Raw genomic sequence first — 144,179 nt, forward strand, 5'->3', positions numbered from 1 at the left:
TCGAAGAGGTTAATAGTTTTGTATATTTGATTTTATGGCACATATTTTGCATATCCACTACACATTCGATATTGCATTCTGGATCAGAAATGTAACCCCTAATTGTAACATGGTTCCCATGAGAGAATATAGCTTGCTTTATGACTGACAGTCACTTTATGACAATTTCTAGAAATGAATTATGGTCTACATATAATCTGTAGCATCAAATTTACGAGTAATGGAATTAGAACATGTGATCTGCATGCTTTAATTTGAGGAGCACTGTCAATGGCAGCAGGAATCTTGACAATTTTCCATGGAAAACCACCATTACTCCAATATTATGATTTTATGATAACCTATAGAGGAGAAGGGATGGAAAATAAAGCATTTAAAGAGAGATTATACATTATTAACTAATATGACATAAAATGTTCCCATCCCACTAATAAAAAAATGCTGAATTTGTTATTTTATAGCAGGCTGTCTCCTAGAGAATAGCAATATTGGTAATATTTTTTTCACGGGGGAACTGGAACTTTTTGGTTACTTACATGATTTACAAGGCTACTTTAGGAAAGGAACAATAACGACTCAGATGTGGGTTTGCCTTAAACTAGAGTAGTTACATTAAAGATTTAAAATGGTGGAAAATGTAAAACCCACACATCCTCACAGAAAAGGAGGCAATATGAAAATAAGGAGAATCATAATTTGTTTAATGGAATTCAGTCAAAGGGGGACTTAGCATTAAATACTTCCAGAGATCTGTATTTGATTTTGCTTCTTTTGTTGCACCCACACTCCTAGCAAAGACTTCTGTTACCATTTAATGTTAACAAATAATTTCTCAAACATAGTGGCTTGTTATGGTAATCCACGTTTGCTTAGTCAGCTGCAAAGTCCTTAACATGAATCATGTCCAAGAGTAGGTGGTTACGGATGAGATAAGTTCCTCAAGAAGGAATTTGGCCTCAAATAGTGGTAAGCTTAATCTGATAACATTGGCAGCTGGTCATCATTGCAACATGAATGATTAAAACCCATTCTGACCACCTAATTATTCCTTTTTTTTTTTCAATATTTTATTTATTTATTCATGAGAGAGAGGGAGGAAGGCAGAGACCTAGGCAGAGGGAGAAGCAGGCTCCATGCAGGGATCCCAAAGTGGGACTTGATCCTGGGACTCCAGGATCATGCCCTGAGCCAAAGTCAGATGCTCAACCGCTGAGCCACCTAGGTGTCCCCTAATTATTCCTTAATCTAATTATCACCACTCACCACATTCCTAAAAAAGTCCTATGAGACGTTCTCATTTAAACCTAGTTGACAGCTAACTTTCATTATCAATAAGGTGGCCAAATAACTTTATCTGCGTCTTTGAGATCATGAGCTGCCCAGTGATGGAAGTATTCAAAAAGGAGCCAGATCTCTAGGATCACTTTCAACACTCTGCCTCCCATTATGTGAGGGAACGTGTACATGACAATGACATGCTGGGAGATGTTGAGATGGCTGGAGAGTATGGGACATAAAAAGCCATCAGGGTTGTGATTGCCACTTCGAGTTGAAGCAAATTTGACCTGAATTTGCTGATTATACCAGTGAAACATTCACCCATGTGGTATAAAAAGAAAAGCAATGGTTTAAAGTCAGGAGTTCTGAATTCAAGCCACAGCTCTGCCACTAAATAATTGCCATGGTCTCTTAGTGCCTGGGTGGTTCAGTTGGTTGGGCAACCAATTCTTGGTTTTGGCTTGAGTGGGGGTCTTACGGTTATGGAATCAGGCCCCACGTTGGGCTCCACACTCGGTAAGGAGTCTGCTTAGGATTCTCTTCCTCTCTCTCTGCTTCTCCCCCCTCCCCATTCTCTCTCTCTCATTCTCTCTCCCTCTCAAATAAATAAATACATCTTTAAAAAGAATAATTGTATGCTCTCCAGCAAGTTTCTTCACCTTTCTGGGCTGATGTAGGACTCACTAGCCAGCCTCAACCTTTTGCTTATTACTTGCCTGTTTAGACTAAGCCAACTTATTTCCATTCTCAAGGAGATGGTTGCCCACCTCAAGGCTCACCACCTCTCTCAGCTGTTCCAGGTATAGCAGAGAATGTAGGGAAGGTATTAAGAGATATGGGACCTGCATTGAAGAACTTTATAATCCAGCCCATAGGTCAGATGGTTTTCACCCACAGGGAAGGGAGGGTTAACCTGCAAAATGTTAGGTATTATAACTGCTGGGAGAATATGGAGCGATGGAGATGATTTTGTCAAAGCACAGAAGGCATACGGCTTGGATAACACTTGGGCTGGACACTCTTGGATCGACAGAGTTTGCTCAAGCTGAGAGCACAAGGAAGGTTATTTGAAACTGGGTGAGCAGCATGAATGGAGTCGGGGAGGTAAGAACAAGCAAGACATGTGGAAGAAATGGTGATTTGCTTAAATGAGGGAAAGAAGAGCATGGGACGTAAGGCTGATTGGAAAGATAACAATGAACCTGATTATGAGGACATTGAAAAGTAACTCCAAGGGATCCCTGGGTGGCTCAGCGGTTTGGTGCCCGCCTTTGGCCCAGGGTGCAATCCTGGAGACCCGGGATCAAATCCCACATCGGGCTCCCGGTGCATGGAGCCTGCTTGTGTCTCTGCCTCTCTCTCTCTCTCTCTGTGTGTCTCTCATGAATAAGTAAATAAAATCTTTTTAAATTTTTTTTTTAAATAAAAATGGCAAAGATGGTCACTTTAAAAAAAAAAAAAAAGAAGAAGTGATCTTCCTTAGTCCAAGGCTCTGGATCCCATCATCCCCAGCCTTCTCAGGGTCTTCATTTCGCTTGCCATCCTATTTCTTTCTCTCTCTCCTTCACCCTCAAGCCCTCCCTTTCTCTCTCTCTCTCTCTCTGTCAACTCTTTCTAGTCAATATTCTTCAAATAATTTTCTATACTTTGTAGAATCTACTTTTCACTCTTCAGCCACTACCTTCAGACAAGATCTGAAGATCTGATCAGACAAGTGATCAACAATCTGCTTCTAAAATTAAACTCCTGCTTCTTTAGTCCTTACCTGGCTGGACCACCAAGCAGGAGATTATCCTGTTGACCTCCTCCTCTTTCTAATTATTTCTGTCCTTCTTCCGTCCCACCAAACTCCCCATTTATCTGCCACTTTTGGAGTCCCATTCAGGTTTCTTCGTGGTCACTCTTCTTGTGTGCACAGTGCTGGGCACCCCTGTTCCATCTTAGATTCTCTTTTATCTTTTTTATCTTCACACTCTTTGAGTGATCATATCCACTCTTTGGCCTCAGGTACCATCATATGTTGACGATGCCTAAGTCAACATGTACAGTAGAGATCTCCAGTACTTTCCATGGTCACTGGCCTTCTCGACATCCCCACTTGGATGCCCCACATACATTTCAAACTCAGCATGTCCAAACTTGAACTCATTCTGGCTTCTCCCCACCACACACATACCAACTTCCCCTCTAATGTGCCATGTGCTGAAATGATAGAATTACCATTAAAAACCCACACCAGGAATCCCTGGGTGGCTCAGCATTTTGGCACCTGCCTTCGGCCCAGGGCATGATCCTGGAATCCTGGGATCGAGTCTCACGTCAGGCTTCCTGCATGGAGCCTGCTTCTCCCTCTGCCTGTGTCTCTGCCTCTCTCTCTCTCTCTCTCTCTCTCTCTCTCTGTCTCTCATGAATAAATAAATAAAATCTTAAAAAATAATATAAATAAATAAATAAATAAATAAATAAATAAATAAATACCCGCACCAGAAAGTTCACATCATCTTCTACTTTCTCCCTTTCTCTCATGCCCAGTTCCATCACTTACAATCCTGTCAATTATACAGATCCTGGGAAACCAGAAAATTCCCAGGTAGATCTGTGCTCTGAGCAGAGACTTACAGTGCCCTTCCCATCTACGGGGCCATCGGAAAGCTTCAAGTGTCAAAAAGAAATATTTTAATGATAGTTTGATCTCTGTGTTAGGAAAAAAGATTTGAATATTCAAATGAGTTGACTTTCATTAGTAGTAAATGTTCTGGGATGTTGTAGTAACCCTGGGTTTGGGCATACTCTTTAAAGGCTGCTTTTGAGGCATTTGAACTGCATTTGTCATAAAAGCATTTAATATCAGCAAATGTGGTAAGTTACTTCTAGAGGAACCAGGAACATCTGTTGTTAGAGGATAAGGCATCAGTTTTCATGCCTCAAAGCCCTGTTGAGCAGCGAGAAGGCAGTCAAGCTGGAATTCGCCTGGGAGGGATGGTTGAAGGAGACCCTATCTCCCCTCCCAAAGCCGGTTGGAAGTTGATCTAGATTTCCAGAGCCCCCTCCAAGTTCAAACATTGGCTCGCTCACTTCAAGTGGGAAGCTACATCATCCTACCTGCCGGGACCCTCCTTCCCACACCACCTGGAAGGAGAAGGCATCTGCGGGGTGATGGCAATTAACACTCATGAAAGTGAAACAACACTGTTGGCTACTGTGCTGTCTTCGCTGTGCTTGAAATCTCACAAAGGGTGTTGTAGATCCACTGTGTTTCCCCTCCAAAATAAGTTCAAGTCCTACTCCCTGGTACCTGTGAACATGACCTTATCTAGAAATGGTCCTTGTAGATGAAATCAATTTAAGATCAGGCCATTGGATTAGGTCCTAATCCGGTGACTGGTTTCCCTACAAGAAGAGAGTAATTTGGACTCACAGAGACACAGGCAAGAACACCAAGTCAAGACAGGCAGCAACTGGAGTGATGTGTTTATAAGTCAAGGAATGCCAAGGGGAAAAAAAAAAAAAAAAAAAAGGAATGCCAAGGGTTGCTGTAAGCTACTGTAAATTAGGAAGGACACGTGGCACAAATTCTTCCCTAAAACCTCAGAGGGAGTCTTGGTTTTGGACTTCTAGCCACCAGAGCTCTGACAGAATAAATTTCTGTTCTTCTGAGCCACTCAGCCCATGCTTCTTTGCCACAACAGCCCTAGGAAAAGATAACGATGGGGAATTCTGGATGAGATAGAACCAAGAGCCAGGAGGGAGGCCTCCAGAATGTTCGCCCCAGGCTTAAATGGCAGCCAGTCAACACACTGTGTCTTAAACAGCTCTCAGATCTGCCCTCTTCTCCAAACTAGGCCCCCAAGCCAGCCCTCTTGCCTGGCTTCCCCAGGGGTCTCCTAACTGGTCTCTCCACTCTAGTCTTACACAAGTGTAGGGGAAACCTAAGGCTACCCACAGTCACGTTATCCAGAACTCTGTTCTCAACATGGTCAGAAGCAGCTGGTGTGCTGTATAAACGTGCAGGCACACTCCTAATGAGGATCCTCATCTCCTTTTAACTAAATCTTGACAATAGTTCTGTGATGAGTAATACTATAAATCCCATTTTGGGGCATGGAGAGACTGCAGCCCAGGAACATTGAGTAATTAGCCGGAGGTCACACAGCTACCATTTGAGCTCAGGCCTGGCGAGCTCAGCACTCTTTCCTGGGTTTCTGTACTGCCTGGGGAAGAGGATGGCAAGCCATGGCTCAGGGCCCGAGGAGCACGCAGGGCCCCAAAAGAGGCGGAGTGCTCATCTTGAGACAGTCCTTTGAAACTGGGATGAGGCATCATCATTATTTGTCAGGGGAGACACTGAAATCTGAGAAACCCCAGTCTGGGCTCGGAGTAGGGCCCAAAGAACCTCCGGATCCCAGCAGCTGCTGACCACCCCGAAATCCTGGGTGAGCCAAGGCTGAGGCTTGCTTGCTCACAGCTAGTGCCTTACCAGTGACTTGCCCAAGAGCGCAGTGAGAGTTAATGTTTAGAAACTGCTCTGAAAGCCTCTGATAAAAGACATTAAATGGCATTAATAGAACACATTCTGCAGGCCCCGTGTCTCACTCAGGCTTGATTGATATGCATCCCTCTTGCGCAGTAGGTGGACTCTTTACTTCAGATGAATTGAGCTCATTAATTAGGATCCTGTGTGCAGTTTATTGTGAAGGATGCTCGGTTATTACCGTAATTAGGACCCTGAGCCAACCCCAGACTATCTCACTGTAAACATATGGGGGAGGGGGACTGTCTGCTTGAACCCTTTGTGCACATAGTTGCTAAATTCAAGCCCATTATCTTGCACAGACAGGCACCCGAGGCTCTAATAAAATAGAGCGTCACTGATTTCAACGGGGCTCTTTCTTAGATGATTCTCCGGTAAGCACGTGATTGATGCATTGTTTAATAGTGATTCTCTATTTCCAGACATGAGCTCAACTCTGGTTCTGTAACACCTCTATTCATCATCTCCACTCAGCAGCGGATAGGCATTTTGAAGCAAAATCAAGCTTCTTTACCCATTTGCAATCAAGGGGCTCCTCCTATTAGCCAGAAAGGTGGCAGTAGTGCCCTTAACGCAAGTGTTCACAGACCTGGTTGCACATTAGAAGCCTCTGGGGAGCTTTAAGCAAATCTCCATGCCCAGACCCCAGCCTTATAAATCCTGATTCTGATCCATGCTGGGGACTAGGCATCAATGCGTGTGTGTGTGTGTGTGTGTGTGTTAGCATCTTTCTTTTTCTCCTCTTTCTTTTAATTAACAGACTATCTTTCTTAGAGCAGTTTCACATTTACAGAAAAATTGAGGCCAATCCAAAGAGTCCCCATATATCCACACACATATACCATATAGAATATACACAGATTTTTAATGACCTGAGTGATTCAAATGTGGGGGCAGAGCTAAGAATTCAGTTTTTGTTCAGTCATTACCTGCACAACTGGAACTCAACAGCTTTTTGCAAAATAATACCTGATTAAGCCACAGCCCAAACTGTTTCAGGTTTCCTCAAAACTTGTCCCTAGTGCAGCAGCCCAAGCTTGAGAACGGACTGGCATTTATTCAAATAGAGATGACTCTGTTCATCATCGTGGTTTATGCCTTGTACAAAATGAATGGCCTTATCAATTATTAGAAGCCTTGGAGGATTCTCTTCCTTGTTAGATTAAAAAGAATAGAAATAGAAATAATACAAGTTGTGGCGATCTAGACCTCTTTGGAATGGTTGATGATTTGCAGAACTTAAGGAAAATTAACATATTACTTCTAAAAAAAGTTATTTATTTTTGGTATTAGTAGTCTTGCTGTAAACATAAGTAGAACAAAAGAAGTGATCCGTTTGATAGAGAACAGGAAATATGGGGCAGGGCAGAGGGGAGGTGTGGTTTTTCATTAATAGCCAAAAGGGAGCTACATATGTAAGCAAGTGTTTTGGGTCCATAACCATTCTTCATTAAACAAATTTTTATCGAGAATTTATTATGTTTCAGGTTCTAGGTGCTGTGGATAAACAGTAAACCAAACAGGCAATAGTGCTGCTCTTATAGGATTTATATTCTGGAGGCATTTAAGAATATGTACTCTCCCACTTATCCAAATGCTGTTGGCATTAGCTAACTAATAACAGTTGGATGCTTCTGGAAATGTGAAATATTATTTAAATTGTAAATACTAGGGATGCCTGGGTGGCTCAGTGGTTTAGCGCCTGCCTTTGGCCCATAGTGTGATCCTGGGGTCCTGGGATCGAGTCCTGTGTCAGGCTCCCTGCATGGAGCCTGCTTCTCCTTCTGCCTGTGTCTCTGCCTCTCTCTTTCTATGTCCCTCATGAATAAATAAATAAAATTTAAAAAAATAAATTGTAAATACTATTGACACCACAATGGCTTTTCATTAGACTGGCATCAAGATAAAAGGAAACTCAAATTCACATAAAATACAATTAATTACTAAGTTTTGACTTGAAAGAAAGTTGGTGTGTTATAACAATTGAATTGTTGAAGTATACATCATGAATCACATAAAAAATATAGAAAAGAAATGAATTTGGGGCACCTGGATGGCACAGTCCATTCCTGGTTTCCACGCAGGTCGTGATCTCAGGGTTGTGGGATCAAGCCCCACATCAGGCTCCACACTCAGCACAGCGTCTGCTTCTCCCTCTCCCTCTGGTCCTCTCCCTGCTTGTGTGGTCATTCTCTCTTTCTCAAATAAATAAATAAATCTTTTTTAAAAAAGAAACGAATTCAAGTTCCTTTCATAAGGTTAACAGCTTATGGGTATGTTGGGTCTATTTCAGTTGATAGACGTGTTTTAGAATTTTGTTAGGAGCAAATGGTATCTTTATCGAAGGGCACTGGTATCTATCACTTAGCTTATGATGCATAACAAACTTCTCTGAAATAGAGGACCATAAAACAACCCAATTTAGCTTTTATTTAGCTCGAGATTCTGTAATCGGCTGGAAGTCTTTTCTGGGCTGGCTCAGCTGAGGGCCTCTCGGGTGCTATGGCTAGCTGATGAGATGGCCTCACTCCCTGACGGGTGGTCTAGTGTCCCCCCCCCCCCCCCCCCACCGGGGATGGCTCATCTCTTCTCCATGTGGCCTCTCATCCTTCAGTCTCCTCCTGGTCTGCTTCACGTGGTGACTGCAGGGTTCCAAAACACAGAGAGCGAGTTTCAAAGCTCAACTAGTTTCCAAGTCTGTGATTGGGCCACATTTGCTATCATCCCCTTGACAAAAGCAACTCTCAGGGCCAAGCCCAGAGCCGATATGGGAGGGCACTACTCAAGAGCAGAGAAGGAAATTATAGTGGCATTTGTGCAAATGATTCATTCCTCTATCCCATTGCTAGGTTTGGCTTTTCAGGTGAGACTCTCCTAGAAATTGCTATTTTATGAGAAGTTCTCCCTCTGATCGTGGGCCCCATATACACCAGCTGGAACTGTTCGCAGTTACTACAGCCCAGGGAAGACGACACCTTGCTGCCTCACTTCATGCAGTCTGAGATCTGGAGTTGTGCACTCCTTCCCCTGGACCATGCTAGGTTCCACCCCTGGGGTGGCTTAATGTGGCTCGAATTAAAGTGGCTTCATAGATTTCCTATGCACCCCTAATTTCCACACAGACCACACCCCGGCATCTTTAAGAGAAGAGCAAGACATTTGTGACAGCACCGTGAATATCTCTCTCCCAAGACTCACACCCAAACTATCTTCCTCTTCCTTAAGCCAAAAGTATCAATGAATCATTGTTAGAACCACATGTCGGAGATTGGAGACCGAATTCACCAGACGTGGGCAGGAAAGAGGCTCAGGAAAGAGAGACTATACCTCCCTGGGGGGCAGCGGGGAGGGTATCTCAGATTGGACTCCCCCTCAGAGATGAGAGGAAGTACAATAAAGAGAGGAAAGTCGGGGATCCCTGGGTGGCTCAGCGGTTGAGTGTCTGCCTTCGGCCCAGGGCATGATCCTAGAGACCTGGGATCGAGCTCCACATGGGGCTCCCAGTGTGGGGCCTGCTTCTCCCGCTGCCTGTGTCTCTGCCTCTCTCTTTCTCTCTGTCTCTCATGAATAAATAAAGAAAATCTTTAAAATAAAAAAAAAAAAAAAGAGAGTGAGAGAGGAAAGCCAGAACAGGTCTTGTGGCACCTTATTTGGAATTTCATAAAATTCATTAAAAATTTTGTTTCAAGTTTGAATATAATTGCCGTGAGTAGCTCCCGTGGCGGTGCAAGAGGCAGTATAGGCCAGTGGTTAGGAGAGCAGGCTTCCCTCAAGCCTTGCTTCCATCACTACTACCCGTGTGAGCTTGGACGAGTTAGCCTAGGTTAGCCTCACTTGTTCCCTCTGTAGTGGTCACGGTTCTCCCAAGAAACAGAACCGATAGACAGAGATGGAGGCGGAGATCAATTTTAAGGAATTGGCTCCCTGAATTGCAGGGCCTGGTGAGTCTGACGTCCGTAGGACAGGCAAGAACTCTGATAGTTGTTGACGTTGCAGTGTAGAGTCAGAGCTCCACAGAGCACAGGCTGGAAACTCACGCAGGGTTTCTATGTCACACTCCTGAAGATAATTCCTATTTCTGGGGGTGGGGAGCATCAGTCTTTGCTCTTGATGCCTTCAAATGGTTGGATGAGGCCTCCCCAAATTATAGGGCATCATCTACTTTACTCAGAGGGCACTCATTTAAATGTTAATCATATCTTAAAAACAAAACAAAAAAAAACCTTCATGACACTATCTAGATGAGTGTTCAGCATCATCGCCTAAGCCAGGTTGAGGTGTAAAATTAACTATCACACTATCCATTAAAGGGAAACAAATAGTATATATGTCATAGAATTGTAATGCAATGAAGCAGACGAAGCAGGGAGGAGGGCTCCCAGCATTAATCTTGGTTATCATTATTCCTACCCATACCCTGTAGAACCAGTAAAGGCTGGTCATCCACGTAAATTAGGGCTATCTAGTTTGGGGATGCAGAAGGTTTGGTGGATTTATGGCAGTTAAGTGGTTTTATTCCTTATAGAACCAGAGCGGGGCATCTGGGGTTAGTTTTAAATTGATGTTTGTTTTCAAAAGAAAAGGAATTTTAAAAGAGCTCTGATCCTTTAAGACTGAACCATTGCTTTGGAGACCCATCACCTAGCAACAGGAAGATAATACCTTCTCTCCTCCAACAGGTAAACCTCTGGCTTATCTAATTGAAATTTCAGGCTTCCTGCCACACTCCTGAAAAACCATCACTTTAAAGGGATCAAACTGTACAAGCCAAACAAAGTCAAATTTGAATGTGCTGGTTTTCAAATGGCAGGCTAATGAGATTTTCATTGGGAGAAGATATTTGAAGCTTTACAGCTCATCATTTAAGTAGCTTTGTTCCATTGGCATTCATCGAATTTCACAAAAAGACGGCAGTAAAATTCCCTTTTTTTTGACTCCTGTCTGGGGATCAAAGATAAGTGTTAGAAGCAGAAACAAAGTGTAAATTGTAAGAAAATAAAGAATTATCTAGACTTTTCACCAGGTGGAGTTATCTTTTATTCTTCCCTCCCTGTTCCCTGACCCTCCCTTCCCATGTTCGTTACAAATGCTATCCATCCTACTTCTGCGATGACTGCTCATTCCATGCTTTTCCGTTTCACCGACACTGCCCTTTACAGTGCTCCTGATTGATCTCCCTGACCACACTGTCTAATCCATTCTTTATAGCATTGACCAGTTTATTTCTTTTAAGACACAGCCTTTCCTCCTATTCTCTGCTCAAAAGTTTCAATAACTACTATTGCTTTCCTTTCAACAGAGTTCAAACTCCTCTGCTTGGCATTTAAGACCTTCTGTGATATGACCTCACATTATCTTTCCAAGATTCTGTCCATAACTCTATGCTCCAATTCTAGCCGAACACAAATTTCTGGCCCTGAGCCTTTTTGACTCCACACGTCTATTTATACTACCACCTCTTCAAGTGCCATCTGCTTGAATCCCAGTAGTTCACCTAGGCCCAGGTATGCCACTTCCTCCAAGAAGCCTTCCTTGATTTCCCTTCTCCCAGGCAGTAATAGATTCTCACCTTCAATCACACCTCTTTTGTGATATTTATCACATTTAGAGAAGTCAGTAGGACGTAGTCGTTAGGTGCCCAATTTTGGAGGCAGAGAACTGGGTGTGAGGCCCAGCTCTCCTGCTTCTTATCTGTGTTTCCTTGGACAAATTGCTTACCTTCCGGGAGTCATAGCTTATGTTTGTCTTTTTGAAAAATGAGATAGCCAGTGGTTGGTGAAAGTTAAATAAGTTAAATCATGGAACGTGCCTGGCATGTCGCTGACAGTCAGTAAACATTAACTCTTACTTTTAAAAAATCACATTTAACCTTTATTATAGTCTATATAGTCCCCATCTCATTCCTCCATTAGGAAATCCTTTGGGGATAGAATTTGTCATAAGCCCACCGTGTTCCTCTCCCCACAGTGCCTGACATGTATTAATATTTGAAAAAAATTGTATACAAAATCAAGCTCATGGTGGCCTTTCCTGGGTAGCCTTCCTAAAATGCCCCCTCCACCCCCACCAGCACACCCCAGTCACATGGTGTCTCTTTACTGGACCTTATTTTGACATGACACTAATTGTCATCAGAGTTAGAGCATATGCCTGTTGTTTTTGTCATACATATATCTTATTCTCTTACCCTCCCCCCCCAAAAAAAATGCACTCTCAAAAAGACAAGGACTTTTGTGTGTTTTGATTATTGCTGAATCCCAGCACCTGGATCAGTGTGCAGAGCGGGCATTCAACAAATATTTGCTGAACACATGAATGAATGAGGATCTCCCTTCTCCCCGCCCGCCCCCCCAAGTGGTATATCTAAATAAAGTGATGATGCTTATTGCCAATTCCTCAAAGCTAGGTTTATAAAGAACAATTAGACTTACAGCCAGATGATTTGGGTATAGAAGTGTCAGGGGAAGAAACCTGTGATTGGAAATGTGAGGTAGCAATGTCTACTGCTTACTCTGCCTCTCCTGTGGGGCATGTGAGAAGAGAGCATGTCTCTGTTTCCCTTCCAGTTAGACAGGACCATGTTCTAGAGCAGAAGTGAAGCAGGTCACTTCCAGACCAAAGCATTTAATTATCAGCGTGAGACCCTCTTTCTCTGCCTCGTCACCTAAGGAGATCACATGTTCCAAGAGGTACAGCCACGGGATGGTGGTCCCCCTGTTCAGCCTGGATCCTGCAATAGTGCATAGACGGAGTCACCTAGACCCACAAACAACTTTTTAAGAGTGAGAAATAAGCTGGGTGGTGCTCAGCCATGAGACACAGGGGTTGTTTGTTACTATGCATAACCTAGCTACCCTGACTAATACAAACTGTATTACGGTGGATTGTATCAAAAGCCAGAAGGAGGGTCTTGGCATTTAGAAACAAACCTATCAATGCAAAGTAGTCTTTCACCGGAAATATTAAGTAACACAACATATGCTCTTTAGTTTATTTTGGTGACCATGAAAATGTCCTCTCATTTTCCTTGATTGTCCCTCATTCTTTGTAGATAAGGTGAATGTACCAACCTTTACTGGACTTCAGTGGGGTGCTTGCTTTGCATGCTACCATATTTACCAAAACCCATGCATCTCAGAACCATACAGTCATGATTCTAACATGAATGTGGATCAATTAATGCTGTACTGTGCAAAGCAAGGACTGCCTGAATTTGACTTTACTAGGAAGTACTGAGCTATAAAGGGACAACACTTTGAAACTCAATTTCCTGACAGTTTTCTTCGCTTTTATTTTTTTTCTTTCCAGAACAAGAATGTTTTTCCTATAAGTTACTGTGACTTCTCAAGAACAATGAACTTCACGCACTCTATCTTAATATTGCTGATTGACATGGTCTTCCTTCTTCATATCCAAACCACCATTCTTCCCATCACATAAGTAATACCAGTTATTGAGTTATAATCATTATTTCATCATTGATTCACTCAAAATATTGCAGAATTAGTTTAAAAACGAATAGCTGCCATTTTCTTTTCTAAAAATGCCTTTACTGTCTGAGAGACAGCCTCCTTGTGCAAAAATAATAAGGCCGGGGATGCCTGAGTGGCTCAGTGGTTGAGTGTCTGCCTTTGGCTCAAGGTGTGATTCTGGGATCCTGGGATCCAGTTCTGGATCAGGCTCTCCACAGGGAGTCTGCTTCTCCCTCTGCTTATGTCTCTGCTTCTCTCTGTGTCTCTCATGCATAAATAAATAAATTTTTTTTTAATTTTTATTTATTTATGATAGTCACAGAGAGAGAGAGAGAGAGAGAGGCAGAGACACAGGCAGAGGGAGAAGCAGGCTCCATGCACTGGGAGCCCGACATGGGATTCGATCCCGGGTCTCCAGGATCGTGCCCTGGGCCAAAGGCAGGCGCTAAACCGCTGTGCCACCCAGGGATCCCAAATAAATAAAATTTTTAAATAATAATAATAATAATAAGGTCAACCCAGGAGCCATGAATTCTTCCCCAGGACTCAGGGATGGATTTGCATCACTCTTTCTGTCCTTTGAGCAAGAACAGTTTGGCCAGAGGATGAGGATGATCCATGTCCACAGGATGGGACAAATGGATTGACTTTCCAAGGGATGAAGTCCATGTTGTTGGCTGCATTAGCACAATACTCTCCACAGCTGAACTCATGAGTCATCTGTTTTGTTTTGTTTTTAAGATTTTATTTATTTATTCATGAGAGACACAGAGAGAGAGAGAGGGAGAGACACAGGCAGAAGGAGAAGCAGGCTCCATGCAAGGAGACCGATGTGGGACTCGATCCCGGGACCCTGGTATCAGGCCCTGAGCCAAAGGCAGATGCTCATCCACTGAGCCACCTGGGCATCCCGAGTCATCTGTATTCTTAAAGAGGTTCCCAAACCTACTGATTCATGTTTGACACCGACCGAACCCCTGCTGGTGCTAGGAAAATCAGCTGTTTTAAGGCATAAAGTCTATGCACTATGTCTTACAATCTAGCTTGGGTCTTGAGTGACTGTATCTTCTAAAGTAGAAAGTGAGAGTAGTGCAAAACATTTACATTTGCTGTTTCAGAAAGTCTGGAACTTTCTGTCATGTCCATATTACATATAAAAGATAATCCACGATAAGGGCCAAGGGTTGTGTAGGCCCAGTAAGTGCTGTAGGAATGAAGAGCCTCCAAGAGAGGGGATCGGAGGACTGGGTAGGCAGTTTTATTGAGGAGATGAGGCGAAGGGCAGGTGAGACCTGCATCTGAGACAGGAACTCAAATGCCCAGGGAGCCAAGCAGACAACATGAGCAAGGGCAGTAAGAATGGGAAGTACTAATGGCTGTGTAGGAGCATGAGGCCATGTTCCCGGGCCTTCAGATTTTTCAAGAAAAGCCAGAAATCCATATTTGTAAGAAATGGCCAGATTTTAAAATATTGGCAACCCAGATAAACACAATTGCAAGTCAAATAAAACCGTTTCTGGCAGGATTGGACTGCTGCCTTGCAACTCTCGCCCCAGGTCATCCAGGCAGGAAGCTTGAGAAAAATTTTCTTCTGCTCTCAGCCGACCTTTTGCATTTCGGATAACTCCACTTCTACTATGTGCAGAATATAGTTAGCGCTGATTAAATTGATATTAGATATAGTGCATTTACTTTGCATAATTCCTTAATTTTGAAGAGGAAATTTCTATTTCCCCCCCTCCACATACATAATTCTGCTCTGTCAACAGTAATTGTCCTGAGCCGCTGCCACACTGGGGAGAGCTGCTGAAGAGGCCTTGGCCGTGATTAATTAAATTCTATTTGCTGAGAGCAAATGGCAGAGTCCTCAATCACGCTTCACGCCTCTTCGGCTGCCTCCAGAGGAAGCTGTTGTCAGGATTATAAAACTGCAACTTTACTTATTTTATTTTTTATTGTGGTAATACATACTCAATATTTACTATTTCTAGCATTTTTAAGCGTACCGCTTGGTGGTACGTTGTAAGCGCATGGACAATGTTGTGCAACCACCACTGCCATCCGTTTCTAGAACCTTTTCATCATTCCAAACAGACACTGTTTACTCATTAAACAAGAACTACCTGGTCCTCCCTCCCCACCAGCCCCTGGTAACCCCTATTCCACCTTTCTGCCTCTGTGAATTTGCCCACTCCTCCCACTTCATGTAAGTGAAATCATCCAAGAGTTGTCCTTCTGGGTCTGGCCCATTTCACGAAGCATAATGTTTCCAAGGTCCATCCATGTTGTGGCAAATATCCCATTTACTTTACTTTTGTTTTTTTGTTTGTTTGTTTGTTTCTTTCCTCCATGTCTCCTCATACTTTCCCTGCTTTAGTGGCAAATACATGCAAAAAAGATGATACTTAAAGCATAAAAGCCACCTAAGGATGCATTATCCAGAGCTTTAATTCTCTTAAAAAGAAAGGATCCTAATTTGTCCAAATCTCTGGCTTTCAGACTGTCTGGATTTGAATCCTGCCACCACCATTAACTATTGTATGGCTCCAGGAATGTTATTCAACCTCCCTGTGCCCTGGAATTCTCACATAAAGAAAAAAAAAAAAAACAGGATGATAATAATTCACATATATGCTAATATCATATCTGATGTTAGGTATAATACAGAAGGAGCTATCTATACAGAGCAGCTTTAGTCATTTAATTTTTTGGAAACATAACCAGGGACTGATTGTATATCTCCGTGTGTGTGTGTGTGAGTGTGTGTGTGTGTGATCTAAATAATTTATTTAAATGAGTCCTTGGTAGTGAATGTGGCCTGTTTGCTCACCAGGTGCTGCTCAGGGATCCAGGACTATGAGTGATGGGAGGAGAAGCTGCCACAGAGCCTCTGCATGGTGGTCCTCACGACAGACCCCTGGTCAGGGGGGTCCCATCCCCAGCCATCACACTGAAGTTTGGGAGCAGAGGACACCCCACACAACAGGATAACAGTGGCAACTCTCAGTGGGGAAGTTGACCAAAATATTTGGAAGTTCTCTGAAAGAAGGAAAAGAGAAAAGAAGGAACAGGGCAGGGGTGGGTGGAAAGGTGGGATCTAATCCATTGAACGAGCCCATTCGTCGTTGGCGCAGAAATCATAGCATACCTTTTATCAGCCCCAAGACCATCAACTTTTCTGATAGTCAAGCACTGTTCAAGAAGCACAGGTGAAAGAAAAGATGCAAGTGAGAATGTTCTCTGCAGATCCTTTATGCAAAGGAACTAGGTAAGATCCCTCCCTATAGGCAGATCACAGTCAGGTAGGAGAGAGAGGTCTGTAAGTCAACGGGCTCTATGAGAGTCCCAAGCAGAAGAAGAAAGGTCCATAAGATACCAGGTAGCGCAGAGAAGGGAGTCATGAGCCCTCTCACGGACGAGCAGAAACTTCCTGGCATATGTGGCATCAAGGTTAGAAAACTGCGTAGTTTCCCAGTCCGACCAGAGGGAGGGAGAGACAGTGTATGGGCAGTTGCATTCTGGGAACGTTTAAAATTCTTGAACATTGGTGGAGTTTAACGATAAGTTGGAGAGGTAGGGAGGGGGAGGAACCAGGAACCCCGTGTGTGATGCCAAGGTACAGGGACCCTGGTCTTATTGATGAGATGGACCCAGTAAAAGTTTTCATCAGGAGAGGGGCAGGCTCAGAGATCTGTGGTTTCTGAAAGAACACACGAGCCTTGGTCAAGAGGACAGTAAGTGGGTAGTGGAAATAAAGCAGAAGGCAGGGCCATTAGCCAAGAGTTGATTGGAGTTCCCTGATGAGCATCAAAACCAGGGGAGCGGCCAGAATAATGTAGAAGAAAAATAAACAACCTTGATACTTCTTTTATTATTTTTTTAGTCTTTTTTTAAAAGTTTTTTTTTTCTGAGAAAGCATTTATTGGGAGCTATGAGAGACTCTTCTAGCGTTATTTTTTAAATATTTGTTTAAATTCAATTAATTAACATATAACGCATTCTTGGTTTCAAAGGTAGAGATCAGTGACTCATCAGTCTTATATAACACCCAGTGCTCATTACATCCCTTGCCCTCCCTAATGCCCATCACCCAGTTATCCCATCCTCCCCACCCTCATCCCTCCAGCAACCCAGGTTGTTTCCTATGATTAAGAGTCTCTTATGGTTTGTCTCCCTCTCTAATTTCGTCTTGTTTTATTTTTCCCTCTCTTTTCCTATGATCCTCTGTTTTGTGTCTTAAATTCCATGTATGAATGAGATCATATAATAATTGTCTTCCTCTGATTGACTTGTTTAGCTTAGCATAATATCCTCTAGTTCCATCCATGTTGTTGCAAATGGCAGGATTTCATTTTTGATGGCTGAGTAATATTCCATTGTATATATATAACCCATCTTCTTTATCCATCCATCCGTTGATGGACATCTGGGCTCTCTCCATAGTTTGGCTATTGTGGACATGGCTGCTATAAACATTGGGGTGCAGGTGCCCCTTCAGATCGCTACATTTGAATCTTTGAGGGAAATACCCAGTAGTACAATTGCTGGGTTGGAGGGTAGCTCTATTTTCAACTTTCTTTGGAACCTCCATACTGTTTTCTAGAGTGTCTGCAGCAGTTTGCATTCCTACCAGCAGTGTAAGAAGGTTCCCCTTGCTCTGCATTCTCACCAACATCTGCCGTTTCTTGACTTGTTAATTTTAGCCATTCTGACTGATGTGATTTGGTATTTCATTGTGGTTTTGATTTGTATTTTCCTGATGCCAAGTGAAGTGGAGCATTTTTCATGTGTCTGTTGGCCATTTGTATGTCTTCTTTGGAGAAATGTCAATTCATGTCTTCTGCCCATTTCTTGATTGAACTATTTGTTCTTTGGGTGTTGAGTTTGTTAAGTTCTTTATAAATTTTGGGTAATAGCCTTTTATCTGATATGTTATTTGCAAATATCTTCTCCCATTCTGTTGGTTGTCTTGATTTTGTCAACTGTTTCAGAGTTGGAACAAATAATCCTAAAATTTGTGTGGAACCAGAATAGGCCCCAAATAGCCAAAGGAATGTTGAAAAAGAAAACCAAAACTGGTGACATCACAATTCCGAACTTCAAGCTCTATTACAAAGCGGTAATCATCATCTTGTATGGGACTGGCACAAAAACAGACATTGATCTATATCAATGGAACAGAATAGAGAACCCAGAAATGGACCTTCAACTCTATGGTTAACTAATCTTCAACAAAGCAGGAAAGAATCCAATGGAAAAAAGACAGTCTCTTCAACAAATGGTGGTAGGAAAACTGGAGAGCAACATGCAGAAGAATGAAACTGGACCATTTCCTCACACCATACACAAAAAATAGACTCATAATGGATGAAAGACCTAAATGTGAGACAGGAACCCATCAAAATCCCAGAGGAGAACACAGGCAGCAACCTCTGTAGCCTCAGGCACAGCAGTTTCTTACTAGACACGTCTCCAAAAGAAAGGGAAACAAAGGCAAAAATGAACTATTAGGACTTCATCAAAATAAAAAGTTTTATATATATATATATTTTTAAGTAATCTCTACATCCAATTTGGGGCTCAAACTAATGACCCCAAGATCAAGAGTCACGTGCTCCTCTGACTAAGCCAGCCAGGTGCCTTTAATTTTTTTGGCTATAAACCATTCATTTAATAGGTATTTAATGATCACTGTTAACTGAAGCATTTCATTATTACATGTTATATTTTTAAGCATTTTGAAACCTTTTCACAAGCATTTTTACCATGTTTGAGCCCCAGAGTAACTATGCAAGGTAGTTGGTTCTATCATCCCCATTTTATAGATGCAGAAACCGAGGTCCAGAGAGGTGAATTGATTTTTCCCAGGTGACACAGAGAACTAGCTGCAAAGCCTGAGCTGAGACCCAAACCTTACCCCGAACCACATGTACTCTCTGCTCTCCACCCGATGACATCAATAGCTCAAAACCATTTCCCTGTTTATGCATCCTCAGAAAATGAAAGTCTGCTGGGCAACGGGGTTATTGGTCAAGGGAATGGAAAATTTCAAAGAAAGCCAAAACTTTTAGTGAACTGTAGAATTCTTGGAGTCATCGATCTAGATACAAATGACCCAGCAAATGGGAAGGAATGCAGGGCTGTTTCTGGTTTGTTTTTGAATTAAGTGGGGAATCCACTTATCCATTCACCCAGCTCTGGCACAGTTAATAACAAGGATTTATGGGGTGCTTGACAGGATGCCTTTGCCTACCTCCTGGGGTAAAATCTGTAAAATTTCTGTGTTAGATAGAAAGGCGGATGGGGCCATGAAGACCTGTCTTGATTGCTAAGGAAAACCAAAAAGCAGTTGGTGACCCATTTAGGCTTTAATTTGCTTTCAGACTTCTCTACCATCTGTGGATGCCGGGGGGTGAGTCTTGTTTAGCCCATGAACACACATGGCTTCTGTTTGGTGTCTCCGTTCACCTGTGTCCCAAACATGAGGCCTTCAAAAAGGCAAAGTCACCTCTTCTGTCTCTTGCTAAGTTCGTCATGTATTTGTGGCTCTCAGACCTATTTGTTGAAAAACATTTTCCATTCAGAGTTAAATCTGGCTGATTCCACCACTGTATTTATATGGCTGTAAAAAGAAATTAGTCCTGCTGTAATAATTTTTTTCCACTTTGTGGGCAGAGAGGCCCATTCGAAGCCACAATGTTTCCCACTTTCATCAAACTCTAAAAATGACAGATAGGCTCTGGGCACAACCCCACAATCACCTGGTAGGGGGAGCAGCCTTAAAGAAGGCGACAGTGGCAATCTTTTCCTGAACCCCCATGAGAGAGGTTGCCCATACCTCAAGTTTCAACCCAAATTAGAGTCCACCCGACTCGTGGGAAAAGATTGTCTGGAGAAAAAACAGAAATCACCTTAGAAATCACCTAGAAAAGTGATCATCAAGTTCATTTCTTCTGTAGAACTCCTTTTTTTTTTTTTTTTAAGATTATTTATTTGTGAGACAGAGAGAGACAGGGATAGCGAGAGAGCAGGGATGAGAGGGAGAAGCAGGCTCGCCACTGAGCAGGGAGCCTGATGCAGGACTCGATCCTAGGACCCTGGGATCATGATCTGAGCTGAAGGCAGATGGCCTAACAAACCAAGCCACCCAGACCTCCCCAGTAGAACTCCTTTTAACCAGGCAGAAATATATGAAGGACTGGTTGACACTGACCCACTGTCCTCCCCTTCCTGACCTCCCCTTAGCCGGGACCAGCATCTTTTCTTTTTTCGCCTTGAACCTAGGTTGAATGATCTGCCCCCAAGCCTTCCCCTTTGTGAATCACAAGAGACCTCCAGAGGACAGAGCCCAGGCCTTTGCCTAATGGTTGGGGGGCGCCTCCCCTGCCTCTGGGACCCCCCTCACTGCCCTGCAAGGGGCACCTCTCTGCCCCATCTTCACCCAGGGACCTCTCTCTTCTTGTTGTGTATGTAAAAAAAAAAAAAAGGTAAGCAATGTGAACATAAAATGTCAAGATCAGAGAAAACTGCAAGACCAACCTGCTTAACCAAGCATTTCTGGAAGGGAAGAGTCCTTTTGACTAATGTTTTCAGACGGTTTTCTCACTGTCCATTTATCACTGGTTCTTGTTTGCCAATCCCAAGCAGATCATTTATATGTGCCCAGAATCCCTGGGTAATGGGCATGCTGTAAAAATAAATAGAATAAATAAATTAGTTCCTGAGCTCCTCGAATAAATCCAGTTGAATTAAACACACCTAAAGTCACTCAGTCTTGAAGAGCAAAGTGAAGACTGTAATGAAACAGGCTTTTTGTTTGGGAGAAAGGGAGACAAGGGGAAAAAAACTTCCCTCAAAGGCATGAAAAAATTTAAGAAACAAAGGGAGTCATATTTGCACAGAGAAGTAGTCATCGTTATTTCCTAGAGGCTTTGTCTCCCAATTGTCTTTTACCATAGGCTCAATTCACTTTGCATTTCTAGAAAGTTCCATTGAAATCTGAATGCAGGTCTTTCCAAAAGTGGAGTCACTGGCAGTCACCTGACAGTTGATATAGATATAGGTATAGATATATATAGATATAGATATAGATATAGATATAGATGATATAGATATAGATATAGATATATCCAAAGAGCAGGTAAGATTGTTTACCTCAAAAAATTACCCCTCTGAAAGGAGGAAGTAGCCCAAATTTTCACATTCCTATTGTCTTTTATATTATGAGTTTTATATACTTTAAAATAACAAAGCTTTACTGGAATATGCATGCACGTCCTCTTCCTGGGTTGAGACCTCACAGCATACCAGGCACTGTTCGAAGGTCTTTATTTCCATTAAATGTTTTAACCCTCACAACAACCCTGTAAATCATGTAGTATTATGATCATCTCCATTGAAAAATGAGGAAACTGCTAGTTTTAAGTTTTTATAGAGGTCACCTGATAGAATTTATTTTAGAAGGCAAATAGCGAAAAATCACCTAAGATTTAAAATATATTGTACAATTAAGGTAAATTATATTTAAAGCAGACATTTGACATCTATGTCTATAAAAGTTGATATATTCAAGTTGACTTAAACTGCATTTTTTTTTTAAGATTTTCTCACCGGGAAGATAAAGCATCACCTTGTAATTTGGATTATTTTCTACTTGAGCATATGCAGTGTTTCCTGAGCCCCTACTGTGTGTGGAAGACTGTGCGACTGTTGGGGACACCGATGTGTATCTGGTGCTACCTTAAATCCAGTTCCAGTCAGTACTCATCACCCTCACACACACTCACCTATGCACACTTTTGCTCACCCACACTCACATACTCATTCTCACAACCCCACTCTCACATAGTGATGTACACTCGTGCTCATGCTCACATATCCATGCTCATGTTCACATACCCACAGTCACACACATACTCACACCCGTGCACTCACTGATGCACACACACTCCTGCTCACACACATACATGCATGCTCATGCTCACACTCACATACACACACTCATACATCCATGCTCACACTCACCTATTCACACTCTCACACACAGTCACACTCACACATATCCTCCCTTCCTCCTCTCAGAGCGGAGCCCAGGCCCAGGCGGCGGAGGCTGCTCAGAGCAATAGCCTCCTTACATGTCCCACTGCAGTGGCCTCACCTGTCTGTTCATACTCCCAGCCCTGTCCTCTTCCCTCCTCACACACACAACACACACATCATAATTAAATACAACAAAATACAACATGGTCCTGTAGGCCAGTGGACTATGGGGAATGCACGACATCTGTAGATAGTCAAGTGAGACGTGACATCAGTTAATTCTGATTAACAAGTGAACTCACCAAGGCAGTCAGCCTCGAGCATGAACATTTTGAGGAAGAGGAAATGACTGTATTGCAGGAAGACAGCTGAACAGGAACAGCTCATTAAAATGGGCTTGATGGGCAGGAAAGAGAAAGCAAACTATTCCCCACAGCAGTAGCAAGAATCTAAGTGCAGAAAGTGATGAGATCTGCAAAGAAGAGAATCCCAACCCCCGGGTATTCCAAAACTGGCAGTGCATCCGAACCTGACGGAGCTGAGATATCCCTGCAGACGAGCTGACTCACATCCTCATTCATTCAGCAAATACGCACTGAGCCTTGATCGCTCCTCTGAGTGCTGGGGGTGCAGTGGTGAATGCCAGGCACAGATAGGTCCTGGTCTATCAGGGGTAAATCCAGGGCAGGATTAACATGATCCTCGCTGTCAGTGGTACCGTGCTCAAATTCTCTTGAGGGAGCCTTTTCCCATGTAATCCCACATCCACTAATTCTGCTTCTCCAAAATTTACATATTCAGGCTATCCTTTTTTTTTTTTTTTTTTTTGAGATTTTACTTTTAAGTAATCTCTACATCCAACGTGGGGCTCGAACTTACAACCTCAAGATCATGAGTCACATGCTCTACTGACTGAGCCAGCCAAGCATCCCTATCTTTTTTTTTTCTTAAGCAGAACACCATTTTTCAGAATTATATAAATGAAGTCATTCTGAAATTAATGATAGTTTCCATAAAAATAAAAGCCACCAAGTATCTGCTTTGGAAAAGGCTAGAGGAGCTGGGATGAAATTTGAGAAAGTGCAAAGCTTCTACTTTGGAATGAATATTACCCTTTTGATGGCTGGGGGATGAGACAGACTAGAATGGGGTAAAATAAAGACCATTTCTTGGTTGCCTGATGTAAATCTAGGAAGGAGGTTTGATTTGTCCTAAATGGCGAAGAGCAGGGGATGTAATTTAATAGGGAACTTAACTGCACAGTGGGCTTAATTGTATTTAAAGTATAAATAAACTGATAGAAATCCATAGAAGCATACATTGTCATTATATTGCTTATATATTGAGTATATTGAAAGTAATTATTACATGAGCGCCTGAGTGGCTCAGTCTGTTGTGCGTCTGACTCTTGATATTGGCTCAGGTCATGACCTCAGGGCTGTGAGATTGAGCCCTGCATCAGGCTCCATGCTTAGCAGGAAGGCTGCTTGAGATTCTCACTCCCTCTCTGCCCCCTCTTCCCCAACACTTCACCCCCATGCTCAAACACACATGCACGTGCTCTCTAAACAAATAAATAAAATATTTTTTAAAAAGTGATTATTACAACTATTAATTTCATTCCATGAAATTTACATTTCTATTAAAATGATAAAATAATTATTTTTAATTTATGTGTTTTGCATGTATTTGTAAATTCCTTTATTTGTTTGCCTAAATCCTCTATGCAGCAGTTCTCAAAGTATGGCCCTCTGCCTGCTGCAGGGCCAACAAATCCTCCCAACAGGTTGCCCTTGACAATCCTAAAACTTTTTCTTAAGTGCCTGAATGAGATCAACTCATTAATAACTGTCTATGTATGTTTTGCTACATTTGGCATTTGGTATTTTTAAACTAAATTAGTGCTTTTTTAGACTTTAGAGAATTTAGGCATAGCTCCAATTCAGTATTTTACTAACACTGCAGGCTCCAGTTGCATGTGTGCATATGCAAGTAGTTGGATTCCTACAATTTGGGGGAAGGATACATATTAATTATCAGTACTGCCTTGAATAATCATGTTTTTTAATTGCTGCTCTTCTTGCTTCTTAATAGCAAATTATTGTTAGTTTTGTTCATCATTATCAATTTAGTTTGTTGTGAGTTGTTTTTAACCCCATAGCATGTAGTAATGAATATTTATGAATTTTTAGGCTATAATTTTCCAAAATTACTCTGGTATGTATGCACTGTGTTCAAGTGTGAATCATCCATTCCTTTATTACTAAAGCAGATGTACACATATTTCCCCCATAATTTGCTAATATGAGAAATTTCATCAGTAATGTGTGTAGTGCATGGAATTTTAGCATGCAATTTACAATATAATATGAAAGTAAATCTAATATGAGCATTGGGCTTACATTTATGTCTTAAAAAGGGGAACATATGAGTAATGATTTAATCTTATTACATAAAAATAAGCACTACATATGTATATATATATTTTTTTTGAGGGGCCATCTTTTGAATAACTGGGGTAAGACAAAATTGTGAATCATTATTCAAGGTCAATAGTCTCCAAATTGTGTTTTACCAGATGTTAATAGGTGTTATGCAAACGTGGATTCTTTACTCACATAAATTGGGAGAAAGTGATATCTATTATGTTTTATTATGTTTCCTTTTTCCAGATTTGCAAAGCCCTTTAGCATATTGTGATGGTGAATTTTATGTGTCAACTGGGATAGGCCTTGATGCCTAGATATTTGGTCGAACACTGGTTGGGGTGTTGCTGTGAAGGTAATTTTTAGATGAGATTACCAGTTAAATCAGTGGACTTTGAGAAAAGCTCATTGTTCTCCCTAATGTGGGTGAGTCCATTCAATAAGCTGAAGACTTGAAGAGAAAAAAAATGCCTCTGAGGATGAGGGTATCCTGCCAGCATTTTGCTTTGGACTCAAGCTGCAACATTAACCCTTCTCTGGGTCTACAGCCTATGGCCTGCTATGAAGATTGCCAGCTTCTACAGTTACATGAGCCAATTCCTTAAAATAAATCCCTTTATAGATACATATATGAGTATGATAGATTTATATAGCTATGTGTATAAAGATACATCCTATGGGCTCTGTTTCTCTAGAAGACATGCTACACATGCTAAAGCCTTTAAAAAGTTCTACAATTCAAAAAAAAAAATCCTCGTTTAACCCACCGTTTTCCTGGTTTATTTAGCCACAAAACATTTTCACATAATACTTACAACTATCTCAAACAGAGCTTGGGCAAGGCTTTTCCCAAGACTTGACCTCCCACAGACCTGATCTGTAGCCTTTGTCGGCAATATCAGACCCTAACCCTGTTTGATGCAGAAACTAATAGCATAACTCTCAGAACAAAAGGCTCGATATGGCTTTTGCTTCCACACCTGGCCCGGAGGGAGGGAAATAGCCACATTTTGCGGGCACAGGGAGGTGAAATATTCATTGTGGAACTGGTTCCACATAACGGTGACGCCTGATAGAAATAACTACTGGTGGAATAGACCTCATAGCTGTGCTTTTGTAAAATGCTCTATTGTGGATATTTCTGGGGATTGGCGAGTCATACCAAAATATCATCAATTACAGGGCAATGTGGCATAAGGCAGGGCACGAATGGCAGGGAGCCCGACAAGAAAAGCCGGCTCTGCCTCCCTAAAAGGCATCACGCCTCCTCTGTCTCTTATTGTTCCTTCTTAAATGTGTTTTCATAACTGGTCCTCACTGACCCCAATTTATCCTTCAGATCTTATTCTAGAAGCCATTGCCTTTTCTGACTAATCCCTTACCCTGGATCCACCAACCAGCCTGCCCTCTTCCCTGTTACGTGCATTCAAACACTGTGTCCCCCCGCATTGGACATAAACTGTTTATTAATGCCTGTCTTCCTTACAGGACTGTGAGGGCCAACAGGACAGGGGCCGTTCCCATCTCGTTCATCTGGGTAGCCCTAGTGCCTAGTGGGAATGCTGCATGAAGGAACGCATGACCTGTGGAGGCCTTCCTCCTCTCTGGTTTCCCAGGTGAGTCTATATAAATTATCCTTCCTTTGTAGCCCAATGGGTATACTTTCCTCTACTTTGATTTACCTCCAAAGATCTTCAGTCTTTCAACCTTTAAAAAAAATCTGTGCCAAGAGTCCATGAAAGGTTCACATGTATGTGTGCACACACATAACACAGACATGTGCACGCATGCACACGCGTGCACATCTCTACATTCACTTACTCTTGCAAATAATAATACATTCATTTATCAAGCAAAGTAGTGTGGAAGTGATGGGGAATGCCAGGAACAGGCAGGAAGAATGAGAGACTGAATCCAATTACAGCTATATTATTTTCTGGGTCAAGCAGAATTGTGCAAAAGTCTTCAAGCCTATAAAAAGAAGAGCAGAGACTCAGTCTGATTCCAGGGCCAGTTCCTTTCCCCCCCAGCTGCCATTTACCCCAGCCTAATGCTGCTACACCATGTACACTAAACATGGCTATTTCTTCAAGAATTGTTATTGGGAACAAAAGCGTTGAGGAAGAAAAATAATGCATTGGCAGATAAACAAGCTTTCATCTCCAGAAATCAGGCCGAGTATTTGGAGGGGACGCATATGCAACGACTGAGAACGAGGGTGGCACGCAGTGAACGCCAGGCCTGGCTCCAAGGACTCCCTGTGTAGCCTCCACCATCCCCTCTAGACCTTCAGTTACTCACATGCAATATCCTTTTGCTGGGAGGGGTCGGAATGGCAAAGACCTTGGAGCTGACATAGACCCTCCCACCCCCTACTTCTTGCAACCCTACACCCAGAGACAGAAAACGTGTGCTATCCAAACAGTCTCATCTGAAGAGGTTGCCAATGTGGGCACCCCCAAGCAAGATGTGTGAGCAGGACTCGCCTGTGGTCCCCTCCCATTCACCCCAATTCCCACGAAGTCTAAAGAGAAGTCTCTAGATAAGGCTATAGGTACACCCCAGTCCTGACATGGGAGGAGCTGAGACCTGGAAAAGATAAGGTATTTAATAAATACTGTAAACGCCTTTAGCCTTTCCAGTTAACTCCTCCAGCTGAAAGAAAAGCTCAAGCACGAGGAAGCTGTTATAAGGGAATCCCTCCCCAACCCACACACGTGCCCATTTACCCCAGCACCGGGAAAATCCACACAAGAAATTCTAAAATATGCCAAATAAATTTCACATTTTCAAAAATCTGGACTCCCTAATACAAAATTTGCTTTTTTGGTACAAGAAATAGATTTTGAATTACAGTAATCACACACTTTTAAAACTATGGGAATTATTTTTTAATTGCCAGACAGAGCCAGGTCATGCTTATACTAGCATTGCATGCATGATCAGATCATTGATAACCCTTTAATTAGGATTAGGCCACTAGCTAAACTGAATTGAAATTCATTGCTGTAATCCAGTTATTGAAAGACAGGTTGATTTAAAAAAAAAAAAAAAAAAAAGGCTCTCCCAAATACTCTGTCCCACTGATGAAAACACATATTGAAGGATACCTTTCCAGATTCAGAGCCAAGAGGCAGATCACACTGCCTCTCACTGCACAGGCGCCGCTGTGAATTGTTCTACACGTAGTACAATGAGACGGTCCACCTGGGGTCTGACGCATCCAATGCCATTTCTAAACAGTAGAAGGAGAAAGGCAGGGCCACTGGAAGCCATGAAAACCCAAGTTGCAAAACCATGCTTGGGCTTACTCATTACAAATGCGTTCTTTGGCTTCTCAGAGAAGCCACTTGAAGGTCACCTCCACTTAAAATTCTTGGCTCGGGAGCTCCTTGTTGCTTTATTACCCAAGTCTATTAAAATTCTTAGAGTAGCTGATGATGAAAATTCTAGCCAATTTTTTTTTCCATGAAGTAGGAAGGGGAAAAAAAAAACCAACGCGTGAGTCTATTTGAAATCGTTTTATGAATTTTAATCATAGCAAATGTGTTTTAACAGTAGTCATAAAATCAACATTACCACATATACAAAGGACAAGACACCAGTTTGGCATACAAAAATACCATATATTAAAATTGGGTTCATTGGAAAAACTCAGGACTTGCTAAGACACCATCTACAACAGAGAGAGCAAGCAAGAATGCTTTTAAGACATTCAGATTTATAAACAGCAGCTTAATATCCCCCTTACAAAGTCAATTATTTGGCAACATTTGAACAATATTTTCTACACAGCCCAGCAGCTCATTTATCTGTAGGGCTATTTGGCCCTTTAAAAGAAAAGCTCCTAAAATAAATAATCCACATACTTGTAAATGAAACATGTCAAGGACTCGAGTTAGCCTCTAGAGCAGCATTAATCTAGCCATTTGACTGGAGTATTAGTTATCAAGAGGGCCGGGGAACCCACCAGTGGGGCTGGAAGAAATGGCGGGAACCCTGTTCACCGGCTGCATGGCTTGGGTTGGGGAGTTTGTACCCACCCCAAGCTGAAACCAGCCTCCCCACCTGCAACTGTCAAGTGAGGTAAACAGGAATAAAGAAAATAGAAGAAATGACAACAACCAGGATTGAAAAACGAAATATTCTTGAATGAGTCTTCCAATACTATTGACCTACTCAGTTGGGAAACATCCACAGGCAGGGGCACTGCATTTCACTGGTAAGAGGGTGGTATTAGTTTGTAATGACTCAGCAACCAACTCTAGAGCATCTAGTGTGCAGAGAACGCCGGGGGGGGGGGGGGGGGGGCCTCCTTGCATTCTCTTGTCAGCTGAACCCATTCCCTATGTCTTCAACTGAAACATCTGGAATGGAATTTGGCAGGCTGTTCTAGAAGGACCAATTGTGCTTGTCTACATTACTCCTAGTCATCTACGATGGCTCTTTAGCTCCTATATATTTTGTCTCGACTTGTGATCCCATTACAGATTTCTCTCCTTTTAGGCAAGTATCTTCTTACTGTCTTGGGCACATCTGCCTATCTATTTTGTTCTAGACCTGAGGCCACATCTCCACTGCTCCCATACAGGATTTGTCTCTCCAGTTGTTTTCTGAAGCTTGGTGCATGGCAGCAGCTATTCTTGTCCTCCCACGATTTAAATACAGATGACATAGATTGAGGTTGCTATTTGTTCCCCCTTTAAGGGGGCATTTTTTTCCCTCTTATCTCCTCCTTCCTACTGCCCATGCTCCTTTACCACCCTCACATTCAATTGTCTACTTCCAGATTCTCAAAAAGCAAATGTCAAATTAAAAATTGAACATTCCTTGGAACTCCTGTTAGAATAACCCAGTAACTCACAGGGAGAATACAGAAAACTTGCACATGGGCTACTAGCCCATGGTGATGAATTTAGAGCAGTGTTCTAGAAGAACAGGGACAACTATAAGAGAGCACCCCCAGAAAAACAAAGAAAATGCATGCTGTTGCCAGACTTCAAAAGACTCCTCTGTACTCTGCCCCAAATATTACTGATTGTCCCTAAAAAGATCATAATATGAATAGTATCAAAAATCTTAGACTAGAATAATAAAGTCCAGCTAACGAGATGAGGGTTTTCAAGCACCACTACATCATAAGTGAGATATACATAGTGGGATACCCCAGGCAGTGAATCCTGAAAAAAAAATTCAACAACCCATTGGCCCAACTGTGCAAGGAAACTTGTGCAGAAAAATTGGAGCCATGTTGCAAGAGTTCAGGAATAACGGTACTCTACCCATGATGCTTGAGCAGAGTCAAAAAACAAGCCGTTTGGAAAATGGAAATTAAATGCCCCACCTACTTATGCTCTTCAATCATCAATGGCTTTCCAATAAAATGTACACAGTAGAACCCACCTTTTCATATGTTTGAAGTCTCAAGAGTTTATTTATATAGACATTCCCAAAGGTGGTTGGTTTGATATAATGTATGCAACCTATAACATTTGTTAAGAAATTAACATCTAAAGTCAACATTATATAATCCACAAATTGGAAAACATGACTAACAACATTTTTTACTTGATATTTAAACTCCTGTTACAGCTAAGTCGTGTGTGTATCTACATGTCTATACCTATGTGAAGATATAGATATAGATCTCTATACAGGGAATCATGTCAGAAAAAAAAAAATCAATGGCTTGAATTTCCACTTCTTTTTTTAGAAGTATTTCATGCTTAATAAAATTTAACTGATCTTCATGGCCTTTGAGATAGATTACTATTTTCAACAGTTACTGAATTATCTTGATTACTTTGTTCTTTTTTGGAGCTTCTCTTTTGGTAAGGGTTACCTTGTAAGTGACGTTTTACTGGGAATGACGGAAATGGCAAGGAACAGTCTCTTCTTCCAGGTCAGGGATGACAGATCAACTGACTCGTGACAGTTATGGAAACAAAACACTGATTGATTGGCAGCATCATTCTTTTAAGAGAAGATAGAAATGCAAACCTTTTCGATAGTACTCCTCTCATACCGATAACCTCTGGACCTCTAAATTCCTCCTGAGTCCAAAGGAAAACTACCATTTTGACAAAAAAAATATTAATAATAATTTCAAAAGACAAGCTAAAAAGGTCATGCTCACCGACAAGTTCTAGAAAAAAATTTACTCAATTGGGCTAAATTGAAATGAATGCAATGTTTACATTATATTCAGAAGCAATGAAAAACAGACCAGCCAATTTTGACACAGCACAGGATTTCAGATAAAGCAATGGGAACTCTTCAAACCAAAATCTAGACTAGAATACACACCATACAGTCAGGAAGAGTCTCATCTTTCTATGAAAATATATCACAAACCAAGTCTTCTGCTTTCCTTTACTCACTTAAAAAGCAGTTTTAGTAACTTTAATAACCCTGAAGTCTTTAAATTCCATGGGCAATGTTTTTTAAGCCAAAAAAAAAAAAAAAAAAAAAAGCTTCTGTGCAAGGCTGCAAATTTCCAATTCGTTCAGTGATAAAGGGATAAAAGGAAAAATCAAACAAGACTAGAACAGTGTCAAATCTCACTCTAAAAACAGTACCTATGTTATAGTCTGGCATCTGAAAAAGGATGCCCACGTATGCCCACACCAAACACAATGACAAGCCAGTAGACTTCAAGGGCAAACAAAAACCCTCTATGAGCACTGCAAAACATGCCTGCTTTTACATTTCACACCTTACTGATGCAGTGATGAAGTCTGGGGAAGATGCTGGAAGCAAAGAGGAATTTCATTAGGCGCTTTTTTTTCTTTTTTTCTGTAACATTTACTTTTTGGCCATAAGACCCTAGACACAGTTTCACAGTACAGGTCATGCATAGCTTGCAAGTCAAACGTTTTACAGCTACTGTCTAACTACTATTTTTGGACAACAGATTCACATGCAGCTAATGATCCCAGAAACGGGGCTTCAGAAAGCACTCTTTAAGTTTCACTGACCATTCTTTGACCCAAAGTATGTAAGTAATAACCCTAAAGGGCAACAATGAATTTTTATTGTCATACTTGAGATCATATACTTTTTAAGCCCAGAAAGGATTTTTCAGCCAACTGCATGTAACTAAAACACAAACCATCTTCTTAGCCTTATTCCATTAACACTGATGCTAGATACCCCTGCACAACCCTCCAGAATCCCATGGTCCAATATGTAGCCACTAGCCATGTGAGCAACTATGTTTAAGTAACTTAAAATACAAAATCCACCTCCTCAGTCATACTAACCCTGCTTCAGCTGCCCACTAGCCAATGTGGCCAGTGGCTACTATATTGGACAGCATAGGTTATAGAACATTTCCATCATCCGAGAAAGGTCTACTGAACAGACTAGATCTCGAAGGCTGTACCAGCACATGGGTTAACCTTCAAGGGACCTACTCTGAAGTCATGCAGAAGATTAAACTTAATTATATTCTCAAAGAAAGTACCTTTTAGCTAATCATAAAGTATGACTTAAACTGAGAACCAATTTGCCTTTTCATCACAACTTATGCCCCAGGTCATTATATGAAAATTTCCCAAAGACAACACTTTTCGATAGCATACTTGGCTCTACTTAACATATTGAGCATTCTCTTGTTTATGTCAAGATCATTAATAAAGATGAAAATTCATGCTTCTTAAAGTTAACTATTTACACAACACTCATTGTCCTTTACATAAGGGGGGGGACCAATGGTGTGCGATTTTAAAAATTCAAATCACATCATTTTTATTAAATGTCTCTACTAGTCTTTTAATCAACCCTCCTTTCATTTCCCAGAGAGGTAGATGCTAACTAAAAGGAATATGTATATATATTAAAAACAACAACAACAACAAAAACCCACACAACCTAAAGCAATAGTTGAGTCAGTAAAGGAGTAAAGGGTATGCATCCACCCTCCAAAGGCTCACAGTCCGACAGAGATGTCAACAGGCATAAGAAGGAGCAAGAGAAATTCTAATGCAGTTCTCATCTCCCTTTTGTTGCAGAATTTCAAGGGGCCACCTACCTCTGTGGGCCTCCACGGGCTCATGTACTAAACAAAGCCACCGGGGAATGCTTTCAGCTCTGACTGTGCTTTCAGTTGTGATTTTTTTCACTCACGTGCAACTGTGAATTCCGGTTGATTGGGTCACTGGACTATTGTCACACGGGGTAGATGAGTTGTTCATGTTGTGAGGAAATGCCAGAAGAGGCCAGAGCAAGGGGATGCCAGCTAACAGTGAAACAGCCAGTCGACAAAAATTCTATCTGCAGGCTGAGGTATGACACGCACACACAAACACACACGCACTTACACGTGTGCACAACGGCGCACCGTAAGAGGCAATGTACAGGTAACTGGAGGCAGAATGCATTTAAACAATATTTCTTAGGTCAGTAAGACTCACACAGGAAATTCTGATCTTGGTATTATTGTTACCTTAAATTGAAAAGTCAAGAATCTATCACAGAGCCGATTAATTTTGCACTGCTCACCTGCAGCTCTAGCATGGGATTGTTTTTAAGTTACGTGGACATTTTTACTCTATAGCTTTGCACTAAGAAACACAGGGCTCTACGGCCACACGCATTAGTGTCTACATCTAACCTACCTAACACACAGAACTCGAGGACATACTACACTACAGGGCCAGTCACTTCATACTGTACATAAACAGATGCAGATATCATTCACAAAATTAACTCAAATATGGCCTGGCTGGAAATTGCAAAGGGGAAAGTCTATTTGAAATGTAGCATTCTTAATGCAACATTTTGGTGATTTTTTTTTTCCTCCAAGAGGAATAGAAATGAGGTCAGACATGCATCACGGCAGCCTGGCAGATTTTGAGAAGTTGACACTAACCCAACAGTATATTATGTTATGTAATAGAGGATAGTATTCAGCTAATATGATACCTAAATTATTAATACCAAATAAATCCTAGATTATTTGTTGTATAATGCCCAATAGCTTACACAATAAAATGGCATTTTAACCTAATTTCTACTTTGAGCTTTCAAATACACTTGCTTCATGAATTCCATAAAAGAAATTGGAGAACTTTAAAAGCTCACAGCTATTTCTGAATGCACACACATCCAGGCACGGGAATTTACCGCTTAACGCCAGCAGATCTTTCTTCATGAGCATCTGTAGGCCACTATACATCTAAGAATATTTGAGAATTTATGATGAACTGATCCACTTAAATTGGGAATGTGAGTTGTTGGTTTACCTTGTCACTTTTCTCAATAAAAACATTTTGAAATACAAGAGATCGTCTCACTTATACCAGCAAGAGGAAACTAGAATCCTAAACGGTTTAATTCTCACAGCGCGACATCTTTCGAAAAGTAATCATGGACTGTCTATTAAAATGTCAGTCCGGGTTTGTCATCGACGAACAACACTTATATCTACTACGACTCCTCCAAACCAGGACAAAAGACAGAGTCTTCTGTTACTTTCCATTTGTGCCTCACAGAACACAGGACTTGAATACACAGAAGAGGAGCGAATGTTGGAAGTGACGAGTGGGTGACACTTCACGGAGCGGGTCCCGGTGCCCAAGAAGTGGCCACTGTGTCAGACCCTGGACTCATTCGGGCCCACAAAGTCTTACTCCTGGGATTCTTCTGAAAAGATTCAAAACCTGAGGTAAATCAAATGACACACACGCACGCACACACACAAATACACAATATTTACATTTAAAATCCTTATCTCATGAGATGGCTTGAGAAAAATTGGCATATAGGGTTCCTGTGGGATTAGGTATTTCTCATGATTACTCAGTTTATTGCTCCCCCGATGGGCTTTCAGTTTAATAAACACATAGCGAGCTCTAATTACAAGGGAAGAAAAATGAAGGTGCGTAACAAAACACAACACACCGGGAACACTTGTTCAAACATTTTCTTCAAAAAAAAAAATGACAGTCCACTTCACTTACTTTAATTTGGGTGCCATTCAAAAGGTATAAAAAGCCTTAGCAACTAAACGAGACTGGATTTCCGTTAAAAAGGGGAAAGAAACCAGCACTGCATGTCGTCGCTGAATTTTTACATGGATTCTCAGGTTTAATTCTACTTGTATACATAGCATCTTTGTTTTAATCTACCACATTTAGAGAAGATCACATTGTATGCACTTGCACGGTTTAACGTCTAAGTAGAATACGTCTATCTCATAACATGATTTTGAAAAATCAGAAATTACAGTCCATTTAGTAAATGATTATGAGGATGCATGCAATCGTCTTCGAAGCTGTTGCCACCAACACTCAGAATGATTTGCCTGGTATCCTGTGGAGACCTCACGTCTGCCCTCCGCTAATCAAGTGGCAGCCCCGAGGCCAGCGCTGGCACCAAATGATCAGCGTCGCCCCCCTCCTTCTCGCTGCGATCCCATCACCAACACCTGCTCAACCCCTAGTTGGCACCCACGAGAGACTTCGGCAGGCCCGCTCAGCCACAGGATATCACAGTGAAGCGCTTAGAAATGCAAGACATGTTGTGCAGCACGATGCCCAGGAGGAAGACCAGGACGCAGGCCACAAGGATCACAGTGCACACCCCGGACCAGGTGGAGCTTTTCGCCGCGCCCCGCCTGTCTGGCTCCTCCTCCGCCGCCTCCTGGGGCAGCACCCCCTGCAGGGGCTGCTGTTCCCCGGGGATGGTCACCACCGTGACGGGCTTCTGCTGGCTCCCGGGCAGCAGGCGGCAGCCCAGGTCTCCGGGCAGCAGCGCTCGCTCCTTGGCGATGGGCAGGGGCAGCATGTAGCACCCATTGCTGGGAAGTTTGATGAAGACCGGGGTGTGCTCGGACGCGTGCGGGATGGCGATGACCGCCAGGACCTCGGGGTCGTCGGGGAGCTGCGACACGGAGAAGCCCGGGGGCAGCTTGGTGATGCCCCGGCACCACGGGCATCTCACGTCCTTCTGGCTCGTCCTCATCTGCTGGAGGCACACCGAGCAGCAGGTGTGTTTGCAGTCCAGCAGCTTGGGCCTTCGCCGGGGGCTGTAGTAATTGAAACAGATCTGACATTCCAGCAAAGAATCTTGGGAGAGCGTCTCCATCGTGGCCCGGTGGCAGGGAGGCCAAGGCCAAGGCCAAGGCCGGGCGGAGGAGCTTGTTCTCAGAGGCCGGCAGGCCCACGCCCTCCTCCTTCTGGTCTTTCCACGGTGGCTGGGTGACCCGGGAGCTCACAGGCACAGAGCATACTCAAGTGTGTTCATTTCTGAAGAAGACAAAAAAAAAAAAAAATGCAGAAAAGTTAATTATTTCCAACAAGCTCAGATGTCAGCACATCTGATGGGAGTTCAAAAGTCCTGATGCTGGGTTAAAAATAAATAAATAAATAAAAATTTCCCACTCGAGATTACAGGATTCCCACGCGTAATGCCCAGTGGAAGGTAGACGGGTTGTCTCAGGTGGCTTCTTATGGTAAATACTTTGCTCGTTTCTAAAGGGAATGACTTCGTGGGGGTACATAATGCCCCACAGTTCATAAAGAGGGAGTCTTGATTCTGTTTTACGTATTTTGGTGGACCCTGGCTTGTTCTTCTAAAATCCACTGGGGAAATTCTCAAGCTTCTAAGATGCTTTGTAAAAAAAAAAAAAAAAAAAATTTTTTTTAAATGCTTTGTAGCATCTCCTAAAAGTAAATTTCTTTCCTTAGACCCTCTGGTCTTCTTTTCCTGACTCAACTTACCCTCCTGTAAGCATTCATTGCCAGATTCAGGCAACGTCCCAAACCTAGGGACTCATAACGAACTAGTTTGCCCATTCTATACGGGTTAGGACTATTCCTCTCTCTCATCAGAAATTAAAACGGTGCTGCCCAAAGGAGCACGCACAGGCATCTGTTATTTTTTTCCGATCAAATCACTGAAACAGAGTAATTCTTATCATCTGGTTTTAAGCGACAAAAACTGGAAACGACAGCCTCAAAAGGCAGCAACTGCAATGAGCCTTCAGGCAGCGGGGGTCACAAAGGCACACGAGGACCATTAGTATTTTTCAGTCCTTTTAATTTCATTAATATCTAGGCTTGCACCAGGTAATGGGACCACAAGCAAATACTATTCACTCACCAATCCTAATCAAGGGCGGTATAGCAAAAGGCTGCCAGAGAAGACCTGCAAGCAGCCCCCACCATAAAACAGTAAGAGCAAAAATAGCATGAGCCTCCAGGTATTGAAAGGCAGCAGAGTAACTCAGTTCGACTTAACCTGGGTTTGAGGAACCCCCTGGTGCTCTGTTTCAACGAAGGCCGCCCAACCCGGTTTCCTATTGAAAGCATCCAAATTTACTCTCTGGATGACTTTGGAGAGAACTACCCAACCACTATTATAGAAATAATTCCTAGTCATTGAATCCAAACCCACTCCCAGAGCCAGGAGCTAACATGGAAAAGAAGCTCCAACACATGTTTCTTAAAAAGCAAACCACCTTCTTCTAACTTCCTTTGTGAAATTACGAATGTACTCCTTGCCAATATGATTTGTTAAAATCAAAATTAGAAATGCAGGGGGCGCCTGGGTGGCTCAGTCGGTTAAGCATCTGCCTTCAGCTCAGGTCATGACCCGGGGTCCTGGGATCAAGCCCCACAGTCGGGCTCCCTACTTCTCCCTCGCCCTCTGCCCACCACCCTACCACCCCACCACCCATACCCCCGGCTCGTGTTCTCTCTCTGTCAAGTAAATAAAATCTTTTTAAAAATTAGAAATGCAGCAAAGTTTAAAGTAAAAAATAATCACTGGCAAAAATTAACAATGACAGTCCAAAAGAGAAACACAGTGTCAAATATTTTAGCTGTAGTAAAGGTGCCTAAATTATCGAAAGTCAAATATAGTAATACAGCATTCAGAAAGTTCATATCATAATCGACTGCTTATCTCTCTACTAATTCAAGAAGTGTTTGTTGAATAAATGAAATTTGGTAAAGGTAGAACTCAAATGTTTTCACTGGAAAAAAAACATATGAGGTGATGGACATGTTATCAGCTGGAGGGGGTCCTTTCACAATGTACACGTAGCAAATCACCACCATGCACACCTCAAATAACTTACAATTTTGTCAACTATACCTCAGTAAAGCAAAAAAAAAAAGTAAAAAATTAAAGACATAAGTATCTGTGGGGCATCAATCAGGCACAAAGCACAATGCTAGCTACTATAGGGCATAAAGATGAATCAGATCCAAATGCTACTCTTAGGCAATTTAAGGTTAGGTAAAAAAGAAAACGTGAATAGATTTCTTCTTCCATTAATTTATTCATTCCAGTTCTTATTGGACATCTGCCATGTGTCAGGCATGATGGTATTTGCTTTTATCTCTTGTAACTAAGACCTTGTCACTGCCTATTAAGAGACTCCCAGCCTAGCCGTAACCAGTTATGCGTGCTAACAGTCGTAATAGAAATATAGAGTGATACATGCCATATAGGAAGGGAGGAATCGGGGATGCCTCTATGAAAATCTGGATTATGGAGAGGATTTAGACACGTAAAATTAGGGGGCACTTTTCTTTAGGTTCAGAAATCACTGTGAGCAAAAGAGAGAGGGTGAGCCATTACAGAATTACTTCTAGACTCTACCTGTGGCACTGGCCAGAGGATTGTTTTTTTCGTAATAAGAGGGTAACTTAAAAATGCCCACCCTTCAGTTTCATAGTTTTAGCTTTTCTCTTTAGGTCTTTGAAATGGATTCATTTTTTTAATTATCTTTTTAAAAGTTTTTATTTTTAAGTAATCTCTACACCCAACGTGGGGCCCAAACTTACATCCCCAAGATCAAGAGTCGCATGCCCCACCGACTGAACCAGCCAGGCGCCCCCAGATGCCTGCAAGCACCCTTCCCCTGGCCCAGCCGGGGAGCCCAGTCCTGCAGGGAAGGAGAGAGAGGAGTGCGGCCAGGCCCAGACCACACACAACATAGACAGCTTCGAGTGCCAGGCCAAGGATATGGGACTTTTTTTTTTTTTAATATTTTATTTGTTTATTCATGAGACACACACACACACACACACACACACACACACACACACAGAGGCAGAGACACAGGCAGAGGGAGAAGCAGGCTCTATGCAAGGAGCCCGATGTGGGACTCGATCCCAGGACCCCAGGATCACGCCCTGGGTTGATGGCAGCGCTAAACCGCTGAGCCACCAGGGCTGCTCGGATGTGGGACTTTGTAGTGGGCAATAGGTAGACCCCAGAGAGGGCAAGAGTATGGGAATGAGCAGCGCCTGGGTTGTTTACCTTCGGCTCAGGTCATGATCCTGGGGTCCTGGGATGGAGCCCCGCATCCGGGTCCCTGCTCAGCAGAGTCTGCTTTTCCCTCTCCCTCTGCCCCTTCCCTGGCTCATGCTTTCCCTCTCTCCTTCTCTCTAATAAGTAAATAAAAATCTTAAAAAAAAAAAAAGATTATGAGAATGACTCATTAGGTAGTCATATTCAAGATAGATTGGAAAGACCTGCTGGAAAGCTATTATAATATAAGACAAGAGGTAGCGAGTCGTTGAAGGAAAGACTGGCAACTGGGATGAAGATGAGAAGTGCTGAGTGGTTCTGGAGAAGCCGAGCGACACCTGCCCTATGTTACCACGTGGTCACCGGGGAGGAGAAGGTGCAAGTGACGTCTCCATAGGAGGGTGGGTGGCATCCCTAGGAGAAATGGGGATCCCGAGAGAGCGCCCCTGTCTGGGCCTTACTCCAGTTGAGATGCGAGGAAGATCCACGAAATGAGTTCTTCAGGGAGACTTGGAAGAGCCGGACAAAGCCCGCAAGCGTGGAGCTGATGCCGCAGAGCAGAGTCGGGCTTGGACCTGAGAGCCAGGCGACGGCCACGGAAGGCCCATCGGCCGGCGACACAGAACAGAGGGACGGCTTGGGGAGCACACCACTAAGTCCCCCCGAAAGGAAGAGCTATGGCAAGGGAAGCCACCCCTGTGTCCCCGCGTGGCCCCAGCAGCAGGAGGCTGAGCAGCGGGAGGGCATGGAGGGGGCCATGGGGCTCCGGGGACAGGTGGCCCCTCGTGTCCCTCAGGGCAATTCGGGTGGAGTAGGGGGTGCGATGGAGTGTGCGGGGCCCAGGATGTGGGCACCCGAGTCCCCACGAGGCAGTGGGGGGGCCACGGGGCAGGCCCGGGGCTGAGGGGCAAGGTGTCCAACACCCAGTTTTGAGCCCAGAGGCATCTGGGGCAGGAGAAGGGGGGCAGGAGTGCCCAGGTCCCCCCAGGCCTGGGGGGCGTGTGGGGCTGGGAAGGGGGCCCATGGGCCCGTGGAACGGGAATTCCCCGTGTCTTGGCAGCCAGGATAGAATCTTCTAGAATGGGGATGCCTGGGGGGGGAGGGGGGAGGTGTGCAGGGGGGACTCAGAGGTTGAGCACCTGCCTTCAGCCCAGGGCGTGATCCTGGAGACCCAGGATTGAGTCCCATGTCGGGCTCCCTGCATGGAGCCTATTCTCCCTCTGCCTGTGTCTCTGACTCTCTCTCTCTCTGTGTCTCATGAACAAATAAATAAAATCTTTAAAAAAAACAAAAAAAAGAATCTTCTAAAATGATCCCCAAGGTACTGAATATATTTTTTTCTTTAAATACAAAAGCGAAACACAGGCTTCACTGGGGAATCCAGGCCAATGCTCCGATGGATCCTTACCGTTAAAGCCCCTGGACAGAGTATCAGGGACCCCAGGGAGATGAGGGTGCGGCCAGGTGGGAGGGGGGCTCTGAGCTCTGATGGTGGAAAGGACGAGATGGGGGATGGGTATGAGAAAAAGCACAGAGCCCTGCAAACCCTTCCTGAATTTGGAGACCACTTTCCTTCACAATGGCCCTCAGGACCACTACCTCCGAAGATATATGGAGCCAGGACATGTTTCCTGACCCCAGTACCGAAACAGTGACCACCAATGTATTAACCTTCCTCCCTCCCTTATTATTTATCTTCTTTCCATATAAAAATGTGGGTAGCAGATTAGCAGAGTGGGAAGAGGAGGGACTTTGGCCTCCAAGAACCTTGGCTCAAAACCTTGCTCTATCACTACCAGCTGTGACCCTAGAACAGGTCAACCAGCCTCTGGGAGCCTGCGGATCACCAGCCAACGGGGCAAAATGGAAGTGTAGCTGAAGTCCGGTAAAGGGTGCAAGGAGCACAGGTTCTCTTTCTCTCCCTCCCTCCTGACTCCGCCTCCTCCCCGTGTGCCACCTGCCCAGAGAGCTCTTCCTGGCTCTCAAAGAACTGCCATGTTGAACAGCTTGGGAGGAAGAATGCAAGTGTTCTCCTTGGCCCTGCCCCAAGACTTGCCATGCCATCATTTTTCAACAAAACCAACATCCAATTTTATTCATGAATTTATGTTCCAAGTAATGTTCACTTAATTGGTGTTAAGCTCCCTTAAAACTACATTACACTACTCAATTTCCAACTCTATCCAAGTAAGTCTAGGCCCTACAGTAGAGGCTGAACACAAATGCCAGATGGGGAAACAGTTCCTCTCTTCCTTGCTTAGCCACTCAAGCCGTCTTGACGGTGGCATCTCTCATTTATACATGGACTTGTTCTATCTTAAGCCAGCCTATACTGCATTCCAGTTTTTTTTCTGTAGCATAATTAGTAAGGATGATGATTAGTTAGGTAAAGAGAAGGAAATTTATGAGCCTGTGGACTGAAGCTAATGATGAATCATCCCTTTTCCCTTTCTTCAGAATCTGGAAAGGTGTGAGTCAACCATAGAAGAAATGGTATGCGAACAAGGAAGGCCCACATAAGCTGAAAACAAACTCAGGTGCCCAGTCAAATGCATCATACACAAAGCACACGTTGGCAAGAGCCTCAGGAACCAGGGGTTGATGTTATTTCCTCACGGGAACAAGATACGGCACTCCAGGGAAGCACTCGTGACACTTAAGGGGAAACGGCCCTTCGGTAGAATGTGTGCAAACAGGTGTATAGTGAAATACATTGGAATGATTTATTTTGAAAGAATCTGAAGATCAGAAAACATCAGAAGAAGAGGAAGAGCAGCTAAAGGAAGTTATTCAGGAAATAATTATGGCCTAGAAGACAGAACTTTTTTTTTTTTAAAGATTTTATTTATTTATTCATGAGACGCAGAGAGAGAGGCAGAGACACAGGCAGAGGGAGAAGCAGGCTCCATTCCATGTAGTGAGCCCAATGTGGGATTTGATCCTGGGTCTCCAGGACCACACCCTGGGCCGAAGGCGACGGCTAAACCGCTGAGCCACCCAGGCTGCCCCAGAACTTCTTTTCAAACATATTTTCATAAAATGGTACTTAGTTTCATAAATGATGTTAGTTGTATGATCAATGAACGAAGTAGTAATGCATGCCTTGGTTTAAAATGCCTTTTTAAAAAATATATATTTATTTATTTGAGAGAGCGAGAGAACGAGCAGGGGGATGGGCAGAGGGAAAGGGTAGGAATAGGAGCAGACTCCCCACTGAGCGTGGAGCCCAATGTGGGGCTCAACAAGGGGCTCAATCTCATGACCCTGAGACCATGACCTGAGCCAAAATCAGGCATCAGGCATCCAACCGACTGCACCACCCAGGCGTCCCTAAAACACTTTTCTTGGTTTTGGCTCAGGTCGTGATCTCAAAGTTGTGAGATGGAGCCCCATATCGGGCTCTGTGCTCCTCTGAGTGTGCTCAAGGTTTTCTCCCCCTTCCTTCCCCTTGGCACCTGCTCAGGTGCTCTCACTCTCTCAAGTAAGTGAGTAAATAAATAAATAAATAAATAAATAAATAAAATCTTAAACAAACTAACAAACAAGAAATAGATTGACATTTGTGTTAGTAGAGGGAGGCATGATTTGGGGAGGAAATGCCAAAAACTAGAGGCTTATGCATGTTGCTGTTGTTTGGGGGCAGTGGATATTTGATGCTTTCCAACACTGATATATTTTCACAATATAAAATTTCCCCCCTTTTTAAAAACCATGTAATTTTAAGCATCTTTATAAAAGTTGTGGGCATGATAAAGTGCTACTATGAATTTAGTGGGTGGTAAAAAACAAACAAACAAACAAACAAACACAGGTCTCCAATACTGAGTTTTTTATTTATATAAGTCCCAGTTGCTTTTAGAAGCCCAGGCATATGAGGATAAAAAAGTCAATGAAATAAATAATCCACATAGTTTTACTCTGCTTGTACTCTTAAGAAGTTTCATACATTCTGATTTAGATTTGTGACCGTGACATTAATTGGGAAGCCTCGCCTCAGAACCGTGGTATGAACTGATAGTTATTATATCTGGCTGACCTTGAACTGTTCCATCTGATGCTCCCCATCATGATCTTAAATTTAATGATCATGTTGAGAAAAATCTCAAAGTCAGAGATTAAAGTAGACACTATACTGCTGCTTTTCTTACTCTATTGAAATAGCATGTCTTTCTGATGCAGGTCATTTGCTTCATTCTTCAAGAAAATGTAAATATTTGAAATGAGATTAAATGAAATAATTACAATTCCATTTAATGTGGTATTTCAGCGGCCAAGACCACTTAGTTACATTGGATCTTAGCAAACACTCTGATTAGTGGCAAGAATGGGAATCGCCTGGCAGTGACAGATGTGTCGCTGACTTCTGGTCCTCCGGTAGCCGAGAGCCATCCTTTCAGGACACGATTGCGTAACACATGCAGAGGCCAACTGGTGTTAACTACTATCTCTGATTTAATGGAGAAGGCAGTGGATTCTAGGACTCTGACAAGTTTTAAGTGAGAATTCCATCGGCCCAAACTCTTAATATTTGCATTGTCTCCTCCTATGAGCATCCTTGGTTTGCTGTATTTAATGATGTCAAGAATCTACAAAGTGAAAGCTGTCACTAACGAGTCTTGGATGGCCAGGGCCATGCAGCAGGGAATGGGGACAGTCTAGACGCAGAGTGGCCTCGGTAGCAGGGCTGGTGGGGGGGACAGAGAGATCATGGCTAAACAGGCAGAGGGCAGCAGACCAGCCAGATTGCCATGGTCAGCCCCAAGGACGTGCCACACAACCGAAGGACTAGCCCTGCCAGCCCTGCCCACTGGGATAACTGCAGTCTCGACGGACTGGGCCACAGGACAGGTGCCAATTCTGTTACTCTGAAAACGCAACTAACCAAGCAGCTGAAGCTGAACCGTGGTCTCCAGAAAGATTATTTACTCAGAAGCATTTAAGTCAAGTTAAGAAAAAATAAATAAATAAACGAATGTGATCCATCCGTAGTTTGGCAATGCATATTTAAAATCCAAATATATTGGAATCAAGACATTTTTAGGAATTCAAGTCAAATTTCAGAATGGCCATGAGTTGACAGTAACTGCTGGGTTTTGTGGGTTTGCTTCTTCGAATAGCTATCAAACAATCATTGCTCTTAGTGGTCAGAAGATGAGGATTTTAGCTCTAATTCTGCCCTAATCAGATGGGCTGACCTGAAGCAAGTCCCCTCTCCACGAGCTGCAACATCCTCACCTATGAAGACACTGGACTAGATGGACCTCTGAAGTACCTTCCAGCAAACATAGCTCCTACTACGCGAACACAGTGCTGGGCTTCTGACAGCATGCCAGAGCTGTCCGGCTCTTTGTTCTGTGCTTACGATACCCGACAGATAATTTATAAGTATCGCATTAACGATCTCACAAGAATGTGCATCTATGTGCGAGAGTGGGCAGCTAAATAAACGGGAGGCCACTTACATTAGAAATTTCTTCCTTTGTGCCTCTGGTTCAATGAATGAGTCTAGGTAGAGCTAACGGGCTAACAGAAACAGCCACAATTTTGATTTGTAGCAACAACCCAAAGAATATCAATAACCTTAGATCAAGTAAGATATCGCTATTACCCAAACCTGTTATCAGGCGATGGTGGTCCCAACTTTCCCTTGAAAAGAAGCCGGTCCAGCTGTCCACCTCACACAGAGGTGAAATCATAAATCAGACACACCGCTTCACCTTCACTTCTTCTGATCGCCCAGTAATGGTGAAGAAAACGTTGCAGATGCTCATAAAAGCAGGGAGGAGCTATAAAGGGCCATCAAGGGACCCCCAGGCTCCCTGGAGAAAAGGGATAATAAAAGATGCCATCAAACAGACAGACAGGCAGGCAGAAGAGAGGGAAAATGATCAATTACCCCAAATCCTAGAATTCCGAGCATAGCCGAAGGAACTGACAAGTCAGGTATATAAGTAAAGCCAAAGAAATGAAAAACAAACAAAAATCCTAAGCCTTCCCACTGGCTGAGGCAAAACATGGGGTCGGTAAGCCAGTATTTATGGGGAATCCATCATGGGCCAAGCATCAGCCAAGACACAGAGACACGATGGCAAACTAGCGCCTTTGCCCTCAAGGAGCCTAGATGTGTGCCTGAGAGAGAAGCTAGGAGAAGGGAACCACAGAAGGGGTGGGGGGCAGTCAGAGCACTAAACGAGGGGCTTCTTCAAGCGATCCTGTGTGTTCAATCGATCATGCACAGAGCTTAGACAGAACTAAGCAAACAACTAGCACTGCCCATGAGAGCCAGAGAAGATGCTGGAACTGAAGGCAGCTACCACCAGCTGGCCCACTGCTCTTTGTACTCCAACAACACTGCAGAACAGGAAAACTCAGAGGGAAGAACACCATCATTTCCTTTTACTATTAAGCATCACATCTGATCCATGCAGTCAGCACCCCAGACAGCAAGATGGGTGGGCTCTGAGCCCACACACCCCGAGAGAAGCAGGAGTTTGAGGGGGTCTATACCTCAAGGCAGTCTAAAGACAGCCTCACACCAGGGAGCACAACAGCTCTTCGCTGGAGAGAAGGGGCTGGAGTCGTGTGTTCATGACTGTGAGGCTCTCAGTAGGCAAGCTCCCTGGAGGGCAAAGGCCCCTCTCTGTCATGGGTCCCCACTGCCCTCCTCTTCCCCTGCAGGGTATAGGGGAACTCTGAAGGCCCCAGACAGACTTCCTATGTGTATATTTGCATTTCTATAATATGAGCCACGCATGTGCATTCCCCACTTGGTTTTTTCTTACCCAACCACCAATTCCAGCACAAAAGGAAACCTTCAGGTAATTTGTCTTTTAATTTTCCCATTATATTTTATCTGTATCAGGGACCCTCAACCTTCTTCTATAAAGAGGCTGATAAGTATTTTAGGCTTTTAGGCTCTGTGAGTCATACAGGCATGTTCACGAATACTCACCTCTGCAATCAAAGTGTGAAAGCAGTCATAGACAACGGACAAGGAACAGTGCCTTCACCAAAACAGGCTGAGGCTGGATTTGGCCAATAGGCTATCATTGGCCAAACCCAGCTCTCCATCGGTTCTCCTCAGCTCTGCCCTTAAGCCCCTAAATCCAGTATTTTACTCCGGAGACATCCATCCCCATATCAGGGGTGGGTCCTTGCTCTAACATCTCACCTGCTGTCTTTCTGTTAAGCTCCAGAAGGCAAAATATTTTCATAGTCATTTAGGAGAGACAACAAGAGAACATTGGCTTTATAGATGCAACACCTTTTTAAATGACCGTTTTCAGACCACAGGAAGAAAGAGAGGTGAGCAGAGAACATTGACAATGACCATCATTCACTCATCTCAGCAACAGTAGGTACCATGACCATTCGTGAGAACATAAAGCTAGGGTTCCAAACTTCCTTCATACTTAGAAATATGGATCTATTAGTTCGACAAAATGGGCAGTAACTCTAGAATTTATGGTGACCACTCCAGGTTAAAGGCAATCTCTAATTTGATGGAACTTCACAGACACAATGGTAATGCCACCTGTCTGAACTTTGGATACAATCCTGTGTTCATCTCCACAGTTATGGCAAGCCAAGACGTAGTGAATAAATGTAGATCTGGTCAGGTTAATCTCAGCTTTATGCTGCTATCTCATGGTGGTTCACCTTTATCAAGAAGGGACATGGAGATGGGGGAGGCACCTGGATGGCTCAGTCAGTTAAGTGTCTGCCTTCAGCTCAGGTCATGATCTCAGGGTCCTGAGATCGATCCTCACATCGGGCTCCCTGTTCAGCAGGGAATCTGCTTTTCCCTCTCCCTCCGCCCCCACTTTCTCTATCTCTATCTCAAATAAATAAAATCTTAAAAAAAAAAAAAAAGAAGAAGGAGAAAAAAGGACATTAGGTAAATTTCCCAAACACATGAGAATTCCTTCAAAGTGTCACAGAATATGTATGATGATGAGAATCCCATTAATCTGAGGCATCCTAAGATAGAAGGAGGTATAAGACTGGAAAATCTTAGCTCAATTTTATTTAAATTTTAAAGATTTATTTATTTATTTATTTATTTATTTTGAGAGAGAGATACACACACGCGCGCAAGCGAGCAAGAGAGCATAATGGGAGGAAGAGGGCCGAGGGAGAGGGTGAGAGAGAATCTCACTCAAGCAGACTCCACACTGAGTGTGGAGCCTGACATAGGGTTCGATCTCACAACTCAGATCATGATCTGAGCTGAAACCAAGAGTCAGATGCTTAACCAACTGGGCTATCCAGGTGCCCCTTGGCTCAGTTAAAAAAAAAAAAATCTAAATGTTAAAACTCATCTCCTTTTTGCACATTTAAAAAATACATATTTCTTCAGATTACCCAGAAAACCTAAATTAAACATTTGAAAAGAACAGCACATGAAAAACCTGGTGGGCTTTATGGATAGCTCTTTAAATAAATCTATTCAGAAGCCATTCATAAGATTATTTTCCTTGAGCAGAGAGTGTTTATTGCTGCAGTCTCCCCACCTAGCATCAATTTCAATGATTCATGACATAAGTGAAGTCTCAAACTGAAGTTGCAAAGGATCCCTACAGGCACTGATACTAAACCAAACCCAAGAAGCACCACGGGGAGCACGGGGGAGTCAGCTGTCCGTCTGCTTGTTACACTTCTGCTTTTTCTGATATCCAGCTGCAGTAACTCAACAAGACTTGATTTTCCACTGAGGCAAAGTAAGAAGAAAAAAGCACACCCCCTCCAAACTGGGTATCGAACGGTGGTACAACCAAACACCATCAACCGTTAATCCATCTTTCCTAACCTAACAAGGAATCCAAAAGATCTCTCCTTTGCTTTCTTAGATTTATTTTTGAGTCAGCTCTGAAATAATATTTGACAATAAAATGTGCGTATTTTAAACATACAGTTCAACGAGTTTTGACAAATATACACAGCTGTGTAACCACCATGCCAATCAAGCTATTTCCATCGCCCCAGAAGGTCCCTTTGTGCCTCATCCGGTCCACCCTCCCTGCCCCCTGCTCTGTTCTATCTTTGAATCTGTTTCTTTAAAAAGCCTAGCTGTAGGTATAGGTGTAGGAAGAGGCAACATTCTGAGGGTACTTTCAGATGACCTAGGGCCATGTGTTGGGGAATAAGGCGTTGAATCAACCTCACATTCACATTTCCCAGAGAAAACCGTAGAGTAACAAATAGTACTCTGAATGCATTCATTCAAATATGTACTGAGTACCTGGCACTATTCTGGGTTTGGGGGATCCAAAAAGAAAAAGATGGGCCCCTCCCAGCAAAGATAACCATGTGATACGGTCTGGGCCTAATGCAAGGTGGGAGACAGCAATGGAAGAAAGAAGCCCCTGTGTCTGTCTGGGGAAGTCCAGAAAGTTTTTTTCAGGAAAAGGTGGCATTTAAACTTCAAGGATGAGGACACGGCATAAGCAAAGGCACAGAGCCCTAGATGGAGGCAGTACCAGTGGCTGGGAGCAGGGATCAGAACCTGTGGCCTCCAGCAGTACTCAAATGTCTGTAAAAGGTGGTAATAACAGTACCCACCTCATAGGTCGTTCAGATCCAAATGCGTTATAACACACGTAAAAAGTCTTAGAACAGTGCCTGCCAGCCAGCTGGCTCTTCCCGGTATCATCACTACCTGATGAGGAGGGAAAGGGGGGCACTGGGGTCTGAACAGTATTAACTCATCAATCAATTAAGTCCAGTCCTTCCCTCCATACTCTGAGCCCAATGGAGAGGCAGGCAAAGCAGCACGTGGGGGTTAAAATATAGCCGTGGCCACACTCTAAAGCCAGACGGGAGGAAGGCCCCAAAGCCAAAATGGCATTTCCTGTTCCTCACATTCTGGTTCCAACGAACTCTGCAGCTGTCCCTGCTGAGGGAAAGGCCAATTCATGGAGAGGGGGGGGGCACAGGACATGCCTCAACGAGGGCAAATAAGTCAGTGAGAGAGGAAGGGAGGAGAAAAAGAGCATGAGGAAGGAAAGAGGAAGGAGAGAAGAGGGGAAGGAGACAGAGGGCCCTTACCTCCTTCCAAACCCTCAGCGAGGGGCACCGAGAAAGGCCCAGACCCCACTAACAGGCAGAAGTAGCAGTTCTGATTTTGTGGGAATCCAAGGAACAGAAGGGCAGGCCCCTCCCCTTCTTATTTCTCAGGGTTTGGATTTGATCCTGGGAGTGACAGGGCTCGTGAAGACTCCAGTGGGGAGGAATATTACAATCATATCTGCACGATCTTTTTTTTTTTCCTTCCTTTTTAACCACTTTAAAGTCCACCATTCAGTGGCATTAAGTGCACTCCTCATGTCGGGTAAGCGTCATCACTACTTCCAGAAACTTTCATCGTCCCAACCACAAACTCTAGTAGGGCCAAGGGCACCATGCTCCAAGATGGGCCACTTTGACATGAAGATTACTTTGCATTAAAAGCAATTCAAGGGCAGCCCAAGTGGCTCAGTGGTTCAGTGTCACCTTCGGTGCAGGGCCTGATCCTAGAGACCCGGGATCGAGTCCCACGTTGGGCTCCCTGCATGGAGTCTGCTTCTCCCTCTGCCTGTGTCTCTGCCTTTCTCTCTCTCTCTCTCTCACGAATAAATAAAATTAAAAAAAAAAAACAAAAAAAAGCAATCCAAACCCAGCATATTCAGAAAAAGCTCTTTACCTCACCCTCAACTGTCTGCCTGTACCAGGAAAAGAGGTATTCAGAGACTTCTCTTTACCGAAGAAATTTCTCTGTATAACAGAGCAACCTTTGTTTTTCCAAACATCTCCTCTCACCTCCCCACTAATGGTCTTTCTCCCCCTTTGAATCCTCAGAGCCTACCCTTCTCCTTAGCTCACCTAAGCCCCATGGCTCCTCACTGTCTTTGGGATTCCATGGTCTGTTGTAGATTCCCCATATGTATAAAACTACATTCATTGTCTCCTGTTCATCTGTCTCATCAACTTTTTAAAAAGATTTTATTTATTTATTTATTCATTCATGAGAGACACACACAGAGAGAGGCAGAGACACAGGCAGAGGGAGAAGCAGGCTCCATGCAGGAAGCCTGATGTGGGACTGGATCCTGGGACTCCAGGATCATGACCTGGGCCAAAGGCAGATGCCTAACCTCTGAGCCACTCAGGCATCCCTGTCTCTTGTCAATTTGATGCTCAGTCCAGCTAGAAGGATCTTGAAGGGCAGAGGAATTTCTTCCTCCCCTACACTTGGTACTCCCGAGTAACAGTAGTAACTCCCCACAGCCCTTGGTAACCTCCATCCTGCTTTTGTTTCTCAAGGAATTTGCCTTATCCTGATGCCTCATGTAAGTGGAATCGTGTATTTGTCCTTTTATGCCTGGTCTATTTCACTAAGCATGTTTTCAAGGTTCATCCATGTTGGAATTTCATTCCTTTTTATCGCTGAGTAATATTCCATTGTGCATTATTTGTTAAAGCTCCTGGGGCAGCATCTTGGGGAATTAATGGGGAGGGGGAGGGGTCACTGCTGGAATGTAGGCAATGGGGATGAAGGGAAAGGGGAAAAGCAAAGAGAACTTGAGGCTTGTTAGAATTAGAGTGGAGTGTCAGGGAGCCCTCGTTCTCAACTATAGACCCCAACAGTGAAAACCAGACAGAGACAAGGCTGCTTAACTCATGCACTAACTGAAACCCATTATGCTTCTTATCGCACTTCCTTGAGGTATTGACCACGCTGTTTTGCAATGACTGGAACATTCTAACTGCCAGGCCAGAAAAGCCCAGATAGCAAGGTCATGCCTAGGAGACCACACCCTACAGGCCCCCTTCCGTGCCCATGATCATGTGCTGGAATACATACCAACCCCACCCGGGATCACATGCTCCCTGCCTGCTTTCTTGCACGTACCCTCCTGAGCCTTTCTATAAAACTCTAGAGTCCATCTTGCAGGCATAGAGGCCAACTATTCAGGCTTGAGCCTGCCATGTCCCCTGGCTTCCAGCACCCCAAATAAATGTCTCCCCTTCTGTTTTCCATACCCTCATCTCTTGAGTGATTGGCTTGTCTTGCAACAAGTTTATCCAAGTTTGTTTGGCAACAGTGTTGGCCAACCCAGCCAGAAGCTACACTTTTAATTTGCCTGGCCTCTTTGCGTTCCCCGGAATGGAGCAGTTGGCCACAGCAGCGCCAAGGCTCATCTGTGCGTTTCCTGAACTAGTGACTGTGATAGATCATTTGGTAACACAAAGAAGGAGGGACAGATCCCCAGGTTTCTGTTTCAGACGACTGGATGGAGATGAGATTTCTGAGGAGGGCTGCTTAATGAAATGCGGCCAGGGTCTGAAGATTCCAGAGATGGCCAATACACTCTGAATCTTGACATGTTCTAACCGCTCAAGTCCTGACTTCTGGGTGAAATTTAGGTAACCACTGGGGAAACTAGTATTACCACACACTTTTATTTCTATGAAGTTATATTTCACCAAGTCAATTATTAGACAACAAAGAAATGAGTATTTTCTTTTCTTTTTTTTTTTTTTAATTTTATCTATTTACTCATGAGAAACACACAGAGAGAGGCAGAGACACAGGCAGAGGGAGAAGCAGGCTTCCTGTGGGCGCCTAATGTGGGACTTGATCCCAGGACCCCAGGATCATGTCATGAGCCCAAGCAGATGTTCTACCGCTGAGCCACCCAGGTGCCCCAGAAATGGGTATTTTCATTTCTAGGTCCTTTAGAAAAAACAGGAGAGGAGAAGTGATTGTGAACCACAATGTTTAAGTTCACAGAGATTAAGCCTCAGCACTGTTCAAATTCTCGTCTCTGAAAAGGCCCAGGGTAAAATACTTGTAAGAGGTTCTGTGGTGCAAGGCTAGAGCTATTAGGACATCACATTGTCAAACAATGACTGCCACCAGGCCTACAGCCATATTTTGTGTCTAAATTCCTCACTCTCTAAATCCTGGCTGTAGTACGAAGAAATGCTCAGATTCACCACCTCTTTTTGTTGCTTGTTCAGTCTGAGCTCCCCGCCACTCTTCAAACAGGCACAGCTTTACCGATTAATAAAGCTTGCCAAGTCCAGTAGATGGTATACAGTGGTGCTCATTTATTAAATTACACCCAGATAAAAGAGTATGTCTTCCTCTCACTGTCATATTATCTCGATAATAAGAATATTCAACATCACAAGGAGCCCCAATCTGAAATGTGAGGTTATGGATCATCCAAATTTTTATAGCCAAGACCACACACAAAGTATTTAAGCTTTGAGAGAAAAAAATTAAGTAATTTTGGATGCCATGTTCACCCCCTACTCTAAGTACCCTTGAAGAAAAAAAAAACCCACTGTAAATTAAGCCTGTTTAATCTTCCAATTAACTTATTGAATTTCAGCTTTCATATCCTTTGTGAAAAAATTTCTCAGAACTTACCCAGAATAGTCACAAAACGTATCTAAAAGCAATAAGTTAATATTTTTATATTAACCCAATTCTACTTTTGAGTTTAAAACACAGAGCTGTAGCAAAATAGGAGTAAACCAACAAATACAGATTTAAATGAAAATAGATGTCTCACAGACCATTAGCTGATGTAGGTCATGGGAATCAGATTATTTTGGTTTATTGAGACAGCCAGTCTATTTCAGAAAATAATTCTCTAATGCTCTCAAAGTTACTGAGTAACTTAGAATAAAACAAGGTCAAATTTAACCTACATTGAAAGGAGGGAAGAGGTAGCAAAGCCTCAAAGAAATTCCAATCTAAGGTGATTTACAGCATAGGCCCCGCCCGGCACCCCCACCCCTCCCCCACCCCACCCACAATCCAGTTCCACTCCTGTCCTTGGCTTTAACTGTCACAATCCCGCCGTGTTCCCATCAATGGAATACCAATGAGACCACAGAACCACAGACTCACACAAATACAATTTCCCGAGGAAGTGATTCTAGAGCTAACATCACTGAACACGAGGGCGGTCTGTTAGTCTCATCTGTTTGTTTTTCTTTAGCTGATGGGAAACATTCTAGGGCTCTCAAGGCCAAAGGGACTGTGCATTTTTTAAATGCCATCTATCCCTGAAGCTGGATTATAATAAGCAGATAAAGAGACAGAAACATCATGACAACAATTCAAAAAGGTTTTTCTTTTTGTCCATCAATCCAGAATGGGGCAATACATCATCCAGGTGACCCTTCCCAATTATGGCTACTTTCAAATCTGATAGCCATTTGCATTAAAAAAAAATTCATCCACAAGATAAAATACCAAATACACTGGAACTACCGACTCCTTTTATTATGGGTGCAAAATGCTAATGCAAACCTGCTTTATTCCACAAATCAGCAAGTCATCATTCACGCAATCAGCCATCCATTGAATTATTGAGTACCTACTCTCATCAGGCACTGGAGCAAATGATGTGGCCTTTGGTTATTTATCCAAGTACTTGCCATGCCCTGGCTTGAAATCCACCCTCCAGCCACTCTGAGCCACTTGCACTTCTGTAAAAGCAACGTGCCTCTCTGCCTCTAAGCTTCTACACACACATCATTCTCTTAGCTTAGAACTGTCGTCTCCTTTCCTGGCCTGGAAAAATTCAGCCCAGATGTCCACCACCAATCTAAGAAAGCATCTCTTACCCCTCCAGCTAGGTTAGGTGCTACACTTACATTCTCATATTGTTTATTTGTGTCTCCCCCACTGGAAAGAGTGGAAGGAACCTACACACACACTGTGTTTGACCAACTGAGGGGTTCAATGGATTCCTGTTTACCTGCATCTCCCCCAGCCAGAATGAATACCCAAGGACAGGGATTTGGCCTGTCTTCTAGTCTTTCATTAACAACTGCCATCCAGTAAGTGCTCAATAAATGCTTATAAAAACCATAAAGGCTCTTAACCATAGGAAATGAATTGAGGGTTGCCGGAGGAGAGGGAGGTGGGGGGATGTGGTAACTGGGTGATGGAAGTTAAGGAGGGCACATGATGTAATGAGCAATGGGTGTTATATACACCGGATGAATCACCACCTCTACCTCTGAAACTAGTAATACACTATATGTTAATTAATTGAATTTAAATTAAAAAAATAAATGCTTGGGATCCCTGGGTGGCGCAGCGGTTTGGCGCCTGCCTTTGGCCCAGGGCGCGATCCTGGAGACCCGGGATCGAATCCCACGTCGGGCTCCCGGTGCATGGAGCCTGCTTCTCCCTCTGCCTGTGTCTCTGCCTCTCTCTCTATCTCTCTGTGACTATCATAAATAAATAAAAATAAAAAAAAAAATAAAAATAAAATAAAATAAAATAAAATAAATGCTTGTAGACTGAAAAACTAACTGAAATCAGGCCATTTTTTTGAAAAATTAAGGACATGTGGGAACCAGTACTGTAGGCAATTCAGAAATCACAAACACAGCACAAACACAGTAAGATTCATGCGTTAACAGTATGCTTTCATTTACCTCTTCCGAGAATGATACGTTAAAGGAAGAAGTTACTATGTAAGTAAATGAACTCGGATGTTAAACTAGTGTTTCTATAAAATTATGTGAATCCATGCCTCATAATGTCCACTGAAGACTGAATAAATCAGTGCCTGGCAGCGGGGTCCCAATGTAAATATGTGCAAAAACCTCCCTGAATGATTGTCCTTCCTGTCAACTGTGGCTTGAGAGCCACTGATAATTCCTTAGTCTAACTATGAAGGACTCTAACATCTACCCCACAACAGGCAGTCTCACACACTGCTCTTGGGAGAACACAACAGCAGGAGGGAGAAGTGTCATTACCTAATAAACTGTATGTGATTTACCTGTCCACCGAGTAATTCCACTTCTAAGTATTCACTCCAGAAATACACCTCCATTCATACAAAATAAAACATTCACAACTTAATGCACGTCACCATCGTTTGCAACAGCCATATGCTGAGGAAAAAAAAATTTAAATTCTCATTCATAGAAGCTAATTGGTGTCTATCCACTCAGTGCAGTAGTACGGGTATGTGGTCATACAAAAGAATGAGGAAGATGCTATGAACTGCTTTAAAATGACAGCCTCTGTGTCTCTCATGAATCAATAAATAAAATCTTTAAAAATAAAAATAAAAAGTAATTAAATCAAAAAGGATGAACAAAAATCAAACCCTGAAATTTAAATAAACAGAAACAACTGAATTGAGCTCGGATAGACAACATAACCATCATAACATCAACCAACATAATCAAAAGGGGGGAAATGCAGAACAAAAAGAGAAAGAGAGGAAGGGGCAGGGAGTTCTTTTTTAATGAAGAATCCCAAGTTGTATATGAAAAGTGACAGATTGTTTTTAAAAAGATTTTATCTGAGAGAGAGAGAACAGGAGCCCTGGGGAGGGGCAGAGGGAGAGGGAGAAGCAGACTCCCCACTAAGCAGGGAGTCAGATGTGGGGCTTGATCCTGGACCCCGGGATCGTGACCTGGGCCAAAGGCAAACGCTTAACGGCCTGAGCCACCCAGGCGCCTCAGCAGATTACATTTTTAAACCATCATTTTGCCATCTCCAATGTAGCGACTGATTTAGGCGAAGATCACTAATAAATGCCAAAATCACTGGGTGAAAGGTTGTGGAAGACAGCATAGTGTACCTATCTACTCGCCTCAAAAACCAGTTCACACTGAGCAGCCTCAGTGGTTCAGTGGTTTAGTGCTGTCTTCAGTCCAGGGTGTGATCCTGGAGACCTGGGATCGAGTCCCATGTCAGGCTCCCTGCATAGAGCCTCTTCTCCCTTTGCCTCTGCCTCTGCCTCTGCCTCTCTCTGTTTCTCATGAATAAATAAATAAAATATTAAAAAAAAAAAAAAAACAGTTCACAGACTGCTTACTAAGTGGTGAAGACAAAGTCCTCTCCACATACAATGGAGAAATCTGGCAGGTATCCCCTTGGCCAAGGATGTAGCTTAGCACCTCCCTATAATGGCACAGGCCGACGGCACATGCCTCCTACAGGGTGCCCAGAAGAACCTAATTTTGCTTGTGAGGTACCGTGCCAAAATGTTCATCTTGACTTTTGATCATAAGGAACAAGATGCGTTGGATTCCTAGGGCTCCTCAAAACTGGCAATGTTGTGGAAAGGAAACCAAAAGCAAGGAGACTGTTCTAGATTGTAAGAGACGGAGAAGATGCATGAACCATGTTGGGATCCACAACTGGATGTGGGGGCAACGGGGAATCTCTATGGTGATCAAGGGCGTTTTTAAATATGGACTATGTATTAGATGATATTCTTGAATTAATGGTGAATTTCTTGGGTGTGTTGATAGGATTCTGAAGGAGAATGTTCTCCTTGTTCTCAGGAGAATATGCCAGAATTATTCTGGCAGTGAAGTGTCATGACGCCTGAAAATGTGGTCAAGTGTGAAATTCATCTACATTCCACCTGTTTAGTTATTCCTTCTATTTCTAAGACTATATAGGTGAGAGGAAGCTAAATACAGCTATAGCAAGCCTCTTACGCTTTCTGAAAAGTTGCCTATCACCTTTCAAAAACATGTGAGGATTGATGAAAATAAAACCTCCTGACTGTTATGGGCTGAACTGTGCCCCCCATCCCATAATTCATACATTGAAGTCCTAACCCCAGGACCTCAGAATGTGACTGTATTTAGAGATACGGCCTTTAAAGAGGTGATTAAGCTAAAATGAGGTCACTAGAGTGGCCCTCATTCAATATATCCATGTCCTCATCAGGAGGAGAAATTAGGGCACAGCCAGGTATTCCGAACACCACAGCAAGACACAGGGAGAAGGCGGACGTCTACTAGCCAAGGAGACAGGTCTCAGAAGAAGAAGCTAACCCTGCTGACACCTAGAGCTGAGACTTCTAGCCCCAAAATGGTGAGAAAATAAACTTCTGTTGCTTAAGCCACCCAGTCCATGCCACTTTGTTATAGCAGCCTAAGCAAACGAATACACTGACTTTGTGCTTTTTTTTTTTTTTTTTAAGATCCTTTTTTTAAGTAATCCCTACACCCAATATGGGACTTGAACCTACAACTGCAAGATCAAGAGTTGCATGCTCCACCAACGGAGCCAGCCAGGCACCCCTTGTGCTCTTCTTGATTAATTTTTCTATTTAGCCAGGCAAAGTGTCTAGCAGTGTTCCTGGCCCACAGCACCCAAATGCACTCTTTCCTTCAGATTTCACAAAAATGGTACCCGAGGTCCTTCAGTCCCATCCCCATTAATCACACAGCCTCCATGCCCGCCCCCCACTCTCTCCCCTAGGCGCCAGGACACCCTCCAACTCCTGGTTCCTTGCCTTTGTGCTTTTCTTTTTTTATTTAAAGATTTTATTTATTTATTCATGATAGACACAGAGAGAGAGAGAGGAGGGTGAACAGAGACACAGGCAGAGGGAGAAGCAGGCCCCATGCAGCAGGGAGCCCGACACGGGACTCGATCCCGGGACTCCAGGATCATATCCTGGGCCAAAGGCAGGTGCTAAACCGCTGAGCCACCCAGGGATCCCTGCCTCTGTGCCTTTCTTTGAAGAAACACGCATACTGTTCCTCCTGACCTGAAGGCTTCCCTCTACAGCCCTAACAAAGTTGGAGGTTGTCTCCTCCCCAGTTGCTCAGCTCTTTAGCAGCCCCTATGAAACCCCTTCCCATGTTGCCTTGTAACTAGTTGTTCATTCACAATTCTCCCCCAGCCTTGCCCCCAGATTTGGTCACTCTAGGGCAGGAAATAAGTGTTCTTTATCTTTGTAAACCACAGCATTTAAGCACATGCTACACACTCATGACTTTGGTGAATTAAATTAATTCGAAACATGAACAATCCTATACATTTGAGTTTGGACTCCTAACTTTTCATGGACTTGGCATGTTCAAAGGAACAGAGAGAAGCAATCGCAAAAAGGACTCCACAAAGTTCAGCCCTATAACCAAAGGCAGAGGAGTAATACTTAAATCCTCACATTTCAGCCTACGCTTGAAGCCAGCCTCATTTTCATTCCCATTAGCAGAAATGAATCTCAGAGAACCAAGATCAAATGAAATGTGCCTCGGTGTGAGCTTAAACCAACCTCTCTTTCTAAAATAAACTGTTGTAATCCTTCCTTAGTCCCTGGCAATCCACCTCTCCTGCCACCCCTCCCACCCAACTTGGCCGCAAAGCATCTACAAATAGCCATGGAGCATCCTCAGAGAGCATTAATATTCGTGGCTGGAGAGAGATGCAAGAGCCACCATGTACTAAGAGGGCAGTGGAGGGTGGGCCAAGGACAGCACGGAGATCGACGCACATCTGCTGTCCAAAGCCCCACTTGAGGTCCTCGCTTTCCCCTCCCCATCCAGATCAAAGTCTCACCTATCCTTTTCTCATGACTCGCCTCCTTGCCTCCCACTAACTCCCTCCTGGGGGTCTTTCACCCTTTGTAGGTTGATGCTCCTTTATCTTAAACCACCTATACTTCCCATCTGTTCCTTTCTGGTCCCTACTGGTCCCTGCTTCTCTGCTAACAACATCAGCTGCAGACTTATTCTCAACCTTCCTCACCCATCATCTTCCACAACCTAACTATGATTACTCACTCGTAGGACCGCACTCTGTTGCAAAAAACAGCCTTCCCCATAACGTTTGATAGTAAGTTGCAGACCAGAGGTCCCATTATTGCTGTATGTTCAAAGTATTTCCTACCTAACTGCAGTACAACCATGAAAATCAGCAAATTTCACCAAATGTCCCAACAATGCAAAGGGACGGGATCCAGGGTTACATGTTGTATTTACATGTCCTGATTCCTTATTCTTCTTCAGTCTGAAACATTCCCCAGACGATTGGAAGATCACCAGGATAATGTCTGAACACCCCTCAGTCTGGGTTCATCTGATGTTTTCTCATGAATAGATTCAGTTTATACATTTTATTTGGTGGGGAGAGGAGAGGGATTACAGAAGTACTTCTAGCAGGTGGTTATGTTATACTAAGTTGATCACGTGTCTCCCAGGTTTCTCCACGATAAAGTTACTCGTTAATCCCCTTCCTTTTGTATTTAACAAGCATTTCGTAGAAAGGTATGTTGAGGCTATCTAAATCTTATTCCTTATGAAACTTCCATCCACCAATTTCAGTATGCTTTAAAATTTCTTGCATGAATTAACTATAACATGATGGTTGCCCAATGGTGATTTTTAATTCTGTCCTTTCTTCTACATTTATTAGCAATATTCTGTTGCAAGTAGACTGCCATTTTTTCCTTATTTATTTTATTTATACTAATATGGGCTCACTGATTTTATATTATTCAACAAGCTATGACCCATTACTGCTATATTTATTTTGATGCTGTAAGTATTCTAGGTTTGGCTATCGGGGGCTCCTTCAGGCTGGTTCCTATGTCCCCATCACTCTTTGAGCACTTCGTGACACAGAAAGATATTTTATGCTCATCTGACACTTCCCTTGCCCCAGAATCAGCCACTTCTCCCAGGAGCCCATTTCTTTTACCTGCAGAAGGGCATTTAGAAATCAAGATCTTAAAAAAAAAAAAAAATAGAAATCAAGATCTTAGTGGGGCGTCTGGCTGGTTGGGTCGGTAGAGCACACGACTCTTGATCTTGGGGTTGTGAACTTAAGCCCCACGTAGGGTGTAGAGATTACTTGAAAAAAAATTTTTTTTAATCTTAAAAGAAAGAAAGAAACCAACATCTAGAAACCATAGGTGTGCTTATGGCCATCAGTGCTCCCAGGTCCTGTCAATAGACACAGCTAGGAGCTGCGCTCCACTGGAGATGTCCAACATCTTGTTCTCATGCAGCAGACAAGCCTCAACATCAGTTAAATTGCCTAGGATCCTGCAACTTGGGCCAATCTGCCTTTTCTTTATAGCCGACAACCCAAGGAGCTATGCCTACAAAGCGGGAGTCCAATCCTGTTGCTCACAGCTCCCCCTCCTCTCCTAAAGTTTCATGCTCTGGTCTGGGAGCTTCTAGTCCTATCTGACTGTGTCATCTTTGCTCTTTCCCCTTGTCGTACCACTCTGAGTGTTCACTTCTAACTTCTTGGCTTTCCAGGGAGACTTTCAGAGTCCATGGATTCCAGGCAGCCCAAAGCCAGCCCTGCCCTGTGTACAGTCCATCCCAGATCCCAGAACCCCAGAAACATGTTTGTTCCACAGGAGAATTCTCCCACTGAAAAACAGCACCAAAAAAATAATAATAAAATATTTACATTCTTCATGGTGATGATCCATCTTTCCCTACATTAACTTCTAATGGATTAAAGAAAAAAGACAAAAACATTTTAGATGGTATAGTAAAGTGATATGTACCCTTTTAGATTTGTGGAGTGATATTTAGGTTCCAAAGTCAGGGCTACTCAGCTAGGCCTGCCTTTCTGAGCTTCTTCCCTTTCTCTACCTCTGACATCACAGTTTTTTCTAAAAGCACCATTATTATTCCTTCCTCTACTGCTCTGCTCAGCTTCCATCCCCAGAAATGTGTCCATCCAGGCAACCTGGAGATGATGTATAAATCTTCTGGTTCCTACAACCTACCGTAGTAGCCTAATCTGGGATGAGAAAGAGAATACACGAAGCACCACTCATGGGAAAGGCGATCAGAAGTCAGCCCCAGCCCACTATACAGTCCATCTCCTGCTTTTTGGAAGTTTCTACAGGGTTCCATACATGATGGATATTTAATAACGTTGTCAGGCTAACTAGCAGTGATTTCTAGTGGCTATCCATAAGAAGTCACTAGAAAGGCCTATAATTTTGGACCTCAGAGCTTTCATTTTTCCAAATGGGATAGGCATGCAATAAATATCTCCAGAACCACAATGTGATATGACACTAGCTATTAAGGCTCAAGGAACCAATATCCATGAAACAGTCCCTTATCCATTAATAACAGTCACAAAATGTCATGCCCCACATTTGTGCTGTGCTACAAATCTTATATTCTTTATTTAAGAATAGATAAATAAATAAGCAAGGGTTGGTCTGATGCTTCCGGGTGTAGGGAAGTGAGATCTTTGTAGTCATCACTTCAAACATGAATCCATGAGTTCTGAGTCAAGGCCTCCCTCTTCTAGACTAATGATTCTTTACTCTTAGGGGCTACAAACCTTCTGGGAAAGTGATAAAGGGCACAGACTCCTCTACGCCTGAGAGGGTAGAGGTGCAGAAAAACCCACACGTCCGCAAGCAGACGTGTGCCTATAACTGCATGGACTTCGATCACTGAGTCCCCAGCTGAAGAACTCCTGCCCTCAGCCAGTGCTTCTCAGACATTCATGTGCCAATAAATCACCAATGCTGCTTTGAGTGGCAAACTTCTAGAACAGAGGTCAGCATGCTTCTTCTGTACAGGGACAGATGGTAAATATTTTAGGCTTCATGGGCCACGCAGCATCTGCTAGAACTACTCGACTCCCCCATTGCAGTAGAAAGCAGCCACATACAATACCCAAGCATACGGATGTGCCTGGGTTCTAATAAAACTTTATTTACAGAAGCAGGAGACAGGCTGGATTTGACCTGAGGAATATGCTAGAAGGTATTACTTTAGACCCAGTAGAAGGACTATAATAGCAAATTACAAGACCAAACCCAATTCTGATCTTTTGAGGGCTCCCACTTATTTTTACCGCAAGTTTATCACATATTCGCTTTGTTCTTAACTTAACCAGCAACCCCCTTCACCACATTTTTTTTCCTACTGAACAATTTGTTATGAAGAAGCCATTGTTCTGTTTTGCAGGCGACACAGCAAGGGTCAGAATAACTCCACATTATAAACATTTCCTGAAAGACCCTCCGTGGCCTGCTTTTCTAACTCACAGCACAGTCCTATTAATTGACAGCTGACCACATGCCAGACATAAAAGCAGAACACATTCTTTCGTGTTCCAAGCTGCCCATTTCTCTTCTGAATCCTGCTGTCATTTTAACAAGCCTGGCAGCTGTCAGACTCAGGCCAACAGTCACAAGGGCTTTGTTTCCACAGAGACTTGTTTTCACAAAAATCAGGCCCTGCGCGAGGCTCTTCTCTGGCCTAACCCCGTCCTTCGTGGCAAAAGGGCAAATGCTGGACTATGGGGTGTCTTCCCAGGTAACCTGGAGCTGCCCCGAATCGCTCCTCTGTCTCCTGACCGCTGGTGGCAAGCCAAGGCCCTTCCACTGCAGCCACCCACCTCCCCAGAATGGAAGTGGCTTCGATGGGTTTGCCTCCCAAGGGTCCTGCACCTGTAGTTTGCACCTGGCCAGGTGCCTGCCCGCCGTGCTCTGGAGGAGGGTTTGCAGAATGACCTGTGTGAGTATGTGGCCATGTCCTTTTTTCTTTTCTTTTAAAGATTTAATTTATTTATTCATGAGAGACACACAGAAAGAGGCAGAGACGCAGGCAGAGGGAGAAGCAGGCCCTGCGCAAGGAGCCCTATGTGGGACTCGACCCCGGGACCCGGGGATCACGCCCTGAGCTGAAGGCAGATGCCCAACCACTGAGCCCCCCAGGTGCCCCAGTGGGTAGCCATTTCCAAGTGACTGACAAAACGGTTTTCTTTTCAGCTCATGCACACCCTGACAGGAAAGGCAGCTCGAGCTAGAAATGATTTAGGTTCATGGGGGTGTTTCTAGCCATTTTTGCTGGTTTCCCAAGGTAAGCCTTGCCAAATTAGATATTAACTTCTTCAGGATTGCCAGCTCTTGTCTAAACACCGAGAGCATGTAGGTGTCTAAACAGCACAAAGCATAAAACTCTACAAAGCACAAATGCTGGGGCAGCTGGGTGGCTCAATAGGTTAAGCATCTGCCTTCAGCTCAGGCCATGATCTCAAGGTCCTGGGATCGAGCCCCATACTGGGCTCCCTGCTCAGCGGGGAGTCTGCTTCTCCCTCTCCCTCTGCCCCTTCCCTGCTCATTCTCTCTCAAATAAATAAATAAAATCTTAAAAAAAAAAAACCCACAAACGATGCTTTTTCTTTTGCATGCAAGTCCAAGTCAAATAAATCCCCAGCCTTTTGTAAAATCTCACACAACTAATGGGAAAAGAGTTATGAGTAACAGACCACTGGACATCATAAAAACAATATCCTGCTGCCCACCTCTCACGATGGCAAAGGACGTTCATCACCGGATCTGATGGAATAAGTCACAGTGGCTCTGGCGTTTCTCGGGTGTTTGTTATTGTTGTTTTTGTCTGAGAAAACACGTTTGGGACTGTAGGGCATTCACAGCAGCATTTCTTACCTGGAGGTCACACTCTCACTCTAAATCACTAGCACAGGCCGTCCCACAAGTTATTCATCTTGTGTCTACACGAGAACTATACAGGTTAGCAGGGAATAAAAGTAATAATAACAGGAGTCTGTAGGTCATATGCACTTAAAACCTGTGTCTCCAATGAGGGCAGGGAATCTGATTTCTTAAGGGAATGAGCAAAATACATTTCACCTTAGTTTTTAGAGGCTGTGATGACCCTTAGCTCGTCACGGTGGCCTCGCAAAAAAGGCATTTATTCACCTACTCCCCTCGTGATGAACAATTTATGGAGGGCAAATGACAAAGAGGCTACTTCGTTCACTTTATTCCCTGTTTCTCCTGAGGGCCATAAGTGGCTCCAAGGGCAGAAAAATGTTGGTGATGCTCTAGGATTTTTCTAAGAGTGAGGAAGCTGGGTTAAGAGGACTTGCTTAGTCACTTGCAGAGGTGACAGTTTTGAGTGTGCTGTATAAGAAGGGAAGGTTGGGGATCTCAGATAAAACCTAGTTAAACAAGGAAGGTGGCTGGAGCGCCAGACCTCCCACCAAGCCCACAGGCCTGCCCAGGGCAGCGGGGCACACAGTGCGTGCCCACCAAGCCACCTGTGAGCTTTGTGCTAGAAAACATCAACCTTCCATCCACGTAGGTGCTCAAGTGTGAAGCGGATAGTCAAGAAGGTTTCTTCCCTTACATCAGAGTTTTTCTTCTCTTTCATCTTACATGGGGTAGGTACATGCATCCTTTAAGACCCGGCCGGGTTTACATGAGCACCCTCTAACGCACTCACTCCCCACCCGAGACACCAGCTGCCCAGCTGACATTCCTCCCAGTTAACACTGTCCTCCCAGTAACCACACTGAGAATAAGCCCGCTCCAAATGCAGCCAAGCCCATGTGCTTGTTGCCTGGGCTTGCTCTTGTCTTTTTCCCAACCTTTAAAAAGTTCCCCCAAATTATCTTTTTTTTTTTTTAAGTAGGTTCCATGCCCAGCATGAAGCCCAGTGTCAGGGTTTGAGCTTATCACCCGGAGCTCAAGACCTGAGCTGATGGGCAGCCCTGGTGGCACAGCGGTTTAGTGCCGCCTGCAACACTTGGGGACCTGGGATTGAGTCCCACATCGGGCTCCCTGCATGGAGCCTGCTTCTCCCTCTGCCTGTGTCTCTGCCTCTCTCTCTCTCTCTTTCTGTGTGTCTTGTGAATAAATAAGTTTAAAAAAAAAAAGAAAAGAAAAGAAAAGAAAGACCTGAGCTGAGGGGCACCTGGGTGGCTCAGTCGGTAAAGCGTCTGCCTTCAGCTCAGGCCATGATCTCAGGGTCCGGGGATCCAGGCCCACACTGGGCTCCCTGCTCAGCGGGGAGTCTGCTTCTCTCTCTCTCTCTCTCTGCTGCTCCCCCTGCTTGTGCTCTCTATGTCAAATAAATAAATAAAATCCTAAAAATAAATAAATAAGACCTGGCCTGAGAATACAAGTCAGGCCCTTAACCAACAGAGTCCCCCAGATGAGAACCCCCAGTGGTGATCTCAGATCTGTGACTGTTGTCGGTGTTTAAATGGCAATTATAAGGTTTCATTTTCAAATCATTTTACTTCTGTGGCTGCCCCCAAAACTATCTTGAAGAACAGCCATGGTATCATGAAATAGAAAGTCAAGAAATAGAAATACTGCAGTCGTTCAGGACTACAGAGCAGACCACTTCAGTCTACCCTACACCCGCTTCTCTTCCCTCCCTGCTGCACCTGTGCAAGCCCCTCTAGCTGGTCTCAGCCCTGCGGCCTTTGCTGCCGCCATGCCTGCTGCCAACAGCCTTCTTCCCACCTCCCTGGCTGGATAATCCTTTGGCTCAGAGGCTGCGGGGGGTAAAAGTGGTCCCCAACAGGCCGATGCACACTCATGAAGCACCTGCCCCTTCCTCCTCACACTCTTCTCCCTCGTAATTCCTCACTTGAGGTGTGCTCCAGTAGAAGCCCTGGAGACTTGCTGCCCCCTGCCAACACCGAGTTCGCCACAGTAAACCTGTAGAAACATTTATGAAAGGGGCAGCAGGTGCGGAAATACTAGCGCTTCTTCATGGATAAGAAGGCCAAAGCAAGGCACTCCCATGGAGAAGCACAACTGCCTGAAGGGAGGACTTTGCTTGGGCAGAGCAAAGGCCGGAGACCTTGGAAAGTCACTAACTGGAATCTCAACTCATCACCAATTAGCTACCGTGGCCTTCGGGCCAATCATTTAACCTCACTGAGTTTCAATTTCCTCACCTGTCAGGCAAGAACAGTCACGCCTATCTCAAAATATTGTTTTTAGGGATCAGAAGGGTACTTGGTAAGGTATCCAGCCCACTACCCAGCACCTAATAGCTGCTCAGTAAACGCTGGTATTCTTTTCCCCTACTTGTGGTCTAACTTCACTTTGGGAGCAAACGTGACCTTGCCAGCAAGGAAACAGAATGTTCGGAAATAAATAAAAAGAAGTGGAGAGGAAAGCACCAGAACGAGGGAGCAGGATAATATTTAAAAGCAAAAATAGATCTAGGAGGGCAGCAAAGTTTTAACACACAAGCAAACAGGAACTTTGCTAAATGTGCTATTTCCATTTGCATGAGGTCTGCTTCTGTGGCTGACTTGAGACCCTCACTGCATCGTGCCACCGCACGCAGCTCTGCTCTAAAAAAGGTTTGGTGCAGTTATCGCAGGAGCTGGTAAAACAGTGCCAGAAGTCTCTTGGCTCAGAATAAATTCCCACAAGTGCCCTTGAATCTGTGAACGATGCAAAGATGGCTTTGCATCAATGGAAAATACAGGCTGTCTTAAGTCTCTCTCTCAAAATCACTATGGCCCATGGTAGAAACATCGCTTTTTCTTAAAACACACCTCAGAGAAAACCAGCCACCGAGGGTGACATAATTTTGAAAATGCAACATTATAATTGCCATTTAAACACTGACAACAGTCACACGTCTGAGGTCACCACCGGGGGTTCTCATAAACTTCTCAGAGTTAACATGTCCAGGATGGAATTCTTGGTCTCCTTGCAACACACCCCAAAATCTGCTCTTCCCACAGTCCTCCCCATCTCAGTTACCGGCAACTCTATCCTTCCAGCAGCACAGGCCCAAACTCTCAGCATCACCTGGGCGTACCTCAACCTCATATCCCACCTACCCCATCAGTTTTGCTCTTTACAGGTGTCTGGAATCCCAGCACTTTTCCCTCCTCCCCTCCCACACCAGGGTCCTGGTCACCCCCTCTCCCCCCAAGAGCATTGACAATAGGGTGGTCGGGCTCCCCGCACCTCCTTTGCCCCCTACAGTCTACTCTTAGTACTGAATCCAGAGTGATGCTCTTACAACAAAAATCAGAGCAGAGGACTCCTCCCCAAAGCCTAGGATAGCCACACATGGCTGAGAAGTAAAACCAAAGTTCTCACAATGGCCCGTGTGTGTGCCATCACCCCCCCACCCCAGGGCCTCCCCTGGCTCACCCTTCCCAGGGCCTGCGACCTCTTCTCTCAGATACTGCTGTGTCTTTCCTCCTCACCTCCTTCAAGTCTATGCTCAAACGCCACTTTCTTAAGAAGGCCTTCCTTGATTGCCTCTTTACAAATTGCAACACCTCCCAGCATCCCCTTCCCTCTCCCTTTGGTTATCTTTCTCTAGACACACATCCTCTAACACTGTAGGTAACTTACCTATTCTATTTTGCTTGGCGTCACCCCCCCAGTCCCCAGCACAGGAGCTCCAGGTCTTATCTGGTGCTGCGTCCGCAGCATCTAGAACTGTGCCTGGCACATACCAGATGCTCCACTGAAAATCTGCCTCTGGGCCTCTATCACATCAGCCAACTAAAGCTCTATGGGGGGCAGCGGGGGAAGGAAGAATAGGTTATCTTATTGACTCTGTTCTCTCTCTCTCTCTCTCTCTGCCACTACATCAAAGTTTTCTAGGTTTCTCAATATTTTTGCAAGAGACATCAGGCTTCTGTAATTTTTCTGACCATTAATAATTACAACCGCATGTTTGAATGATTCCCTAAAAAAGAAGTATGTATGTCAGATATGGTAAAAATTAAAAATAAAAATAAATTACTACCCTTCCTCTGCTATCACCTTCCTCTACTTAAACTGGAAGCTCGTATGGGAATAGCAAGCAACACTCACACGCTTACCATTCTAATACACAGCGATCCAGTCTTCATGACCTCAGCTGGACATTATTCCTGAGGAGTGTTGGAGGAGAGCTAAGGAAGGGACCATATGCAGGTCTGGGCAGGGGTGAGGGTCCTCTCCAGGCTGCCAGGGATTAGGGACAGAAGACCCCTACCAACCCCAGAACTGAAAGGCAAGAGAAGGGAGCTGTCGCCACAATCAATAAAAGCTTGAAGTTTTGGAATCTGGAAAATGGGCCTTCCCAGCAGGAGCTGGGGGGGAGGGGGGGGAGGGAAATGTGGCTCAGATGGAGAGGGATCACGGATATGGGAAAGGGGAGGAGGGATCTGACTTCTCTCTTCTCTGTCTTACCATCTCCTGCCAGTAGTCAACCCCAACCTGAAGCCAAGAGGCAAGGGAGGCAGGGTGATGCAGCCACAAGGTCTGGGGAGACAGGAGATTGATCTGGAGGGATGAATGGAGAATGTCCAGCACACCCGTTAGCCAGGGGAGATCCTGGATCTTAACCAGTCTGGGGAAGAACACAGAAGGGGAGGGGAGCCTGGATAGAGGTAGGAGCCTTCCTTACTTCCTGTTAGCTGTTGATCCAGGGAAATGCTGCCCTGGGTGGAAGGTTGGGGGGGAGGGAGTGGTTAACAGCTCATAACCTAAACACTAACTCCTCTGTCCAAAGCAAATGGTCTCTAGTACCCCCCACACAAAAACTGAGATGTAACTGCTACGTAGTATGGCCAGAGGGTTTTTTTATAGAAAAGCTCCATTTCTGCTACCTTGAAGTTGACCCTGAAGAATTTCCCTGGGCCTTTGACTAGTTTTGAGAATCCTGCTCTCTCTTCTAAAGTTCTTTCTAAAGCATAATAAGTAATCAATCACTGAGCAACTGCAGAGAATACAGACCAAGTTCTAGGTGCCCACTCCTCCCAAAAGCCCCATAAAGGGAAGTATTCACCGCTGAGTTGGCAGTAATCTGCCCCCAACAACCCACTGAGCAGATGCCAAAGCCTGTGCCATTTTCCAAAATATGAAAGAAGTTTTAGAATTTAATCCAAATTAAAAAATTCTCAAACTTCTGATTTCGGATGACCCACAACAAAATGGATCGATCTCTCCTTCCTCGATGTATTTGAATTGATGTAGGTGGTGTAATCAGGTAGGCTGAACGTTCTTCACTGGAAGAGTCTGAAGAGCAGCTGGTTCTGGATTAAGTTTTATCAATGATTTACTTTGTGACCTGAAGCAATACTCAATTTCTCAGCAGCTCAGTGTCTCTATCTTTTTAAATACAATGACCCTTCATCCAAACCTGTCAGGGACATAGGGAGGTGAATGACTTAATAGACCCTTCCCATCTCTTCTAGAGGCTCTTCTTCACCACCCTCCTAATGTGGATTTTGCCCAAAGCAATAACACAGTAGCATAGAAAGCACATCTGTCAGACCCATCTGGAGTCACACAGTAAACCTTTCAGTGGTGAACCATTTGAACTTGGACAATTTATCCAACCTTGTTGTGCCCTAGTGCTCTTCGTCTGTAAAATGTGAACACTAAGAAAGCATGGGCTCACACAGTTGCCAGGTGATAAAAGGAGAATATGTGTGCAAAGCCCTCAGGGTAGTATCTGGAATAGAATAACCACTTGAAAGCAGAATGTAATCATTATCATCATTATAATCCTCATTATCATTTTTCATATGTGGTTCTAAGTAGCATTGGTGAAAATACAAAATTTCTTTGAGCATTCTCCAGAATTATTCTATGATCTTAAAATAATTCTCCTTTTCCGTCTTTACAAGCAGAATAGAAAATAACACAAATGGGGGGGTGAGGTGCATCTGGGTGGCCCAGTCAGTGAAGCGTCAGACTGATAGGTTTCCACTCAGGTCATGATGTCAGGGGTCGTGAGACTTAGCCCTGTGATGGGCTCCACACTCAAGGGGGAATCTGCTTGAAGACTCTCTCCCTCTGTGCCCCTACTTGTGCACACACACAATCTCTCTCTAAAATAAGTAAATCTAAAAGAAAAAATAAAATAACACAAAGGGATATCATGATCACCACCAAACTTGGTTAATAGCGCTCATCGAGAGTAAAACCCATGATACTGAAAAGCAGGGTTAAGCTACAGAGACTTGGTTAAAGCACAAGCAATATGTCCTGAGGGAAATCTTGGGGCAGAGGATTTCATTTTGGACTATTCTCTATGAAAAAAGTCTAAATTCATGACAACAAAGTAAACCTGTTTGCGAATGAATGGTACCCAAAATTTGGGTTAAAAAAAGAAACAATTTCATGAACCATAAAATACCCCAAAATCTTCTTTGAGCTCATATGTGGTGCAAACTCCCTGAAGCTTCCACCCAGCATTCACTCTACATAAGCACCCCACTCCTCAACTGTAAAGTCTTCTGATACTCAGGAAGCTCCACTCACAGGGACCAGGCCCCCCAGGGCAGCTGGCACAGTGCCAAGCACACAGAAATGCCCAACCACCATGTTCGCTTTGATAAATGACTGATTCTGTAGCAAAATGGATCAGAGCCTTATCAGCTTCCCAGGGAACTACTCAGTACATCAGCAACACGCCAATGACCTTCCTCTGTTTGGTCCCCAAGACCATCTACTATTACCCACAATTACGAAGAACATCTTCTGATCTGAGTCGGGTTGGTACAGATAAGCCACGTGAAGTCTTACATTTCTGATCTAACAGAACCAGACAGGCTTCACTCGCCCAAGTCCCTCCCCACATCACCACTTTGTATCAATATTTAAAATCAAATTTTTAAACCATTAAAGTTCTGGACCACAGCGTCTACTCTGCATTAATACTGTAGCCACAGTATAGTTTCTAGTAGGTATCCAATAAATGTTTATTGAAGGGAGGAGAAAAGGAGGGAAGAAAGAAAGGTGGAAAAAACACTGACCCAAGCTCCTAAGCTGCCCCAGATTCAAGGGTGAGGAAGTGGACACACCTGGAAACGGCACCAAGTTTTCTATGGGCCTCACCTAATCCTTGCAACAGTCCTATGAGAAGGTATCCCGTTTACCCATTTTAAGGATACACAAACTGAGGTACAGAGAGATTAAATAGTTTTCTGAGTGTCCCCCAGAGAGTAAGCTTCAGAGCCAAGATTTAAACTGAAACAATATCATCCACAGCTACACTTTAGTCCTGCCCTACTGTCTGGATACCTAAATTCACCTAAGGCAGCCTGAAGAAAGCCAATCATTAATGTTTTCATTTATAGATAAGAAAATTAAACCCAACTGGTTAAATGACCAATAAAAAAATATATCACATACCATCTAGAGGTACCAGACAGTGCTTCTATTTGGTCACTACCTTAGAACCCAGAAAATAAGGACCCTCATCTATTTTTATACATGAATATAATAAGTTTATGCTATGCGCTTTCTATCATCTTTTTAACTTCAACCCAGAATCCCCACTGATAATACAACAGCAACATTTGCATAGCATCTTGTGATTTATAAAAAACGATTTTATCTACGATACCCTCCCTGTGACATACACAATGCAGATGACTTCACCTGCTGTCAAAGACCAGGGCCATCTCAGCGACAGTCAGCCCAGAGAGGCCCTCGGCGACACGTCTCAGCTCAAAGCACCCAGGAACACAGGGAGGTAACTTTCAAAGACCACAGCTTCTACCAACAATGATTGCCAAGGAAGAAATTTCAAAATGATTACTTTTTCCTCCAGACTGGAAACTAAAGGATGCAAAATATGAGTAAAAACAATATTTCTCAATCCTCATGGGGATCAATCATTTAAGGAAAAGCTCTCCAAGTTCTCTCTCCCTCACTAATACTTTTTAAAACCTTTGGGCAATACAAGGAGAAAGGTTATTTGCTTACTGAAACTGTGTCTGCCATCGGGGCACACCAATCTGTTTGCCGAACATCTATCTCAAGAGTTGTTGGCTAACTCATACTTTTTGCCTTTCTTGCCAGAATTATACCATAGCTCATACATTGGGAAGTCAATATCATTGAAAGATGTAACCTACAGTCCTTGGAAAAGCATCTTCCCCAAAACTCAAAAGAACATCTGGATCATCAGACCTCAGAAGACGGATTTAAAATCTTACTTCAGCATACACAATACCTCTGCAGCAGGTCTCATTCTTGGCTGAACACTACCAAGCTTTTTAAAGCTTGGAAGAGCTTTAAAAAATACCATTGCTCAAGTGCCACCTGCAGAGGTTCTGACTTAATTGTCCTGGGGTGAGGCTGCACACTGGGACTTTTAAAAGCTCTGCCGGTGACTCCACAACATGCAAGGCTGAGACTCACAAATACCGAAAGGAAGGCATACACCTGCCGGATCAAAAAAAGTGACTCACTTTTGACCTAATGACCAGGAACAATTTCACAATTTAGAAATCTTTGATAACATGGGTTTTACGTTTTTAGACCCAATCTGTTTGTTCACTGCATAATGGAAACTGTCCTCTTGGTCTTCCTGACATAGCTAGACCACCTTCACCTGGAAATCTAGATGAATATAAAAATGCATTTTGAAATTACTAACACTTATGCAGCACTTTGAGATTTATAAATATATAAATACAAAGTCACATTTAATCATTATGAGAGCTGTGAGACACGCGTTTTCTATTGCTGCTGTAACAAATTATCCCAAGCTTAGTGGCCTAAACCACATGAATTTATTCTTATAGTTCTGGAGACCAGATGTCTGAAATCGGTCTCCCTAAGCTAAAGTCAAGGTGTGGGCATGGCTGGTTCCTTCTGGAGGCCCTGAAGGGAAAATCTATTTCCTTGCCTAGAGGCAGCCTGTGTTCCTTAAGCCATGGCTCCTTCCAAATATTCCTCTGCTGCCTCCCTCTTACAAGAAAGGACCCTTGTACTTACTTTGGACAGACCCAAATAATCCAGGATAATCTCTCCCATTTTCAGATCCCTAATCACTTCTACAAAGTTCCTTTTGCCATATAAGAGAACACTCACAGGTTCCAGGGATTAGGACTAGGACATCTTTGGGGGGCCATTACTCAGCCTGCCACAGAATAAAACAAATGTCACCACTATCACCATTATGTCCATTCTCCCTGCCCATCATCCTCATTTTTTCAATTAAAACTAGGCTCAGGGTTGCATGACTTAACCAGTTCCCATGTCTGACACAAGGTTGAATTTAAATCTGACCTTATAACTCTAAGTCCCACTTTCCCTCTGCCACAAGTGTTGGGTCCCCACGATAAGGTGATGTCTGCAATACTACTTTCTTTTCCCAGTTTCACCACACTGTTAACAATAAGTGTTTTCACTCAGCTTCAATCATTATTTCTGTTCCTCAGCCAATACAGGCCATGCACTACTACCCCTGGTAAACAGGCCTTGAGCCAGACCCCTTCTCTATGGTGCAGAAGAAGCAGCAAGCCTCCTGAGGCAGTAATTCGTTATACAGACTACAATGTCACAAGTAACTGAGCTGCACAAGAAGTACATGGGGAGAAAAGGCAAGCTCTCCGTTTGAAGAGAGCAAAGCGATCTGAACTTGCTAAGACACACCCTTACACACAACCACCTGGAGAAAAATTTATAATCCGTGATGTCCTTATCCTGCCTGCTTCAAACAACCTATTCAGAATTACTTTCTCTCTTCTTCTCAACTGAGGAGGAGGTAGTGTGTATTTAGAAGCTCGGATGGCGTTCTTCTAGAACGTGGTATTATTTTAGTGGGGGTCATCAGGAAGCAGTGGGTACAGCTTTCAACACAAAGAACATTCTAATATGATGGTCACACTTCCACTGATGCCTTGGGATTTCACATACCCTTCCTCCCAAGCACATCAGGGAGAGAAGAACCTGGTGCTGAATCACAGCCACTTCAACAATGGGAGAAGGTAAACAAGCCAAGCAAATCTCACTCCCAAGCTTATACCTTGCCTGAGTCTGTGTTCAACCTGATGTGAAAATGGTAGGGAAGGAGAAGGAGGAGGAGGAGGAGGAGGAGGGAAGAAGAAGAAGAAAGAAGAAGAAGAAGAGGAAGAGGAGGAGGAGGAGGAGGAGGAGGAGGAGGAGGAGGAAGAAGAAGAAGAAGAAGAAGAAGAAGAAGAAGAAGAAGAAGAAGAAGAAGAAGAAGAAGAAGAAGAAGAAGAAGAAGAAATAATAATCCATACCCCATCAGAATGCAAGTGGTATAATATCAGAAAATCACATGATTGTCCAGGATTAAGAGAACTCATTGACTCTGTCTCCAGAACTAAAAAAAACAGCAAACAGGATTTTAAAGGTCATGTGGAATAATTCAAATAACCAAAATATTATATTTTAAATAAGCTAATGTGGCAGAGGAGAGGAGGAATGCTGGAATATATTCTGTGGCTTGTATTCATGCCAAATCCATGCTCTGAAGCTATCATTTTATAGGATTACAACCAATATTTGCAATGATTCCTAGGGGAACCAAGATTCCCTGCCATCTAAGAGTCAGTTTGGGCCACTAACTCAGAAAAGTAAATCAATGCATTTTTAAAGCTTTACAACAAGGTAGCATTACACGGGAATTCTGGTTTAGCAGGAGCCAACCATAAACTTGTAATAAAATTAGGACATTCTAGGGCAGCCCGGGTTGCTCAGCGGTTTAGCGCCGCCGCCTTCAGCCCAGGGCGTGATCCTGGATACCCTGGATCGAATCCCACGTCCGGCTCCCTGCATGGAGCCTGCTTCGCCCTCTGCCTGTGTCTCTGTCTCTCTCTATGTGTCATGAATAAATAAATAAATCTTTAAAATAAAATTAGGACATTCTAATCCACATAATTTGGATATAACCTAACTAAAAGAGAGCACATCTGCTAAGTATTCCTTACTCCATGTCTCCCTAGATCCAGGTAGTTCAAGAGCCCTGGGTTCCTGTCCTGGCTCTCCATTCATTCATCTGGACCAGTCACTCAGCTTCTCCGGGCCTGAGTTCTCATTGGTAGGCTGGACAAAATGACCTCTAAGGGCTCCTCCAATTCTGACTCTAGAAGCTTCCAAAAGATCCATTAACAAAGTTTACTGGCTGCCTTCTATCTGCAATTAGATTCCAGTTGAGCTGATGAATAAGTGAAGATCATGAAACTGATGGTTAAGACTCCAAACAACTAGAAGCTAGAGAAGACCCCTAAGCTGGAGAACAACATGATGAAATATTAAATGGGCCCCCTTCCTGGGGAAAGCCTCAAAGCCTGGGGGTCCCAAGAGTTTATTTCAAAGACTTCTGAGGGTCTTAACTACAGGAGGGTCCTGCACTTTCATGCCGCCTCCAGTACTCAGAGCCTCCCAAGCACAGGCACAGAAGGGATGGACGGGAATGGGGGGGAGGTGGTCACTCTTGGGACGGGAATTCCACACAAAGCATCATCAGAGCATCATCACTAGGGCCCTTCTGGCCACGTAGGGTCCGGCAGAGCATTCAAGGTTAGTCTGATGCAGGGATGGCTATTCATTTGAGCTGGAGACTGAGTAGTTGGAGATTTGCTACTCCTCTTTATCCGGGGTGGAGATGGGGGACAGCAGAGCAATCTTCCTCCTCTTTGAGGGTCTGCAAAATTAGCCACAGCAAATGAAAAGTGGATTCACAGAGCTGTTAAGCTCTCTCAGGATTCAGATCCCTGAACAGCTAGTTCCATGAAACAAATGTGCTTGCCTAAGTGGAAGAGCCCAGAAAAAAAGTGACAGGAAAATTGAAGACTTGCTATAAAACTCATCTTCAAAAAGCCATAATTATCACAATCGTGTCACCTAAGCATTATTTACAAACATCCTTCTGCACAATTTCTCCTCTTGGAACAGCCCTTGTCTAGATATAGCGCCATTACTCAGGGTAACATTTTAGATTAATTAAGTAGTAAAACACGGAAAAACAAGCATTTTTCCATCAAAACTCTCGAGTGAATTTAATTAAAATAAGATGCAGGGGGACAGGCATAAAATAGAGATTCTGACTTTTTACCTTTGTGCTGATCATCCCTGCTTACCAGTTGAAGAATATGTCCATTTCCAGTGCTGTGTACACTACTCAATGGATTACCCCCAACACTGGAAAAGAGAGTGTAAAAGAAATTTCCTACTTTGCAGATAAGAAAAACTGAGACTTTCAGGAAATTAAATGATTCATCCAGAGTCGAGTCACAACAAAAACCCTGATCACCAAACTCCTAATTTCGATGCCTCCCTCAGGACATCAAACACAGTCTAGGGGATTTCATTTTGATGGGGAAACTAAAATAATTTTTACATCAAAAGCTGCCACATATTTTGTCTGGGCCTTGCTTTTGACCCTTTTGGGCTTCAGAATATTATGGTTTGGGTCCTGGCAAAATGAAGCCAATCTTCAACAGCCACACAAACAGGGTTTTCTCTCCAAGCAGAGACAGGGATGCTCCTCATGGTCTGTTACACGTTACTGCAGTTCTTCTCATAACCTACTATTCCTTTTTCACATTTCTATAACACAAGTATAACTGACATACGGTGTTATACTAGTTTCAGGTGTACAACATAGGGATTCGACAATTGTATACATTATGCACTGCTCATCACGATATGTGTTGTCCTCATACAACATTATCATTCCCTGCGCTGTACTTCTCATTCCCATGACTTATTTGTTTTATAATCGAAAGTCTGTACCTCTTAAACCCCCTTGTCCCTCCAGTTTGTTCTCTGTTTTTATGACTATTTCTGTTTTTGCTTGTTTTATTTTTTGGAGTCCACGTCTAAGTGAAATATGGCACTTGTCTTTCTCTGACTTGTTTCACTTAGTCTAAGATCTTCTAGATCCATCCATGTTGTCCCCAGTGGCAAGATTTCATTCTTTTTTTTTTTACGACTGAGTAATATTCCATTGTGTGTACAAATATTTCTTTTAAATGCCAGGCCTCATGGTGCATGGCCGCATTCTGCTTGGACCAGGTACAGAAGTAGCAAACAGTTCACACGATTTTCACGTCTTCTAGGCCCTGGCCAGCAATCAAACATAGGCCTGGGTGGGGACGTTTTGTTCATTCTGTTTGGGGATGGCAATATTAAAACAAAACACTTCGCAGTCCCGGCTCCGTTCATCAATAGTCATTTTAGGTAAATTTGTCATGAGGTATCTAAACATCTACATTCGGGTGTTTTCCAAAATAATGCACTTGCCCCATGATTTTAAGGAAGGAGACAACTAAAACAGCAGCAGCAGCAGGAAAAACAACTCTAGCTTATGCTCAGGTGGTAGAGAGGAGTTAAGCTTTATTCTGGGATTTCTGCTACTGAGCCTTACTAAGTCTACTCAAATAAATGAAGCAGGGAGGATGATGGCTCCATCCCAAAAGTGGTCTGTCTCAACCTGGGGTCGGGCTGCTCCAGCCCTCGTTTCTCACAAATGAATCCCTCCCACCTACACCAGCTTCTAGGACCAACCCTAACCCTAGTGGAGACGTATAGGGACTTTTGGGGCAACCCCTTGGGGCCCCACCCAAGTCTCCCCAGAATGCCAGCTTGGCCCTGACTTCCTGCCCCAGCTCCCCTACCTACACTTGCGTTCTTTCTTGTTCCTTAGCCCTCAGGTCTGAAGCTCACGGGACCCCTGGCTGCCTCTCCCTCCCCCAAGCACCTGGACCTGCCATCCCTTGAACCCCATTCCCTAACACCGGGACTCTGTCCCTGATACTGCCACTTCTGGCAATATTCCCCAATTTTACCTCCTTCAACTTCCCATTGCAACCCATCACCCCAAGGGGACACCCCAAGCCCCAGGCCTTCCCTCGGCCCTTCCATCGTATCTGGCAGGCGGGCTCCCACCCGGGGGAAGTCTCTCGCACTCCTCCTGGGCCTGGCAGGGCCCTGAGATACAAGACCAGCAGCTCCTCAACCGACCCTCTGCATTTCAGACCATGTTCTTATTTAAACGCCCCCATCTGAGCCTAAAATCCATTTACTGGTGGAGACAGAGCTAGTGAATGACTGTCCTCATGAACAACCCCTATTTCCTTGAGGTCAGCCAGCGGCTTGCACACAGCAACCCATTAATTGCCCTGCAGACATCATGATGCAGCAAATTTCACTCTTTTCACACAGAGATGAGACACCGAGGATCCTGCTCTAGTAAGAACCGGGTCTAAGTTCCCTTGGCAAGACAGAGGCAAACGAGGACTAACTCAGTCTGCTGGCTTCGTCCTGACAGTACGAACCCCCCTGGGGGCAACCACGTTTCTCATGCCGAGTTATGTCAGGCACCCAGCCCGGGACGGCCGAGCCCCTCTTCTGGCCAAGCTGGGGCTCCCTGGGTCCCAGCCACCTGTGCACACAACGCCAGAGCCCCCGCGTGCCTGGCCCCATGCATATGAGGGGCCGCCGTATGCACTTGTCCAAATTCCCAACTCAGTACTTCTGATAAAACTGATCGTTTCAAATAAAACTGGAAGGGGGGATCCCTGGGTGGCTCAGCGGTTCAGCGCCTGCCTTTGGCCCAGGGCGCGATCCTGGGGTCCTGGGATGGAATCCCACGTCGGGCCCCCTGCATGGAGCCTGCTTCTCTCTCTGCCTGTGTCTCTGCCTCTTTCTCTCCATCATAAATAAATAAATAAAATCTTAAAAAAAAAATGGAAGGCCTTTCGCACTTCCCACTGGTACCATCGAGGCTTCTTGGTTTCAGGCTCAGGAGACGCCAGTCGTCAACCGAGCGTGAGAGAGGGTGGTTTGGTGCTAATCCGACCTCTGAGCTGCTTTCGAGGTGCAGGGGCGCTCCCAAGGACACACAGCCAGCAGGTCTGGAAAGATCGGGGGCTTGCCTCTCTGTCCAGGGCGGTGAATGCGGCCCTTCTGCAAAGGAGCTTAAAGCTGTGGTGTGAATGAGTAGCAATCCACGTGTGTGTGTGTGTGTGTGTGCGCACGCGCGTGTGTCTAGGGGTATCAAAGAGGGTCTCCAGGGCAGCCCGGGTAGCTCAGTGGTTTAGCACTGCCTTCAGCCCAGGATGTGATCCTGGAGACCCGGGATCGAGTCCCAAGTCAGGCTTCCTGCATGTAGCCTGCTCCTCCCTCTGTGTCTCTGCCTCTAATGAATAAATAAATAAAATCTTTAAAAAGGGATGCCTAGGTGGCTCATTGGTTGAGCATCTGCCTTTGGCTCAGGGCACATGATCCTGGGGTTCTGGGATGGAGTCCCATATCGTGCTCCCCGCAGGGAGCCTGCTTCTCCCTCTGCCTGTGTCTCTGTGTCTCTTGTGAATAAATAAATAGAATCTTTTTAAAAATAAATAAATAAAATAAAATCTTTAAAAACAAAACAAAAACAAAGAAAGTCTCCAAAAAGTGTATGCTCAGGTCCTAGTCCCCTGTACCTGAGACTGTGGCCTTGCTGGGAAGTAGGGCCAGTGTACAGGTAGTTCGCTAAGACGAGGTCATACTACTGGGAGGGCCTTCAATCCAACACTACTCATGTGCTGTCAGGAGAAGAGGAGACACCTGAGGAAAGGGGGTCATAAGACGACACAGGCAGAGAATAGGTGCATCTGCAAGCCAAGGGCCGCCAGCAACACCAGGAGCTGGAAGAGGCAAGGAAGGATCTTCCCCTACTGGTTTCGAGAGGGCGTCACCTGCTGACACCTTGAATTCAGACGTCCAGCTGCCAGAGCCGTCAGAGAAATAAATTTCTGTTGTCCTAAGCTACGCGATTCCTTGTATTTTGTTAGGGCAGCCCTGGGAAATTAATATAAGGTAGAAATGAAGAACTGAGGAGTCACAAATACCTCCTCTTCTTTTAAAGATTTTATTTATTGGAATGCCGGGGTGGCTCAGCAGCTGAGCACCTGCCTTTGGCTCAGGGCGTGATCTCCGTCCAGGGATCGAGTGCCGCATCAGGTTTCCTGCGAGGAGTCTGCTTCTCCCTCCAGGTCTCTGCCTCTCTGTGTCTCTCATGAACAAATAAATAAAATCTTAAAAAAAAAAAGATTTTATTTATTTATTTGACAGAGAGAGAGAGAGTGCACGTGCAGGGGGAGCAGCAGAGGGAGAGGGAGCAGCAAACTCCCCGCTGAGCAGGGAGCCCATAGGGGGCTTGATCCCAGGACCCGGGATCATGACCTGAGCGAAAGGCAGATGCTTCACTGACTGAGCCACCCAGGAGCCCAACAAAAACCTCTTGATTTGGAAGCAGAACCAACTAAGAAAGAGAAAATATATGGCTGTGCTCCATGAAACCTCTTCTGCCCACCTCATGGAAATGGAGGAAGAAAGACAAGGCCCTGAGTCCCTCAGAGGAACCTTCCCTCCCCTAAGAAGTGAGACCTAATCAGATCCTGAGGGGAGGGGAGGAAGGAGGAAATCCTGTTTCCTCCATCCTGAGCCTTTTAGCACCTCTCTGCCTCCCATACTATAAAAGGTACTAGACAGGTGTTTTCACATCCATGATCTCATTTAATGGTCACGACTATCTGTGTGACGGAGAAAGAGGGCAGGTATTATCATCCCCATTTCACACACAAGAAAACTGAGGCTCAGACGAGATCACGGGCTGCCCATGGACAAGATGACCCTTCCAAAAAGAACTTGAGTGGACAAAGCAGATTTTCAAAAGAGGTGAGATGGGGGTGAAATCCCATCTGAAAAACAACAACAACAACAACAACAGTAACAACAAGTTAAACAAAAGTGCTAGACACCTTCCGTGTCCAAACCAAATCAAAGGGGCCTTGACACGCAGCCCCTGTACCTTTTTCTGAAGGTAGCGGCGTTCACGCAACGTGGATGGAGACACAATCTGCCAATTCTCTGGCCAGCTTTTGACATTCAAGTATCTTTGAGTAAAAAAAAAACAAAAAAACAAACAAACAAAAAAAAAACAAACCAAACCTGAACGTGTCTTCCAGGCCCGGGATATAAGGAGTCTGCGCCCCTCTCCCCGTGCGCTCAACACTCCTCAAGCACTTGCTGTGTCACCACGCGGCTCCCGCCCAGTGGTCACCTGCACCGGGACGTGCTCTCCTGGAGCTGGACTTGAGGGTCTGAGAGGCTGGAGCTCTCCCAGGCTGTGTTCAACGGCCCCGATGACCGAGTGGGCTATCCCAAGGGACGGCAGGTGTCCCGGGAGAGGACGGGACAGAGAGGGTTAAGCTGGAAAGCACTGGAGATAAGGACTCTGGGCGGAGAGCTGGGACTCTAATCAGCTGCCTTTTCCAAATATTTTAATCTTTCCCCTCTGGAAAACACCCAGTCGCTGGCCACCGAGAACACTCGATTTCTTCTTTGCAGCCAAGATCTCAGGCACACGGGGCCCCAGGACCAGCCACCAACCCCTCTGGGGTGGGGATGCCAGGCCGCGGAATGCCAGTCCACATTTTGTCAGCTTGAAAATATTAAACACCACTGAACAAAATGTAAGGTTTCTTTTTCAGACTTAAACGTCTACTTATTTCAAAATGAATTAGTGGTTCTCTGGGTTTCATAATGTTTAATTCATTAATGATAACTACAGCTCGAGAATTTGAAAGGAAATTGCTTCCAGGATAAAATTAAATGCGAAACTCTAAGCAGTGATTCATGGCTGTTCCTATCTAAATTACTAATCCGTGTGACAAACCTGGTTGGCAGCACAAAAAAAGCAATACTATTTCCCCCCCGTTGCCTTTATAGACTTTGCTGAATTGTTTTGCAAACTGCCTAAACCCAAGTCCTAGATAATCCCCTGCTGGCAGCCTCCATTCCAGAGTGGGGTTCCGTACCCAGAGTCCCCGCTGCCTCGGAGAGGCTCCTAATGGACTAATACTTTCGTGTCTTGGAAAAGAGTTTTCTCAACATTAGGGTTTAGACGTATAATCCAATGGATTTTCAAAGAAACTCATTTTAAATTAAAGGCAAATATCCCCATGATATCTGTCCGCATCTCCCCGAAGAAACCTGCATAAAACTAAAAATGGCAATTTTCTTTTAGTTTGCAAGGAAGCCTAGCCAGCTGAGATCCAATTACGTATCTCCCCGTTAGAACAACTGGGGCACTAGAGTCACAGTGTCGCCCAAAAGACAAGATAATAGGAGGCTTCTGAAGTTGCATCAAACCCAAGCTCCTCGGCCTCCTGAAATTTCTCTCGTGTCTCTTCCTGCCACCACCGCCCAGCAGGCCAGGCTCACGACACGGGGTACCGAGAAGCAGGCAAGGATACTGCTGACCACACACAGCCCCTCTCCAAAAGAATTCAGGCGACCAGCATCCCCCAGGGCACATCTCTGCAAACTGCTGCCAGACTGTCACATAAAAGTCCTGCAAACCAGGTCCCCATCTCCTGGCTGTGTCGCACGCCAACCATCCTGTGCGCTGCTCCTCCGTGGCAGGTCACATCCCCACCAGCCCTCAGGGGTGCGATTCCGTGCCAGGGATTTACATATGGTGACTCCTTTATCCTTGGGACAACTTGGGGAAGGTGTCCTCATTGTCCTCATATTGCAGAGCAAGAGATGGTGGCAAAGACGTTCAAAATACCTGCCCAAGTTCCAGAGCAAGTAGTTGGCAGAGCCAGGATTCACACCCACGCTTTCTGCCCAATTTCCCAGGCTTTGAGCCATCTGATGGGGCCACAGCACAGCTTGGAATATTCTACTCACTCCCTACTACCAAGGGAGCAGGGCCCACACGGCCGCCAGGCTCTATGGGTCCTTTGGGGATTCGGCTACATTTCCAGCCTCGTCTCCAGCTACCTCCCATTCCAGCTTTTCCAATCTATGGCACATGCTCTTCCCTCCACCTCTTCTCCTGGGACAGCCGCCAAGTCTCCCTTTGGGGTCTCTACTCCCCGCCTTTATGCTCCTGGAGTGCCAAGCTCATTCCTTCGGCTTCCTACTGACGCTGGGGGTGCACGTTCCTCTCCCAGCCACAGCTCTGGCTTTTCTCCGACCTGCCCCCTGGGTTCCCTACAGCTCAGCAGGGCCACGGTGAGACGTTCTGGAACCTTTGGAACTAATGACTGTGCTACAGCAAATCAACAGCGACACCTAAGAAAAAAAAAAAAAAAAAAAAACCCAAGCAGCAGGCTCGGGGGCTTGTCCCAAAATGACTCAGTTAGGTCCCTGATGAGTAAAGGCGAGGAGAAGGCAGGACTTTCGTGAACTTTGTAAAAGCATATTTTTTTCCAATCAAGCATTCAAACGTTGCAACCACATGAAGGCTAGAAAACCTAGCTATCTGCTCACTAGCTAGTGGCTTTCCGAAACAAGCCTGTTTTGGATTTCAAACCAGCAAGAGATAATCTTCAGAATGGGAACTCAAGAATTACCCACGCGTGACAAAAGCAAGGAGATGGCAAACTGAATCTACGACTCAGACTGGTTTTTATGGTTGCTTCTGAGCAGCAGGAGGGGGAGTGAAGAGACATGTGAATTTTTTAATTTTAAGGAAGGAGTGTGTGCACCCCCTGCAGCTCTTCTGTTGCTCCCACCATGGAGTGAAGGGATGTAAAGCGGGCTCGACTGCCCCTATTCAAGGTCTTACCAGGTGGGCACCCATTCCTGACCATGAACTGGGCTTCACACAAACCCCAATACCATCAGTAATGCAGCATGAAAAGCGAACAGTAACTCGCAGCAATCATTTAAAATATAAAATAGGGCAGCCCCGGTGGCTCAGCAATTTAGCATCTGCCTTCTGCCCAGGGCCTGATCCTGGAGACCCTGGATCGAGTCCCACATCAGGCTCCCTGCATGGAGCCTGCTTCTCCCGCTGCCTGTGTCTCTGCCTCTCTCTCTCTCTCGGTCTCTCATGAATAAATAAATAACATCTCTTAAAATAATAATAAAATAAAATATAAAATAATGCTCCTAAACCCCATACAATGCTTAGGAATGTCCAATGCACACAAACTCTCTGGGGAATCCCGCAGTACTGTGAAAATACACAAAATGCACATAAAAATACAACTCTACTGTTAGGTAAAATTAACCTAAAACTAATATGCTAGCTAAAACACAGTAAACATTAAATCAGTTTTGCTCACCTTCTTAGAACTCAATGGGCCCCAGGGGGTGGTGGCAGGTGTGAGATTTGGATGCGGGAGCCTCCTTAACAAAACCCAAGGAGATTCATGGTAATGGGTGGAGCTGGGTTTTTGTGATCTCTCCCCATTTCCCTTGCAGCCAGCACAGGTGTTCAGAGGGGGCCACTGACTACAGCGGGGGGCTCCAAGTGTCACTGCAGGTGTACAACACTGGGTTCAGAGGTGTTTTCCTCCCAGGGAAAAGTTGTTTTAAGATTTTATTTATTTATTTGACAGAGAACAAGAGAGCACAAGCAGGTGGAGTGGCAGAGGGAGAGGGCAGAGCAGGAAGCCCGACACGGGACTCGATCCCAGGACCCCGGGATCATGGCCTGAGCCGAAGGCAGGCGCTTAACCGACTGAGCCACCCAGGAGCCCGGGGAAAAGCATTTTTAAAATATTTTCTAATATTTCTCTCTCCCCCCAGCTTATTCAAGGTCTCAGACCCCACAGCTGCCCAGTGTCAGCTCAGAGAACACAGGATGGAGGCGAGCAAAGCCCGATCACCATTAGCTGCCCCTGGAGGGCACTTAGCTGCCCTGGGCATCCAGAAAAGCCACTTCAGGTCACAAGGAAAGGTACAGGCTTTACAAGCAACTTCGAAGTTGTCCACTAAATGAGTGAAAAAGCATAAATCAGCATTGTGCCCTGTAGTGATGTGGAGGAAAGAGGCAGAGCAGGAAAGCGTGTAGCAAAGCCAGGAGCAGGCCTTACAAAAGCAGCTGCGTGAAAAGGTCAGTGATATACAGGAGGCTTCGTAGGTGACTTACAGCGGGTTGATAAAGGACTGCCTATACCTGAGGTTCTCAGGGTTCCCGCTCTATTTTGGTTTCCTAAATAGAGGAACCAAAAGTTTTCACTGTTTATAAAAAGGACAGGTCTTGCATAAGCATTTGAAATTTTAGAAAAGATTTTTTTTTTTTTAGAACATTCTAACACCTTGCAGGTAATCTTTAGTTCCATGAATATCTTAAGTTCTCCATTTCTTTGTAAGTAGGACTAGCTAAAGGAAGCCCCGGTCTTCACCATTTCAACTACCACAAAATTCTAATTAGTGAAATCCACAGAAATGGGAAATCTCGGTCTTCAAATTTTAACTGCTAACTATACCATAATGATAGCAAGACGAAATGAGAAAGTTTGTAAGCATAGGACTTCGAACAGGAAACCACGACAGTGACAGTGTAACCAGGGTTCACTAGAAGCATTTGTATTTTCTGGTAGAGACATGCGTGGAGCTTGTTGACTCTGAATTTAAACCACGGGGGGAAGAAAAAAAAAGGAGGGCAGCCCGGGTGGCTCAGTGGTTTAGCATCACCTTTAGCCCAGGGCGTGATCCTGGAGACCTGGGATCAAGTCCCACATGGGGACCATGGATCGAGTCCCAATGGAGCCTGCTTCTCCCTCTGCCTGTGTCTTCCATTCTCTGTCTCTCTAAAAAAAGAAAAAAGAAAAAGAAAAAGAGAAAAAAAAAAAGAAAAGAAACATGGGTAAGTCTATCAACCCAAGGAAGGCCTCATCGTGTATCTTGTCATCTCATATCTTTCCATTGCTCCTAAAAAACCTTGCCCGGTCTTGGAAATAATTTGGAAATACGGAAATATTGTTTTACTGGACCTCATCTGACACTAATCCCCTGCTTTTAGAATTATCTTTATAATCCTAAAAAGGCTGGAGTGGGGGAGTGGGGCTCAGAGCGCAGCAGGAAGCCCTGGGTGGCCAAATGTCATTGCAGCCACGGCTTGGCCTACACACTCCAAAGAGAAAACAGGCTTTCCGGATCAGTGTCTGAGGATGGGATTTATCACCACAAATACACTCACGGATGGCATTTTTAAAAATCTTGTCAGACATTTCATCTCCTCGTCTCCCACACCGCTTTTTTCTATGAAGTGACCTCACCTGCTCGGGTTTTCTTCTGCCCAAGGAAGAAAAGTGTGCAGTGTTCTCGCGGTCAGGGCCCTCGGCCCTTGGCTCTCCACTGCCTGCTTGCTTCCCCTTCAGGAAAGACTTCCCAGCCCTGCCTTCTGCACGGCTCCAGAGCCCAGGCTGGGGTCTGTGGCTCAGCCGACGACGACCCCAACCCCACTACTCCCTGTAGGCTTTGCTTTGGGATGTCACTGTTCTTTCTCTCCTCCTCCTCCTTTTTTTTTTTTAAGGAGGTAGATAGTTGAAGAGTTCTTTTAAGGTTAACCAAGAAGGAGTAAGGACCAAAGTCCTATTTTCCTGCCAGCATGTTTGGAGACCTCACTTCCTCAGATCCAAGAAAAAGAAAAGTGAAGCCAAAGTAAGGGGCCAGCTCCATCCAAGGCAAAAACGATCCAGGTTAAATTGAGTGCTTCGCGGCCTGTGTCTGCGCCTCCCCTCCTGCCCTGGTTTCCGTGCTCAAGTCAGTCTTCCCACCACCTCATCCCCATCTCAGTGGGGCCAATCTGCCTGGATGATGTTACAACCTGTGGTCTTCTTCACGCTCCCTCCATCGGGCCCGCCCACTCCCCATCTGCACCTGCTTCCCAGCAGGGCTGGCGGACACTTGATCCAAGCGATTCACCACAACACCCTATGGAGGTGATTGTTTTCCTTCACAAGGGCGTTCGCATTTTAGCAAAGGATTCAGGGACATGAAACCCAAAAAGGAAAAGGAACGGATTTATAATGAACTGTCTACGTCCCAGCTTCAGATCCCAGACGCAGCATTTAATTTCTCTGGGCCTGCCTCTGGCTCCTGCCTCGGAGGGTTGTTCTGATAAGTAAGCTAACCTATACGGAATACTTAAAACAGCACCTGACACCTCGCAAGGGCTTCCCCCCACATCAGTTTTAGGAACCTTCTCCATGACCTTCTGAAATAAATACTACTGGTCTCGTCCTACATGAGGACACAGGACGGCCTGCTCAGGATCACAAGGCTGATGAATGAGCAGAGTAGGGATATAGCCCACAGTCTACCGAGCAACCCACAACCCCTGCTGTTTTTATCACAGCCCAAGGAATGAATCTCTAATGGTAAGACCATGAACACTCTGCAGGCCTGTGGGGCGAGATCCCACTGAAGGGGTCCTGTGATGTGCTGATGGGGGACTATCAGAAGGAAAGGATGAGGCACTGGGGGAAGTATTGAACAGCGCAGCCTGTCCTGCCAGGGCTAACACAAAGCCCACCTCTGAACCCCAGACCTCGGTCTACCAGTTCACCTCACTCAGGCTCTGTTTTTCCTGACTATAAAATGGGACATAAAAGGTACTTGGGATGTTGCAAGCTCCTGATCCCTGGGGGTGCTCAAGGCAGAAGATAAAACCTCTTGTGAAGGAAACTCCAGAAAGGGAGTAAGTCCTACAAGTGAGGGCAGCAAATCTGGGGATTTAAGTTACTTCCAATGTTAGAAATCAAGGCTTTGGGCAGCCCAGGTGGCTCAGTGGTTTAGCGCCACCTTCAGCCCAGGGCCTGATCCTGGAGACCTGGGATCGAGTCCCGCGTCGGGCTCTCTGCATGGAGCCTGTTTCTCCCTCTGCCTGTGTCTCTGCCTCTCTCGGTCTCTCATGCATAAATAAATAAAATCTTAAAAAAAAAAAGAAATTGAGGCTTCACTGAACAACAGGCTGAAAATTAACAATGCTTAATTAAAAAAAAAAAAAAAGGAACAGCCAGAGCCAAAAATATTACTAATAACCCTGGTGATATCTGGTTAAAAATTCTGAATTACGTCTGGGCAGTCTAATTTTTAATCTCCACAATATTCCTGAAAACTCACCTATTTCCATTATAGGTTACAAATCCATAATTAGGCCTCTTTCCTTTCTGGCTGTTCTACATTTGAAAAGCATTCACTATTCATTCCACTGAAGCGGACTTCCCTCAAAATAACCTCATTACTCTATACTTGCACAATTATGTCACGGATATAATTACCACCATCATGATTCCAGCGGCTATTTGTTGCACCATAATTTCCAGATGAATTTCTAGTGTAGAAATAAAATAGCCACAATAAGATAATTAATTACAACTCAATTATGACTACAGCACAGTGACCAAAATTAAAACTCTGAAAGTTTTAGTATTTCGTTTTTAATATCATGTTCATCTTTGTAGCCAGCAAATAATTACTATAAAGACGCTTATTGTTAGTATATTTTGTTTCTGATAGCGGCTGCTTTCTTCGTGTACTTTTCTATAACTACTACTGCAAAGTTTGGAAGGACCACCGAATCGCGATGGTTGGAGGACCAATGCTACTACTAATCAGATTCAGGGTTTGCATGCTCCTTTTGCCCCTTGGGAGCATAATCTTGACCAAGCTACCAACTTTTTTGGGTCTCAGTTTGCTCACCCAAAAAAATGGGCTACAAACAGAACTTACTCCTCAATTATTGTGATAATTAGGTTGGGTAGCTTATATAGAGATTTGCAAAATGCTTTGGATTCAGCTACTGCCAAGTAAAGTTAGAAATTAACATATAAATTCCATTCAAAGATATTCAATATTTAAAATTTTACTCAAGAAGAGGCACCTGGGTGGCTCACCTGATGGTCTACCTTCAGCTCAGGTCATGATCTCAGGGTCCTGAGATTGAGCCCTGCGTCAGGCTCCCTGCTTAGCAGGTAGCCTGCTTCTCCCTCTCCCTCTGCCTAGTGCTCCCCTTGCTTGTGCTCTCTTTCTCTCTCTCTCTCTCTCTCTCTCTCTCTCTGTCAAATAAATAAGATCTTTAAAAAATAATAAAATTAAGGGCAGCCCCAGTGGCGCAGCAGTTTAGCGCCGCCTGCAGCCCAGGGTGTGATCCTGGAGACCCGGGATTGAGTCCCACGTCAGGCTCCTCCATGGAGCCTGCTTCTCTCTCTGCTTCTCTCTCTGCCTGTATCTCTGCCTCTCTATATATGAATAAGTAAATAAAATCTTTTTTAAAAATTACATTTAATTCAATTTAAAAAAATAAAATTTTACTCAAGGGGCACCTGGCTGTCTCAATAGGTGGAGCACGTGACTCTTGATCTCAGGGTCCTGAGTTTGAGCCCCACATTGGGCATAGAGCCTACTTAAGCAAGCAAGAAAAGGAAAGAAAAAAGAGAAAAAAAAGAAAACAAAGAAAAGAAAAAATTTTACTCAAAATGTTGTCACCTCTACACGTAAACACAGGTAGGCCTCATATGGTACAAGAGCAGGGCCCCCACCGTTTGCTTTTTTTTCTGCCAATTGTACTCAACTCGTTCTGAACATCAGTCCACCTGATATAGTCTCTGAAGGAATAAAGTTCCTTCCCAGAACCCAGAGAAAGCAGACTCATTTTCCGAGACAGTGGAACTGGCTAGAGCAAAGCGCCAGGCAGCAGATTTCAACTAATTGTCACTGATTATACTAGAATTTTTGAGGCCGATGGGGCAGAGATTGTATTAGTAAACAGACCTCACAAACAGAAATGAAAGCCTCTCCCATCTTCAAAGTATTTTCCTAATCTACCTAAACAAGTAGTTTTATTCTGTGTATTTGTGACCATTCCTCGTGCCATACTAAGAGAATTTTGTCTCACAATATTTAATTTTAGAAATATAAAAACTAAAAATATATATATATATAAATAAATATATATAAATAAATATATATAAATAAAATATATATAAACTAAGGCCTCCACTATTTGACCCACTTGGACTCCCAGTGTATTTTGGTTCCTGAAAACCTACGCCCAACTTCTTCCACGAAACCAAAGGCCGAACTACAGGGCAACTTGCCCCAATACCGTCCCCTTGCTGCTAGTTTCAGAGTGCATTGACAGGCCAGAGAGAAGAATCAACCAAGACAGTCAATATGTCTTTTGAATAGCAGAATAGAAATAAAGCTGGTAGCGGTGACTAACATAACATACTTCTAGATGCCAACACAAAACTTGGCTACCAAGGCAGTGGCCCCCAAAAAGAAAACTTCTCGATGATTAACCGACTAGTAGCATGAAGATACCATATGGAAGATAGCATGAGATTATAAAAAAATATTAATTATCGCAGTCTTTAAGGAGATTAAGAGCCAGTTGGAGATATAAGATAACAGGTTATGACAACATTTACTGGTAAAAAAAATAAGCCAAGTCCCTAGATGCAAAGATGCGTAAGGTAGGCATGGCCCTCACGCAAGCCACATGCATCATCACTCAGCAGCCGGCCACCCCCAGCCCTACACTGGGTCTGAAGGTGTAGGAGGTGGCAAAGGTCTGCATCATCAGGGATTCAGAGATGGGCTTTGAGCACGGTACCAAAGGATTGGAACTGAGGGGCAGAGGAAGAAGAAAGCAGGCATCCTAAAGGAAGCCACAGGAGGAAGACAGGCCAGCCTAAGTATGCCCAGGGCCCAGTGAGGCAGACCTAGCCACCAGTTCAGGTGAGCAGAGCATCATCCAACCAGGTTCCCAATATTCCAGGCAGGGCCCCCTGATGGAACCTTCTTCATTCATGGTCTGTAAAAGATTTTAAATATCTTAAATATAGAAGAAATCATAATCGATTTGTGACTAATAAACATAAATTTAGCTACACTATAATATGAAGTCACACATTACCTTTTAGTTTTCAATACATGCAAGTGTCCTTTGTTCCAGAAAACAAATCTGTTTTCCTTGTTCCTACCTCCCTTTCGAGCTGCGTCCTTTCACAGAGCTCTCAGAGGCACTCTCTCCCACTTGGCAACATGGTTCAACCTCAGACTCACGATGGCCATCTGGATGTGGATTACTCTCAAAGGTACCGCTCGGACCTCTCTTCCAAATGCCATTGCCAAAGAGCATTGATTTCTTCCAAATTTGGACGCTTCCATGTAATTTTATATTTGTTACTATTATTCAACCAGTAACCCAGACTTGAAAACCCTGTTTAGCTCCCACCTCTCATTCAACTGACCTTCAAAATTCCAGTAATCTTGTCTCTGAAACGCCTCTTGCATTCATGCATCCTTTCTATCCCTGTGGCCCTCCCCCTGGGGTTCAGGTCTGTGTCATTACATCTTCTTTGGACCCCAACTGGTCTCCCCACCTTTGTCCTTTCCAGTCCATATTGACTGCTGCTAGATTAAGCTTCCAAAAGCACAGCTTCATACCTACATGCTCCCCAACCTCCAAACCATCAATGACTTCCTGCCAAATAAATCCCAAAGGCCTCTTTCCCACCAGCTATTCTATTCCTTTTCCTACCAGTCCGGCTTGCATACTGCCTGCTGTAGTCATAAAGCATTATTTGTGGTCCAGAAGACAAAATCTACCCTCCCCTACCACCTGGCTGTTGCCCACTTCACCACCCACGTGTCCAGACTACTACCCATGCTTCAAGAGCATCGTCAAATGCTACTTTTTGCACAAAGCCATTTTAAATTGTTTAGCAGGAAGGAATCTCTCCCCTCCGAGTTCCGGTACCACTTCATCCACTACCACCTGGCATGTGAGTTCCTTGGGTACACGTATTCTTACTTCTCTGGAGGTGACCTCCTAAAGCAGCATCTCTGTAGGAAAATAATCAAACCAACGTGCTAAGTTAGTGCTTTCTTATGCGGAAGCATTGTGCCAAGAGTTATGGAAGACACAAGAGCATCAGTTGACAGCTAAATTGGGAAATTATGCTCAAACAATCCAAAAATAAAGCAATAATATCAGTAACTCTTTTTAACCATCATATACAGATGTTCACTGAATTCATGAAAATACAGAACATCTCAGAGAAAAGGAGTCTCCGGAACAGAATGAAGACTCCGAGGCAGCATACTGCAGAGGCTTATAGCATCAACTCTGGAGCTATTTGGTGGCTGAGTTCTAATCCAAGCTCTGGCATTTACTCACTTGTGACCTTGGGCAAGTCATTTAGCCTCCACTTCTTGTAAAGCGACAAATTAAAATGGAGATATTGAAAGTGCTTCCCCTTTCAGACTGTAGTAAGAATTATGCACGAACTAAAGGCAAAATCACTTAGAGCCTGGCATGTATATAATTGGTGCTGTCCATCCCGCTGGTCTTTTTTTTTTTTTTTTAAAGATTTTATTTATTTATCCATGAGAGACACTGAGAGAGGCAGAGACACAGGCAGAGGGAGAGGCAGGCTCCATGCAGGGAGCCCGATGTGGGACTCGATCCCAGGACTCCAGGATCATGCCCTGGGCTAAAGGCAGATGCTTAACCACTGAGCCACCCAGGCGTCCCCATGCCACTAGTCTTATTACAATGAAAATGTTCTATCTGGGGGAAAAAAAAACCAAAAAAACACAAGCATCACATATTTGGTAGTTAAGATGCCTAGCAGAATTTTTACTAAAAAAGGAGACATTATCATCTTAGTATGATCAATCTACATTTGCTCTACTTCCTGACAGGGATTCTCTGACTGACTGACAGGTCGGTGAAATCACCGGGGTGGCTTTTTGCACCACGGATTGAATGCTGTGCAAACAGAGCAGGCACCTCGACCACTGAGTCACGCACAAAGCCTTCAGACACCCAAGGGCTCACCCACAAACAGCCATTGTCTCCCACAAACAACCCTGCTGTTGTCATCCAGATGGGGGGGCCAAACAAAACCATTGGACTTAGGCATTTTGGCCAGTGGCTCTATGCGGATACAACCATAGATACAATTCATTGCTGCAAAAGAAATCTAGAACTATGCACTGAATTTGCTCTGATAAGCAAGCTTCAGGGGTCAGATTTTTAGAGGACACTAAACCACAGCATCCAGCTGGATGATGCACGTAGAGTCTGTCTCAAAGCCCATCACATCATACAGTGACTTATTAATTAATGGTGTGGGGAACAGCTGTGACTCTAGGGTATCAACATCTGTCATTTTCCCCTTAAAATGTTAAAATGCATTATACATAAATTGCCACAAGTATTCAACTTGAACCTGCATTACAGGCGCATATTCATACACGGTGAAGTGAAACCTGCTAGGGAACATTTGATGTTTTATTACGTTTCACTAAAATTATTTATAGCTCAAAATTGCTTGTTATTCACATGTCAGAGTAGTGGAATAATAACAAATTCACATTTACCATCATCTTATTTTCTGACGAAATACAGAAATTAAAAGAATTCTAGCACTAAGGCTGAGGCTATATAAGAACAAAAATATCTTGTCCCTTTTTCCATGGTCGAATGTGTGTTTTTACTTCACACGACCTGGAATACTGGCATGGCAGCTTCCGCGAGGTCTTTCATCCAAATGTCAGGGAAGGTTAGGCAGGGGCGACTGATCGCCAGAACAAATACCCTCAAATCTCACTGGCCTAACACAATACATGGTGTAACCTCTTCTTCAGGCCTTCTTCCAACACCGCTTGGTAAGCGAGGTTCTGCTTCACGCAGTCATTCAGGCTTCTTCCATCCATCCTGTGGCTTCTTCCATCCATCCAGTGGCTTCTTCCATCCATTCTGTGGCTTCTTCCATCCATCCCGTGGCTTCTTCCATCCATCCAGTGGCTTCTTCCATCCATCCTGTGGCTTCTTCCATCCATCCAGTGGCTTCTTCCATCCATCTTGTGGCTTCTTCCATCCTGTGGCTTCTTCCATACATCCAATGGCTTCTTCCATCCAGTGGCTTCAGCATAGCCCAGCCATTCTACCCCGCTCCCCTCCAGCTGGCCAGCAGACCAGAAAGGGAACAAATATGGAAAAGCACCCCCACTCTTAGCAGTCTCTCATTTCCACACATCCCATGGTGAGAATCAGTCACATACCCCTCCACCCACACATGGAAGGTAGTCTAGGACAGTGGTTGTCAACAGGAGGCAACGGGAGACACTGGCAACGTCTGGAGACATCTGTGATTGTCACAACTAGGCAACTGGCATCTCATGGGTAGGGCCCAGGGATGCTACTAAACATCCCACATGGCCCAGGTCAGTCTCCCCACAACAAAGGATCATCCAGTCCAAATGTCAATAATGCCAAGATTCTGATAAGCATCTCTCCAGTCACCACAATCATATGACATGTCAATGCTCAGGTCTACCACTGTTTTCCACTAAGATACACTCTAATCAATCCCGACCAAAAAAAAAAAAAAAAAAAAATCCCGACAAATCCACACTTCAAGTTTGTTCATTCATTTGCTCACTCGTTCCTCCATCCATTCATCCAAACTCCTGAACAAGACAAGGTCCCTGCAGGCAGAGAATTCTCAGGTGGAGCAGGGAGGCAACCACATACAGGGGTATCACACACAGAGGAAAGTGGGATTAAAAAAGAACAAATGGAAGGAAAGCCAATTCCTCCTGATATAGTTGGAGGCGACTCCATAAAGCAGGTAGAATGGGAAGGAAGTCTTGACAGAAGCATATAGTTACAGCTTTCCATCAAGACAAGGTGTTTTTGTGGGAAGGGGAAGGACAGGAAGAAAAGACATTCCAGGAAAAAGGAGCTATGTGAACAAAGGAATGGCAATATGAAAGCACAGGATTTATTCTCCTCTTGGTATAGGGCAAAACAGAAACTGGGAGAGGAAGGGTTGTAAGAAATGCTTTTTTTGTTCGAACAATATTTTTTTAGTAGTGCATTCATGAAAGTCTTAAGCTCGCAGCTACATACTCTGGCTTTCAGGTAAGTGGCCCTTCAAGAAACAATTCACATCACCCAGCTACATAGAAACTTGTTAGCACAGGGCAAAACTCAGCTAATAGTCGGAAATCTCACTGCAAATTTCCCAACAGAGCTCATCACTGACTCTTTCAAACCACAGGACCTCAAAGTCAACATCACACTGATTCAGGGAGATGTTGACCAAAATCACCCATCTTTGTTCCCAGGAACAGTGCAGAAGTCAGATCGCTTATATTACATCCAACCCAATTTTAAAAAGGGACTTATTGCTTCTTTCAATGCTGAACCCAGCTGTGAATGTGGCTCCCAGGCTGCGGTTAAGAGCCCAGACCGCACAGGTTCGTATCTCGGCTCTGGCATAGACTCGCCATATGACCTTGGGCAAGTCACCTAACTTTTCCAGATCCAGTGCCTCTCAGATAACACGCTTAAAGCAGTTAGCACTAAGCCTGAAGCACATAATAAACGTTACCTGTTATCTCTGTACTATAGTTATCCCCCCTACCCCTCCCCCAGAAATACACTGTGGAATCCAACACGGTTTGGGAAGGGAAACATCTGATAAACTTCCATGTCATTTTGTAGAACATGCATTATTAATAACAACGTCAGTTTGCTTTGGGCAAGATGCTTTTAATTACGAAGTCAATATCACCATGTAAACAACAGTTGTTCTTAATTCTGAAGCTAAAATTGAGTTCAAAAAAATACCACACTCCTACACAATTATTTATCCCACTAGTCGCTTAACTCACTTTTCCTCCCTCAAACCATTGTCCCTCTCTCTCCTTTTCTCATTTTCACTGTGATCCACTCTGGGAAAACAAAGTGTATTTAGCTGTTAAGTACTATAGATTATATCGAACGACACCAGTCACCTAGCACTAAAAAGCCTCATAAAGGGAAGAAATTTGTTTCTTTCCAAGTCAGAATCTCAAAGGAGACGCTAAACCGAGAGAAGTGGACTCTGAAACCCAGAGGAGCATCAGCCGGTGCAGAAGTGCTCCCTCCTATGCTGAGAACTGTGGGGAACAACCACCCACTTTTGGGGTGTCCCAAAGTGAACATCTACATGAAGCCCCATTCACCTCTACTCAGGGTGGCCACGGAATCGAATGGCTCTGCCCTCTGCAGCAAATCAAGGACAAGGAACAAAATGAAAGCCAAGGCAACCAGATGACAGAGGCCGGATCCCATTTATGCTTCAAAATTGATTATCACTGCCCTCTTAATTTACAAGGAATTCTAAATTGTCCGGACAGCATCTCTTTTTCAATTTCCATTCCCAGACTGGCCTTGATTCCTGCGAATGTTATTTTAAGAAGCACATTAAAGAGAGGGTTTGACACCTCCGTGGACCGGTTCCACAAATAAGGTGTCATAAATCTGGGGTAAAATCTAACATATTCCTTTTAACTTCGTAGTGAAGACATTTTTTTCTTGCAAATCAAAGAACTTCGTGTTGAGAAGAATGACCGCCCTAGATGCAATTCTCAAACACTTTATTATTTTGACATAAACTTGGAGGTGTGTGAACAAGTAATTTTTGATAGCTCTGACTCCGCCATTGGGGGAAATAAAAAAAGTAAACGAGTGATTCTGCAAAAAAACAAAAACACAAAAGAACCCCACTAACTCCTGTCAACTAATATTTAGCATTTGTGTGTAGAAATAACGGCAATTTATAAAAAGAATTCTGCTTGCTTGTGAGTTTCCCCTTCCGTAGACAAACCATTTACCTTTTTCTCAGGTGAAGCAACAGGCCCTGAAGAAATCTGGCTTATCAGGAACAGAAACGAATATGATTTCTCGGTGTGCATAGTGATTACACAGGAATCCGAGTTGAAAGAGTGACGTAAATGTCTAGCAATTGCCCTCAGGTGCTATGTGCATGGGGTTTGCAGAACTAGCAAACTAATTACTGTTTCTGGCAATTTGCTGCAGGTCCTAACATCCCCAGATAAATAGTTACACTTCCCAAAAAGAAACAGAACACAAAGGGTTATCATTGGAGCCATCAGCTAAAGACCAGAAAAATCTGTGGCTTATCCAAGGGCCTTATCAGTTGCCTTCAATCCCATGTGTTAGTAATGGAGATTCAAGAGGAGAAAATGCCAGCAAGTTGGGAGTCTGGGTTCAGTAGTATGGAGCTGGCCCGCTTCCCTTCCCAACCCCCCCTTGGAATGAACAGACTCATCAGGAAAAAGCTCCCTTAACTGGAGGAGGAACACACTGGGCACTGTGTACACAAGCACTTCCTTCACACAACCGTTAGGTTCACAACAGTGCACGTTCCAGAAGCATCCCAGCTGCAGACAAAAGACAAGGCGACTCATCGGCTGGTGTCACATGGTTCCATCAAGATGAAGAAAAAACCAAAAACTGTCAAGAAAAGCATAAGCTTTGGGCGCCCGGGTGGCTCAGTGGTTGAGTGTCTGCCTTTAGCTCAGCCCATGATCCTGGGGTCCTGGGATTGGGTCCCACAACCAGCTCCCCACAGGGAGCCTGCTTCTTCCTCTGCCTCGCTCTGTCTCTCATGAATAAATAAATACAATCTTTAAAATAAATAAATAAATAAAGCTCCTAAATAATTACACTCCAGATATCAGCACAGTGAGGAACCCAGAGCAGATACAGGGTCATGCATTTTCAAGTTAGCCATCAGAGGGTCCAGACTGCAACGATCAGCAGCAACCCAGCTCTGAATTGGACCCTAGCTCTCAAAGTTATTTCTCAAGATTAAATTCCACCATTCCTTCAACAAGTATTTATTGAATGTCTATGGTGTACCAACCAAGCCCTGCGCAGCAACCCTACCAGGCACAGCAAATACTACAGCTTAAAGTGCATTTTTAAAAGATCCCCTTAACTTTATGGTTATATTGTCTAACTCTAGTTTCCTCTCTTGCCTTTGCTAAAGAAATCTCTTCTTTAATAAAAATAACAATAAAGATCCTATCCCCAAAAGCACATTCATAAGTCAAAGGACTGACAAAGCCACGTGGCCTTCTGCAGGTGTCTCCGTCCTGTTCTCTTCTGCCTCTTTTCTGATGGTGATTGCATCTCTAACCATGTGGAATGTCCAAAAAGCCTGCTTCGGGAGGCTAAAAAAAAAAAACAAAAAAACAACAACAACAACCACAGAACAAGGAAGGAGAGGACCCCTAAATAGGGTGGTCAACTCATCTTGGGTCTCCTGGGACTGTTCTGGTTTTAAAACAGAATGCCCCTCAACCTGGGTATCCTCATAGTCCTGACAAGTGGAGTCAGCGGGTCATCTTACCCCGCAAGAAACCCGACCCTTGCCTTGGCTGGGAGGAGTGAGACCACGAAGAAAAGGAGGTTGGTGCTCTTTGAGGAAGAAGGCCTGATCGCCTGCAGGCTGTCCCAGAGCCTTTCGGCATCCTCCAGCTTCTTCCCCAGAAGGCCTATCATTTTAAACTCCACACCATTTAAGCAAAGTTTTACAAAGACTCTCCAACAACAAGACTCCGATGACATGACGTACAAAGCATATCCTCATAAAAATGCCAAAGGCTGTAATTATTTGGACGTGGTTATCTTCGTGGCTAGTTAAAGAGCTTCTTCAGTTTAGAGCACAGCTACTCATCCCAAGATTTCCAGATTTCAACACCATGACTGGTGGGTGGTAGATGCTGAATAAAAGGGACATTAATAATAGTTGCCATTATGCAGCGTTTACAACGCACAGGGCAATATGCTAAGGCATCTTATGTAAATGATTCAACTTACTCTCCTATAACTCAATGAGGTTGACTGTCCTCCATTCTCCAGATGAAGACACCAAAGCCCAGTCAGACTTTGTTTACTCAAGGTCATTATAGCAGAGCCAACACTTGAACCCGAACCCATCTTGCTTCAAAAATTCCATGTTTTGGGGGGCTCCTGGGTGGCTCAGTCAGTTAAGTGTCTGCCTTCAGCTCAGGTTATGATCCCAGGGTCCTGGGATGGAGCCCCACATCGGGCTCTCTGCCCAGGGGGGAGCCTGCTTCTCACTCTCCCTTTGCCTGCCACTGCTTGTGCACTCTCTTTCTCTCTCTGTCAAATAAACAAATAAAATCTTTTTTTTAAAAATTCCATGCTTTTCATCACTCAATTGAATGAGGATCAAGTAAGGTGGGTATGTATGGTAACAGATCAAGAATTGAGAGAGAAGAGTATCAGATACATTTCTTTTATTCCATTCCCTTTTAGCTTTGACATTGCAAAAAAATAAAAAGGCAGAAAACCAAATTAATTAGAAGTTTGTACGTTAAGCTAAGGCAAAGCAAGGATTTTACTTAGAATTGTTCTTAGCAAATGGTAAGCACTGAATTTTTGAATAAATTTAATATATACAATGTTACACCTAATATGGAGTTTAAATCATTGATTCTCAGGGTTTCTTATGTTCAGCTCATTGTTTTTTTCTTTTTTCTTTTCTTTTTTTTTTTTTTTTGATTCTCAGTGTTTCCAAATGCTATTTTACCCATCACCAGAGGTGACTAGATGGATTCCTACCCTAGATTTCTTAAGTGTTAACATGACGAAGTAGGACCAGATGGCCAAGCACTTACCCCTGATAAAGGTGGTTCTCTACCTATGTAGTTGAATTAGCTATTAGTCACTTAAAATGACCATAGTCCTTATGTCTCATGCAACAAAAGGGCATTTTCTCTAAACAAGGTACAGAGATCCATCCACATTCTCCGCAACCACCTTTAACTTCATATTAATCTGTAAGGAAGCAATTTACAAACCCAGCCCAGAGCAATACAACTGGAAAAGACTATCACACCAAATACTTTGTTTTTGAGACATTTATCTCAGCTCCACTCATTATCCCTCAAACTGAGAACATTATTTTGATGTTAATGTATTCGTGGCCATTCTCTCCAAGCAGCTAAACACATTTCCTCTTTCATAATAATGCCATTAGTAATGATCAAGCATTCTGAGGGTTAGAGTTTCTATCATGTGAATGAATATTCCAAAATCAAAAGAGGTAGAGCAAACCAGATGTCTATCACAAAGGCATTTATGGCTACAAGCTAATTACGAAGGGAGCTATGCCAGCCAGTGGTGGACAATTGTCATCCACTGGGGTCAAGCACAAACGGCACAGTCTGCTTCTTGAGACTGTGGGATGTAAGGTCCCATATGTCCCCAAGGAGATGTTTTTGTGCGTTGTGCTGTCATTTTGGAAGAGGCAGACAAACTGAGGGTGAAAAACAGACTACCAATAACAATTCATTTTGTTAGAGGGATGACCCTCAAAAAGAATATTCACTTCCCAACCACTGAAATGCACACTGCAGCCTGGCAACTCCCATTTGATCCAATATTTAATCACGGTTAATGCAAGTAGGGGAAGCTCTTAAAAATAAGTTTCCCCTTGAGTTCTTTGGTGGTTCGGTCGTTTGGATGGACAGCTCTTGATTTCGGCTACAGTCATGGTCTCAGGGTCCTGGGATAGAGCCTGGAGTTGGACTGTACGCTCAGTGGGGAGTCTGCTTGTCCCTCTCCCTCTGCTCCGGATGCACCCCCCCACCTCCACTCAAGTGTGCTCACTTTCTCTCTCTCAAATAAATAAATGAAATCAGGAAAAAGAAGTTTCTTTCTTAACTTCCTTTTAAGTCTACGGCCAAAAGCATCTATAATTCCTTTATCACTGTAGGTCAAAATCATTTCTGTGCTGTCAAAGATTCATCAATGATTGAGTATTTATTGAGCCCTTATGCTGTACACACATGGTGGGGAATATAAAATAGGTTCAAACCTCATCCAGTATTCATCTCCAAGGAGCAAGAGAAATGAGATCTTGCTGGTTTCAGTCCCTACATCCTCCAGCTCCAAGGCCCCCTTGGAGGAAACTGGATCCCTCACCCTTTCCTCCAGCTGAGCAGTGACTAGAAAAGTTCCATTCGCATCCTTTTGTGAACTAGCTTGAGTGGGTTTCTGTTCTTTGCAGGTAAACAGAAAGAAAAAGATTGGGGCACCTGGGTGGCTCAGTCGGTTAGGCATCTGCATCCGGCTCAGGTCATGATCACGGGGTCTTGGGATCCAACCCCATGTTGGGCTCCGTGCTCAGTGGGGAGTCTGCTTCTCCCTCTGCCCCTCCCCTCTGCTCAAGCTCTCTCTCTCTTGCTCTCTCTCTCTCAAATAAATAGATCAAATCTAGGAAGGAAGGAAGGAAGGAAGGAAGGAAGGAAGGAAGGAAGGAAGGAAGGAAGGGGGCCCCTCAATCTTAGGTGATAATACAAGGCCATCTATGTATGATAAGTGCCCTTTGTAGAATGAATGACTTTCTTGAACAAAATGAGAGATGAAGGCAATTCTGTCAGAGAACTTTGGAGGAGCGAAGGATTGCTATGGGCTAAAGCTACAGAATTAACATTTTTTTAGAAGACTTAAGACCCAAGTCACACCTTTAATAAAGCAGAGTATAGGGAGAGGATGTTGTAGGCCACAGAATATTCCAGAATTTTAAAACAAGCCATGCAAAGCATTTCTGGGAAAGAGTGGGTTAACCAGCCCAGCGAATGTGGCATTTTAAAGTCGGGCAGAGCCGAAGCCAGCAATGGACAGGAAGCCTGGGTCCAGGTGGGGAAAGCTTTCAAGGGAAGACTACAAAATACGAACTGCATCCCCAAAAGACAGAAGCCACTGAGAAGTATCGAGGCAGAGAATGAACAACTAAAATGGCCTACTGTCCTCAGGGTATCAGCGTCGCAACAGGGACCGTGGAGGGAAAGCCAGGAGGTAAACGTACCCACTCACGATCCAGAGAGAAATAAAGTCGTCAGCTGGGATGTGGCAGGAGGGAACGGAAATGGAGGGAGACAGAGGAACTGTCACTAGAGAGGGACAGTTCACCCGTTCATCAGCACAATTCCAGTATTATTAAGAATGCTCCTGGGCAGCCTGGGTGGCTCAGCGGTTTAGCGCCAACTTCGGCCCAGGACGTGATGCTGGGGACCTGGGATCAAGTCCCACGTAGGCTCCCTGCATGGAGCCTACTTCTCCCTCTGCCTGTGTCTCTGCCCACCCCGTGTGTGTCTCTCAGGAATAAATAAATAAAATCTTTTAAATAAAAATTTAAAAATGGGGCAGCCCGGGTGGCTCAGCGATTTGGCACCACCTTTGGCCCAGGGCCTGATCCTGGGGACCTGGGATAGAGTCCCACATCAGGCTCCCTGCATGGAGCCTCCTTCTCCCTCTGCCTATGTCTCTGCCTCTTTCTCTGTGTGTCTCATGAATAAATAAAAATCAAAAAATAATGAAATAAAATAGAATGCTCCCTATTTCCATGGTATCTATCAGTGCTTTTGCCAAAATCTCCTCAATGCCTGTAGAACCCCAGTGAGGAGTGTCTTAAGCGTGCTGATCCGGGCTTATAAACAGAAAGCGAGGCTGGGAAGTTACATTTCCTTGGAAGGTAGGAAAGAGAGACTAGAAAGAAAAATCCCAGCACAGACCATGGCCCCACGTCTTTGCCCCTCCCGGTGGCCCCCCCTGCGTTGGGTCAGTACCTTCTCTGGTGAAGTCTGGCAGCCCAGCAGCCTGTGTGATGTCAGAATAGCTTTTATCACGCAGGATGCTCGCAGGGACTCTCCTGTGTGCACGAAGAAGTGGATCCAGTGGGAAAGAAGGCGTCTTGCCCTACTCAGGGCCTCCGCTCCCAGCAGATCATGGGAGCCCCCCCAAAAAATTTCTACCAAACAAATGGACTCCAGGCCTCCGCAGCCACATAGGCTCTAAGCCGGAAAACCACAGGCTCCAAGGACCACCCAAAGGAGAAACAAGTCACCTTGTCTGCAAGTTGCTTGGCCTTGCAAGGCTGCTGGCCTTCAGTCTCCCCATGACAGCAAGTCAACCAGAAATTATCCTAAAAATCTTAAACATGGGGCACCCGGCGGGGCTCAGCGGTTGAGCATCTGCCTTTGGCTCAGGTCCTGATCCCGGGGTCCTGGGATCGAGTCCCACATTGGGCTCCCTGCAGGGAGCCTGCTTCTCCCTCTGCCCATGTCTCTGCCTCTCTCTGTGTGTCTCTCATGAACAAATAAATAAAATCTTAAAAAAAATAAACTATAATAAAAAATAAAAATCCTTAAACCTAAAAGGAGTATTCTTTTCATCCAAATGGTGATTTCCATCCCTAAGGCAGGCGCCGGGACACAGGTAGCTCACGAAGCCAGGAGAAGAGCAGGAAGGCCCCCACCCGCCTCCCTCCGGGCTTCTGGAGGTTACCTCGGCCCAAGGCCGGGCACCTCATTCACCTTGCAAGTGTCCCCCACCTGGTAGGCCAAGTTCGTTATGAAGTTCAAGGGCTGAGCACTCGGAGGCCAAACATAATACAGAAGTGTCTTCTGGAGCTTCCCAAATAGATTTCAAGACTAGTTAGTTCCTCTGGACTTAATGCCCTCAGCCCAACCTCACGCCACTGAACCGCCCCCCGGGTGGCTCGGGGTCTCCAATGGGCTCTACGTGGTGCTCCCGGTGGTGCTCCTGGCTGGCTTCTCAGCCGTTCGCTTCCAGCTTTCCCTCCCTTGGGGTGCAATGTTTTGTCACTCGAGGGGAGCAGAGGGCAGCCTCCACATTCTTAGGCAAAGGCCGATGTCCCCGAGTCATTGTGACTCGATGTCCCCTAGTCACTGTGACTCAGGCCCGCTGTCATCCCACCCTACCACCTGGCTAGGGAGAGCTGCTTTATAAAAGTGGCTTCAGCAAGGTGATCCCTGAGCCAGAGCCATACTATTCGGTTAAATTCCATGCTTCGGGGGGCAGCCCAGGTGGCCTAGTGGTTTAGGGCCGCCTTTGGCCCAGGGCATGATCCTGGAGACCCGGGAGAGCCCCACGTCGGGCTCCCTGCATGGAGCTGCTTCTCCCTCTGCCTGTGTCTCTGCCTCTCTCTCTGTGTGTCTCTCATGAATAAATAAATAAAATCTTTTAAAAAAATAAATTCCACACTTCGGCTGAAGGTACTTCTCTAATCCTAAAAATTCCAATCCATGCCTGCATTTATCACAACATGAACAGAGCTGTTTGAGTAACCAGCCCCTCCTACAGCAAAATCTCTCCACGAGCCACCAACTACTTAATCCACCGACCCTCACAACACCTATTCTTCAGCATCCAAGTATTTTTAGGGACAAGGCAACACGGAAGGCTTGAAAACTTATCACCCTGGTTGTCAACAGGATTTGCTGATGGAAGCACGAATGTCCCAGAACTCTGGATGTTCTGCTGAGCCTGTGACCAGAAAATGCCCCTTGTCCAAAATGCTTTTTTTCTAAACATCGGAGTAACAAGGGGGAGACCCAAGGCCACCCTACACACGTTCCTGTCCCCTCGTGAAGTCTCCTCTGTGGCCCTGTGATCTTTGCTATGGGAGGCCACCCCCCCGGTGTGACACTAGGCCCACTGCCACTCCTTTTCTACCCCAGGCTGTTCCAAACGAACTCAGGAAGTCTTAGATGAGAGGCAGATGGTGAGGGAAAGAAGGTCTGTAAGTACCAGCTCTCTATTACATAATGCTAAGCACAGAACCTCCTAGAACTAACCCTAGAACGATCTCCTGCCCTAGCACTTCAGAATAAACAACAACTAAAACACGCAACAAGAGAGAACACTGTTAATTTTTTTTTATTTGATGATCAGTGTACAATCATACTAGTAAATATAATACCAACATATCAGTAAATACCACGTTGGGGTAGGACCAGAGCCTTGAAGATATTTATCATTCATTCTTTCACTTGATACTCACGTAATATCCAGTGTCTACAAAGCATGAGCTAGCCCCATGGGAACACACTCTATAACCTCATCTGGGCCGCGTGACCTGTAGCAGTCATTAGTGATGCTCACCTATATCCAGTGCCCCCTTTTTCAGGACAAGAGAAACTGAACTGTGATTGAAATGGGGTCACAGGACTAGCTCTGGCCAAAGCAATGCAAGTCACTTCTGGATCCGATCATGTCACTCACACAGCAAGATCCTCCACAGTTTCCGTTCCCACACTGCACACTCAAGATCATACCTCCATCGATTTGGGTCTTCGAGTGACTACGATGAGCAGGGCCTACCTGCTGACCACGCTGGACACACAGCAGGGGAAAGAAAGAAATTGTATTTAGCCACTGAGATCTGGAGGTGATTTCCTACTGCAGCATAACTGAACCTAAACTGCCAATAACATCACTGTGGAGAAAAAGGGAGAAGCCTGCAAAAAGTGCCTCTCCCCCAGCTGTTTTCTCAATCCGATAATAGAAAAAAAAAAAGCAGAGTTTGTTTCAAAATTCGAGTAATTCTTTGAAATGCAGAGGGTTCAGACAGGACAGACGGGTTCAAGCAACTCTGAGGGAATAAGGAACGAAACAGAATGACCTTTCAACAATGGCGAAATCTAAACATTCCTGTGGAATTCAGCTGAAGAGTTTAAAGACCATGAAGAAAAGGTCACCTTCTGACAACAGGTCCAGTCTCTTAGGAAGTAGTGATCTCCCCGATGAAAGAGGCATTCAACAATCATATGCCCCTCCCTCGGAAGTCCAATACCACCCTTTGTTCCTCTCTCCCCAGCTTCCATGGAACTTAATTAGAATCAGGTCTTCAATAAGCTCCCTGAAGGTGGTTCATATTTATGTCTCCAGACAGCACCACCCCGCACCCCACCCCTGGGCATCTCTCACAGAGCCTATTATTTATCAGGTGCTTGATAAACATCTGCTGAATGAATTAAACAAATAGTGGAGAAAGGACTCAGGCACTGGAGGCAAAGGTTGGTCTAATAACCCTTTGGGCTCCCCCAACCCACAGCTAAACACACTACGGCAGACGTCTGGGGGTGGGGAGCCTCCACCTAAAAAAAAAACAAAATAAGCATCAATACAACACTTTATTATGATTTATTACTGCACGCAGTCTACAGCCACAGTGAAACCTAACGCTGCTGTATGGTTATCTTTGTTCTTGGACATGCATTTACATGTGCGGGCAGCTGTTTTCCCATGTGGAATTTTGTGTGTGAGGTATTTATTTTTTCTATTAAAAAAAAAAACCACACCCTTTGTTTCTATTGCATTATTACACTCCTTATTATCCCATCACGTGGCTTTTCCTCTCGCAGGAACACAGCACACACCCTGCATTACTGCTGACAAAAAAAATTACTTGTCAAAATACCTCTATCCGAGCACCACTGCAAATCTGCTCTTCCCAAAGCGGCGGTCTTTGTCTCAGCTGGGACCAGCTAACTCCTTTACTTCTCCTAGTGATTCCTGGATGCTCTGAGTAGAAGGACACATGCCAGTGGCACTTGGGCTTTTGTAAAGTCACCTTTCAGGACTCCCCTAGAGGTGAATGACAAACCCTTCAAGTTTTTTAATTTTATTTTTCAAGGGCTTGGGGTGGGGGTGCAGGGGTGTTGGGGGGGGGCGGATGGCGAGGGGACAGCCTGCCACAGACACAAGCGCTGCTGTTGCTGCAGTGCCAGAGAGAGCACCAGGAGCCTTGGGCCCTCAGCGATCCCTTCTTCCTACAAGATAAACCTTGAGTCCACCTCCATAAGCATCCTCCTTCCCGGCTCAGGGTGCGGGGTGCCAGGACTCTGCCCTCTAGGAGACAATGCCAATGCCAAGGTGATCCGACACGTCTGAAGGTGACGTTTTCATTGTGCTCCATCAAGATAACCCCAGATTGAGTTAGGCTGACATGGAAACAGAACTATCCTTGGAAAGAAAGGAGCAGGCCAGAGTTTTTGGACAAGAACCAACAACCTAAAGATAAAATGCAGACTGAGAGCCTAATGGTTCATGGCTATGTAAATGGAAACTTAACTAAAGCTCTGCTTCTGGTGGCTTTCTGCTCTCCCCGCCGCCCTCGGTTCCACCTCCCAGTAACTTGCTGCTGGCACGTCCCTCCCGAGATTGCAAACACTATTACAATGAAGGCTTGCAGGACAGGCATTATTTCATAAGAAGGTTACTACATCTGACCAATGCCCTAATTGAGCGCTGGTCCAATTTATAATCGGCCTGACGATGATACCTTTTCAACAAGCGATAGCCACGAACAGACCGAAGCCAAAACATATCACTACAGATAAGAAAGCAGGCATCTATCCAAACCCCAAGCTCGGATACAATTGCCTCCGTACTCCATGCATCCAAATTCCCAGCAGTGCAAACCGGGTGGAACGGATTCGAGCCCAAAGGCACCCCTGCCCTCAACGACTTCTCCCAAAGCAAGGTTTCGAGGCATTTGCAATCTCCTCCTCAGAACCGGGAGTCAGCGGCGGCCCCCCACTGTCCACACGGGCAGGAAGGCGACCGGGTGGTGCAGAAAGCAACCGAGCGGCCCCGTGCAGACGCCGCTGGCCCGAATGACCCCGAGACACCCCGGCGGCTACCCAGGCTGCTGGGGGTTACCTGAAGCTGTCACCGAGGCCCTTTCACCCCCTCCTGCGTGATGACATCAAGTGGAAATGGTAACGCGTTTGGGAGGCAAGAGGCTGACAAGCAGGAAGCACAATTGAGCTCGAGCTTTGTTCAGCCTGCAGTGAAACCCGCGCAGGAAGGGTCAGGCTCGCGCAGCCGGGAGAGGCATCCAGGCAGCGTCCCCGGCCCGCGGGGGGGGGGGGGGGGTGCGGGGCCCGCCGGCCGCGGAGGGGGCGTAACGCCGCTAACTGCCTCCCGGGGAGGGATAAATACCCCCTCCTGCCCCTCCGCTGCAGTCTCCCCCGCCCCCAAGTTCTCCTCCCGCGGCAGAGCCTCCACCGGCAAGTGCAGCCCCGCCAGGAGAGAGCCGCACGAGCGGGCGAAGAAGAGCATCTCGGGGCAAAGACGCACGAGCGAGATGTGCTGGCGCACGGGGCTACGGGCACGCGGGGCGCCGGCTCCCCGCCCCGGCACACGCGCCCGCGCCGCACCGCGCACCTGCCCGCCTGCCCGCCGCCCCGGGTCGCGTCCCCGCCGGCCGCGCCGCTCGCCCCGCACCGCGCGGCGCCCCCGCCCCCGCCCCCGCCCCCGCCCCCGCCCCCGCCCCCGCGGCGCCCCACGCCTCCCGCTTTGTCCTGCCGCTGCCCTCCGGGAGCAGGCGCCGGGCACGTGGGGCGCACAAAGGACCCCCGACCTCCGGCCCGCCGCCGCCACCGCCACCGCCACGGCTGCCGCCCCCCTGCCCGCCCCCCAGAGGGCTTCCCGGGGCGCCGAGCGGCGCGCGAGGGCAACTTCTGGGGCGTGGGGACCTGCTCGCCGGGGGCCGGCGGGGGGCGGCGGGGGGCGCGGCCGGGGCGGCGGGGGGCGCGGCCGGGTGGGGGCGCATGCGGGTGGGGGGCGGCCGGGGCGCGCGCACGTGCACCCTCCGGGGCGCGCTCGCGGGGCTGGAGCTCCAGGGGGCACCCGAGGACTCGGCCGAGCCGCCGGCAGCGCCGCTCCCCCGCCCGGCCGCCAGCCCAACTCCGCCGGCGCTCGCGAGGAACGCAACTCCGGGGACCCCCGCCCCGCCGGGCCCCGCAGCGCCTCCCCGGGCCCCCCGCGGCCCGCCCCCCAGGCCCTGCCCCGGGGGAGCCCCACACACCCGCGGGCCCCGGCCCCGGCCCCGGCGCGGCCGCCGTGGGGGCGCAGGCATCCGTCCCCGCGCGCCCCTCTCGCCGCCCCGGCCGGGTGGGGGGTGGGGGGTGGGGGTGGGGGTGGGGGTGGGGGTGCAGAGCCGAGAGCGAACCGAAAGTCACCGACCTCTCTCCGCAGCGGGCTCGGGCGCTCCCCACAGAGGCGGCGGCGGCGGCGGCAGCATCGCGGTGCACCCGGCGCGCCCGGCCCCGCGCGGGAGGCGCCCACCTGCCCGCCGCCCTCGGCGCTCCCGGCCGGACCCCGCCGCCAGGCGCTCGGCTGCGACCGGAGCGTTTAGTGTCGCCGCCCAGGCTCCGGCACCGAGGGCGGTGGGGCGGGAGGCCGGGCTCCGCGCCCCGCGGCACCGCCCCTCCCGGCGGCTCCGCCCCCGCCACCCCCCTGCGGCGGGCCCCGGCCGTCGTCGGTCCGCCCGCGGTCGCACCGCACCCCACCCCACCCCACCCCACCCCACCCCACCCCCGACGGAGGAGCCGCCCACCCCGTGCCCACGTGCGCCCTCGGCCGGACCTGGACGGGGCCTCCCCCGCGCGCGGGGACCTGAGCGGCGAGCAGGTGCGGGAGGAGGCCGCGGGCGGCCGGGGGGCGGGGACCGGAGGCCCCGGAACCGGCCCGGGGTCCGCGCGTTGCGGTTCCAGAACCTGCCCTGGCACCGCGTCGCCGCGATACTTTTTGGCTGCCCCTACAAGTTCGCATCAGCCGAGCAGGGAGCGCTCCTGCTTTTGCGAAGGGGAAGACCGAATGGACGCCCGCCGCCTGGCCCCCGGGCCGCCTGGCCCCCGGGGCGGGGAGAGGCGCGTCCTGAGGTTCTGCGGCGGGTGCGACCCACGGGGCCCCCCTCCTTCTCCACCCTGAAACCCAATCCTGCCGAGGGAACATGCTTAGAATGACTAGTTCCTCCTAGAAAATGTAAAGACGTGGGTCCCTTGCCTCTTGGGTTGACTGCAAAATTGAAGAATGGAAGACGGGGGGTCGCTGGCAGACGGTGGTACCCATGCTCCTTGGTGCCTTGTTAGAGGATTTCCTTGCAGAATGAAGATCCAGAACTCTCTTCTGTGAGTCTGGTAAAGCTAAGCCTACCAATGTGCCTGGACCTCCAGCAGCCCGGCTAACCGAGTGGCCCTGAGTCCAACAGAGCTCGCAGCCTTTTCCCTGGCGGCTGGAACGGAGCTGGCTGCACGTTCTGCTGTCTCGTCCACAAAGAGCGAGCTCCCGTCCTGACCTTTCCCAGCAGCTCACTGAAGTGCTTCTGCCAAGAAAATGAAAAGGAAACCCCGCCAACCCTCGGGGGGCTCTGATGACCTAGTAAAACTCAAAATGTACTCAACTGGCCATCCTTGTCTTGTTCCACAAGTAAAACCTGTTAACAGTGTTTCCAAATGTGTTGTCACCAAGCACCTACAGAAATCGGTCACCAAGAGACAGCTTTATAGCTTTATAGCTTGATGGGTGTCAGTCCTCTCTTAAGCTCCAAATCAAAGTGTTCACTTGGCCAACCTGTGTCCTTTTGTCCTCTGAAGTCATATCCTCACTGTGCACCTGGCAGGAGTGAAAGCTAGCTGCGTGTCTGAGAAGCCTCAGGTATACTTGAAGCAGAAGACCGTAGAAGTCTTTATTTTTGGCCTCCAATTTAGGGCTTTTTTTTTTTTTCTTTTTTTTAATGAGAAGCTAATGAGAGTATTGAAAACTCTGATGTTGACCAGGAGCTTGGAATAGGATGGTGAGTTATCACACCCTGAAATTTCACTAGGACAGTTTAGCCTGTAAATATTATGATGATACAAGAGTGACTCTAAAGACTACTTTTAAGAAGCTAATTTCAGGGACCAGTAATTATTCCAAAATATTTAAACTCTCTTTTTTCTCAGCTGTTTTCAAAACAAGCCTCTGGGAGGATTCAAACATTCAGCCTGGTGTGGGGTAACTTCCATCCTTACTCAGTCAGTCCCGCTGGCTGGTATTTTGATTCACACAACATCATGGGTGTTCTCTGCCTTCCGTCCAGTCTTGTAAAGCCTTCACGTAGAGAAGGTTAATTAACTGGGGCAGACTGGGATAGGCCAGTTCTGAGACTAGTTGGGGGCAGGCAGCAACCGATCAAGTCAGGGGAGAAACAGGCAATGACATGTCTGGACAGATTCTTCGGGGAGGCAGTCCCGGGAGCAGGGCAGCTGCAGCCGGGCAGTGATCGGAGCTGCAGGCCGGCAGGCAGCATGGCCAGAGCTCCTGGCCTCCCACTCACACCAAGTGGGAGTGAGATGGGGCCGAGGCAGCGTCCCAGGTCTTGAAGAACTAGGGTGATTGGGATGGGCTCCGGCACTGGAGAGCAAGATAAAGATCAGTATTCATGAATTCATTCAACACATTATTCCTGGAGTATGGACTGTGTACCAGGAACTTGGCCCCAGGATCAGAACAGAGAAGAAAACAGACCCAAGGTCCTTCCCTCACAGAACACACATTCTAGAAGAGAAAGCAGAGGGGCACCTGGGTGGCTCAGCGGTTGAGCATCTGCCTTTGGCTCAGGTTGTCATCCCAGGGTCCTGGGATCGAGTCCCGCGTCGGGCTCCCTGCAGGGAGCCTGCTTCTCCCTCTGCCTGTGTCTCTGCCTCTCTCTCTCTCTCTCTCTCTGTGTCTCTCATGAATAAATAAATAAAATCTTTAAAAAAAAAAATAAAGAGAAAGCAGAGACCATACAACAGAAGGAATATAAGTAAAATAAACTGTGTGATGGGGCGGGGGGGGGGGGGGTGAAAAGGGAAAGGGGAGCAAAGCAAGCAGGAAGGAGGGTGATGAAGTCTCTGAGTGGGAGGGAGGCTAAAATTTCAGTTGGGTGGGCAGGGAGGGCCCCCGGTGAGGAGGTGCCCCTTCAGGAGCGTGCTGTAGGAAGTAAGGGAGCGAGGCAGGCCCTAAATGGGGAAAGACTTGCCCTTATCTGACAGGGCACAAGAGTAGGTCTGTACTTCCCACGGGCAAAGGTTGAGATACTAGGACTGGGTCGCAAGGTCAATCAGACCAGAAACATTCACCTGAGGTTGAAGCAAAGCTGTTTAAATGCAGACAGGGGTGAGTTCTCATCTTTGTACCCACAGCATCGAGCACAGGCACCCAACAAATGTTTTATTGGCCTGGGCCCTTAGACCTCTGAGAACCTGGGAGGCTCTGAGATAAAGATGACCCCATAATACCAGGAACAGCCCTTCTATTAGGGATGACACTTCCACAAAAGAATGTGATGATCTTGGGGCACCTGGGTGGCTCAGTCATTTAAGCGTCAGACTCTTGGTTTCAGCTTGGGTCGTGATCTCGGGCTCATGACACTTCTGGTCACCAAAGGTGTGGGTTTTTTTCCCCCACAACAGACAATGCTCTGTGACACCAGCTAGGCGTCCTAAAACTTAACTCAATTCTGACACTACCTGGATGACGGGCAGATCCCACGGGTTAAGGGTTTAGTCCTATGACACTGCTGCCCTGTCCCCCATGCCGTTTCCAAGTCCAGGGTGTCACCTGTGCTGCATCCGACCACCGATGGGACATAGAACAGAGGTTCCCATCACCTCCTCCCTAGGTTTAACTGATCGGTTAGAGTGACTCACAGAGTTCAGGAAAAGTTTACTTACTCTTTATCAGTTTACTATAAAAGGACATGATAAAGGATCCTGATGACCGTCCAGATAGAAGAGATGCGTAGGGCAAGGAAGGTGGGAAGGCGCTGGGAGCTTCTACGCCCTTTGTACGTTGGGGATGTTTATGGAGGCTTCATCACACAGGCATGAAGGACCATTTACTAAATCCATGTCCAGCTGCTTTTCCCTCTCTGGAGAAGGGGAAATGGGACTGAACATTCCAAGCTTCTCATCCCAGTCTGGTCTTTCTGGTGATCGACACTCACCCAAGGAGCCCACCGAGAGCCACTTCATTAGAACAAAAGACATTCCTATCACCCAGGAAATTCTCAGGGGTGTAGGAACTCCATGTCAGGAACTGGGGTCAAAGGCCAAATATTAGAATAGATGATGCTCCTGGTGCTCTTATCACTTAGGACATTACAAGGGTATCAGGAGCTCTGTGCCAGGACCTGGGGACAGAGACCCATAGAAATATCTGTATGTTTTCTGCTATTTCACACAAATCAATTTGGTTTAAACATCTGTTAGGAAGGATGATAATGTGTTTGGTTAAATATGCTTCCTTGGCTTATCATTGACAGCATGTGAAAGCTGGCTCACCATGGGGTGCTCCTTCAATATTTTCAAACAACGTTACTGGGGTACAATTTACAAACCATAAAATCCACTTGTTTTTAAGTGCACAACTATTACTGTAATTTGATTTCAAGCTGCAGTTTTAACATATAAAACTCAGACATGTGAAGCAGAAAACTCACCCCCATCATGGGGCTGGATGAAGATCTTTAGAGGTTGCAAGCCCTGAGTAGGGTTTGTTTCCTGTTCCACTTCCCTCTTTCCTTCCCTTCTTCTCTTCTTGCTTCTCTCCTTGTCCCCCTCCCTCGTCGTTGTGTGTTAGGGGCTCGGGGTAGAAGTTAAAAGATCTTCCCTGCCCTCAAAGATGGGCAAGGCAGTCACAAGAAGCCATGAAAGAGATCATCTCATAAATTTTTTTAAAAGGTTTATTTATTTGAGAGAATGAGAGAGAGAGAGAATGAGCCAGGGGAGGAGGAGAGAGAATCTGAAGCCGGCTCCGTATTGAGCCCGGAGTGGATTGTTCTATGTGCAAATAAAGGAGAAACCCCCAGGAGCCAAGTGTGAGTTTCTCTTACTCACTTTGCAAACTTACTTTTCCCTTATGTGATATTTGCCACCTTAAGGCATGTATAACCTCTTCAAAAGTCTAGAAGAAAAGTCTTAGACTCTATATAGTCTAGATAGTTTGATAATGATTGCTAACAGGAGTGCTAACATTTCAAAACTGGTTTTTATTCTGGGGCCCTACTTAAGCCAATTCTGACAGACAAGTTATTCCAATAACGTGTCCTAAGTGAGAAAAGTAATATACTTCACACATTGTCTAATCTCTTACCTACTTAGAACCAGGTACTGTCTACCCAAGGACAACGAAGCCTCATCTGGAACAAAATCCTGAAGTGTTCTGGAAACCCCAAAATTCACAGGATCTACATCTAGATTGCTTTCTAAAAGTGGTGAGGGATTGAACAAAGCCGTCTCGCTTTTTTTTTTTTTTTTCCTGCCTCATCTTTGACACACACACCCGACATGGCAAATCAGCTGCCGAGGATGATGAGAGCATAGTCAGCGGTAATAGTCAACATGTTTCAGCAGCTCTAAGCCCAGGCGTCTACCAATTCATTTGGATGATGACCATTAACAATATGGCCATTCTGTGTGTCCTGGCTGAATGTCAGCCTTAGACTAATGATGCCAAAGTCCTTCTAGACACCCCCACCCCCTCAACAGCAGGTATCACATTAGTACAGTTGGGGCTGAGCAAGATCCCCACACCCACCAGTCAGTTGCTACTGTCTGCGCTAAGTATGGTGGAGGGAAATCACTGTAAACTGAGCTCAAGTCCTTGTACTGTACAATCACCGTGAGACACTGTTCTCACTGCCTACTGGGCTGGGGTGACTATATCCAATCAGCCAGGGAAGGCCTGGAACGTGCAGTTCTTGTCACTCAGGGCCCCTCCCCCTCCCGATGCACCTTCATCCATGCCCATCAATCACTGTTCTCTCTCTCTTTGCTTTCTATCAGCTGTCAGGTTCCTGGAACCCACTTGGCTCCCCTCTTCATGGCCAGGTAGATGGTGCAGTGGTGCAGCTGGGAGACAGGAGAAAAGGAAAAAAAAGAAGGAAGTTCCATCTCCATTGTTCAGACCCAGGTCAGAATCTCAGGCTTTGCCCTACTGGTCCTAGAAGCTGGCTCCCATCCCTCTGGGGTCCAGGCTGTGTACTCCATTCCTAGCCTGCCGCTTACTCAACCTGGCACCCCTTAACCTGATCCACATCCAGACCCGGCTTTACCCACCCCCTTCTCCCCACTGTCTCTGCTCTGAGCCACAATCCTGAGCTGCAATCTTTCCAACACAAGGGAACCACACATCTGTTTCTGTCCCTTTTGGATGGGGAGGGTCAAATCAGGGCACCCTCTAGCAGTCAGGAGGAGCGATGGCAACCCGGCCTGCATCACCTACAGGGCGGACCCTTGTAGAGGTCAGGATAGGGCCATGGAGAATCGGGTGTTCTCCACTTACCTTCTGCCTCTTTTTGCTTTACTGTCCCTCCTCTGCTATTACCTCTCCCCCTCCTGGGAGTGGAGCATGTTGGGAAGGGGGATGGCGTAAAGCACGCCTCACTGCCTTCTCAACCTTCCTGCTTCAGTTGCTTTTCCTTCGCACATCAGACCATTTGGAAGAACACAAACCATTCTACTACAAGGCAAGAGAACTTCGACATACCAGTGGAGCCCAAAGTCAGTAAATAGCAACTTCTTTTTTTGTTAGTGAACGGTAGCTGGGCCGGTGTTGAACCAGAGTGTTGCTGACTATAACCAGAGTATTTCCATTCATGCTCTCAAGAACCTTAGCAATAGTATGATAACCCCCACTCTACAGACAAGGAACCCGATGTCTACACCATTTACACACCTTGCCCAATAGCACAGGACCTAAGTAATGGTGAACACAAACTAGAACAGGGTCTACCAAACCCAAAGTACTTCCCTAATAGCTGCACCAAGATTCCCACCAGAGACCACCCGCTCCAGGCAGTTCTACTTGATTTGGCTTAAGGCCTCTTCCAAGCTGCCCCTGTGGTAGCTCCAGGTCAGCAAGTGCCTTCTAAGGCTGACACTGTAGCTCACAGGGCTGCAGGGTCCCAGGCCTCCCCCAGATTTCAAGGGGATCTGCTCTTCCCTATCCTCACCGTCATACTTTCTTTGTACCTTACATAGCCACATGGTCTGTATTTATGATTGTCGATCTCCAAAGATTTGGTGCTTTTGGTGCCTTCAGAGTTTCCAAGGGCATTTATATCTCTGTCTCTCACCATGGCCTTGTGTCCTTTCAAACTCTCTCAGGTTTCTCCAACCAGATTCATTTTTACCTTCTGTGAACTCTTTTTTTTTTCTTTTTTTTAAGATTTTGTTTATTTATTCATGAGAATACACAGAGAGAGGAGAGAGAGAGAGGCAGAGACACAGGCAGAGGGAGAAGCAGGCTCCATGCAGGGAGCCCGACGTGGGACTCGATCCCGGGTCTCCAGGATCATGCCCTGGGCTAAAGGCGGCGCTAAACCGTTGAGCCACCGGGGCTGCCCCCTTCTGTGAACTCTTATGACCCATCGGTTGTTCTTTTATTTCGCGCATACTGCATGCTGCCTTACAGCTGCCTTACAGCTGCTCACACATCACTCACATCAACAAGTCCTCAAAGACTGGAAGGTTTTTTTATTTTTTTAAAGATTGTTTTTATTTATTCATGAGAGACACACAGAGAAAGAGAGGCAGAGACACAGGCAGAGGCTCCATGCAGGGAGCCCGACATGGGACTCGATCCTGGGTCTCCAGGATCAGGCCCTGGGCTGAAGGCAGTGCTAAACCGCTGAGCCACCCAGGCTGCCCCTGGAAGTCTTGTTTATTTACATCGTCCACCCATGCCCACAGGTCCCAGCATCATACAGAAGAGAGTGCTCATGCCTTGCTCATAGTCAGTGCTTAATAAGTATTCATTTGGGGGCACCTGGGTGGCTCAGTTGGTTAAGCATCTGCTTTCAGCTCAGGTCATGATCTCAGGGTCCTGGGATCGAGTTCTGCATTGGGCTCCCTGCTCTGCGAGGAGTCTGCTTCTCCCTCTGCCCTTCCCCCAACTCGTTTTCCCTCTCTCTCTCTCTGTCTCTCTCTTCCTCTCTCTCTCTCTCTCTCTGTCTCTCTCTTCCTCTCTCTCTCTCTCTCAAATAAATAGATAAAATCTTTAAAAAAAAAATAATAAGTGTTCATTTCAATGACTACTCAGGAGTTTCTATTTTCCCTTCTGGAATCATGCTTCCTACAGGCCCTCTCAGAGGCTTTTTCTCCAAGTTCCTCTTCACAAATCTGTTACAACCTAGTCACTCCAGCTCAGCCAAAGTGGGATTTAGGGTTATTTCCAAATCCCATTGGAGAGACAGGTGGGTACAGGTGGGATAAAGACTTATGACATAGCATGAGAACTCTCACTCTGGGCCTCACAGGAAGTAGACTTTCCAATAGCTCTTCTTACCAAATGTTATGGATTGAAATGTGTTCTTTCAAAACGTGTATGTTGAAGTCTTAAACTCCAGTACCTCAGATCATACATTTGAAGGAGGCTCTTTGTAGAAGTAATCAAGTTAAAATAAACGTATTAAAATGGGCCCTAATCCAATATGACCAGTGTCCTTGTAAGAAGGGGAAATTTGGACACGGACACGTACAGAAGAAAGATGACGTGAAGATAGGCAAGATATGGCCATCTACAAGCCAAGTAGAGAGGCCTGGAACGGATCCCGTCTTCACAGCCCTCAGAAGGAGCCAATCCTGCCAACACCTCAATCTTGCCTCCTAGCCTCCAGAACTGTGAAACAAATTTCTGATATGTAAGCACCCAGTTTGTGGCCCTTTGTTATGACAGCCCTAGCAAACTAACACACCGTAGGACTCCTGCTCACATACACCTGGATACCACGACCCATGGGGGTATATCCAGGTGCCATCTACTTCCTGAGTACTTACCAACCTTGGCTAAGTTAAAAAAGAGAACCAAGCAAATGCTCATTTAAATGTTGGGGAGAAGAATAGTAATGATGGCTACCATTCATGAAGCACTTATTGTGTGAGTAATGAAATAATGTTTAATGCAATAACGTGAATAATCACCGTTAGGTACTTTGCAAACATCATCTCATTTAATCTTCCCATCCACCCAGTCGAGGGGGGGGTACTTGTACCCTCAGTTGTGGAAATTGAGATTCAGAGATATTTATGTAAGTTGCCTGGGATCACACTTCTTCTCACAAGATTCACTGCCTGCTACAACCTGTTTGTCTGTTTTGCTCTTCCATGGAGCATATCCTGTCTTTTGTTCCAGCATCCAGCCTACTCCACAGTTTTCCAACAATCTTGCCTCGTCCAGTGGTCACTCGTGGGGATACCATTTCTCTTGCCAGGAATTGGTGTAGGGATGAGTATGTGACACAGTTCTGGACTATGAGTCACAAGAGGAAGTTAGCTGGAAGGCTTCTAGAAAAGAGTTTGTCACTCTGGGAAGTAGTTCCCATTTTTGCTGCGGGATGTTACCTGACCTCCGTATGACGTCAGAATTGGGGCAATTGTCTCATAACAAGGGGAGTTCCCCCAGAGGACACTCTAAAGGTGGGAGGAGCCTAAAGGACAGGGGTGATGACGTCCCTTGTCTGGAAGCTAACCAACCCTATAGTGCTCTCCCTCTATGTGTACCATTCTGTGAGGTAAGAGTCCCCTGATTGTGTAAGACACTTTCCATCATTTTCTCCCAAAATCACCCCAACATGCCACTTCTACACAGATGCTTTGATTTTCCACTATAGAACAGTCTTTACATCATATTAAAAGAAACTAATAATGCCAAATTGATTGTCATGCAGAGTTTCAAAGACCTAACAGAGAGAAACAGCATTTTTTTCTTATTGCGATAACATACAAATAACATAAAATTTTCCATTTTATTGTAGCCATTTTTAAGTGTCCGGTTCAGTGGCATGAAGTACATTCACATTGTTGTGTGACCATCACCACTGTCCATTTCCAGAACTTTTTTGTCATCCCAAACTGAAACTCTGTATCCCTTAAACAATAATCCCCCACTCCCCCTCCTCCCAGCCCCTGACAACCACCATTCTACTTTCAGTCTCTATGAAAATGACTTCTCTGGTACCTCATATAAGTGGAATCATACAACATTTGTCCTTTGGTGTCTTATTTTCCTTAGTCTAATGTCTTCAAGGCTCATCCATACTGTAGCATGTATCAGAATTTCCTTCCTTTTCAAGGCTGGATAATATTCCATTGTATGGAATTTAATACATTAATTTATCTGTTAATTTGTCCATTCATCAAATAAACATTTGTGTCGTTCTCACTTTTTTCCTATTGTGATTAACGCTGCTATAATGTGAGTGTTCAAGTATCTGTACAAGTCTTTGCTTTCAATTCTTTTAATATACCTAGAAGTGAAATTGCTAGAGGCAGCTGAATACCTCAGTCTGTTAAGCATCTGCCTTTGGCTGAGGTCATGATCCCTGTATCCTGGGATCGAGTCCCACATTAGGCTCCCTGCTCAGCGAGGAGTCTGCTTCTCCCTCTCCCTCTACCTCTCCATCCTGCTTGTGCTCTCTTTCTCTCTCTCAAATAAATAAACAAAATCTTAAAAAAAAAAAAAAAAAAAAGGGCAGCCTGGGTGGCTCAGCAGTTTGGCGCCTGCCTTCGGCCCAGGGCGTGATCCTGGAGACCCAGGATAGAGTCCCACGTCAGGCTCCCTGCATTGGAGCCTGATTCTCCCTCTCCCTGTGTCTCTGCCTCTCTCTTTCTCTGTGTGTCTCTCATGAATAAATAAATAAAATCTTAAAAAAAAAAAAGAAGTGGTATTGCTGGATCATCTGTTAATTCTATTTTTATTTTTTTGAAGACTATCCATACTGGTTTTTACAGCAACTGCACCATTTTACATTCTCACCAACAGCGTACAAGGGTTCCAATTTCTCTACATCCTTGCCAACACTATTTCTATTTTTCTTTTGTAAAAGGCCATTTGAATGGGTGTGAAGTAGTATCTCACTGTAGTTCTGATGTGTACTTCCCTAATGATTAGCGATGTTGAACATCTTTTCACGTGCTTATTGGCCATTTGTATATCTTCTTTGTTGGAGAAGAGTGTGTTCAAGTCCTCTGCCCATTTTTGAATTAGTTGTTTGGTTTTGTTTTTGTTGAATTTCAGGCATTCTTTATTCTTCCGAGATTACATTTAACTAAAACTAATCATTTCCATGAGCTTCTAGATGGTCAGCTTCTTGGTTCACTTACCTCTGTGAAGGCTCATCTTTGCATTTCCCCAAAGCTCTAGCTCAACACTGTCATATGATAGGAACTCAAAATCTCTGTAGGCTGGCTGGCTAGATAGGTGGTGGTTGAATGCAGCAGAATCATATTTAGGAAACAGAAGATAAGGTTAGAAAATTAATTTGGGTGTCAACTTGAAGATGTATCAGTTTGGTGGGAAATGGAAAGCAGAATCGTTTTTGAGCAAAAGTGTAATTTAGAAGAGCTGATGTGGCCTCCGTGTGTAGGAGGAACTGGAGGCAGAGATCCTGGAGGCAAGGGTCACAGCCAGAGAGAGCCCTAGAGCCTGTGAAAGTGATCGGGGCTAGAAATCAGACTAGCAGTAGCAGGAGTGTGATAATCATAATAGTGCCTAGCTCTTTAGTTACCATGCCTCTTCACACCACTATTTCATTTGCCCCTTCAATAATTCTGCTAGGAAAGTTTTATCGCCTTCTATAGAATTTGCAAATTGATTCCCAGAAAGTGTGAATGATTTTCCCCAGGTCAGAGCAATCGAAGGCCAGGTCAACATCAGCCCCCCAGGCAATGCTGTTTCTCATACACCAGCACCATCTGACTACACTTTAGAGTCACTGGATAAACTTCCAAACAGTTGAGATGTCTAGGCTCCAACCCAGATATTCTGACTTAATTAGTCTGCAGTGACACATAGGTGAGGGAGTTTCTGAAAGCTCTGCAGGGATTCTGACTTGCAGTCAGGCTGAGAACCTCTCGAGAGGGGAAAGGGAGGCACAGTCGATGAGACCCAATGACTAACTGAAGAAAAATACCAATGTGACGCCCAGGTTTTTACCCCGAGAGACTACCCTTCCCAACAACCCCAACTTACCAGTGCAGAATCGTATGCCATACCTGCTACAGCTGCATTCGAGGTTAGAATAAATGGAAAATGGCTGCTTTTGGTGGGATCCCAAACAGCCATCCACAGGTGGTAGCAGGCAAGTGTACAAGGACCAGGGAGTGGAGGTGGACACCGTTAAAGGTAGTGATCTGGACAATGCCTCCTCCAATTGTCCCACAGACTTCCATCCAATGGCATTAAATTGTGTCCTTAGAAGCATTCCACAAGAGACTTCCTCTTCTGGGTTCCCACAACTGTCCGTGTTAGTGGTCCACGGGAAGACAGTCGGTCCTGGAGGATGGCTGGCTGGGAAGAGGGATTTAGGAGCCAAAAGCATTTGAGAAGCTGGTGGCCCATCCAGGTGGAAGAGATCAGCAAGCATTTGGATCTGAGAGACGGAACCACTGAGGTTAGGTGTGGGCTAGATTTTAAAGCAAAGCAGGTAGAAACTGGTTAAAATGTAGATGTGAATGAGATCACCAAGGAATTCCATAAATAAAAAAGAAAGATCCAAGGACCAAACTGTAAAGAATGACCGCCCTTGGAGTATAGGCAAGAAAGAGGATCCACACAGGTGTCCCATGGTGTAGTGTCAGCCCACTTTACCCGCCTCGTCTCCTCCCCGTCTCTTACTTGCACCATAGATGCAGATCGTGGAGATGGTCCCTTACCCTGAACATGACCTTCACTTTCCCATCTTCTAGTACTTTCTTCTGAAATGTTTCTTCTCTCTTCTCCGTACGCACATATATGCCCAGTTCTCCACAAGACCCATTTTAAATGCCGTGCCCCTGTTTTGGAGGCTTTTACTGTCCTCCCATGGGGATATGACCTCTCCTTCTTTTAATCCTCATTTGCAAAACTATGTAAAGTTCTCCCGCACTATAATGGTTACCTACTGCTGTGTAACACATTACCTCCAAACTTTTTTTTTTTTAAGATTTTATTTAGTTATTCATGAGAGAAACAGAGAGAGAGAGAGAGAGAGAGAGAGGCAGAGACACAGGCAGAGGGAGAAGCAGGGTCCATGCAGGGAGCCTGATATGGGACTCAATCCCAGGTCTCCAGGATCACACCCTGGGCTGAAGGCAGTGCTAAACCACTGAGCTACCCAGGCTGCCCCATTACCCCCAAACTTAGAAGCTTTTAAAAAAGCAAATATTTATTATCTCTCACCATGCCTGGGGGTCAGGAATCCAGGAGTGGCTGAGCTAGGTGGTTTAGGCTCAGGATCTCTCACGTGGTTGCAGTGTCAGCTGGGGCTGAGAGGGGCTGAGGTAGTGCCCCCGAAATATTATCTGTAACACAAATAAGAATTGTCTGCCAAGGCAGGGGATCCAAAGTACATAAAAGAGTGTAGTATGTCTCCATACGTAGGTGGAAAGGACATAGCACCCCTACCCTGGTTAGAGGACCTGCCAGGTACAAACAACCAGTAAAGCTTCCTTTTCTCCTTCTCTGGTCCCCACTACACCCCACCAGAGAAACAAAACCTCTCTGCAGCTTCCACCTCCCAGCTTCATGGACACGGTCCTGGGATCCAGTCTTCTACCCTCAACACCAGAGCTGCCAGGTTTTCCCTCCCACTCTTATTTTGTTGGTAAAGGCAAAAAAAAAAAAGGAACGATGTAAAAGAGCCTCTACTCTGAGAATACAGCCATTACTCTCCCCTTCGCTCTCCACTCTTCGGAACCAGTCTTGGGATAAAGCTGACTTCTATCGAGCCACGTCAAAAACCCTCAATGTGAGCTCTGGAATTCAAGCCCAGTGCAAGCTCTTTAAAGTCATGGATCTCGTCTGATCACACCTCTACACCTTCTCAGAGGAGGTCATTCAAGAAGTTTTTTAAGAAAATAAGGAAGGGGTGAGTAGCGAGGTGCTGGAGTTGGTAAGAGTAGCTGACACTTCTGAACACTTAAAAGTGCAGGGCAGGTGAGCTCGAGGACTACCATGAAGGAGTAGCAGCACTGAAAATCTCTAAGGCTGGTAGGGATCCAAATGTATGCGTATACCTAGGAGGAGGAAGATCCTGTAGAGATCAGAAAGAAGTCTAGAGTTAAGAAAGAATTATATATTGACTAATATATTTAGAAAGGTTGAGTTAACAACCGTATTTGTTTAAGAATACTAATTTGGGGGCACATGGGTGGCTCTTTCGGTTGGGTGACTGACTTGATTTCGGCTCAGGTCATGACCTCAGGGTTCTGGGATGGAGCCCCAAGCCTGGGTCCACTCTCAGCAGGGAGTCTCTACTCCAGGATTCTCTCTTTCTCTTCATCTCCCTTTGCCCCTCCCTGCCACTCACAAGCACACAAACTCTCTCTAAAATAAATAGATGGAATCTTTTTTTTAAAAAAAGAATGCCGTCTTATAGGTATCCATGGAATATACACACATGTATACATACATGTACATTTATGTATGTATACACACACACACAAATAATTAAATATGTAGCAAGAAAAAAAGATAATGTCAATAAGTTCCAGATAGCAAAGATTATATAGGTCACATTCTCTTTGAACAATCAATTCAAATTAAAAAATAATAGAATTTTAAACAAAAAACACTCTAACATCTCACAACTAATACACATCCTATTATGTTATCGTAAAAATACAAACTATTTAGAAAAAAACAAAAATTAAGACCACACATATTAAAACTTAGGGCATTTGGCTAAAATTGTGCCCAGAAACAAATTCTACCTTTTAAAAGCTTTCACTGTTATTCAAGAAAGGTTGAAAAAAGAAAATTTAATCATTTGTATGTGGAAGCTAGAAAAAGATTTTAGGATACCTAATATAAAGAAAAGAAAGAAAATAATAGAGGTAAAAAAAAATCACAAAATTTTAAAATTGGGGACTGGTCAACAAAGTTAAGAGCTTTATACATGAGAAAAAAATAGCCAAAATGGCCTATACCTGAAAAATTAAGTGAAAAAATAAAAACAACACAGATTTAGAATAGGTAAAGTATGCAACAACTAATATGGAGGGCAATCTGAATAGATTAGCATAGACTTGCATATGCAATATCATACCATATTCAACTCTATGCTAATGAATTTCAAAATCTGGCAATTTTCAGAAAAAAAAATGTAAATTTCCAAAATCAAAACCAGAAATTCGGGATGCCTTTCTGGCTTATTGGTAGCTTATTGGTTGAGCATCTGCCTTTGGTTCAGGTTGTGATCCCGGGGTCCTGGAATTGAGTCCTGCATGAGCCGATGAGTCCATGCATCGGGCTCCCTGCATGGAGCCTGCTTCTGTGTCTCTGCCTCTGTCTGTGTCTCTCGTGAATACATAAATAAAATCTTAAAAAAAAAAAAAACAGAAATACTATAATGCACTAGTAGAGCAATAATAATAATAACTATCAAAAAGCTACTTCCCAGCAAAGGCTCCAGAACCAGATCATTTACTAACAGACTCTGTCAAATTCTATTCTGTCTATTGCAAAGGAATAAGATTCACATTCTCCACAATTTGTTCCAGAGAATGTAAAAATGGCAATTACTCCATTCATTTCATGATCCTTCCCTTTGCTTTCTTTTGCCCCTGTCTTTCGCCATTTATTTATTTTATTGGTCTTTTACACTCTGTTAACCTCATATTCTATCAGACTTGCAGCCTCACCAAAGTGGTTTAAAGTATTTTTTGCTTCTGAGGAGTTTTGAATAGGCTGTGACACAGGTTTCTAGGTAAGAAGTAAACAAGAAAATTATTTTCTCATTCTTTTCAGAATCCAAAAAAAATTTTTAAAGATTTTATTTATTTATTTGGGAGACAAAGAGCACAAGAGAAAGCATGAACAGGGTTGGGGGGAGGGGGGGAGGGTGGCAGAGGAAGAGGGAGAAGCAGACTCCCTGCTGAGGAGGGAGCCTAACATGGGACTTGATCCCAGGACTCTGAGATCATGACCTGAGTCAAAGGTAGCTGCTTAACAGAGCCACCCAGGCACCTCCAGAATCCAAACTTTCAATAATATCTATAAAGCAGGTGACCCTATCCTGCTTTCTTGAACACAAATGGTTTGTGATTTTTATCCTGTCTTTGTATTTTCATTTCATTTTATTTATTTTTTTTTGTATTTTCATTTTAATACGTGGTTTTTTGGGCTTAGTTTCACTTATTTAATGTCCTTCCCTCTTAAAAATCTCTGCTTATACTCAAAGGTGTAGCCCAAAATCTTGATGTTGCGATTCTTATATTTGCAATGACTTTATAATCAGGAATGCTATTCCTTACCAATTTTTTTTTCTGAATACCAGCTCTTTAATATTCAGGATCATCTCAAGACATCTGGGTGGCTCAGTGGGTTAAGCATCTGCCTTCAGCTCAGGTCATGATCTCAGGGTCCTGGGATTGAGCCCCGCATCAGGCTCCTTCCTCTATGCTAAAGCAGGGAGCCTGCTTCTCCTCCTTCTCCCTCTGCCCCTTTGCCCCAGCTCAAGCTCTCTCTCAAATAAATAAATAAATAAAATCTTAAAAAACAAAAAAGGATCATCCCTCAATAAACAAGTCAGAGTTATGAACAAATGAAGAAAACCACTAGGCTCCAGGAAGAAGGTTGCCATTTTGCTTGGCACACTTGCTGGAAGCTTTAACAACCTGGAGACCTCAGAAATATTTCCAATATGCAGAACTGTATTCACCAAGTTCAAGGGCAAAACTGTGAAAGGAAAATTTTGCCACCATACTACTCTGTTGTGCTTCTTCCATGGAGGCAGGTGGGAGGAGTCCTTTCTCTACCCACCCACAAAGATTTGAGTCTTTCTCAAGGGAAAGGGCTCAGTTTTGCTGAAAGCTTTCAGTTAACTCAATGCAATCAAAATCATTCATTTTCCAAGTTGTCAGCACCTGGAACACTGATGCGCATTCCCTTCCATCTGCTTCCTTTGAATTTTGTTGTTACTGGGGAATTAACTGCATTAAAATTAAAAGAAGCACATGTGCGCACACGCACACACACTTATACACACTCTTGTGTGATGAAAGGTGCGACTTAACTTATTGTTCCTTGGAGCCCAGCACGGTAACTAGTACCTAGCTTTCACTTAATAAATGTTATTTGAAACTAAATCAAATCAAACTGAATTGAATTGAGCTAAAATCAAGATATAAAGACAAAGCTATGGGAGCAACAGAGGAGAGAAATGTCTAAGTCTGCCTGGGAGCATCAGAAAAAGTCCAAATTAAAATAACACCAAATGTGTTTGGAGGAGTCAAACACACCATTTTGACAATGCAATTTAATTGCACGGAGCAAACATTTATTTAATTTTAATAATAAATGCTTACACATTTTTGCACAGCATTTTAATCTTTGAAACCCTTCCAGGCACTAAATAATTGAATTTTCTAGATTACATTCTTCAAAAATCATCCACATTGATTTAATGTTCCCAACAGAGTAGTTAAACGAAAATGTAAACAAATAAAGTAGAGACAGCACAAAGCTCAGGACTCTTCTCTGCATTATTCAGACCACCTACCACCAAAGAGGTGGAATGAAGATGAGACAGATGGCCCTGATTCTGTCTATGAGCAATGGGAGCCACCCATGTCAACATGGACACCAGGGTCACCTTATCATGCACACAAGGGAGATAACCAAAGAAGACACTAGGATCCTCCAGGCCCTTTAGGGCAAAATGACGACATCGAAAGCTCAATATGGGCTGTTCTTCTCAACGCTCACTTTCTATTCCCCTTAAACTAAAGAGCTTCTAGGAACTATGTTGCTCTTTGAAGAACTCTCTAATCACACCAAGTGAGGTTTCTACACTGGAATGTATGCGTGCTGTGATATAAGTGTCTGTAAACAGATGCTTAATGGGATTTTCTTGTTGACCTAAGTCCATCTGCAGCTTATTTAAGAAAGACTAGAAACAGGGGCGTCTGGCTGGCTCAGTTGGTTAAGTGTCTGCCTTCATCTCAGGTCATGATCCCAGGGTCCTGGGATGGAGCCCTGAGTCATCCTTGGGCTCCTCGCTCAGCAGGGAGTCTATTTCTCCCTCTCCTCTGTGGTCCCCCAACCCCCAGCTCATGTGTGCATGATCTCTCTTTCTCAAATAAATAAATAAAATCTTAAAAAAAAAAAAAAAAAGACTAGAAACAAAAAAGAGTAACTGGAGAAAGTTACCAAATGAAAGAGGGAAAGCTTCCTTCCACTCCAGGCCAGAAATGGGAGGGCACTCACAGGGGCTGGGGTTGTCTTCAAGAAGACAATGGGGGGCAGGTAAAATAAGGCAAAAGAAGAATGAGGGTACGTTCCTTCCCTGCTGAGTCTCTGAGCCAAGAGGGTGAGGCCACAAGTAGGGAAGGAAGAAGCTCTGGATTGAATGGGAGACTGAAGTTTTAATTTAGACTAGAGGAGGCACTTTAGCTCTTGAAAACAAGTCACAGTTATCAAAGCAATATTATTCTTATAACTGAAAGCCACTTAAAAGCAATGAGACATGCCCGTTGTGCCATCATGGATAAGGGAGCAGAGATCTGGCAAAGCCATGAAAGGAAAAAGAAATAGCTCCATGTCCTGTTTGTATCCACTGAGATCATTCCATTTAATAAACTAGTTACACAGCCTTAAAACATCACCTCATTTGTCCTAACAGGGCCAAAGAAATATGCTCTTATGCAGCTGATTCTGTAAGCAGCTGTAATGACCCAGTTGGCTTAACTACATGGTAATCCAAATAATTGTGCAAAAATCAAATAAAATAAACAGCCGCACGAAAAGTTGACTGAATGGCCACAGATAGTTGTAACTTTAGACTTCTCTCCCTTTTTCCTCACAACTCTCAATAAAACTGAATAATAAAATTTAGACCGAGCTGTCATTAACATGACATTATGACTTGTCTGAATAATCAAAACCTGGCAGCCATTCAGTGTAATTGTTGTTTTAAGCAAACACTTTCCCACTCAGAAACAGGCCAAGGGACCAACCTCAATGACTAGTAAGGACCAAGTTTAGCTGGAGAAACACATTTCAGCCTCGTCTTCAAATGTCCCAGGCTTAAGCTACTTTTTATTTATTTATTTTTTTTTCGTAAGCTACTTTTTAAAAGGACAAGACGCATACGTGACAACAGTCCACCCAGATTATTGTGAAAATGGTCTCTTGATTTTGAATCACTGAGATGCCACGTTCTCATCCATTACCTGCAAGGAACCTGGAAGCAATCTCTCTCACCATGAGCGTTCATTTTCATTTCCACGTGTTGGAAGGGTCAGTCATCTAGACCAAAACAAAAAAAGAAAACAAAAAAATTAAACTGATCAGGAGATCGCTGAATGAATCAACCAATAAAATTTTAGAATGCTTTGTGATTGTATGATAATGAAAGAATCTACAATAATAAAATGGCTCGCAATTTGAATTTACAATCCCTACTTACTTCATAAAGCCCCAGCATTTTAGAGGCGAGATTATCTTATTCACCAGGCTTCTGCCCGACTCATGTAAGAAGACTCTATCGTGGTTAAACTGGAGATAAAATGGGAGTTTTAATATGATTATAGGTCAGTGGTTTTTGAATTGTTAATGTATAAAAGACCCCAGAGGCATATGCTGAATATATAGTCCGTGAAAGACAAAATTAAATAAACAAAAAGCAATTTACAAGCTGGAAAACATTTTTTTAGTTCTCATGGAGCGCTATAACACATGTCCTCTAGCATCCAACTTAACAGGGCTGAGCTGACACCACAGAAAGGAGGCAAGTAAATTAATTTCGCTTCATAGGCCCAGAACTAGGAGAAAATGGTTTGTGGAAAAAGCTTTTCAAAATGGAAAATATGAACCACAGGAGTAGACACTTGATTCCCGCAGGCATGGAAGTTCCTGAAGATGAGATTCATCCTAGTAATGTTACAAGATAATGAAGATGAGATATATTTATTTATGTGCTTATTTATGTTTGCTCTAGCCTACTTCCAGAAAGAATTGTAGTGAATGAGAAAATCCTAGAGACTAAGGGGGATATTTTCAATCTGGGTCAGGCGGTCATACTAAGTATGGTACCTACGAGGGGTCTTACACACGGCTTCCCCTGTAGCAGGTCAAGGATGACGTGGGCTGTGGCAATTCACTTCCCTGCTTTCTTGACCCTTGGCCCCTCATTACTCACTTAGGCCACCTATTTCTCACCCTGAGATGCCCATCTGAAAGCGGCTCTCCAGAGGAGAGAGATGCCCTTCCCCATCAGTGTCACTGCACACACTCCACGGAGACTCCAGGAAGAAACATATGCTTCTCCTTTGCAGCAGCCTAGAAGCATGAGAAATGTTGTCTCAGCTACTCCTCTTAGTTAATGGTTTGAAAACAAGAGACACAGGTGGATTTGGTTGCAAAACTTATCAGAAATGGTCATTACAGACTCTCAGATTCCCTGATTCTCCGGCACTAACTGGATGTCCCAACAGTTCAATACGGTTCTGACACTAACCACCTGGAGTGCTTAGTACAAGACCACTCTCACTTCAAATGCCAGGTATGAATGGAATGCCTCGGCTGCTCACCCGTCCTTCTGACTTGGCTACAAATTCTAGGGTTCCCATGTTCCCCTTTCAGTTTTGATGGTTACCTAGAACAACTCACAGAACCCAGGAAAACGCTATGCTTACTACTACCGTTTATTATAAAGAGTGCAAACGAACAGCCAGATGAAGAGGTACAGAGGGTGAGGTCCAGAGAAGCCCCAAGCACAGGAGCCTCTGTCCTCTTGCAGTTGGGGTGCACCATCCTCCTGGCACATGGAAGTGCTCACCAACTTGAAACATCCCTAGACTCATTGGGAGTCTGTACGGAGGTTTCGTCATGTCAGCATGACTGAATAAATCCTTAGCCATTGGTGACTGAATTCAAACTCCAGCCCCTCTTCCATCCTCAGGCAGAGTCAGAGAGCGGGGCTGAAAGCTCCAACCTTCTGATCATGGCTTGGTCTTTCCTGCCACCAACCTCCATCCTGAAACTATGGAGGGACTCTGCCCAAAGTCACCTCATTATAGCAGAAACTCAGCTTGGGTGGTGAAAAGGAGCTTATTACAAATAACAATAAATGCTCCTTTCACCCCTGTAACTCAGGAAATTCCAAGGGTTTTAGGAGCTCTGTGCCAGGAACCTGGGACAGAAATCAAACATACATTTCTTATACTGCGTAGGCTCATCTAGCATTCAACCTCAAAGGGCCATGAGATCCTCCAATTCAAACCAACTATCCCACAGTAAGATCAACTAAGGCCCATTTCCTTTTCACCCCCAGAAACTCCCAGCCTATATAGTAGAGATTTCGATTTTGTTCCATAAACATTTCCTATAAGCCAATTCTGACTGTTAGTCATTGTGGGAGCTAGAAGAGTAAGACCTGGTTCATACCACTGACTAACACTGAAGAACGCTGTCCCTGCTGCATCCCGTTCAATCCTGTTAACTACCCTGTGCAATAGGACCCACTGTATAGACGAGGAGGACCTGAGGGTTCAATAGTTGAGGAAGGCCGAGGTCACAAGCTAGTAAGCTGTGGAAATGTCATTTGAGCTCAGGTCTAACTCCAGGGTCTGAGTTCTTGGCACCGCTCTGCCTCCCAGCCACCCTGAGAGAGCAGACCACAGTGAAAAAACCACTGGCTCAGGATTAAAATAACCTGTAATCATCACTAAGAATGTGAGTCGGGCATGTCTGATATTGTGGCCCTGAGTGGGGGTGGCATCTCCGGCTCCTCTGAGTGGAGTTACTTTCAGTTACGGATGACATCATGGATGCAAGCACAAAAAAATGTTATATAATTGAAATAAATTGTTTCAAAAAGTTAAGTTTCACTCGAAATAAAACCTCATTAATTCAGATGCCACTAATTCATAATCAGTGCTATATTAATAGGAACCCGGCTGAATTTTACCTTTGCAGACACTTTCCTAATAAATCAGGAAATTAATCACATAGTTGTGTGAGATTTATTATACTCATTATCAGGTTACAGAGCACTATATTATTCTCAATTAAAATTCTGCAATGCTACTTTGACTATTTTCATGATGACGATGATGATTTTTTTAATCCATGCTTGGAAAGCTTAATGGAAGGGCAAAATATAGTTCCTAGTATATGTAATATAGAGTTTTGAGATTAGAAATATTTATGCAGCAAGTATTTATTTTTACAAAATTTGCATAATCAGTTTAGCACGTTTATATTGTTTGATGCATAAATACAGAAAAATCTATACTTTTGAGATATGTTCTGTATAATCCTTACAAAGAATGTGGTTCAGGTGGTTATTGCCTAGGTAATGACATCATTCATAATAAAAACTACAACTTCTAAGACTCTAGTAGCATTGGGATTTAAAAGTTATTTAGCAATAAAGTTCTAGGGGAGATCCTAAGGGTTCTTCCAAGCTATAAATATGTCAAATGCTTCATATGTATGAAACAAATAATCTTCTTTATGGAGTATTTGCTGGACAAAAGGGCTTTTCCCTCTTATTATTTCAGGTCCACATGAGGTGTGAATCTCTAGGTCCACTGTTAAGTTGTTGAACCACAGGGATGTCAACTGGGATGACGTGGGATGGGATGGGATGAACTTAAAATAAATACATTGGAAGTCCCCTATGTGGGTTTTCCTACCTGCTACCCCCCTCCAAAAAATCTGGGTCTCTGATCCCAGCTCTTAATAGTGTTCAAACGTTGGGGTGCCTGGGTGGCTAAGTGGTTAAGCATCCAACTCTTGATTTCAGCTCAGGTTATGATCTCAGGGTGGTGAGACTGAACCCCAAGTCCAGCTCTGAGCTGGGCATGGAGCCTACTTAAGATTCTCTCCCTTTCCCTCTGCGTCTCCACACCTGTTCTCCATCCTCACCCCTGTGCATGATCTGTCTCTCTCTAAAAAAAAAAAAAAAAAAAAAAAAAAAAATTAAAGGGATGCCTGGGTGGCCCAGCAGTTAAGCATCTGTCTTCAGCTCAGGGCATGATCCTGGAGTCCTGGGATTGAGTCCAATATCGGGCTCCCTGCATGGAGCCTGCTTCTCCTTCTGCCTGTGTCTCTGCCTCTCTTTCTGTGTGTGTGTGTGTGTGTGTGTGTGTGTGTTTGTGTCTCGTGAATAAATAAATAAGATCTTTTAAATAAATAAATATAAATTTAAAAATACAAAATAATAGTGCTCAAAAGTTGCCAACAGGGGTGCCGGGGTAGCTCAGTCAGCTGACCATCTGACTCTTGATTTTGAATCAGGTCAAGATCTCAGGGTCGTGAGACTGAGCCCTATATAGGGCTCTGTGCTCAGCAGGGAGTTGGCTTCTCTCCCTCTCCCTCTATCCCTTCTCCTGCTTACATGTGTGTGCATGCTCTCTCTCTCAAATAAATAAATAAATATTTTAAAAAACACAAAAGTTGCCAACAGTAGTGACTAAAATACAGCTTGACCCTAGAGCAACCTACTGAAATGGGGGCACATTTTGTAAAAATCAAAATGAAATTTAGTATGAGTGATTTAGAATGAAGAAAAAAGGGGGGAGGAATAAGAACAAATTTTGGTGGGAAATGAGCCCCCGTGGTTTGAATGCAGCTAGCAAGGAGCTGTTCCTGGGGTGTAGAGGAGGTAAACACCAGAGGTGGACCCCATCCTGGCTGATGCCACGGAACTCAGCTGTGAGGCCCCTGTCCTCCTTCAGTCTCAGACCACCATTATAGAAGGACCTCAGGAATTCAGGTTTAGTGGATTTGGAATCTGAGAGACTTCACAAAATCATAAAATGTTAAGACTGAGAGATCTAAGCAAGTGGGTTACCCAAGCTCCTCATTTCACAGATGGTACAGATAAGGAAAGTGAGGACAAAAGATCTTAAGCGACTTGTCCAAGGCTATACAGTAAGTTCCCTAAGAAAACCTTCTCCTGGGGATCCCTGGGTGGCTCAGTGGTTTAGCGCCTGCCTTTGGCCCAGGGCATGATCCTGGAGACCCAGGATCGAGTCCCACATCAGGCTCCCACGATGGAGCCTGCTTCACCCTCGTCCTGTGTCTCTGCCTCTCTCTCTCTCTCTCTCTCTCTCTCTCTCTCTCTCTCTCTGTCTATCATAAATAAATAAATCTTTTAAAAAAAGAAAAGAAAACCTTCTCCTCCCTACATGGTCCTTCTCCAACCTACATGGTCACTATAGTATAGTTGAATTGCGTCCGTTCCAAAAGATGTGCCCAAGACCCGAGCCCTGGTAACTGTGAGTGTGACATTATTTGGAAATAGGGTCTTTGCAGATGTAATTAAGTTAAAATGAGGTCCCATTGGATTTGGGTGGGCTTTAATTCAACGACTGATGTCCTTATAAGAGGAGGGAGATTTGGTTTTTTGTTTTGTTTTTGTTTTAGAGGAGGGAGATTTGGTTTTTTGTTTTGTTTTTGTTTTAGAGGAGGGAGATTTGGATACAGACAGAGGAGAGAAGGAAAGAAGGTGATGACAGGTGGAGGTTGAAGTAATGTAGCTATAAGCCAAAGAGCACCAAGAATTGTGAGAAGCCCTGAGAAGCTGGAAGAGGCAAGGAAGGATCCTTCCCCAGCGCCTTCAGAGGGAGCATGGCCCTGAAAACACCTCTGAAGGATTTCTAGCCTCCAGAGCAGTGAGATAATAAATTTCTGTTGTTAAAGCCACCCAGTTTGTGATAACTTGTTACAGCAGCCCCAGGAAACTAATACAGTCACATTCACATATAATAGCATCAAAACCCTTTCTGTGCTAAGGTAGCTTACAGGGACCTAAATCTCCAGTGAAGATTCATAACTGACCACAAACACACATCACAGAAAGTGTGTTTATTCAGCATTTGCCATTTTCTGAAGTGCCATACCTTACTTCATTTAATCCTCATAACAACACAATATAATGTATAATTCACCCATTTTCAAGATGAACAAATAAGAGTCTGGAGAATGTTAAGGAACTTGCATAGAGTCAACTAACTAGTAAATGCTGAAGTTGGGAATCAAATCTGGGAGTGTGCACCTCAAAACCCAGGTTCTGAAAAAAAAAAACCCCAGGTTCTTAGCACTAGCTTAGGCCAGCTGCATGTGGCGGGTCAGCGTGGACACTGAATGTACCAGAGTTGTGTAACACAGCAGCCCTGCACTGGGTCGTGGGATTTCAATAACTGTAAACAGTTGTCTAAAAGGAAGGGCCAGACATGCCAGAGTTGTTTAAAAGGCCACTAAAATGTCAGATAGCAATCTGACTCTACGAGTTCACCTTCCTATCAAGCATTCCTCTGTATCTGGGCCTCCACGTTCATTCATTCTTTCCTCCAATAAACATAGGCTACATGTCTTCATATGCCAGCTGCTCCCATAAGTGCATTAGTGGCCACTCTGAGGATGAGACATTAGCTTTGTCCTGATAGAGCTTATAGGGAAGTTGTGGTAAAAGTTGAAAAGACTAGTTCTGTGCTGTGGTTTGCAGATGCTAGCCCTTTAGTGAATTTAGAATTTTCCCCTTAGTATTAAAAATGTAGCTCAGAAGAGCACCGGTTGGACCCTTTGAATTTCTTCTCACTTGCCCAAAGGCATGGGAAAGAAAGCTCAGAAGCAGGAGACTGAAAACAGAGGAGCACATTTCCCAAGCATGCTCCAAGGAAAAGAGAATGAATTTGGTTTCATACTCTTCACAGCTAGATTTTTGGGGCAAATAAGTGGTTTCAAGGCACAAGAAAGGCATGAAAACAGCAAAAGCAAAGACACAGGAGGCATGAAGTTTCACAGAATATGTAGAGAGCTTTGAGATTAATGCAGCCAAAGTATTGTGTGTGTGTGTGTGTGTGTGTGTGTGTGTGTTCACCTGCTCCCAGGTACATATGCACAGACGTGCACACACAGGTGGTTGTAGGGGCAGTGTTGGCTGGTGGTGTTGGAAACGAAGATGGGTGCAGCTGAGCTCAGGTGTTTACCAAAAAGGCACACAGAACATGTAGTTGGAACAGAGCAGCTTAGAAGGGTGACCTGGGAGGAAGCCCTCATACGTAAACCGAGTCCTGTATTTCACACAGAACCAGCCCTGGGGGGATAAGGGGAAGCTTTCTCTATTTTAACTGCAGTTTTAAATAAATAGGCTAAAAACTTTCCCAGGTACGCTATGATCTGATGCCAATTAATTAAAGCCTTACTTTTAAACCTCATCCTTCCCCTCTTCTGCAGTCATCACCAGCAGCCTGACCTGAATAGAGAAGCTTCACAACTTTCACTGTCAAAATTTTTTAATTCTTAAAATTCTTCTACTACAAAATTAAGATCTCTTTCACTGTGATTTTTTTTTACAGGGTAAGAATTATTCCCCAAACATATCTATGTTACAAACTGCCAAAGAAAGGAATTTTGTCCAGCTTGAAGATTATCTCTCGACCAGAGGCTGGTAGATATTTTCTATGAAGAGCCAATGAGTCAATATTTTAAGTTGTGCAGGCCATTTGGTCTCTGTCATGCCAACTGGGCAGTTTCAGTGTGAAAGCAGCCGTAGACGATACATAAATAAGTGAATGTGGCTGTGTTTCAGCGAAACTTTATAAAACGAGGCAGGAACAGATCTGGTTTATGTGCAATAGTTTGCTGACTCTTGCTCTAGCCACATAACCTTCCTCTTTTGCAGTCAAGGAATGTTTAATCCACTTTTATAACTTGCCAATTTTAGTTATATTATTCCATTTTCTCCTCACTTTGATCGTTCAGATTAATATTTTCATATTGTTGTGCACATATTTCATATTGTGCATATTTGTATAAGCACTGACTTTCTTCATCCCTGGGGCAGTATCATATGGACTGGAAAGCATTCAAAAGAATGGCTTTACCATTTCACTTTCACTGTTATCAATAACACAGAGTCCCTTTAGTTCACCTGATTTTTTGTAGAAAGTGTGAGTAGGCATTCAAAATGATGGCCCTCAGGGCACCTGGGTGACTCAGTTGGTCAAGCACCTGCCTTCAGCCTGGGTCATGATCCCAAGGTCCTGGGATTGGCCCCCATGTCAGGCTCCCTGCTCAGCGGGGAGTCTGCTTCTCCCTCTCTCTGACTCCCACTCATTCTTGCTCTCTCTCTCTCTCTCTCTCAAATAAATAAATAAAATCTTTTTTTGAAAAAAACAATGCCCCTCTAAGGGAACAAGGTCATAGATAGCACAGATAGCAGAGGGTATCACCAGCCTTGACTTTGTATATTAAGATTTTATTAAAACCATGGCTGGGAGGGGCTCCCAGCTGGCTCAGTCAGTAGAGCATGTGACTTGATCTCGAGCCTGAGTCTGAGCCTCACATTGGGTGTACAGATTACTTAAAAATAAAAATAGATAGATAGATAGATAGATAGATAGATAGATAGATAGATGATAGGTGCCTGCCTGGAATCTCTAGTTAGCTCAAATCTATGAGCTAGCAAGCCACACATATCTTTATTCCACTCTACAAATTACTCGTAATCAGTTAGTAAACAACATGGTTACCCTTCAGCTCATGGTAACAGAAAGAATCATGACTCAGAATCTTAGAATCAGGGACACTTGGGTGGCTCAGTGGTTGAGCATCTGCCTTCGGCTAGGTCATGATCCCAGGGTCCTGAGATTCTTTTTTTTTTTTTTTTTATTCCCCAGCAACATTGGCCTGGTTGCTGTGCCATAAACCTACCAGGCTTGCTCCTACCTCAGGACCACTGCACACGCTGGGAAATCATCCTCCAGCCAGCCCCATGGCTTGACCCCATAATCTCAGGTCTTTCTCAAGAAGCACCTTCTCAGGGAGAGGGTCTGTTTACAACCCGTGGCCTATTTGCAATCGTGTCCACCCTTGCAGACCTCCCCACCCTCAACCTCTTCTGGTCTCCACAGACCTTACTCTGTTGGACAAATTGTCATTTATTCTGTCTGCTATCCCAGTAGGAGGTGAGTTTGCAGGCAGAAGTCTCATTCTGTTCACTGCTGCTCCCCAAGAACCCAGATCCCACATCGGGCTCCCTGCGAGGAGCCTGCTTCTCCCTCTGCCTATGTCTCTGCCTCTCTGTCTCTCTTGTGAATAAATAAAATCTGTAAAAAACAAACAAACAAAAGAATCTCAGAATCAAAAATTATCTCAGACAGGGGTAGGTCCCAATTACATGTGTGTCACTTTAAGTAAAAGGAACAGAGTGGGGGCACATATGAATGCAAAATTGGGTACAAAAGTGAATTTTAATTCAAATGAGAAAACGAATTTCAACAACTATAAACTCTAAAAAGCTGGGAAATACTACAATCATTTATTTCAGATTACCTTTAGGGTTTCCTAAAGGTAATGCTAAGATAATTCCTTTCTGTCACATTTAAAATTCTGGCTGGGTTTAAAGAGGACACTTATCACAATGAACACTGAGTAATGGATAGAATTGTTGAATCACTACATTATACACCTGAAACTAATGTGACATTATGGGAACTATACTGGCATTGAAAAACTTAATAAAAAATAGCAAAATAAAATTTTGGTTGGTTAATAGTTATGCAAAAATATTGAAAATTAATCTAAAGTCAAAGAATACACAAATGCAATTTGAATACTTTTATAATTAATGTTACATTGAAGGAGTGACATAGCGAGTCATCAAATTATTCTTCGTGTAAGAGCCCTGTCACTGGGCTTTCTCTTTTGCCTTTGTCACTTGTTTTTTCAGGCTATTCTGCTGTGTTGTGGCAATTTTGCATGCTATTTCATCCGGAACCACCAGACTTTGTCAGGACAAGACGTGTCAGATATTCTAAAATTCAATCCGATATGCTGGAATACATAAAAACATGCAACTTCACAATGAATTGTACTCATTTCCAGCACTACTACACATGTGTTTTCTACAAACCCTGGAATTCTGATAAATTCTGTTTCAAGAAATTCCTAGAAAAAATATTAAGTTGCAGTCAAAAATAGTGGTGGGGCAGCCCTGGTGGCTTAGTGCTTTAGTGCTGCCTTTGGCCTGGGGTGTCATCCTGGAGACCCGGGATCGAGTCCCACTTCGGGCTCCCTACATGGGGCCTGCTTCTCCCTCTGCCTGTGTCTCTGTATCTCTCATGAATAAATAAATAAATAAAATCTTTTAAAAAAAATAGTCAGTGGTCAGGATGCCCGACTAGCTCGGTCAGTGGGGTTTGAGACTTTTGATTGTGGGGTTATGAGTACAAGCTCCACGTTGGGTGTGTGGAGATTATTTAAAATCTTAAAAAAAAAGTCAGTGGCCCTAATTGATCTTGATACAGAGATCTGCATGTTTATGGAAATGTGTGCCCATGCAACACATTGAGAGGCCTTGAAAAGGTCTGTGAAGAGGCTCACAAGTTTCAGCTGCATTATTATCACGGTAAGCCCACCTCTGTCCTTCAAAAGCACTTAATTTAGGTTTCATATCAATCACGTATCCCTGGTGGTTAACCAGCCTCTATAAAACACCCCCTATGATACTGAGTCTATTACATCCTAATTCCATTTTTAGGCATTGTATTAGGGTTCTCCAGAGAAATAGAACCAATAGGATAAAAAGAAATTTATTATAAGAATTGGCTTGGGATGCCTGGGTGGCTCAGTGGTGGAGTGTTCAGCTCGGGGTGTGGTCCTGGGGTCCTGGGATAGAGTCCCACATCGGGCTCCCTGTGGGGAGTCTGCTTCTTTCTCTGCCTGTGTCTCTGCCTTTCTCTCTGTTTCTCATGAATAAATAAATAAAATCTTAAAAAAAAAAAAGAATTGGCTCAGCAGTTACAGGCTGAGAAATCCCACGATCTGCTGTCTGCAAGCTGAAGAACCAGGAAAGCCAGGGCTTTAATTCCAAGACTGGAGGCCTGAGAACCAGGAGCATCCATGCCTGAGAGAAGGACAAGACGGATGTCCTGGATGTCCTAGCTGAAGCAAAGGGAGTGAATTCTGCTTCGGCCTTTTGGTTCTATTTGGATTTTCAACAGATTGGATGATCTTCACCCACTTAGGTGAAGGTGATCTTTACTCAGTCTGCTGATTAAATTACTAATCTCGGGGATCCTGGGTGGCTCAGCGGTTTAACACCTGCCTTCGGCCCAGGGTGCCATCCTGGAGTCCTGGGATCAAGTCCCGTGTTGGGCTCCCTGCATGGAGCCTGCTTCTCCCTCTGCCTGTGTCTCTGCCTCTCTCTGTCTCTCATGAATAAATAAATAAAATCTTAAAAAAATAAAGTGCTAATCTCTTGTGGAAACACTCTTAGAGACACACACAGAAATAATATTCTACTAGTTCTCTGGGAGTCCTTTCAGTCAATTTGACACATAAAATTAATCATCATGGGCATCTTAAGTTATTCTAGAATTCTTCCTTATGCTAAACCAAAACCTGCCTCATAATAACTACTATCTAGTGGTCCTAAGTCTCCTTTTCTGTGTTTTAAGTTTATTTATTTATTTATTTATAAGTAATCTCTATGCTCAATGTGTCCAACGCACAACCCCAAGATCAAGAATTAAATGCTTTTCCAACTGAGCCCACCAGGCGCCCTCTACATCTCCCTTTTGAATAGTAGGTAAATCTGACCACTCACAGTCATCCAACATTTGAAGACTGTGGTTACATCATCCACTGTTTTGTTTTGGTTTTTTTAAGATTTTATTTATTTATTTGAGAGAGAGCACAAGCATGAGTATGGGGTGGGGGGGAACAGAGGGAGAAGGAGAAGCAGACTCCCTGCTGAGCTGGGAGCCTGACATGGGGCTCAATCCTGGAATTCCAGGATCATGACCTGAGCTGAAGGTAGATGCTTAACCAACTGAGCCACTCAGGCACCCCTATCCACCCCTATCCTACAAGTTGGGTTCTGTAGGAGGCAGACTCTGTCATAAGGATTTTATTCAAATCCAAGTAGTTCATCTGGGCTGTGGTTCTAGGAAGCACCAATAGGGAGGGGAGTGGGGAATTGAGAGGGAAGAGAAAGCAGCCAACAGGGTGTTACCAAGCCAATGACCACTATGAACAACCTGAGCTCTTTCCTTGGGTAACTCTGGAAGCCAGTGTAGAATACCAGCCTCAGAGTTATCCCACTTAAAGAGTGAGGAAGTTAGGGATTTATACAGCAATGCCCATCAGTTACTAGTTGAGGGCTGCTCTTGAGAGAGACTGGGCTCCAGCTTTCAGAGAAAGTCCTCGAAGAGATGCATAGGCTAGCAGCTAGAACTCAGCCAGCCTGCACTTCATGGTCAGATCTAGGGCAATATGGGCAGCACATTCTCCAGGTCAGAATGCCCAGGAGTCTTCGAGGTTCTGCACACACAGAACAGCTAGGGGTCTTCTCTTCCATTCTGTTCTATCAGATGGTTTTGCCTTTTCCTTTGTGTGTGTGTGTGTGTGTGTGTGTGTGTGTATGTGTGTTTTGACTTAGAACTGAACATTATGTTCCATGTGTGGTCTTGCCTTCTCATTCCCTAAATTTCTGGCCCACAAAGAATATACACAACATAAAATAGGCAGCATCATTGATTAAGAAAAAAAATAATAATCAAGTTCAGCCATGAAAACACCCAAGAGAATTTAAGCACATTTGACAACAGTGGAGTGGGCTTGGGATGGTTCTGATGTAGCATGTCTACTGGGGCCCCTGTGTGGGTTTTACTGATGCATCCCCCGGGCAACTGGGAAATTCTATTTTCTTTAAAAATTCCAGACAGATTCACTCTTTCCTTGTCACCTGTCACCTAAAAGGATATTCTTTAGGGCTGTCATGTAAGCAAGATCTAAGTTTGAACTATGGAGAATGCATAAACAACTGTTTTTATTAGATAACCAAAAATAGTAAGCTCTTTGTCATAAAGTGACAGAATTATGTACGGTGACTCATTACTGTAGAGGTTTATTTTTTAAAGATTTTATTTTTAAGTAATCTCCAGACCCAGTGCGGGGCTTAGAATCACAACCTCAAGATCAAGAGTTGCATGCCCTATAGACCAAGCTAGCCAGGCACCCCCATTACTGTGGAAGTTCTAAAATACACTTAAAATTCTTTGCTACTCCTATGTTATAAGTTGGTTCCTAATTGCCTTCCCTTTGAGTGTGGGTTATATTTTGGTTCTAATAAAGAGAATGTGACAGAAGCAACCACTTAGGAATTCTGAGTAAGACGTAACAGGTGTTGTGGCTTCCTCCTTACTCTCAGGCTACTCTCTCAAGGAAGCTAGCTACCATGTTGTGAAAACACTTGAGCAGCCCCATGGAGAAGTCCACATGTCAAGAAACTGAGGTTTCCAGCCAAGGAGAGCAAGGGGAACGAATCATCTTAAAAGCAGGTCATCTGGGCCTAGTCAAGCCTTCAGATGATGCCTGTTCTGGTTGACTTCTTGACAGCCACCTCATGAGAGATCCTGAGCCAGGATCACCAGCTAAGTCACTCCTGGATTCTTGACCCTCAGAAATTGTGAAAGAGAACACATAATTGGGTTTTCCTTTTGAAGCTGCTATGTTTGGGTGTCATTTGTCTCGCAGTAATAGAGAACTGCTACATGGAGAATGCATGCATGGCCGATTGGTCTCGTTAGATAATCAAAACTTGCCTGCTCTTTACCTGAAAGTCGTAGAGTTCCATCTTGTGATTCATTGCCATAAAACTTCCATTTTCCTCTAGTTCTTAATGAAACTCTAAATCATTTATCAATAACCTTCCATTACCATTTCTTGAATTGCACACGTTTTTAACCTATCGTACCCCACCCCAAATCTCCGCAATGTAAATGCTACTGAAGACTGCACCACCAGCACTTAAATCCCATCATTGGATGGCCTTGCCACCTGGCCCCAGGAGCTATAGAATAAATGTCTTACTTAGAATAGGGCAAAGGTGGTGGGCATTAGGGCAAGGTTTTATTTTGATATGTTTCATTAATTAACTCTTTTATCTTTCTTTTCTTAGCTCCTTTCACAAATGATTTTTTAATAGCAACATGTGAAATGCAACTGATTTGGCTCTAGCCCATAAAAATGTCTTCCTGTCTTTGGTGCCTTGCAAGCAAAAGCCAATCCCGTGGACTCTGGCCAATTAGTGTCTCAGCAGGGAAGTATTTCTACGTAAGGCAAGGGTTCCCTGTGCCTTCCAGGCTGCTATGGGGAAGTAATAAAATAGTAAATTATGGCTGGGTGGAGAGCTAGCCTTTGGTCCTTGATCCTGCTTCTCTGACAATAGCCAATAGGCTTCTACTTGTGGTAGATTGAACTTACCTTGTTTCCTTTTTTTCCCCCAAACAGCTGCAGTTGCAAGTTATTGCTTGCCAGAACTTATTTCTCTCATACCTGTTCTAACATTTATCTATGAGCAAGAAAAAGCTGACGGAAGGAAACAGATATTTTGCTGGTCTCAGATTATAGGTGACTTAAAGGATTGAATTCATACTGACACCACGATGGAATCAAGAATATTTTTTCCTACAGTTATGTCCAAACTAGAGAGTGAAATAGACTGCTGGCTGTGGGTATAAGTATATATGCTCCAGGTTCTTAAATTATTTGCGTCATTTAGAACGTCCAAGTCAATTAAAGCATGGCTCAGCACGGTTACTGGATTGTAATTATCCCTCAAAAGATATGCATGTTTTACCTGGCAATAAAAATTCTCAGGTGAGTGAGTGAGTTTGTGAGAATCTCAGCTGGTGGATTTGCACCTCTGATCCTTGCCATTCAGCTGCCCTTAAGTCCAGACACCACCATACCACTGCCCAGTTTGAGCTTCTTCCATTTGGATGTTTATCTGTGGGCCTTTCTTGACTTCCCAATTCTCATTTTAAATTGAAACATTGCAAGCCAAGCCAAATTAGTGTATTTCAAGGGTGTATTCCCATCTCTTCTATTGTTCTGTAATTATGAGTTGGGTCCAAGATGATTTGGAATCTTGTGCCAATCCTGAAGTTATTCCAAATTGCATGATTTGGGGATGAGTCTTAGAAAGTCTGGCACACAGTAGGCACTCAGTAAACGTTTATGGACTCCTGGTATATACACATGGTACTTTTTTTTTGCTGAGAAAATTTTCTATTTTCAATAGACAGTAGAGGCAAGATATTCCTGGCACATGACACAGTGACTTGGGTGACTCTGATAACAGGGATTCCTGGAAGGGTTGATTTCTTCCAGTTCCTTTATTATCATATCATCTCCTAGTCTTAATTGATTTTCTCAAAGATCTACAGATATTAGAATAAATATGCTGGGGCCTTAATAGTGACCTAGTCCATAAGGATATGGAATTCAGTTGTCTATCCAAGACTTCCCACTACCTGAGCTAGAAGAGCCTTTCTAACACATCCTCTTGTATGGCCCCGGGTACTAACATGAAAGCTTGGTTCTCAGGGTTTTCTTTTAATAAAATGAAAGAGGATGGGGAAGTAAGAGAAATAAGAGAAAGGGCCCTTGAACCCCCAAATTTAGCATATTCATATGAACATAAAAGAAGGAAAAGATACAATGCCAAAATTGAACTTTAAAAATTCATCCTAGGAGAGTTGTTGTTGTTGTTTTTTCCCCTTCATAAACGGAAATCTTCCTATCTCCTTATTTTGGTGAAAGAGATGAGAAAGATTGATGAAAGCACCTTTCTTGCCAAAGTCCTCTCTGTCAGTTCAGAGCAAGGAAAATTAAAACACCAAACAAATGCATCCATCATGATACACTTCTTGTCTCCTTTTCATCTTTCTTCTACTTCCTAGATTACTAATTTCTCAGTCACCTTGTCTTCACTCCCAGTCTGATGGGGAGCATATTTATAACACTTAATACTTGCTATATCTACAGATACCGGGGCTTCAGTACTTAGTGTCTACTATATACATAGGATCTCAAAAAGTTTCAAGATATTAATTAACTGTCTCAAGCTATTTCAGAAATTAGAAAGGGTGCCTGGGTGGCTTAGCCAGTTAAGCATTTGACTCTTGATTTTGGGTCAGGTCATGATCTTGGGGTGATAAGATGGAGCCAACATCAGCCTCCCTGCTCAACAGGGAGTCTGCTTGAGAGCCTCTTCCTCTGCTCCTCCCCCACTCATTCTCATTCTCATTCTCTCTCTTTCTTTCTCTCTCTCTCTCAAATAAATGAATAAATATGTTTTAAAAAGAAATCAGGGGCACCCGGGTGGCTGGGTAGGTTAAGCATCTACCTTCAGCTCAGGTCATGATCCAAGGTCCTGGGATTGAGCCCCAAATCAGGTTCCCTGCTCAGCCGGGACCTTGCTTCTCCTTCTCTCTCTGCTGCCTACCCCCTTGTGTTCTCTCGCTCTCTCTTCCCCTCTCCTCAAATAAATAAGTAAATACAACTTTTTTAATTAAAAAAAAGTAGAATAGGTAAGAAAAGTGAGCTTTAGAAAATCAAAGGATAACTATTGCCACTAGTAAAAACTTGAGGATTTCATCAGGACACTAAGGCTGCCTATCACATTCAACCATTGGCTGCTTGACCATAGGCACGGGTATCAGTCAGTGTAAGTTAGGTTACACTGTGGTAACAAACAATCTTTAGAACTAAGATCACTCTCCACTTACACCACATATCCATCACAGGGTGGTTGTGGCTTTGGGCCACGTCATCCCTACTGTCAGATGGAGGCTAATGGAGCAGTTTCTACCTTGGATCTGGCCAGTTTTGTGGCAGAGGGTAAAGAGCACATGGAAAATAACATGCTGGCTCTTAAAGCTTTTCTCCAGAAGTGGCCATGTCATTTCCACTCTCAGTCTGTTGGCTGGAACAAGATCAATGGCTTTGTCAATGGGACAGGGACATAGTCCTTTCACAAGGGAGGGGCTGCAGGTATTGTGCGTGTTATACGATCTCTCCTAGTAAGAGGTCTCTGTTCTCTCACTTGTGAAAAAAGTTTGCCCTAAGTTAACTCCCAGATAAAGCTTATGATCTAATAATTCTGGAACCACTTGGCAATAAAGGAGGGTAGTATTATAGTTGTTGCTCATACCTGCCCTCTCTAAGTATCATAAATGCAATGATTCCTCATAAAAGCAACAGGCGAAGTTAGGAATGGTTTTTCATTCAAGTCATGGTTGGTCCACTGTTTCTGGAAGATGCTTACCAGCAACAACCAGCATTCTTTCCAACTCAAAATTCTATGAAACTAACACAGAGGAAGTCAACAGAGGCTGAGAATTCTATGAAAACACTCAAGCCATGGTTTTCTTTAAAATGTATCTGCTTCATAATTAAACTTAAAATCTCAAAATACTAATCTGGCTTTTCACTGGCATCTTTGGCCATCAGGTTACCTTATGTAGGAGGAAATCTTAGAACCCCACCCACTCTTGGCTTGTGCAGGCAAAACCCATGGGTCGGTCTCTGGTTCCCATTCAATTTGTATTGAGAGAGTCACATTATTTACCTGATTATATTAAAATGGGAGGCTACTACAGATACAATTCTTACCAAAAAAAAATCTGGGGGTGCCTGGGTGGTTCATTTGGTTGATCATCGGACTCTTGGTTTCAGCTCAGGTCATGATCTCGGGGTCATGGGATCAAGCCTCCAAGTTGGGCTCCCCGCTCAGCAGTCTTTTTGCAATGCTCTCTCCCTCTGCCTCCCACCACTTGTGTGCATGCTCTCTCTCTCTCTCTCTCT

General features: G+C 44.6%; 1 protein-coding gene and 1 long non-coding RNA gene across 11 annotated transcripts; both read right to left on the bottom strand.

Moving 5' to 3' along the window:
- Nucleotides 1-17,369: 17,369 nt before the first annotated feature.
- Nucleotides 17,370-27,991, bottom strand: LOC140599000 (uncharacterized). Its single transcript, XR_012001566.1, has 3 exons — nt 27,857-27,991; nt 20,821-20,968; nt 17,370-18,751 (listed from the first exon to the last, which is right to left on the bottom strand). It is a non-coding gene; the product is annotated as an uncharacterized lncRNA (long non-coding RNA).
- A 265-nt stretch (nt 27,992-28,256) lies between these two features.
- On the bottom strand, nt 28,257-108,014 carry RNF152 (ring finger protein 152). 10 transcript variants are annotated; one of them, XM_072758015.1, is made up of 3 exons: nt 85,342-85,589; nt 84,758-84,869; nt 28,257-35,995 (listed from the first exon to the last, which is right to left on the bottom strand). In XM_072758015.1, the coding sequence occupies exon 3, from the start codon at nt 35,832-35,834 to the stop codon at nt 35,223-35,225; it is 612 nt and encodes a 203-aa protein (XP_072614116.1). In that variant the 5' UTR covers nt 35,835-35,995; nt 84,758-84,869; nt 85,342-85,589; the 3' UTR covers nt 28,257-35,222. The 10 variants fall into 10 exon arrangements, 8 of the variants coding, with proteins under 8 accessions (XP_072614116.1, XP_072614114.1, XP_072614115.1 ...); XM_072758013.1 differs by having other exon boundaries at nt 84,758-84,873; XM_072758014.1 differs by having other exon boundaries at nt 83,401-84,873.
- Between the last annotated feature and the right edge of the window lie 36,165 nt (nt 108,015-144,179).

Source organism: Vulpes vulpes, chromosome 5 (assembly GCF_048418805.1).
Source record: "Vulpes vulpes isolate BD-2025 chromosome 5, VulVul3, whole genome shotgun sequence".
NCBI classification, from domain to species: domain Eukaryota; kingdom Metazoa; phylum Chordata; class Mammalia; order Carnivora; family Canidae; genus Vulpes; species Vulpes vulpes.

Coding starts and splice junctions, on each gene's coding strand:
- RNF152 (XM_072758012.1), bottom strand. CDS start 35,834: ATGGAGACGCTCTCCCAAGATTCTTTGCTGGAATGTCAGATCTGTTTC.